The following is a 141,827-nucleotide window of genomic DNA, read 5'->3' as shown; positions in this document are numbered from 1 at the left end:
AATGAAAGGGGAAGACTGGACCACCTACGGATGTCAGATTTCATCTCTGATATTAAAGGGGTAAAGTTTGCTGAAACTAGTTTACATATAGTTGAAGTAACATTGACCCCCAAGTACTTGAAGCCAGTCAGATTAAATTTAAACGGGAAATTGGACGATTGCATTTGTTGTGCTGAGCCATTAATAGGGAAACAAACACTTTTATCGAGTTTTAATTTGTAACCGGAAAATTTACCAAATGTGTCCAGAATGTTCAAAATCACAGGCACACCAACAGCAGGGTTTTCAACATAGAGAAGCAAGTCATCAGCATAAAGAGAGAGTTTGTGTTCTTTTCCATTGCGTATGATACCTTGAAACCCTCTTTCAGACCTCAGTGCAATAGATAGCAGCTCGATGGATGGAGCGAAAAGTGACGGAGAGAGTGGGCAACCTTGGCGAGTTCCACGTTCTAGACCAAAATTATTAGACTTGATATAATTTGTGATTACACTGGCAAGAGGCGAAGAATACAAAAGACGTATCCAGGAAATGAATACGTCCCCAAATTTGAATTTTTCTAAAACGGAAAAAAGGTATGTCCACTCTACTCTATCCAAGGCCTTCTCGGCATCCAACGATATTGCAATCTCTGGTTGAGCCTCAGTCTGATCAGAGTAAATGATATTAAATAAAGTGCGGGTATTGAAGAATACCTTTTATGAAACCATTTTGCTCTTCGGATATTATGGTAGGCATGACTTTCTCTAATCTAGTAGCGAGGATCTTTGCTAATACTTTGACATCAGAATTTAGTAGAGAGAGCGGTCTGTAAGAGCCGCACAAGCTCGGGTCTCTGTCTTTCTTGGGTAGTATTACAATTTGTGCCTGGGTAAACGTTGGAGGCAACGTGCCAAGCTCAAGTGATTCATTGAACACAGATAGTAATAGTGGGGCTAATTTCAATTGAAATGTTTTAAAAAACTCAATAGGGAAACCATCAGGTCCAGGGGCTTTGTTTGATTGCATATTTCTAATTGATTGTATGATTTCTTCTAGGGTCAAGGCTGCATCTAGTTTTTCACGTTGAGTTTCTTCAATTAGTGGGAAGCACAATTTGTCTAGGAAGTCTCTCATTACATGATCATCCTCCGGAAAGTTTGAACTACATAAATCCTAATAGAAGGTTTTAAAAATATTATTAATGTCGATGGGGTCGTCTGTCAATGAGTTATTGTTTGTTTCTTATTTCCATGATATGACGAGAGGTTGCTCGCCTGCGGAGTTGATGAGCCAATAATCTGGATGGTTTTTCCCCATGTTCGTAATAAGTGCCGCGACTACGGAGAAGTAAGCGTTCTGCATCTTTAGTAGATATCAGATCGAACTCTGCCTGCAAGTCGAGCCTCCATTTGAACAACTCTGGAGTTGGATTTTCAGAATATTTTTCATCCAGATTACTTATGTCAACAACAATTTGTGAGAGTCTAGCATTACATTTTTTTTGTATGGGACGAATAAGAAATTATTTGGCCTCTGAGGTAACATTTTAATGTCTCCCATAGTAAACTATGAGAGGAGCAGTCTTTACGATTTATGTCCAAAAAGTCATCTATTGATTTATAAATAAATTTACAGAAGTCCAGATCTGCCAGTAGAAGTGAATCAAACCTCCAGGGTGGTCGATTGTGCCTGTGAGTGGACGAATTTATATCAAAGATCACTGGAGCGTGATCAGAGATAACAATACTTTAGTAATCCGAATTGGATACGAGAGGGTTCAAAGTCTCATCTATTAAAAAGTAATCTATTCTTGAATATGAATGGTGGACTGGGGAAAAGAAAGAGAACTTCTTGGAGGAAGGATTCCTGTGTCTCCAAGGATCAACCAGACCACTCCGAATAGCAAAATCCATAAACATTTTTGACATTGATGACTGTGTCTGTTTTTTAGAGCTAGAACGATCTAGTATATTTTCCTGGACACAATGAAAATCCCCACCTAAGATTACAGAGTGAGAGTCTAGGAAAGGAAGACCACTAAGTAATTTCCCTGCAAATGTGGCATCGTCAATATTAGGAGCATAGATGTTTACCAAGAGAACTTTGGTTTGCATGAGGGTACCAGCAACGATAACATACCTGCCATTTATGTCCGCTATTACCTTTGTGGCTGTAAACTGTGTTCTCTTGTTGACAAGAATGGCGACCCCTCTAGCTTTTGAGTTAAAATTTGAGTGGAATATTTGACTCACCCAGGGGTTCCGCAGTCTATTGTGATCTTTAATTCTCAGATGCGTCTCCTGCAAGAACACTATGTCACAATTTTTTTTTTTTCAAATGAGTGAAAACCTTGGATCGTTTGATGGGCTCCCCCATTCCTTTAATATTCCAGCTAAGAAACCTCAGCGGCCTCCCTGAGAAGTGATTTGTGTTACTCATAAGCAAATGCTGTGTACATTAATAAGTGAGACGGTGATGATGAGCCGAGGAGAGTCCCTTCCCCTTTTCCCCGAAAACCAACAAAAACAAGTGAATAAGAAAAACAATAAAAGTTATAAGAAAAAACCCACAAACCCGAACAACACGCAAAGTCCCCTCCAAAAACAAAACACTGGAGTGACGGCCGTGTAAAACCCACTAAGTAAGAAAAGTCGTTCATAATAAACGACACAGAGTTAGTTTACCAACCCACAAAAAAAAGTTAATGCAACTACCTCAAATGAGTGGCCCCCGAAATCTGGCCACATCATAATAGAGCGCAGATGAAGAAAAAATTCAAATACAAATTGTTATTATCCGAAAGATACTTGTAAATCGTATTAAGATTCAGAACCATATTTGCAAGTGCAAAGAACAATATAACAAGAAATGTAAAAATGAAATGTTTCAAAATAGAAATCTTATAAAAACTGAATATATAACATTAAACCATTTACCGCTTTTCAAGCTGTCAAGGAACAGAAACCTGAGTTATGCAGCAGCACAGACACCATCACTTCTCACTCAATGTTTTTACGTATTTTGCTGCTTCATCGGCTGATGTGAACTCCCTCTCAGTCTCGTTATGTGTGACCCGTAGGCGGGCAGGGTACAACAGACCATACCGAACTCCATCCAGAGCCCATAGTTGTTGACGTACCTCGTTGAATGCAGCCCTGGCTCAGGCTACCTTCGCGGTGTAGTCAGGAAAGATCAACAAGTTATTGTCTCCAAACCTGATGCGTCCTCTCTCCCTGGCCCGGCGCAAGATGTCAGCACAGTCTCTGTGGTAGTGGAAGCTGACGACGATGGGACGCTTCACTGTGGCTTTAAGTTGAGTGATGTCGTCGGAGCAGCCAGAGAGAGAAACCTCCATTTCCCCCACAGTAGACTTCAGGCACGCGGCCTCCTGGAGTTCTTGGTGCTCTTTCCCGACATCTTTGGTTAGCCAACGGGTTTAAAGTGCTGGTTTAGGTCGATAGCTTCAGCGCTAATGTAATTAAATTTAAAGTTTTACTGAAAGATTTCGGGAGCCTTCTCCAACACGTCCTACTCCATTGCTCATGTCGTGAACTAAAGAGTGTTTTGAACGAGTTAATTTGGTTCAATTTCAGGACGTGAGTGACCGAATAGAAAAGGAGCCGCTGGACGGACCGATCGTCAGACGGCTGGAGTACGGCGGCAGAGCGGTGGTGAAGGGCGACTGGAGAGAACACATAACGGTGCCACTGCAAACAGGTAAACGTCTGACACGGATCCTTCAACTATCTTTACTTCATTCAATCTTCAGGATTAGATACGAAATACATTTTTCGTCTTATCTTTAAGTCAAAGAAATTGTAAGCGGGCATCTCTGGTAATATATGGTATGTAGATTTTTATCCAATCAGTTGTGACGACTGGTGTCAATCATCTAATGTCATCAATGTGCCTTTTCTACATTTTCTGATTCACCTTCTGGGTTCAGATCTTTTAAATGAACTATGCTTAAAGCTGCTAATTTTCTTCTCTTGTCAGTAATTTAAAAATATTTTACAATATTTTTTATCGTGCAGGAAATTGAGTCAAGTGACGGCGCCGGAGTTCCTGCTCGTTCAAGTGAAGTTGACGACTTGTCTTTTATTTTTATTCCATCGTTGTTATTATTGTTTTTGTTTTTTTTAATTAATTTCCGAAGTTTTCTTCTTTTTTTCTGTGATTCATTGTCTTTGCTCGTTCACAATAAGGCCTGTTCAACAGTGACGCAGATTTTTAAAAAATAACTTATATGCTGACTTTATCAATAAACTCACTTTTTTTTTTTTGAGTGCAGAACTTCTTGTTCGCTGCCTTGTAGTAGAAAATAATCAGCTTCATTATGTTACTAAATACTAAAACAAATACTAAAAATAGCATTTTTAATTTAATTTATTTAAAATAAAGATTTTCTTATGCAATTTATAAATCCGTTAATGTTTGCTTTAATCATAATAAATAATATATGTAAAGTGCGGACCCTGAGGTAATTGAATTGCCCACACCTGCTCAATTTGAATTGATCGCGGACTTTTATTTTGAAAGGGCCGATCTCCGGGTCTCGACGGAAGTACAGCCGTTAATGTATCTCACCTGCTGAACTCTAATAACTGTACGTGAATATTTCATTTTAAAGTATAATACAGTCATTTTCGGTCGATGCATCAACGGTGTTTTAGGCATAAGAGTTATGGACATTTTCTGGAACCAACAGTCTTTTAATATTTCCCTGAATTATGTGTTTATTTTTGTTATAAAACGGCTAAATTGTTGACGATGCTTGTATTGCATCAGCCATGTGGGAGAGCTCGCGCCACTGTGTGTATCTCTTTACACAGTGTTTTGTTAAACAAACGTTATTTAATTGTTGTAAACGTTTATGTGTAATATGTACGAGAGAAAACAACAAACATGTTTCTTACTATAAAGTACTGTTATGGTTATTGATATGTAACAAAACAGTGTCTTTATGCAATGATGGTCATTTTTATCAATGAATTAATCATTTAAATAATTTATTAAAGTTAAATTAGAAAATCTGACTCTAAAAACATGCATAGAAAAGACAAATTAACTGCCCAGATTGAACAAAAATGCCACATGTTGTTTAAATATACATCAATGGAAACATGGTGCACAGTAACAGTGTATTTGTAATGATTCAATTCATGACTTTGGCGTCGAAAGTGACGTAAAATATCAGTCAACATGGCTGGTCGGTCTTGAGTGAATTGATTGATTTAAAAGATATTTGGACTCACAGATAAACGTATAACTTTAATAGTGGTTCTAATAAACATGTTACTCACCTTAGATGTTTTGCAAAGGAGTTTTGTCGAGTAGAAACGTGGAAAATGTTGTCGGAGAGTTTTTGCGCGTGTACTTTGTTAATATGATCATTTCTATATTCTTCGTGAACTAGGATGTTCTACGTCATCAGTATTGGTGTAAAGTGGTCACACAAAAACAAAGAAAACAAAGTTGAACTGGGAATACAGCGATCCAGCAGCCATTCAGTTTTCACCATCAAGCGTGTGACCTATGCTGGTATCCAGTAAGTGTTTTTCTTTCAGGACAAAATGAACGCTTGAAAGACTGTCTTCTAAATACATTCCTGTAATTATTTTACACTTTTACAGTCGACCGGGACAGCGATGATGCTTTTACCCCATTCAGATCCGCTGGGGTCAGGCGGCCACACTTACCCGTGGCAGACCATCATATCTCCCCAGAGACATCTGTACTCCTGGAAGTGAGAGAGAAGATGCCGTTCTGTTTGCACCTCACTGTGAGTTCAAATGTAATTTTAAATGCAGATGTTTAAGGTAGTTTCTCCACTGATCTATGGGTATAAGTGAAGAAACGACTACTAAACCTACTTGAATTGTTCAGGTAGAAAAAATTGCTAATATCGATCGTGGTTATGTTGGTATTGTATAAGCTCTAATTTATCTTTCTTTTTTTTTAACGCTGGCTTGTTTTTTTCACCTCCTAGTTAAAAGACCAGTCATTTCCTTGATAACAAGTTCAGTTACTGGTCAACAACCGAAAACCAACTGAAGCATTTGGTTTTGTCGTTCATCGTCAAGCCAAAGGAAAAGTACTTTTGTCTTGTTTTTGTGTTTTAATCGTTTTATCTTCGTGTTTATATTCAGTTGTCATGTCTCACCAGTAAAAAGCTAGATTGTAACCATTCAGAACATTCTGTACAATTATCATTACATATAAATGATGACGAAGCACCAAGTTTCCCTACAAAACACTAGGGGGCGAGCCATTCTTGAAGTTAATTCAAAGCAACATTTGTGGTAGTGTACATGAAAATATGGACACCAAGAGGATTTCTAAATACATTTGAGCATCACAAAGTAACATTGCAAAGAAGCAGTGGTTCTATGAGGGCTTAACCAGGTTACCAACCTGTATCTAAAGAAAAGTATAGAGATAACTTAGTTTCTCTAAGCTAGTGTCACTGCCTTTAACATTAAATTACCTGCTTTGCCCTTTTTTCTGCTTAGTTTGTTTACAGTTTATTTGGTTCCATGCAGGTTGTGAGTGACAGAATAGAAGAGAAGCTGCTGGACAGGTTGATAACGAGACAGTTGAGAACACAGTGCCACTCCTGAACAGGTGTGACAAGGTGTCACGCCCAACTTAAAAATATCGTGGCTATTGTTTTCTTAAATCTGTACCAACAACTTTTCCAATGCAATGCTGAGTTGATGTTTCGTGGGCTGATGAGGACAAGGTGTGCAGTGCATGGAATTCACCTGGAGAATCCAGTTAAGTGTCTTCTTCTGCACCACAGCCTTGGACGAAGAACAATCCTCACGTCCTTCTTTCCACCGTGAGCTCCCAGAACCAACCGGAGCGCAGCTTCTTGTTCTTGCTTGAAACAGCAAAAATAGTGTCCGCCCCTAAAATCTGCCAAAGCTGCTAAATTGTGGGCGAATCCATGGAGTGTAAGAGTGCTGACTGAAAGTGGAAGACAAAAAAATGATGGCTTTGCCAGTAAAGATTCATCAAAGTAATACTTTTTGGCAAAATGACGGAGAACGTTGCATGATGAGAGATGATGAGCGTTTATGACGAAATGTTCATATCACGTTTTTAAAAGAAATATTCTATCACTGTTTCACAGTATTTAACAGGGTTTTTTTTCTCATGCAAGAGTTTTCTTACCCGCATTTTCTTTTAATAAGAAATTAATTACTGCAGTCGGTTGGCTTAAATCAGTGGTTCTTAACCTGGGTTCGATCGAACCCTAGGGGTTCGGCGAGTTGGTCTCAGGGGTTCGGCAGAGCCTCTGCCACGGCGGTTCGGACACACCCGAATTATCGTGTAAATTCGTGATGACAGACCCTGCTTGGCCATCATTGGCTACAGACGATAATGCTACACTGCTTGGCCAATCAGTGCTGAGGGGAATTTAGTGCGACTGTCGTGGTAGTACGTCACGTTATTCCTTTGTTAATATTTTAATCGGTACTAACTTTGTTGGGAAAAAGAAGAAAGTGGACCGACAAATATGTACAACATGGATTCACATGTAACACGGAACGTGATGGGAGTGAGCGTCCTATCTGCAGGATTTTCAAAGCCAAGTTGAGCAACTCTAGTGTTGCACAGGCAAAACTGAAGGAACACTTCTTGAAGCTGCATGGAGACGGGGAATACAAGTAATCACATTTTATTTTTCATTAAAGAGGGGTTCGGTGAATGCAGATATGAAACTGGTGGGGTTCGGGACCTTCAACAAGGTTAAGAACCACTGGCTTAAATAGCCCATACTACTGTCATAAGAGTTGTATCATGTTTTGTTTTCATGTCCAGACACACGTTAAAGCATAACCTCTTCAGTATGGTGGCAGTTATTATGTTAAAGATGAGAATGATAATGGTTGCAGTCAAAATGGAAAAAAATGTTTGGACATAGTTGCATAATCAGTGCAGTTAACCATCATTATTACAGGAACCTTATCTTTGACGAGGTTGAATGTGATTCCCATTTTATCTTTGTGTTTATATTCAGTTGTCATGTCTCATAATGATAGCATTGGTAAGAGATAGTTGTTTGGATCACGTCTTGCATTCTGAACCAAACTTCCACACTACACACGTGGCTGCTCTTGTGGTATTAGTTAATCTGAGGCAACAATGTGTGCTTCGCTTTGAGAGCTCTCGCCGGCAGCCAATGTACGTTCAAAACGTTCCTGTGCAGACGCTGTGTTGTTGGTGTGCAGCAGTGAAATAGGTCCCCCGTAGAAACACTTGATCTTTGTTTGGTGATATTCACCGGTATAGGAGTATATGAAAAATGTAACAATACAATTTTTTATTTTCCTCACCAAAACAATTTATTTTTCATGAACATCCACAAAAGTTTGACAAATTAGAACAAGACAGTAAAATACTGAATTTGCAGTGGTATATGAGTATAGTACAAAATACTGAACCAGTCCTTGTCCACTAGTTCAGTAGCAGTGGGTATTTGTGACATTAGATGCAATTATTACAGGGATCCTCTGGAAGCAGCTAGAATTTGCTGTTGGCTCGTAAACTGTTGTCCTTGCAAAGAGGCAAAAGGACACAAGTGTATGATATAAGTGCATAAGATTCTGTCACAATTCTACATATTTCATCGTGGTTAAGGCTGGATTCCCAGGAACAAAATGTAAGGCTATTGATGAGCTACTTCTTACTGATGTTGCAGGCTACCAGGCCCCTGAATGTGAAGCCCACGTAGAACGTGATGTTTTCATTGCTGTGAGGCACTGAGCGTGCATGGAGGGGCAGAAGGCTGAACTCCCTCTTTTTGGGACCAGCCAGGTAGACGATTATCTTCAGTCAAACCGGACACTTTTTTCAGTATCACTGCAGTCTCAGGCAGCTTCCAGGCCTCCCCACTGAACCACTTTAGGCGTCTCTCAGAGACAGAAGCATGTTCTAATTCTCCAAACTTCATCTTGTGGACTAACTTCCTAAAATGTTACACTCCTCCTAATCGCTGTGTTTGATTCAACCGTCACGGGCTGGAGCCGGTGGACCTCCTTCAGCAGACCATGTGGGGACTCGCTCATCTACACTCTCTCAACATCGGTAGGAACCACCACCACCACTTTATCTGTGCTCCTGCCCACTGGTCCTCATCCTGTCCACTCCAGTCCACAGAGACCTGAAACCTCACAACATCCTGGTGTCCATGCCTAACGCACACGGACGTGTTCGGGCCATGATCTCGGAAGGTCTGGGGTTCCTGGGACGGAGGGCTGGATCGCTCCCGAGGTTCTCAGCGAGGACTGCAAGGATAACACGGTTAGTGGTGCTTTTTCATCCGTTCCAAGATTCAGAACCCAGAGTTCACGCTTTTACCTGCAGAAGAAATAAGTGCTTATCGGAGATTATTTGAGGAGACGTCTACAGATGAGCTTCACAGGCATTGATGTTTATATCATTGATTTGTTAGCAGCGTTTACAATGCAAGTTGTTCCCCTCACAAGATCTCCTTTAGATCTGTGTTTTATTTTTGTTAGAATTGATCTTATAAATTTAATTTAATTTAAAATAAATTTTTTTTGTTTTTTTTCAAATATGTTTATTGAGACATATTCAACAATGTATACATTTTCACACATGTAATATACTTTTTTGTTTTTTTAACAGACAAGGGAAATTCAGAAAAAAATGATTTTCGTTTCTTTTCCCCCCAATCAGAAAATAAAATAGAAATAAAAATAAAAATAAATAAAGTAAAGTAATACATTAACTAAAAAAAAAGTAAACAACACAGAGATAACAAACCAAATGTGTTTTTTTCTTTTGAAATGCAGTGTATACATCAAAAAAAAGTTTGAGCATTTGAATTCAATATGAATTTGATATGAATACCCGTGTGCTCCCCTCCCTCCCCACCCCTCCCCTGCTCATCTCACAGTACTGATGGAATGACACGTAAAAATATAGTTTCTTCTCAGTCAGGCAGTAAAATATTCGATGAAAGGTTTCCATTTGACATAGAATGACTCTGTAGTGCCTCTTAATGTGTATTTAATTTTTTCCAATTTAAGATAGTACATTGTTTCTGTGAGCCATTTTGGTATTGGTGGAGCATCAGATGATTTCCAGCTCTGGAGGATGCAGCGTCTGGCAAGCAGTGAAATAAATGCAACCATTTCTCTCTGTGCGGTGCTCAGTCCACTGGTGATGTTAGGTGTACCAAAGAGAGCAATATATGGACAAAGTTTCAACTGCACGCCAAGCACTGTGCTCATGATTGAAAAATATCTGGACCAAAAAATCTGAATTTTTGAGCATAAGAAAAACATGTGTGAGAGGTTGCATGGAGAGCTCTGACATCTGTCACATACATCAGTAATGGTGTCGTAGATCCTCGACAGTTTGGACTTTGAGTAATGAACTCTGAACAGAACTTTGAATTGGATCAGTCCAAGTCGAGCACACGAGATAGAGGACCCAACCATACGCAATGCCCTCCCCCAGTAATCCTCAGTGATGCGCATCCCCAGCTCCTCCTCCCATCGCTCCCTTGTTCTTTTATCTTCTGTGCTGATTGACAGGATAGAGGCATATAATTTAGAGATTGACCCCCTCTGCTGGTGATTAATTGTAAGAAACTCTTCCCAGGGTTGATTGGGAGGCAGTGAGGGAAAGTTTGAAAAAGTTTTGGAAACAAAACTTCGGATCTGAAGTGTGAAGCCCGTAGCTAATATAATGTAGAAAGCTCATTAAAATCGGCAAAAATGTCATTTATGTACAAATCTTTTATATGTTTAATACCTCTATCCTGCCAAGCAGCGAATGAAGAGTCCAACATAGAAGGAGGAAACGCATGGTTAAGGCTCACGGGTGTAAGAGGAGAAACATCTCTAAACTTAAAGTGACGCCTGAATTGAAGCCACATTTTAACTGGTTGTGAACAACTGGATTATTTGTAAATTCTGAAAGTTTTAAGGGAAGTGAAGAATACAACAGAGCTGTCATAGAGGTTCTCCGACAAGACGCCAGCTCCATATCACACCAAGAAAATTTTGACGATGCCACATAGAAGCCATTTTTTGAATGTGAGAGGCCCAGTAGTAAGCTTGAAAATTTGGTAGAGATAGACCCCCATCAAATTTGCAATTTTGAAGAATTGCCTTTTTGATCCTCAGCGTTTTTCCAGACCATAAAAAAGAAGTTATTATCTTATCAATAGTGTTAAAGAAGTACTTGGGCAGAAAGCATGGCAGAGTTTGAAAGAAATACAAGAATTTAGGAACAATATTCATTTTGACCACATTGATTCTACCAATTAATGAAAGGGGAAGACTGGACCACCTACGGATGTCAGATTTCATCTCTGATATTAAAGGGGTAAAATTTGCTGAAACTAGTTCAGATATAGTTGAAGTAACATTGACCCCCAAGTACTTGAAGCCAGTCAGATTAAATTTAAACGGGAAATTGGGCGATTGCATTTGTTGTGCTGAGCCATTAATAGGGAAACAAACACTTTTATCGAGTTTTAATTTGTAACCTGAAAATGTACCAAATGTGTCCAGAATGTTCAAAATCACAGGCACACCAACAGCAGGGTTTTCAACATAGAGAAGCAAGTCATCAGCATAAAGAGAGAGTTTGTGTTCTTTTCCATTGCGTATGATACCTTGAAACCCTCTTTCAGACCTCAGTGCAATAGATAGCAGCTCGATGGATAGAGCGAAAAGTGACGGAGAGAGTGGGCAACCTTGGCGAGTTCCACATTCTAGACCAGGGGTGTCAAACTGATTTTCACCAGGGGCCACATCATCATAATGGCTGCCCTCAAAGGGCCAGATGTAACTTATAAATGTAACTAAATGTAAGCTAATGTAAAATAAATGTAACTACTCCTTAATGTTAAATGACTTTGAATGTATTACTTGAGAGGGGGCATAACTACTGTAAAACCAACAATTGTGAGCTGCTAACAACATGTGTGATGTAGCATTTTACAATAAAATGGCTGCACACAGCCTTGCATGTGGTACTAAACACATTGCTACACATAAAAATAAGTCAAAACTTACAGCTCAAGACTAACAAGTTGCAACTGAAATAAGTCTGACAAGCAAGTTTTCCTGTTGATGCACATGTTTCATCACACTTGTCATCTCAAGCAGAGAAAAAATAAATAAATTGCAGGAAAATCAGATTGGTGAGTCTTGAGATATGTCCCAACAAGAAAGAAAGTCTTCACAACCAGTTATTGGTCACGTTTTTAGGTTCCCCAGCTTATATATTGGCTGTGTCAATTCTTGTTGATGAGTAGATGCCTGACACACCAAGTGGATCCTCTCCACCATCCATTGGTCATGTTATGAAAATAACATTATTTTTAGCTGTGGCTTTCGTGAACACATTCTGCTGTGCTTGCAGTTTGCCTTTTAATTCTTCGGCAATTTGTTGTTTTTCTTGATGGGTAAATGTGGCATACTTAGCTCCGTGTTTGGTGTCAAAATGCCGGCGTAGATTGTACTCTTTGACAACCGACACTGCCTCATAACACAAAAGACATACAGGCCTTTCTCCTTGAAGCACAAACATGTATTCGCCTTCCCACCTTTCTTGAAATAGTCTTCCCTCCGATACAACTCTTCTCTTCTTGGACATTTTGCGAGGATGTATTTGTATTTCTCAATTCCACCTGTTCGCATTGATTTGGAGACGCTGCAGCCTAGTGATGCGTTAATCGTGGGAAACATAATACCGGTAGGCATGCATTGTGGGTAAATGTTAAATGTAAATGTTGATTCGAGCCAGACAGACAGACAGACAGACTGTATGGCCCATCGCCTCCCGCTTGCATTACAACAGGCTGGGCAATGAGAACCCGTGAAAACCTGACCGAGGCAGAGTCAGAGAAGGGAACGCAAGCAGCGCGAATAAAATAAGGAAAACCATTTTGTCTGTTGTGGGATTGGTTTGTCGGACAAGTTTTTTTTATTATTTTTTTTTTTTCTTTGGTCAAGGTAAGGCAGGCGGGCCACATAAAATCACATGGCGGGCCACATTCGGCCCGCGGGCCTTGAGTTTGACACAAATGTTCTAGACCAAAATTATTAGAGATGATATAATTTGTGATTACATGGGCAAGAGGCGAAGAATACAAAAGACGTATCCAGGAAATGAAAACGTCCCCAAATTTGAATTTTTCTGAAACGGAAAAAAGGTATGTCCACTCTACTCTATCCAAGGCCTTCTCGGCATCCAACGATATTGCAATCTCTGGTTGAGCCTCAGTCTGATCAGAGTAAATGATATTAAATAAAGTGCGGGTATTGAAGAATACCTTTTATGAAACCATTTTGCTCTTCGGATATTATGGTAGGCATGACTTTCTCTAATCTAGTAGCGAGGATCTTTGCTAATACTTTGACATCAGAATTTAGTAGAGAGAGCGGTCTGTAAGAGCCGCACAAGCTCGGGTCTCTGTCTTTCTTGGGTAGTATTACAATTTGTGCCTGGGTAAACGTTGGAGGCAACGTGCCAAGCTCAAGTGATTCGTTGAACACAGATAGTAATAGTGGGGCTAATTTCAATTGAAATGTTTTAAAAAACTCAATAGGGAAACCATCAGGTCCAGGGGCTTTGTTTGATTGCATATTTCTAATTGATTGTATGATTTCTTCTAGGGTCAAGGCTGCATCTAGTTTTTCACGTTGAGTTTCTTCAATTAGTGGGAAGCACAATTTGTCTAGGAAGTCTCTCATTACATGATCATCCTCCGGAAAGTTTGAACTACATAAATCCTAATAGAAGGTTTTAAAAATATTGTTAATGTCGATGGGGTCGTCTGTCAATGAGTTATTTTTGTTTCTTATTTCCATGATATGACGAGAGGTTGCTCGCCTGCGGAGTTGATGAGCCAATAATCTGGATGGTTTTTCCCCATGTTCGTAATAAGTGCCGCGACTACGGAGAAGTAAGCGTTCTGCATCTTTAGTAGATATCAGATCGAACTCTGCCTGCAAGTCGAGCCTCCGTTTGAACAACTCTGGAGTTGGATTTTCAGAATATTTTTCATCCAGATTACTTATGTCAACAACAATTTGTGAGAGTCTAGCATTTAATTTTTTTTTTGTATGGGACGAATAAGAAATTATTTGGCCTCTGAGGTAACATTTTAATGCCTCCCATAGTAAACTATGAGAGGAGCAGTCTTTACGATTTATGTCCAAAAAGTCATCTATTGATTTATAAATAAATTTACAGAAGTCCAGATCTGCCAGTAGAAGTGAATCAAACCTCCAGGGTGGTCGATTGTGCCTGTGAGTGGACGAATTTATATCAAAGATCACTGGAGCGTGATCAGAGATAACAACACTTTAGTAATCCGAATTGGATACGAGAGGGTTCAAAGTCTCATCTATTAAAAAGTAATCTATTCTTGAATATGAATGGTGGACTGGGGAAAAGAAAGAGAACTTCTTGGAGGAAGGATTCCTGTGTCTCCAAGGATCAACCAGACCACTCCGAATAGCAAAATCCATAAACATTTTTGACATTGATGACTGTGTCTGTTTTTTAGAGCTAGAACGATCTAGTATATTTTCCTGGACACAATGAAAATCCCCACCTAAGATTACAGAGTGAGAGTCTAGGAAAGGAAGACCACTAAGTAATTTCCCTGCAAATGTGGCATCGTCAATATTAGGAGCATAGATGTTTACCAAGAGAACTTTGGTTTGCATGAGGGTACCAGCAACGAGAACATACCTGCCATTTATGTCCGCTATTACCTTTGTGGCTGTAAACTGTGTTCTCTTGTTGACAAGAATGGCGACCCCTCTAGCTTTTGAGTTAAAATTTGAGTGGAATATTTGACTCACCCAGGGGTTCCGCAGTCTATTGTGATCTTTAATTCTCAGATGCGTCTCCTGCAAGAACACTATGTCACAATTATTTTTTTTCAAATGAGTGAAAACCTTGGATCGTTTGATGGGCTCCCCCATTCCTTTAATATTCCAGCTAAGAAACCTCAGCGGCCTCCCTGAGAAGTGATTTGTGTTACTCATAAGCAAATGCTGTGTACATTAATAAGTGAGACGGTGATGATGAGCCGAGGAGAGTCCCTTCCCCTTTTCCCCGAAAACCAACAAAAACAAGTGAATAAGAAAAACAATAAAAGTTATAAGAAAAAACCCACAAACCCGAACAACACGCAAAGTCCCCTCCAAAAACAAAACACTGGAGTGACGGCCGTGTAAAACCCACTAAGTAAGAAAAGTCGTTCATAATAAACGACACAGAGTTAGTTTACCAACCCACAAAAAAAAGTTAACGCAACTACCTCAAATGAGTGGCCCCTGAAATCTGGCCACATCATAATAGAGCGCAGATGAAGAAAAAATTCAAATACAAATTGTTATTATCCGAAAGATACTTGTAAATCGTATTAAGATTCAGAACCATATTTGCAAGTGCAAAGAACAATATAACAAGAAATGTAAAAATGAAATGTTTCAAAATAGAAATCTTATAAAAACTGAATATATAACATTAAACCATTTACCGCTTTTCAAGCTGTCAAGGAACAGAAACCTGAGTTATGCAGCAGCACAGACACCATCACTTCTCACTCAATGTTTTTACGTATTTTGCTGCTTCATCGGCTGATGTGAACTCCCTCTCAGTCCCGTTATGTGTGACCCGTAGGCGGGCAGGGTACAACAGACCATACCGAACTCCATCCAGAGCCCATAGTTGTTGACGTACCTCGTTGAATGCAGCCCTGGCTCAGGCTACCTTCGCGGTGTAGTCAGGAAAGATCAACAAGTTATTGTCTCCAAACCTGATGCGTCCTCTCTCCCTGGCCCGGCGCAAGATGTCAGCACAGTCTCTGTGGTAGTGGAAGCTGACGACGATGGGACGCTTCACTGTGGCTTTAAGTTGAGTGATGTCGTCGGAGCAGCCAGAGAGAGAAACCTCCATTTCCCCCACAGTAGACTTCAGGCACGCGGCCTCCTGGAGTTCTTGGTGCTCTTTCCCGACATCTTTGGTTAGCCAACAGGTTTAAAGTGCTGGTTTAGGTCGATAGCTTCAGCGCTAATGTAATTAAATTTAAAGTTTTACTGAAAGATTTCGGGAGCCTTCTCCAACACGTCCTACTCCATTGCTCATGTCGTGAACTAAAGAGTGTTTTGAACGAGTTAATTTGGTTCAATTTCAGGACGTGAATGACCGAATAGAAAAGGAGCCGCTGGACGGACCGATCGTCAGACGGCTGGAGTACGGCGGCAGAGCGGTGGTGAAGGGCGACTGGAGAGAACACATAACGGTGCCACTGCAAACAGGTAAACGTCTGACACGGATCCTTCAACTATCTTTACTTCATTCAATCTTCAGGATTAGATACGAAATACATTTTTCGTCTTATCTTTAAGTCAAAGAAATTGTAAGCGAGCATCTCTGGTAATATATGGTATGTAGATTTTTATCCAATCAGTTGTGACGACTGGTGTCAATCATCTAATGTCATCAATGTGCCTTTTCTACATTTTCTGATTCACCTTCTGGGTTCAGATCTTTTAAATGAACTATGCTTAAAGCTGCTAATTTTCTTCTCTTGTCAGTAATTTAAAAATATTTTACAATATTTTTTATCGTGCAGGAAATTGAGTCAAGTGACGGCGCCGGAGTTCCTGCTCGTTCAAGAGAAGTTGACGACTTGTCTTTTATTTTTATTCCATCGTTGTTATTATTGTTTTTTGTTTTTTTTTATTAATTTCCGAAGTTTTCTTCTTTTTTTCTGTGATTCATTGTCTTTGCTCGTTCACAATAAGGCCTGTTCAACAGTGACGCAGATTTTTAAAAAATAACTTATATGCTGACTTTATCAATAAACTCACTTTTTTTTTTTTGAGTGCAGAACTTCTTGTTCGCTGCCTTGTAGTAGAAAATAATCAGCTTCATTATATTACTAAATACTAAAACAAATACTAAAAATAGCATTTTTAATTTATTTAAAATAAATATTTTCTTATGCAATTTATAAATCCGTTAATGTTTGCTTTAATCATAATAAATAATATATGTAAAGTGCGGACCCTGAGGTAATTGAATTGCCCACACCTGCTCAACTTGAATTGATCGCGGACTTTTATTTTGAAAGGGCCGATCTCCGGGTCTCGACGGAAGTACAGCCGTTAATGTATTTCACCTGCTGAACTCTAATAACTGTACGTGAATATTTCATTTTAAAGTATAATACAGTCATTTTCGGTCGATGCATCAACGGTGTTTTAGGCATAAGAGTTATGGACATTTTCTGGAACCAACAGTCTTTTAATATTTCCCTGAATTATGTGTTTTTTTTGTTATAAAACGGCTAAATTGTTGCCGATGCTTGTATTGCATCAGCCATGTGGGAGAGCTCGCGCCACTGTGTGTATCTCTTTACACAGTGTTTTGTTAAACAAACTTTATTTAATTGTTGTAAAAGTTTATGTGTAATATGTACGAGAGAAAACAACAAACATGTTTCTTACTATAAAGTACTGTTAGGGTTATTGATCAGGAAAAAAAAAATACTATACTATTAAGGGAGTAATGTAGTAGGTATGTGTGTACAATTTAATTTAATGTTAAAGTAAAGACGTTTCCAGTGATATAAGTATCATGTCACTGTGATATATACGAAGAAAGTTATGGTAAAAATGCACAAAATTCTGGTCAACCTTCTTATTACTAAGACAATTGTTCAATATTTTAGGTGTGACCTCCAAACAAAACAGTGTCTTTATGCAATGATGGTCATTTTTATCAATGAATTAATCATTTAAATAATTTATTAAAGTTAAATTAGAAAATCTGACTCTAAAAACATGCATAGAAAAGACAAATGAACAGCCCAGATTGAACAAAAATGCCACATGTTGTTTAAATATACATCAATGGAAACATGGTGCACAGTAACAGTGTATTTGTAATGATTCAATTCATGACGTTGGCGTTGAAAGTGACGTAAAATGAGAGTCAACATGGCTGGTCGGTCTTGACCAAAGAAATTAGTGAGTGAATCGATCGATTTAAAAGATATTTGGACTCGCAGATAAATGTTTGACTTTAATATAATAGTGGTTCTAATAAACATGTTACTCACCTTCGATGTTTTCGAAGAAGTTTTGTCCAGCAGAAACGTGGAAAAAGAGTTGTTGCGCGTGTACTTGGTCAATATGATCATTTCTAAATTCTTCGTGAACTAGGATGTTCTACGTCATCAGTATTGGTGTAAAGTGGTCACACAAAAACATGGCAAACATAGTTGAACTGGGAATACAGCGATCCAGCAGCCATTCAGTTTTCACCATCAAGATTGTGACTTATGCTGGTATCCAGTAAATTCATTCATTTCTATACAATTATCATTACATATAATGATGACGAAGCACCAAGTTTCCCTACAAAACACTAGGGGGCGAGCCATTCTTGAATAGTTAATTCAAAGCAACATTTGTGGTAGTGTACATGAAACTATGGACACCAAGAGGATTTCTAAATACATTTGAGCATCACAAAGTAACATTGCAAAAAAGCAGTGGTTCTATGAGGGCTTAACCAGGTTACCAACCTGTATCTAAAGAAAAGTATAGAGATAACTTAGTTTCTCTAAGCTAGTGTCACTGCCTTTAACATTAAATTACCTGCTTTGCCCTTTTTTCTGCTTAGTTTGTTTACAGTTTATTTGGTTCCATGCAGGTTGTGAGTGACAGAATAGAAGAGAAGCTGCTGGACAGGTTGATAGCGTGACAGTTGAGAACACAGTGCCACTCCTGAACAGGTGTGACAAGGTGTCACGCCCAACTTAAAGATATCGTGGCTATTGTTTTCTTAAATCTGTACCAACAACTTTTCCAATGCAATGCTGAGTTGATGTTTCGTGGGCTGATGAGGACAAGGTGTGCAGTAAAGATTCATCAAAGTAATACTTTTTGGCAAAATGACGGAGAACGTTGCATGATGAGAGATGATGAGCGTTTATGACGAAATGTTCATATCACGTTTTAAAAAAAAAAATTCTATCACTGTTTCACGGTATATAACAGGGTTTTTTTTTCTCATGCAAGAGTTTTCTTACCCGCATTTTCTTTTAATAAGAAAATAATTACTGCAGTCGGTTGGCTTAAATCAGTGGTTCTTAACCTGGGTTCGATCGAACCCTAGGGGTTCGGCGAGTTGGTCTCAGGGGTTCGGACACACCCGAATTATCGTGTAAATTCGTGATGACAGACCCCGCTTGGCCATCATTGGCTACAGACGATAATGCTACACTGCTTGGCCAATCAGTGCTGAGGGGAATTTAGTGCGACTGTCGTGGTAGTACGTCACGTTATTCCTTTGTTAATATTTTAATCGGTACTAACTATGTTGGGAAAAAGAAAGTGGACCGACAAATATGTACAACATGGATTCACATGTAACACTGAACGTGATGGGAGTGAGCGTCCTATCTGCAGGATTTTCAAAGCCAAGTTGAGCAACTCTAGTGTTGCACAGGCAAAACTGAAGGAACACTTCTTGAAGCTGCATGGAGACGGGGAATACAAGTAATCACATTTTATTTTTCATTAAAGAGGGGTTCGGTGAATGCACATATGAAACTGGTGGGGTTCGGGACCTTCAACAAGGTTAAGAACCACTGGCTTAAATAGCCCATACTACTGTCATAAGGGTTGTATCATGTTTTGTTTTCATGTCCAGACACAGGTTAAAGCATAACCTCTTCAGTATGGTGGCAGTTATTATGTTAAAGATGAGAATGATAATGGTTGCAGTCAAAATGGAAAAAAATGTTTGGACATAGTTGCATAATCAGTGCAGTTAACCATCATTATTACAGGAACCTTATCTTTGACGAGGTTGAATTTGATTCCCATTTGAGAGGGTGCAGATTGAGCTGTGGATGTGGAGGGTACTTTATCTAAAACGTGTTTTCGGCTAAGGTGGTGAAGCAAATTGCTAGTGTTGCCGAAGCCGGCTACCACTTTTGCTAGATGCCCTTGTGGTATTAGTTAATCTGAGGCAACAACGTGTGCTCCGCTTTGAGAGCTCTCGCCGGCAGCCAATGTACGTTCAAAACGTTCCTGTGCAGACGCTGTTGTTGGTGTGCAGCAGTGAAATAGGTCCCCCGTAGAAAAACTTGATCTTTGTTTGGTGATATTCACCGGTATAGCAGTATATGAAAAATGTAACAATACAATTTTTTATTTTCCTCACCAAAACAATTTATTTTTCATGAACATCCACAAAAGTTTGACAAATTAGAACAAGACAGTAAACTACTGAATTTGCAGTGGTATATGAGTATAGTACAAAATACTGAACCAGTCCTTGTCCACTAGTTCAGTAGCAGTGGGTATTTGTGACATTAGATGCAATTATTACAGGGATCCTCTGGAAGCAGCTAGAATTTGCTGTTGGCTCGTAAACTGTTTTCCTTGCAAAGAGGCAAAAGGACACAAGTGTATGATATAAGTGCATACGATTCTGTCACAATTCTACATATTTCATCGTGGTTAAGGCTGGATTCCCAGGAACAAAATGTAAGGCTATTGATGAGCTACTTCTTACTGATGTTGCAGGCTACCAGGCCCCTGAATGTGAAGCCCACGTAGAACGTGATGTTTTCATTGCTGTGAGGCACTGAAGGTGCATGGAGGGGCAGAAGGCTGAACTTCCTCTTTTTGGGACCAGCCAGGTAGACGATTCCATCTTCAGTCCAGCCAGACACTTGTTTAAATATCACTGCAGTCTCAGGCCGCTTCAATACCTCCCCACTGAACCACTTTAAGCGTCTCTCAGAGACAGAAGCATTTTCTAATTCTCCAAACTTCATCTTGTGGACAAACTTCATAAAATGTTACACTCCTCCTAATTGCTGTGTTTGATCCCAGTATGTTGAACGGGCCGACTTCAACCGTCACGGGCTGTAGCCGGTGGACCTCCTTCAGCAGACCATTTCGGGACTCGCTCATCTACACTCTCTCAACATCGGTAGGAACCACCACCACCACTTTATCTGTGCTCCTGCCCGCTGGTCCTCATCCTGTCCACTCCAGTCCACAGAGACCTGAAACCTCACAACATCCTGGTGTCCATGCCTAACGCACATGGACGTGTTCGGGCCATGATCTCGGAAGGTCTGGGGTTCCTGGGACGGAGGGCTGGATCGCTCCCGAGGTTCTCAGCGAGGACTGCAAGGATAACACGGTTAGTGGTGCTTTTTCATCCGTTCCAAGATTCAGAACCCAGAGTTCACGCTTTTACCTGCAGAAGAAATAAGTGCTTATCGGAGATTATTTGAGGAGACGTCTACAGATGAGCTTCACAGGCATTGATGTTTATATCATTGATTTGTTAGCTGCGTTTACAATGCAAGTTGTTCCCCTCACAAGATCTCCTCACACCTGTAATGTTTGAGTCATCTAGTGATGTTTAGATCTGTGTTTTATTTTTGTTAGAATTGATCTTATAAATTTAGTTGTTTTTTTGTTTTTTTTCAAATATGTTTATTGAGACATATTCAACAATGTATACATTTTCACACATGTAATATACTTTTTAGTTTTTTTAACAGACAAGGGAAATTCAGAAAAAACTGATTTTAGTTTATTTTCCCCCCAATCAGAAAATAAAATAGAAATAGAAATAAAAAAATAAATAAAGTAAAGTAATACATTAACTAAAAAAAAATAAACAACATACAAATAACAAACCAACGGTTTTTTTTTCTTTTGAAATGCAGTGTATACATCAAAAAAAAGTTTGAGCATTTGAATTCAATATGAATTTGATAAGAATACCCGTGTGCTCCCCTCCCTCCCCACCCCTCCCCTGCTCATCTCACAGTACTGATGGAATGACACGTAAAAATATAGTTTCTTCTCAGTCAGGCAGTGCCTGAAGTTCAGTAAAATATTCGATGAAAGGTTTCCATTTGACATAGAATGACTCTGTAGTGCCTCTTAATGTGTATTTAATTTTTTCCAATTTAAGATAGTACATTGTTTCTCTGAGCCATTTTGGTATTGGTGGAGCATCAGATGATTTCCAGCTCTGGAGGATGCAGCGTCTGGCAAGCAGTGAAGTAAATGCAACCATTTCTCTCTGTGCGGTGCTCAGTCCACTGGTGATGTTAGGTGTACCAAAGAGAGCAATATATGGACAAAGTTTCAACTGCACGCCAAGCACTGTGCTCATGATTGAAAAATATCTGGACCAAAAAATCTGAATTTTTGAGCATAAGAAAAACATGTGTGAGAGGTTGCATGGAGAGCTCTGACATCTGTCACAAACATCAGTAATGGTGTCGTAGATCCTCGACAGTTTGGACTTTGAGTAATGAACTCTGAACAGAACTTTGAATTGGATCAGTACAAGTCGAGCACACGAGATAGAGGACCCAACCATACGCAAGTCCCTCCCCCAGTAATCCTCAGTGATGCGCATCCCCAGCTCCTCCTCCCATCGCTCCCTTGTTCTTGTATCTTCTGTGCTGATTGACAGGATAGAGGCATATAATTTAGAGATTGACCCCCTCTGCTGGTGATTAATTGTAAGAAACTCTTCCCAGGGTTGATTGGGAGGCAGTGAGGGAAAGTTTTTAAAAAGTTTTGGAAACAAAACTTCGGATCTGCAAATATCTGAAGAAGTGTGAAGCCGGTAGCTCATATAATGTAGAAAGCTCATTAAAATCGGCAAAAATGTCATTTATGTACAAATCTTTTATATGTTTAATACCTCTATCCTGCCAAGCAGCGAATGAAGAGTCCAACATAGAAGGAGGAAACGCATGGTTAAGGCTCACGGATGTAAGAGGAGAAACATCTCTAAACTTAAAGTGACGCCTGAATTGAAGCCACATTTTAACTGGTTGTGAACAACTGGATTATTTGTAAATTCTGAAAGTTTTAAGGGAAGTGAAGAATACAACAGAGCTGTCATAGAGGTTCTCCGACAAGACGCCAGCTTCATATCACACCAAGAAAATGTTGACGATGCCACATAGAAGCCAATTTTTTGAATGTGAGAGGCCCAGTAGTAAGCTTGAAAATTTGGTAGAGATAGACTGCCATCAAATTTGCAATTTTGAAGAATTGCCTTTTTGATCCTCTGCGTTTTTTCAGACCATAAAAAAGAAGTTATTATCTTATCAATAGTGTTAAAGAAGTACTTGGGCAGAAAGCATGGCAGAGTTTGAAAAAAATAGAAGCAAGTCATCAGCATAAAGAGAGAGTTTGTGTTCTTTTCCATTGCGTATGATACCTTGAAACCCTCTTTCAGACCTCAGTGCAATAGATAGCAGCTCGATGGATAGAGCGAAAAGTGACGGAGAGAGTGGGCAACCTTGGCGAGTTCCACGTTCTAGACCAAAATTATTAGACTTGATATAATTTGTGATTACACTGGCAAGAGGCGAAGAATACAAAAGACGTATCCAGGAAATGAATACGTCCCCAAATTTGAATTTTTCTAAAACGGAAAAAAGGTATGTCCACTCTACTCTATCCAAGGCCTTCTCGGCATCCAACGATATTGCAATCTCTGGTTGAGCCTCAGTCTGATCAGAGTAAATGATATTAAATAAAGTGCGGGTATTGAAGAATACCTTTTATGAAACCATTTTGCTCTTCGGATATTATGGTAGGCATGACTTTCTCTAATCTAGTAGCGAGGATCTTTGCTAATACTTTGACATCAGAATTTAGTAGAGAGAGCGGTCTGTAAGAGCCGCACAAGCTCGGGTCTCTGTCTTTCTTGGGTAGTATTACAATTTGTGCCTGGGTAAACGTTGGAGGCAACGTGCCAAGCTCAAGTGATTCATTGAACACAGATAGTAATAGTGGGGCTAATTTCAATTGAAATGTTTTAAAAAACTCAATAGGGAAACCATCAGGTCCAGGGGCTTTGTTTGATTGCATATTTCTAATTGATTGTATGATTTCTTCTAGGGTCAAGGCTGCATCTAGTTTTTCCCGTTGAGTTTCTTCAATTTATGGGAAGCACAATTTGTCCAGGAAGTCTCTCATTACATGATCATCCTCCGGAAAATTTGAACTATATAAATCCTAATAGAAGGTTTTAAAAATATTATTAATGTCGATGGGGTCGTCTGTCAATGAGTTATTGTTTGTTTCTTATTTCCATGATATGACGAGAGGTTGCTCGCCTGCGGAGTTGATGAGCCAATAATCTGGATGGTTTTTCCCCATGTTCGTAATAAGTGCCGCGACTACGGAGAAGTAAGCGTTCTGCATCTTTGGTAGATATCAGATCGAACTCTGCCTGCAAGTCGAGCCTCCGTTTGAACAACTCTGGAGTTGGATTTTCAGAATATTTTTCATCCAGATTACTTATGTCAACAACAATTTGTGAGAGTCTAGCATTACATTTTTTTTTGTATGGGACGAATAAGAAATTATTTGGCCTCTGAGGTAACATTTTAATGTCTCCCATAGTAAACTATGAGAGGAGCAGTCTTTACGATTTATGTCCAAAAAGTCATCTATTGATTTATAAATAAATTTACAGAAGTCCAGATCTGCCAGTAGAAGTGAATCAAACCTCCAGGGTGGTCGATTGTGCCTGTGAGTGGACGAATTTATATCAAAGATCACTGGAGCGTGATCAGAGATAACAATACTTAAGTAATCCGAATTGGATACGAGAGGCTTCAAAGTCTCATCTATTAAAAAGTAATCTATTCTTGAATATGAATGGTGGACTGGGGAAAAGAAAGAGAACTTCTTGGAGGAAGGATTCCTGTGTCTCCAAGGATCAACCAGACCACTCCGAATAGCAAAATCCATAAACATTTTTGACATACATGACTGTGTCTGTTTTTTAGAGCTAGAACGATCTAGTGTATTTTCCTGGACACAATGAAAATCCCCACCTAAGATTACAGAGTGAGAGTCTAGGAAAGGAAGACCACTAAGTAATTTCCCTGCAAATGTGGCATCGTCAAAATTAGGAGCATAGATGTTTACCAAGAGAACTTTGGTTTGCATGAGGGTACCAGCAACGATAACATACCTGCCATTTATGTCCGCTATTACCTTTGTGGCTGTAAACTGTGTTCTCTTGTTGACAAGAATGGCGACCCCTCTAGCTTTTGAGTTAAAATTTGAGTGGAATATTTGACTCGGTTCTGCAGTCTATTGTGATCTTTAATTCTCAGATGCGTCTCCTGCAAGAACACTATGTCACAATTATTTTTTTTCAAATGAGTGAAAACCTTGGATCGTTTGATGGGCTCCCCCATTCCTTTAATATTCCAGCTAAGAAACCTCAGCGGCCTCCCTGAGAAGTGATTTGTGTTACTCATAAGCAAATGCTGTGTACATTAATAAGTGAGACGGTGATGATGAGCCGAGGAGAGTCCCTTCCCCTTTTCCCCCGAAAACCAACAAAAACAAGTGAATAAGAAAAACAATAAAAGTTAAAAGAAAAAACCCACAAACCCAAACAACACGCAAAGTCCCCTCCAAAAACAAAACTGGAGTGACGGCCGTGTAAAACCCACTAAGTAAGAAAAGTCGTTCATAATAAACGACACAGAGTTAGTTTACCAACCCACAAAAAAAAGTTAACGCAACTACCTCAAATGAGTGGCCCCCGAAATCTGGCCACATCATAATAGAGCGCAGATGAAGAAAAAATTCAAATACAAATTGTTATTATCCGAAAGATACTTGTAAATTGTATTAAGATTCAGAACCATATTTGCAAGTGCAAAGAACAATATAACAAGAAATGTAAAAATGAAATGTTTCAAAATAGAAATCTTATAAAAACTTAATATATAACATTAAACCATTTACCACTTTTCAAGCTGTCAAGGAACAGAAACCTGAGTTATGCAGCAGCACAGACACCATCACTTCTCACTCAATGTTTTGACGTATTTTGCTGCTTCATCGGCTGATGTGAACTCCCTCTCAGTCCCGTTATGTGTGACCCGTAGGCGGGCAGGGTACAACAGACCATACCGAACTCCATCCAGAGCCCGTAGTTGTTGACGTACCTCGTTGAATGCAGCCCTGGCTCAGGCTACCTTCGCGGTGTAGTCAGGAAAGATCAACAAGTTATTGTCTCCAAACCTGATGCGTCCTCTCTCCCTGGCCCGGCGCAAGATGTCAGCACAGTCTCTGTGGTAGTGGAAGCTGGCGACGATGGGACGTGGACGATCCCCGGGATTCAGTTTCGGTCGTAGTGTGGGACCGGTCGAGCTCCGGCATCGCCTCCAAACCGAACGCCTCCTTCAGCATGCTGGACACCACGGATGTAGAACAGCTGTCGGGTCCCTCCGGAACGCCCAGGATGCGCACGTTGTTACGGTTTGGTTAGCCAACAGGTTTAAAGTGCTGGTTTAGGTCGATAGCTTCAGCGCTAATGTAATTAAATTTAAAGTTTTACTGAAAGATTTCGGGAGCCTTCTCCAACACGTCCTACTCCATTGCTCATGTCGTGAACTAAAGAGTGTTTTGAACGAGTTAATTTGGTTCAATTTCAGGACGTGAGTGACCGAATAGAAAAGGAGCCGCTGGACGGACCGATCGTCAGACGGCTGGAGTACGGCGGCAGAGCGGTGGTGAAGGGCGACTGGAGAGAACACATAACGGTGCCACTGCAAACAGGTAAACGTCTGACACGGATCCTTCAACTATCTTTACTTCCTTCAATCTTCAGGATCAGATACGAAATACATTTTTCGTCTTATCTTTAAGTCAAAGAAATTGTAAGCGGGCATCTCTGGTAATATATGGTATGCAGATTTTTATCCAATCAGTTGTGACGACTGGTGTCAATCATCTAATGTCATCAATGTGCCTTTTCTACATCTTCTGATTCACCTTCTGGGTACAGATCTTTTAAATGAACTATGCTTAAAGCTGCTAATTTGCTTCTCTTGTCAGTAATTTAAAAATAGTTTACAATATTTTTTATCGTGCAGGAAATTGAGTCAAGTGACGGCGCCGGAGTTCCTGCTCGTTCAAGTGAAGTTGACGACTTGTCTTTTATTTTTATTCCATCCTTGTTTTTGTTTTTTCATTAATTTCCAAAGTTTTCTACTTTTTTTTCCGTGATTCATTGTCTTTGCTCGTTCACAATAAGGCCTGTTCAACAGTGACGCAGATTTAAAAAAAAACAACTTATATTTTATCAATAAACTCACTTTTTGAAGTCACAAGTGCAGAACTTCTTGTTCGCTGCCTTGTAGTAGAAAATAATCAGCTTCATTATGTTACTAAATACTAAAAAAAATACTAAAAATAGCATTTTTAAGATAAAAAACGTGATTTATTTAAAATAAAGATTTTGTTATGCAATTTATAAATCCGTTAATGTTTGCTTTAATCATAATAAATAATATATGTAAAGTGCGGACCCTGAGGTAATTAAATTGCCCACACCTGCTCACTTGAATTGTTCGCGGACTTTTATTTTGAAAGGGCCGATCTCCGGGTCTCGACGGAAGTACAGCCGTTAATGTATCTCACCTGCTGAACTCTAATAACTGTACGTGAATATTTCATTTTAAAGTATAATACAGTCATTTTCGGTCGATGCATCAACGGTGTTTTAGGCATAAAAGTTATGGACATTTTCTGGAACCAACAATTATTTAATATTTCCCTGAATCATGTGTTTATTTTTGTTATAAAACGGCTAAATTGTTGCCAATGCTTGTATTGCATCAGCCATGTGGGAGAGCTCGCGCCACTGTGTGTATCTCTTTACACAGTGTTTTGTTAAACAAACGTTATTTATTTAGTTATTGTAAAAGTCTGTTTAATATGTACGAAAGAAAACAACAAACTTGTTTCTTACTATAAAGTACTGTTACGGTTATCGATCAGGAAAAATAAAAATACTATTTACTTTTAAGGGAGTAATGTAGTAGGTATGTGTGTACGATTTAATTTAATATTAAAGTAAATACGTTTCCAATGATATAAGTATCATGTCACTGTGATATATACGAAGAAAGTTATGGTAAAAATGTACAAAATTCTGGTCAAGCTTCTTATTACTAAGACAATTGTTCAATATTTTAGGTTTAGATGACCCCCTTCAGATCCACTGGGGTCAGGCGGCCACACTTACCCTTGGCAGACCATCATATCTCCCCAGAGACATCTGTACTCCTGGAAGTGAGAGAGAAGATGCCGTTCTGTTTGCACCTCACTGTGAGTTCAAATGTCATTTTAAATGCAGATGTTTAAGGTAGTTTCTCCACTGATCTATGGGTATAAGTGAAGAAACTACTACTAAACCTACTTAAATTGTTCTGGTAGAAAAACTTGCTAATATCGATCGTGGTTATGTTGTTATTGTATAAGCTCTAATTTATCTTTGCACTATTTTAATTGTGAATTCTTTTTTTTACGTTGGCTTGTTATTTTTCACCTCCTAGTTAAAAGACCAGTCATTTCCTTGATAACAAGTTAAGTTACTGGTCAACAACCGAAAACCTACTGAGCCATTTGGTTTTGTCGTTCATCGTCGAGCCAAAGGAAAAGTACTTTTATCTCGTTTTTGTGTTTTAATCGTTTTATCTTCGTGTTTATATTCAGTTGTCATGTTTCATCAGTAAAAAGCTAGATTTTAACCATTCAGAACATTCTATACAATTATCATTAAATATAAAAGATAACGAAGAACCAAGTTTCCCTACAAAACACGAGGGGGCGAGCCAACTTAAAAATATTATGGCTATTGTTATCTTAAATCTGTACCAACAACTTTTCCAATGCAATGCTGAGTTGATGTTTCGTGGGCTGATGAGGACAAGGTGTGCAGTGCATGGAATTCACCTGGAGAATCCAGTGAAGTGTCTTCTTCTGCACCAAAGCCTTGGACGAAGAACAATCCTCACGTCCTTCTTTCCACCGTGAGCTCCCAGAACCAACCGGAGCGCAGCTTCTTGTTCTTGCTTGAAACAGCAAAAATGGTGTCCGCCCCTAAAATCTGCCAAAGCTGCTAAATTGTGAACGAATCAATGGAGTGTAAGAGTGCTGACTGAAAGTGGAAGACAAAAAAATGATAGCTTTGCCAGTAAAGATTCATCAAAGTAATACTTTTTGGCAAAATGATGGAGAACCTTGCATGATGAGAGATGATGAGCTAGGGCTGAGCGCTATGACATAATGTTCATGTCATGTTTTTTTTAATATTCTATCGGTTTCACCGTATTTAATGTTTGTTTTTTTTTCTCATGCAAGAGTGTTCTTACCCACATTTTCTTTTAAAAAGAAAATAATTACAGCAGTCGATTGGCTTAAATAGCCCATTCTACTGTCATAAGGGTTGTATCATGTTTTGTTTTCATGTCCAGACACAGGTTAAAGCATAACCTCTTCAGTATGGTGGCAGTAACTATGTTAAAGATGAGAATGATAATGGTTACAGTAAAAATGGAATATTTTTATTGGACATAGTTGCATAATCAGTGCAGTTAACCATCATTATTACAGGAACCATATCTTTGATGAGGTTGAATGTGATTGCTTTCGCTATCTTGACCCCTCACTTGAGAGGGTGCAGATTGAGCTGTGGTTGTGGATTATCTATTACTTTATCTAAAACGTGTTTTCGGCAGCCAATGTACGCTCAACACTTTCCTGTGCAGACGCTGTATTGTTTATGTGCAGCAGTGAAATAGGTCCCCCGTGGAAACACTTGATCTTTATTTGGGATATTCACAGGTATAGCAGTATATGAAAAATGTAACGAAAATAAAACTTGTTTACGGTACGAAGCGGTATACCACACAGGCCTAGTACATAGAGAACAATACGATTTTTTTCCCTCACCAAAACAATTTATTTTTCATGAACATCCACAAAGGTTTGACCAATTGGAACAAGACAGTAAAATATTGCATTTGCAGTGGTATATGAGTTTCGTACAAAATACTGAACCAGTCCTTGTCCACTAGTTCAGTAGTGTTGGGAAACAATTTCCGTCGCTGATCCTCTCACAACCGTCCCGGAACACGAATCGCTGTCTTCACGTAAAAGATGAAATGGATGGAGGAAGAACTTAGAGGAGACAGAATTGTCTTTTCGAATCACCGTTTTGCAAAAGGGGAGAACTCCAGTACTACAGTTTTCGCAAACTGCACTTGCTACTGCTCAGACGGGTCCGAGGAAAGTTCTGACAAGCCCCACAGTGCGGCTTCGTTTTATTGAAAGAAAACAATGTGCGATTACATATTCAAACAAGCCAATAAAATTCAAGACAGTTCATGATAGAGGTGTGGTTCTTCGTCTGACGGCTCACGTTGTCCAGGATGTTGGTTCCATGTGTCAATCGCGGTACAAACGTCAGTTAGCTGATAAAACAGGAACCTGGTACGATGTGTTCCAGTATGTCAGCAAGATGTGTTTTGTCTGTCTCGCTATCTGCCCCCCAGTGAATTTCCTCTTAGAATCAGAACATCAAGTTACATAGCAGGTCACAATGACAATGAATTTAGTAGAAGTTTTAGAGTGTGTGTTTCCACAGTAGCAGTGGGTATTTGTGACATTAGACGCAATTATTACAGGGATCCTCTGGAAGCAGCTAGAATTTGCTGTTGGCTCGTAAACTGTTGTCCTTGCAAAGAGGCAAAAGGACACAAGTGTATGATATAAGTGCATAAGATTCTGCCACAATTCTACATATTTCATTGTGGTTAAGGCTGGATTCCCAGGAACAAAATGTAAGGCTATTGATGAGCTACTTCTTACTAATGTTGCAGGCTACCAGGCCCCTGAATGTGAAGCCCAAGTAGAACGTGATGTTTTCATTGCTGTGAGGCACTGAAGGTGCATGGAGGGGCAGAAGGCTGAACTTCCTCTTTTTGGGACCAGCCAGGTAGACGATTCCATCTTCAGTCCAGCCGGACACTTGTTTCAGTATCACTGCAGTCTCAGGTCGCTTCAATACCTCTCCACTCCACCACTTTGAGCGAGAGGCATTTCCTAATTCTCCAAACTTCATCTTGTGGACAAACTTGTCCAATCCTTTTCCTTTCCCAAGGAAAAATTGTGTGTAAAGTCTTCTCTTCCCTGTTTTGATTTCCTTTATCTTGGTCCAGTAGCGTTTTTTAAGTTCCTCAACTGCTGACTGCACTGTTTCATATTTGGCTTCTTTTTCAGTGTCTGAGTCATGATCATCCGGCCAAAACAATAATGTCAACAAGAAAAGTGCTCCTGGTAAACATTTTCTATTGTCATGTGGGAATTGTTTGCACAGAGCCTGCAGGTCTCTCATAGAGGGTGACTGTGTTTGGGGCGACAAACAGTTCAGAGTGATATGGGCCAAGATGTAACAGATTATATCATTTTGGCACAGCTTTGCCTGCAGTGGTTTGCTTGGGTAAAGAGAAATAATTTTCTTCAGGATCTGCACTCCATTCTTCTTGTCAGTTAGCTTGGAGATAATTGATGTTATGTTTCCCCCTCCAAGTCGATAAATGATCATTTGTTTTTGGAATGGAGTTAGATTGGTGGGAATTTGCTGATTTGGCTGAAAATCAATCTCACTAAAGAGGTTTCCAAACTCTGACGATCTTTTTGTCAACCACTTCAGTGGATGGCTGATCTTCTCCTCAGGACTTCCTGGTGTCTCCTCTTCATCTGCTTCGATTTCTGTCTGGAAATAACTGAGATCTTCTGATATCCACTCAAGTGAATCTTGCATGGCCTTATGCAGTTTTTTCAGACGGTCATGAAATGGTTTCCACGAGTCGTGAATTTCGGGGGGAATGTAATTCGTTAGCAGGAACTTTGTCAATTCGGAGCGGCCGTGTGGTGTTGAAAACATTGGCAGTGACTGAATCAGCTTCAGCAAACTGCAGCCAACCTCTACCTCAGCAAAATATCCAGAATTGTTCAAATGTTCCATATCTGCTTCAGCAGCTCTCTCGCAGTCTTGGAAACACTCAATGGCTTTTAGAGCAGTCTCCACTGCATCTGCTACACTGTCCACAGTTTTGGGGGCTTTGCTGTCGTCAATGTCTTTGCATTTAGCTTGAAACCATCTTTTGTACACTTGGCCTTTGGTGTCGAGAATGTATGAGTTGTTGGGCTGTTTTTTTGCAGCAACCTCTGCCCAGTGTTTAGCCACCTCAAAACGTGCATATTTATAATGAAAGCGAGCGAGATGCTGTGCAATAAAGGCATCTTCATTGAAACACTTGAATGCTTCGTCAAGTAAAGCAATTGCTGGGTCTGGGCCGCCTTCGTGCTCACAAACATACTCTATAAGAGGGGCGACGAAAGTGTCAGATGTGTCACCCTTGCTTTTTTTGGATCGCCGGATGAAAAGATCCCTCAAAAATGTGTGATATTCATTACTTCCAAATCTGTGTTCAAAAAGTACACTTTCTCCAAGAAGATTCATGGCCAACTTGCTTTGATTCATTTTCTTATCCAGAAGTTGTTCTAGGATTTCTTTTGCTACTAGTGGATGGATAATTCTGATGGATTGAATGTGAGTTTTGTCGTCTTTTAGGTGTAGAAACACCAGTTTTGCCTGATCGCTGAGGTATTTTTCAAACTTGGATCTTCCCACACGAAGTGTCATAGATAGCAAGGCTTCACAGTGTGACTGGGAGATGTAGGAGTTTTGAACATATGTGTTTAGCAGTGCCACATAATGCATGAGGCGTGTGACAACAGACTTGCTGTCAATGTCCTGGAGTAGATGCTTGACAAACTGTCGAATATACTCTTCTGAGAAACTTTCGCTCATCAGGACAAAGGTGAGAATGAAATCTGGCTCGTATTGTTGTTCAAGTTTATCAAGTTTCGCAGCAAATTTCCTCTTTTCTATATCTGACAGTCTGTGAGTGACTGAGACATTTTGAAGTGAAGACTCTTTGGTTTTCCTTTCTGGACCGTGAGACCTCCTGCAACTCAGTAAAATAAAACAAGGTTTTCCATTTTGAATCTTTTTATTAATCATGGCAACTTCCAGCTCCTTTCTGAGATCTTCCAGGTAGTCCTTATCAGAATCTTCAATCAGGAGCAGGAGGGGCAGACACCTTTGTGGATCTTTTTCTTCATATTCTCTTAGTTCAACTGCATGTTGAGAAACATCCGCAACTGTTTGGTCAGATTTTACGACGGCACATCTCAGCGTTTTTCTTTGGTTCCATAACAACAGCCTTGCCACTGTGCTGCCACCACTTCCAGGATGATGGTTGATATTTATGTTGACCACAGGGTCCTGACAGGCATTATATTTCAGGTTGTCATTAAGAAGTTTGGAAGCCTTTCCATATGCATCTCTTTCAATCACCTCACCCACATAACCTTGATCAGCAAGCCAGAAGTTCATCCACTCCACTCTGCCTCCTCTGTAAAATTGCTGCTCAATTTCCTCCTTTTTCTCATCGATGAAGTCGACGTTTGTTTCATCACAATGATTCACTGAAAGAATCTCCAAGGAGTACATTCTTTCCTCTTCCTGTGTTACAAGAGTGCATGTCCCGTTCACGAAAGGTAAAAGTTTGTCAACTGTTGTAACTGGCTGCACCTGCTGCAAAATTGTGTCAACGTGGCTCATTTTCAGCCCAACAACGCTGTGATTGTCTACATCCTCTTTGCCATATGACTCTGCAAATGCTTGCCACTTTAGGAAGTTTTCCTCAGACTCGCAGATACAGATGATGTCTTCATGACCTTCCATGTCGCTGTAGAATTCCTCAAATGTTTTCAAAAGTGGTTTCTCAACTTCTGAAGTGATGAGGAAAATAACTTGGAATGCCCCTTTAGGAAGGATATGTTTGCATATCAGAGACACCGATTCAGAAAGGAGAGTCTTTTTGAATTTAATCCATGTCATTTCATCACATGGATTGTCGTTTCCATTGTAGTCAGAACGACCATTTGAGAAAATCCAGCTTGTCTGTTCAAACAGATGCAAGCGGCTCTCTAATTCTTTGACGGCCGTGCCAGGGGGGAGCCTGTAGCTCTGCAAAGAATGCATGTTTGCCACATGATGCTGAAGGAATGTATTGCACAGACCTGAGACCTCTGAGTCTGGGTCAAAGTCGAACACACAAAAGATGCTCAGGTTTAATAACCAGTTAATATTGCCAAGATCAGCAGAGGATAATTTGTTTGTGACTAAAATGAACCACTTGTCTTTATCAATGAATTTCTTTCCATCTGTCATCAGCATTGTGAGTTTTCTTCCAAGGTCCTTGCAGATAGATGGAGCATTGTAGAAATGATTTTTCTCTGCATCCTCTCTTTGAGCATCTCGATTTTTGATCCCTTCATAGAAGTGATTTGTGTCTGTGTCATTCACTGGTTCCGTTTTTGAGCCCATCCTTCGATAAATTGTTGCTTTCTCAAATTGTACTTTGTTGCTGGATTCATTGAACTTGGGCAAACGAACAGAATACACTTTGTTCTTGACGATACTGATCTTGGGTACTATATCAACCTCAACAACATACTTCTTTTCTGTACCTTCATGATCCATGACCTCAACAAATCTTGGTGGCCGCATGCACTGTCGAATCTGATCCTTGTCAGAGGAGAAGCTCTTTTCAACGTAGTCCAAAGCGTCTACATACATGTCCTTCTCTGTAACTGGGACACCAATTATCTCACCGTGCACATATCCTGAATCTTCTCTGCTGTCCATCACGCCAAAGTGTATTGTTCCATTTGTCCTAATGTTTATACAACCTGTTGCAAATTTAAGAACCTCATAGGCAAACTTTGCTTGCAGTCTGGTGCGGTCTAGTGTGGCCGCCAAAGCAAAAGACTTGTATTCATGACAGGGGGTTATCAGGTCAAATGCTCCAGATTCTGGTAGTAGGACTCGATTCGTCCTGTATATGAAATCAAGAGCTTCCTGATCAAACGGCCGTGGTTTGCAGTCATCCTTTGTGTTGCTTTTGTCTGCCGGTGTCTGCTGGCTCTGTGCACCCTGGTTAGGACCGTGGACCAGTTCGGGTTGGCCTGTTGTAGGTGGACTGTTTTGTGATTTTGTCTTATTCGCCTTCTTTTTCACTTCATTTTGACTGTCACTGGCAGAGATTTCGTTTTGCTTAACCTGTTGACGTTTGATGAGCTCATCTCTCTTTGATATGATTAAAAAAGAAGGTCCCAGTGCCTTGCAAATTTTTCTTGACAAAAAGTCCTCATCTAGTTCAATAAGAATTTGTCCGTCAACTTCCTCATCATAGAGTCTTTGAACATACTTGTCCTTCAGCCCGATCGATCTGAGCCAGTCTCTTACTTGATCTTCACTCCATTTTTTGAGGGCAATCTGCTCTTCATCAGCTACATGGTGAGAAAATATTGGAAACTTGTTATTTTGTCATCAGCAACTTATTTTAAACTTTTTTTCTTTCACCAAGTGAAACAATAAAGGTTGCATCATATTTACACAATTTTATGTAATTTATTAGAATGTCTTAATCCTCACATAGCTGAGTTGATGTTTTGTGAAGTACAGTAAGTAAAGTGAAGGTTATTTGTAAAGCGCCTTTTTTTTAGACCAGGGTCACAAAACACTTTAACAACCAAAAACAATGACAGCCAGTGAAAAGTTTTAAGGATCAGGGAAATGTGAGTTCTTCTACTAGAGCGGGTCAGAATTCTCGCTGCAGTTTTGTATGAACAGTAACTTTAAAGCACGTATCAATCTACAGTCACTGAGCTCAACCAGCAGTGGCTGCAGCGTGAGTCGCTCCACTGAAAACACTGACTGAAAAGTACCAGCTTTGGGGTGGGCTGGGTTTACAGCTTGCAAAAGGTTGAGAACCCCTGCCCTGGGATAATTTATTTTCAGTAAGGGCTGCTAACTGTATAAAAACATTTGTAGACGGTGTTTGTGATTCACAAACAAATCTTCTGTTTCTTATGTACATCCAACATCAGGTGTCAGTGAGTTGCTTTGAATATTGCTCAAATTCTAATTGTTCAGAATTTCAACCGTCTGGTTTCAATTTATAAACCAAGTGACAACTACTTTTAAGTTCTAAACCACTGACTCGTGATCACCTTCAAAAGTTCATTGTTGATATTTGTTTATATATATTTGTATTTATTTGGGTTTTTTCTTTTGGTTATTGGTCCAAGGGTGGGGGCAGAAGGACTTTCTTGTGTCAGTATGTGTGTGATTGTGCATCTTTAATGTCCCTTGATTGTTTATCTGTCTATAAAAATTAACAATGATTGGAAAAAACATGGTATTCCTGGTGTAATGACAACGGTGTTACATAACAACAATAAACTGGAATACATTTAAGAAGATGTATTTAACATGTGTAAACAACAGAAGTGTAATTAACATTACAGTCAGCGTTTCATCCAACTCATGAAAGTAAATGATTAACTCTAAGTTGAGTTAAGTGAATTCTTTTATAATAATCTTATTTACCATTACCCTTTAACTGTACTCAAGTATTTTAACTGGGAGATATTTTCTTGGTTTCGATTTTAAGGAAATCCACCCTCCTGTGGCTGACGATAGGAATGGTAGGGCGGGCCCTGAAATTCAGCCTCAATTCTAAACGGTAAACATCTTACCCATAGCTTTATCTTCTTATTTCCACATCTCAGGACTGTGGTCTTCTTTTCTCACATTCCACCCTGCAAAGAAAATGGCGTCATTTTTTTTTTTTTATGTTGACGATCGTTTCACACACCTGTATAAACACATGTATTCATCTGAAGTAAGAAAACGTAAGATGTGGATCCAATTAGGAATAATTTAAACACTCATTTACAAATAAATATTAATCTTTATAATTTTTTGTTAAATCTTTGGATTAATTGTAAGCAGTGGTTTAAGATTTATTGTAGCATCCCGCCTTTCCCTGTATCCACAACTATGCCTGAAAAATAACTTCATTTATAATATTAACAGTCGTGCAACGACTGAGGTTTAGCTTTTACTTGCCTTTTCTTGTCTTAAAGCCGCTCCCTGCATGTGTCGAGGTACCGTCCAGATCTTCTGCGGGTGTTTCGTGTCCTGACTTTGGTTTTATGTGAACTCTCGTTTAAGCTCCGCCCACTTTCAGAAGAAAACGTTTGAGTTCATGAGCAAGTGACGTTGACGGAGAAATACTAACATAAAACTTCATCCATTTCTAATGCATCAGTCACAATCAATTATTGTTATAGGTTTTTATTTTTTTATTTTATTGATCGAAATAGACAAATAAACTAGACTTTTTTGTTGCCGATGCTTGTATTGCATCAGCCATGTGGGAGATCTTGCGCTACTGTGTGTATCTCTTTAGACAGTGTTTTGTTAAAGAAACGTTATTCATTTAATTATTGTAAAAGTTTATGTTTAATATGTACGAAAGAAAACAACAAACATGTTTCTTACTATAAAGTACTGTTACGCTTATTGATCAGTAATATAAAGCTGCTGGACAGGTTGATAACGTGACAGCAGAGAACACAGTGCCACTCCTGAACATGTGTGACAAGGTGTCACGCCCAACTTAAAAATATCGTGGCTATTGTTTTCTTAAATCTGTACCAACAACTTTTCCAATGCAATGCTGAGTTGATGTTTCGTGGGCTGATGAGGACAAGGTGTGCAGTGCATGGAATTCACCTGGAGAATCCAGTTAAGTGTCTCCTTCTGCAGTAAAGCCTTGGACGAAGAACAATCCTCACGTCCTTCTTTCCACCGTGAGCTCCCAGAACCAACCGGAGCGCAGCTTCTTGTTCTGGCTTGAAACTGCAAAAATTGTGTCCGCCCCTAAATTCTGCCAAAGCTGCTAAATTGTGGACAAATCAATGGAGTGTAAGAGTGCTGCCTGAAAGTGGAAGACAAAAAAATGATAGCTTTGCTAGTAAAGATTCATCAAAGTAATACTTTTTGGCAAAATGACGGAGAACGTTGCATGATGAGAGATGATGAGCGTTTATGACGAAATGTTCATATCACGTTTTTAAAAAAAATATTCTATCACTGTTTCACGGTATTTAACTCTCATGCAAGAGTTTTCTGGCCACATTTTCTTTTAATAAGAAAATAATTACTGCAGTCGGTTGGCTTAAATCAGTGGTTCTTAACCTGGGTTCGATCGAACCCTAGGGGTTCGGTGAGTTGGTCTCAGGGGTTCGGCAGAGCCGGTTCGGACACACCCGAATTATCGTGTAAATTCGTGATGACAGACCCCGCTTGGCCATCATTGGCTACAGACGATAATGCTACACTGCTTGGCCAATCAGTGCTGAGGGGAATTTAGTGCGACTGTCGTGGTAGTACGTCACGTTATTCCTTTGTTAATATTTTAATCGGTACTAACTATGTTGGGAAAAAGAAGAAAGTGGACCGACAAATATGTACAACATGGATTCACATGTAACACTGAACGTGATGGGAGTGAGCGTCCTATCTGCAGGATTTTCAAAGCCAAGTTGAGCAACTCTAGTGTTGCACAGGCAAAACTGAAGGAACACTTCTTGAAGCTGCATGGAGACGGGGAATACAAGTAATCACATTTTATTTTTCATTAAAGAGGGGTTCGGTGAATGCACATATGAAACTGGTGGGGTTCGGGACCTTCAACAAGGTTAAGAACCACTGGCTTAAATAGCCCATACTACTGTCATAAGGGTTGTATCATGTTTTGTTTTCATGTCCAGACACACGTTAAAGCATAAACTCTTCAGTATGGTGGCAGTTATTATGTTAAAGATGAGAATGATAATGGTTGCAGTCAAAATGGAAAAAAATGTTTGGACATAGTAGCATAATCAGTGCAGTTAACCATCATTATTACAGGAACCTTATCTTTAACGAGGTTGAATGTGATTCCCATTTGAGAGGGTGCAGATTGAGCTGTGGATGTGGAGGGTACTTTATCTAAAACGTGTTTTCGGCTAAGGTGGTGAAGCAAATTGCTAGTGTTGCCGAGGCCGGCTACCACTTTTGCTCGATAGCATTAGTAAGAGATGGTTGTTTGGATCACGTCTGAGATTTTAAACCAAACTTTCACACTACACACGTGGCTGCTCTTGTGGTATTAGTTAATCTGAGGCAACAACGTGTGCTTCGCTTTGAGATCTCTCGCCGGCAGCCAATGTACGCTCAAAACTTTCCTGTGCAGACGCTGTGTTGTTGGTGTGCAGCAGTGAAATAGGTCCCCCGTATAAAAACTTGATCTTTGTTTGGTGATATTCACCAGTATAGCAGTGTATGAAAAATGTAACAATACAATTTTTTATTTTCCTCACCAAAACAATTTATTTTTCATGAACATCCACAAAAGTTTGACAAATTAGAACAAGACAGTAAAATACTGAATTTGCAGTGGTATATGAGTATAGTACAAAATACTGAACCAGTCCTTGTCCACTAGTTCAGTAGCAGTGGGTATTTGTGACATTAGATGCAATTATTACAGGGATCCTCTGGAAGCAGCTAGAATTTGCTGTTGGCTCGTAAACTGTTTTCCTTGCAAAGAGGCAAAAGGACACAAGTGTATGATATAAGTGCATAAGATTCTGTCACAATTCTACATATTTCATCGTGGTTAAGGCTGGATTCCCAGGAACAAAATGTAAGGCTATTGATGAGCTACTTCTTAGTGATGTTGCAGGCTACCAGGCCCCTGAATGTGAAGCCCACGTAGAACGTGATGTTTTCATTGCTGTGAGGCACTGAGCGTGCATGGAGGGGCAGAAGGCTGAACTCCCTCTTTTTGGGACCAGCCAGGTAGACGATTATCTTCAGTCAAACCGGACACTTTTTTCAGTATCACTGCAGTCTCAGGCCGCATCTACACTCTCTCAACATCGGTAGGAACCACCACCACCACCACCACCACCACTTTATCTGTGCTCCTGCCCGCTGGTCCTCATCCTGTCCACTCCAGTCCGCAGAGACCTGAAACCTCACAACATCCTGGTGTCCATGCCTAACGCACATGGACGTGTTCGGGCCATGATCTCGGAAGGTCTGGGGTTCCTGGGACGGAGGGCTGGATCGCTCCCGAGGTTCTCAGCGAGGACTGCAAGGATAACACGGTTAGTGGTGCTTTTTCATCCGTTCCAAGATTCAGAACCCAGAGTTCACGCTTTTACCTGCAGAAGAAATAAGTGCTTATCGGAGATTATTTGAGGAGACGTCTACAGATGAGCTTCACAGGCATTGATGTTTATATCATTGATTTGTTAGCTGCGTTTACAATGCAAGTTGTTCCCCTCACAAGATCTCCTCACACCTGTAATGTTTGAGTCATCTAGTGATGTTTAGATCTATGTGTTTTATTTCTGTTAGAATTGATCTTATAAATTTTTTTTTTTTTTTTTTTTTTTCAAATATGTTTATTGAGACATATTCAACAATGTATACATTTTCACACGTGTAATATACTTTTTTGTTTTTTTAACAGACAAGGGAAATTCAGAAAAAAAAGATTTTCGTTTCTTTTCCCCCCAATCAGAAAATAAAATAGAAATAGAAATAAAAAAATAAATAAAGTAAAGTAATACATTAACTAAAAAAGAAGTAAACAACACACAGATAACAAACCAAAGGTGTTTTTTTCTTTTGAAATGCAGTGTATACATCAAAAAAAAAGTTTGAGCATTTGAATTCAATATGAATTTGATAAGAATACCCGTGTGCTCCCCTCCCTCCCCACCCCTCCCCTGCTCATCTCACAGTACTGATGGAATGACACATAAAAATATAGTTTCTTCTCAGTCAGGCAGTGCCTGAAGTTCAGTAAAATATTCAATGAAAGGTTTCCATTTGACATAGAATGACTCTGTAGTGCCTCTTAATGTGTATTTAATTTTTTCCAATTTAAGATAGTACATTGTTTCTCTGAGCCATTTTGGTATTGGTGGAGCATCAGATGATTTCCAGCTCTGGAGGATGCAGCGTCTGGCAAGCAGTGAAGTAAATGCAACCATTTCTCTCTGTGCGGTGCTCAGTCCACTGGTGATGTTAGGTGTACCAAAGAGAGCAATATATGGACAAAGTTTCAACTGCACGCCAAGCACTGTGCTCATGATTGAAAAATATCTGGACCAAAAAATCTGAATTTTTGAGCATAAGAAAAACATGTGTGAGAGGTTGCATGGAGAGCTCTGACATCTGTCACATACATCAGTAATGGTGTCGTAGATCCTCGACAGTTTGGATTTTGAGTAATGAACTCTGAACAGAAGTTTGAATTGGATCAGTCCAAGTCGAGCACACGAGATAGAGGACCCAACCATACGCAATGCCCTCCCCCAGTAATCCTCAGTGATGCGCATCCCCAGCTCCTCCTCCCATCGCTCCCTTGTTCTTGTATCTTCTGTGCTGATTGACAGGATAGAGGCATATAATTTAGAGATTGACCCCCTCTGCTGGTGATTAATTGTAAGAAACTCTTCCCAGGGTTGATTGGGAGGCAGTGAGGGAAAGTTTGAAAAAGTTTTGGAAACAAAACTTCGGATCTGCAAATATCTGAAGAAGTGTGAAGCCGGTAGCTCATATAATGTAGAAAGCTCATTAAAATCGGCAAAAATGTCATTTATGTACAAATCTTTTATATGTTTAATACCTCTATCCTGCCAAGCAGCGAATGAAGAGTCCAACATAGAAGGAGGAAACGCATGGTTAAGGCTCACGGATGTAAGAGGAGAAACATCTCTAAACTTAAAGTGACGCCTGAATTGAAGCCACATTTTAACTGGTTGTGAACAACTGGATTATTTGTAAATTCTGAAAGTTTTAAGGGAAGTGAAGAATACAACAGAGCTGTCATAGAGGTTCTCCGACAAGACGCCAGCTTCATATCACACCAAGAAAATTTTGACGATGCCACATAGAAGCCAATTTTTTGAATGTGAGAGGCCCAGTAGTAAGCTTGAAAATTTGGTAGAGATAGACCGCCATCAAATTTGCAATTTTGAAGAATTGCCTTTTTGATCCTCTGCGTTTTTTCAGACCATAAAAAAGAAGTTATTATCTTATCAATAGTGTTAAAGAAGTACTTGGGCAGAAAGCATGGCAGAGTTTGAAAAAAATACAAGAATTTCATTTTTGACCACATTGATTCTACCAATTAATGAAAGGGGAAGACTGGACCACCTACGGATGTCAGATTTCATCTCTGAGATTAAAGGGGTAAAATTTGCTGAAACTAGTTTAGATATAGTTGAAGTAACATTGACCCCCAAGTACTTGAAGCCAGTCAGATTAAATTTAAACGGGAAATTGGGCGATTGCATTTGTTGTGCTGAGCCATTAATAGGGAAACAAACACTTTTATCGAGATTTAATTTGTAACCGGAAAATGTACCAAATTTGTCCAGAATGTTCAAAATCACAGGCACACCAACAGCAGGGTTTTCAACATAGAGAAGCAAGTCATCAGCATAAAGAGAGAGTTTGTGTTCTTTTCCATTGCGTATGATACCTTGAAACCCTCTTTCAGACCTCAGTGCAATAGATAGCAGCTCGATGGATGGAGCGAAAAGTGACGGAGAGAGTGGGCAACCTTGGCGAGTTCCACATTCTAGACCAAAATTATTAGACTTGATATAATTTGTGATTACATTGGCAAGAGGCGAAGAATACAAAAGACGTATCCAGGAAATGAATACGTCCCCAAATTTGAATCTTTCTAAAACGGAAAAAAGGTATGTCCACTCTACTCTATCGAAGGCCTTCTCGGCATCCAACGATATTGCAATCTCTGGTTGAGCCTCAGTCTGATCAGAGTAAATGATATTAAATAAAGTGCGGGTATTGAAGAATACCTTTTATGAAACCATTTTGCTCTTCGGATATTATGGTAGGCATGACTTTCTCTAATCTAGTAGCGAGGATCTTTGCTAATACTTTGACATCAGAATTTAGTAGAGAGAGCGGTCTGTAAGAGCCGCACAAGCTCGGGTCTCTGTCTTTCTTGGGTAGTATTACAATTTGTGCCTGGGTAAACGTTGGAGGCAACGTGCCAAGCTCAAGTGATTCATTGAACACAGATAGTAATAGTGGGGCTAATTTCAATTGAAATGTTTTAAAAAACTCAATAGGGAAACCATCAGGTCCAGGGGCTTTGTTTGATTGCATATTTCTAATTGATTGTATGATTTCTTCTAGGGTCAAGGCTGCATCTAGTTTTTCACGTTGAGTTTCTTCAATTAGTGGGAAGCACAATTTGTCTAGGAAGTCTCTCATTACATGATCATCCTCCGGAAAATTTGAACTATATAAATCCGAATAGAAGGTTTTAAAAATATTGTTAATGTCGATGGGGTCGTCTGTCAATGAGTTATTTTTGTTTCTTATTTCCATGATATGACGAGAGGTTGCTCGCCTGCGGAGTTGATGAGCCAATAATCTGGATGGTTTTTCCCCATGTTCGTAATAAGTGCCGCGACTACGGAGAAGTAAGCGTTCTGCATCTTTAGTAGATATCAGATCGAACTCTGCCTGCAAGTCGAGCCTCCGTTTGAACAACTCTGGAGTTGGATTTTCAGAATATTTTTCATCCAGATTACTTATGTCAACAACAATTTGTGAGAGTCAAGCATTCCATTTTTTTTTGTATGGGACGAATAAGAAATTATTTGGCCTCTGAGGTAACATTTTAATGCCTCCCATAGTAAACTATGAGAGGAGCAGTCTTTACGATTTATGTCCAAAAAGTCATATATTGATTTATAAATAAATTTACAGAAGTCCAGATCTGCCAGTAGAAGTGAATCAAACCTCCAGGGTGGTCGATTGTGCCTGTGAGTGGACAAATTTATATCAAAGATCACTGGAGCGTGATCAGAGATAACAATACTTTAGTAATCCAAATTGGATACGAGAGGGTTCAAAGTCTCATCTATTAAAAAGTAATCTATTCTTGAATATGAATGGTGGACTGGGGAAAAGAAAGAGAACTTCTTGGAGGAAGGATTCCTGTGTCTCCAAGGATCAACCAGACCACTCCGAATAGCAAAATCCATAAACATTTTTGACATTGATGACTGTGTCTGTTTTTTAGAGCTAGAACGATCTAGTGTATTTTCCTGGACACAATGAAAATCCCCACCTAAGATTACAGAGTGAGAGTCTAGGAAAGGAAGACCACTAAGTAATTTCCCTGCAAATGTGGCATCGTCAAAATTAGGAGCATAGATGTTTACCAAGAGAACTTTGGTTTGCATGAGGGTACCAGCAACGATAACATACCTGCCATTTATGTCCGCTATTACCTTTGTGGCTGTTAACTGTGTTCTCTTGTTGACAAGAATGGCGACCCCTCTAGCTTTTGAGTTAAAATTTGAGTGGAATATTTGACTCGGTTCTGCAGTCTATTGTGATCTTTAATTCTCAGATGCGTCTCCTGCAAGAACACTATGTCACAATTATTTTTTTTCAAATGAGTGAAAACCTTGGATCGTTTGATGGGCTCCCCCATTCCTTTAATATTCCAGCTAAGAAACCTCAGCGGCCTCCCTGAGAAGTGATTTGTGTTACTCATAAGCAAATGCTGTGTACATTAATAAGTGAGACGGTGATGATGAGCCGAGGAGAGTCCCTTCCCCTTTTCCCCCGAAAACCAACAAAAACAAGTGAATAAGAAAAACAATAAAAGTTAAAAGAAAAAACCCACAAACCCAAACAACACGCAAAGTCCCCTCCAAAAACAAAACTGGAGTGACGGCCGTGTAAAACCCACTAAGTAAGAAAAGTCGTTCATAATAAACGAGACGGAGTTAGTTTACCAACCCACAAAAAAAAGTTAACGCAACTACCTCAAATGAGTGGCCCCCGAAATCTTGCCACATCATAATAGAGCGCAGATGAAGAAAAAATTCAAATACAAATTGTTATTATCCGAAAGATACTTGTAAATTGTATTAAGATTCAGAACCATATTTGCAAGTGCAAAGAACAATATAACAAGAAATGTAAAAATGAAATGTTTCAAAATAGAAATCTTATAAAAACTTAATATATAACATTAAACCATTTACAGCTTTTCAAGCTGTCAAGGAACAGAAACCTGAGTTATGCAGCAGCACAGACACCATCACTTCTCACTCAATGTTTTGACGTATTTTGCTGCTTCATCGGCTGATGTGAACTCCCTCTCAGTCCCGTTATGTGTGACCCGTAGGCGGGCAGGGTACAACAGACCATACCGAACTCCATCCAGAGCCCATAGTTGTTGACGTACCTCGTTGAATGCAGCCCTGGCTCAGGCTACCTTCGCGGTGTAGTCAGGAAAGATCAACAAGTTATTGTCTCCAAACCTGATGCGTCCTCTCTCCCTGGCCCGGCGCAAGATGTCAGCACAGTCTCTGTGGTAGTGGAAGCTGACGACGATGGGACGCTTCACTGTGGCTTTAAGTTGAGTGATGTCGTCGGAGCAGCCAGAGAGAGAAACCTCCATTTCCCCCACAGTAGACTTCAGGCCTGGGACGTTAGCATCAACCGCTGATATGTCGCTAGCCACCTTAGCTTTAACAGCTCGAATGTCTTTCTTTAAGGGCGATAGTGCCTCGTCGAGTGCGGCCTTCAACTCTTCTTTGAATATATTCGCTATCTCCTTACGGAGAGCGGCGAGAAGCTGCAGTTTAAGCTTTTCAAAGTCCATCGTTTGACAATGGGTTGAATGCTCGGGGCTAGCCGGGCGCTCACGCGAGGCATCCTAGTCCATTGCTCATGTCGTGAACTAAAGAGTGTTTTGAACAAGTTAATTTTGTTCTATTTCAGGACGTGAGTGACCGAATAGAAAAGGAGCCGCTGGACGGACCGATCGTCAGACGGCTGGAGTACGGCGGCAGAGCGGTGGTGAAGGGCGACTGGAGAGAACACATAACGGTGCCACTGCAAACAGGTAAACGTCTGACACGGATCCTTCAACTATCTTTACTTCATTCAATCTTCAGGATCAGATACGAAATACATTTTTCGTCTTAACTTTAAGTCAAAGAAAATGTAAGCGGGCATCTCCACTGGTGCTGGAAAACATCCCATTCTGTTACGGTTGCAGATGAATACCACACAGTGATTAATAAAGGGTTCCTGGGAATAATCTTAAAGGACATTTAAAACAGGATCTGAAAAAATACATTAATTTGCCCTAAAATGTCGGTGATATTTAACCCGAAATTTAAACTTCAAAACATGCAAGTAAGTAATTTTTATTTATATAGCGCTTTTCCAGACCAGGGTCACAAAGTGCTTAAACAATCCAAACAATATTCAATAAAGTATATACTTTAAAGATCAAGATAAAACTGATAACACAACAGGAGTTCCAGAAAATCAAGGAAAAGCCTGAACAAATAAAAACGTCTTAAGATGTTTCTTAAAGGAGTCAGTAGATCATCAAACACAGAGGAAGATCGTTCCAAAGCTTAGGAGCAACAGTCTGGAAGGATTTCTCTCCTCTGGTCCTGAACCGTGTGAGAGGAACCATCAGTAGCTTATTATAATGTAGTGGATATTTTTAATTTTTATTTTCAAATTTGCTTCACGGTTGACTAATAAAGATTGATTAAATGATAAAACAAGTACAACAATTGTATTTATTGATATGTTTAATGTTACAGAGACTCACGGAGTGAACTCATCATCTCATAATGTGCACTATGGATTTTTTGTTACAAATTAAAATAATAAAAATACAGTAAATGAAGTCAAATAACTGTTTTGTTTTTTCATCTTAAGATTTGAGGAAGTTCCGTTCCTACAAGGGCGGCTCGGTGCGAGACCTTCTTCGGGCAATGAGGAACAAGGTTTGTGTTGTTCTTTGACACAAGTAAGACTTTCTTCACTTCTTCTATTCAATCTTTCTCTTTTTTCTTCAGAAACATCATTACCGGGAGCTGCCACTAGAGGTTCAGGACACTCTGGGTTCCATCCCTGATGACTTTGTCTCGTATTTCACCTCACGGTTCCCTCACCTGCTGATGCACACATACCTGGCCATGCGGACCTGCACACAGGAAAGGCCTTTCTTGCCTTACTACTCCACTGCTGAGCAGTTTTTAAAACCCGATGCCCTCCACACGCACCCGAGGCCGCGGGTTCACACGTGTGCTCCAGCACCTCCGTCCCAGTCGCAGGAGTCGACACCAGAATCGGCGTTGATCGCTGAGAAACTCTCTGGTCCCTGTGAAGAACCGGAGCAGACACACCTGCACTGCCAAAAAGAGTCCCCCCAGACGAGTGAACCACAGTGAACTACAAATGTTTTCACCCAGCACAAAATAAATGTCGCTACTGCCTTATTTATGGAGGAGAAATGGAGCCGGGGTAGATGTTCTGTGTGCTGGTGAGGACCAGGCCTGCAGTGCCTGGGATTCACCGGCAGAATCAGCTGTCGACCCTCCAGTCAAGTGCCTCCTCTTGTTCCCAAGGCTTTCACGAAGATCCATCCGCACGTTCTTCTGACGCCCAGGAGCCAACAGGGGGCGCTGCCTCTTGTTCTGCAGTTATATTTTATATTGACACGGCAATGGAGTCTGTCTCCAAAAAAAAACGAAAACACTTGGCTCCTTCTGTTGGCCCTCAGCGGGCCCGACAGTCGTCTGTGATGTTATTGTGCATGCTGTATTGTCAAGCGCGTCTTTCCAACGCCCAAATATGGTATGCAGATTTTTATCCAATCAGTTGTGACGACTGGTGTCAATCATCTAATGTCATCAAAGTGCCTTTTCTACATTTTCTGATTCACCTTCTGGGTTCAGATCTTTTAAATGAACTATGCTTAAAGCTGCTAATTTGCTTCTCTTGTCAGTCATTTAAAAATAGTTTACAATATTTTTTATCGTGCAGGAAATTGAGTCAAGTGACGGCGCCGGAGTTCCTGCTCGTTCAAGTGAAGTTGACGACTTGTCTTTTATTTTTTTTCCATCGTTGTTATTGTTTTTTTTATTAATTTCCGAAGTTTTCTACTTTTTTTCTGTGATTCATTGTCTTTGCTCGTTCACAATAAGGCCTGTTCAACAGTGACGCAGATTTTTAAAAAATAACTTATATGCTGACTTTATCAATAAACTCACTTTTTGAAGTCACGAGTGCAGAACTTCTTGTTCGGTGCCTTGTAGTAGAAAATAATCAGCTTCTTTATGTTACTAAATACTAAAAAAAATACTAAAAATAGCATTTTTAAGATAAAAAAACGTGATTTATTTAAAATAAAGATTTTGTTATGCAATTTATAAATCTGTTAATGTTTGCTTTAATCATAATAAATAATATATGTAAAGTGCGGACCCTGAGGTAATTGAATTGCCCACAACTGCTCAACTTGAATTGTTCGCGGACTTTTATTTTGAAAGGGCCGATCTCCGCGTCTCGACGGAAGTACAGCCGTTAATGTATCTCACCTGCTGAACTCTAATAACGGTACGTAAATATTTCATGTTGAAGTCTTAAACAGTCATTTTGGGTCGATGCATCAATTGTGTTTTAGGCATAAGAGTTATGGACATTTTCTTGAACCAACGATTTTTAAATATTTCTCTGAATTATGTGTTTATTTTTGTTATAAAACGGCTAAATTGTTGACGATGCTTGTATTGCATCAGCCATGTGGGAGAGCTCGCGCCACTGTGTGTATCTCTTTACACAGTGTTTTGTTAAACAAACGTTATTTATTTAGTTATTGTCAAAGTCTGTGTAATATGTACGAAAGAAAACAACAAACATGTTTCTTACTATAAAGTACTGTTACGGTTATCGGTCAGGAAAAATAAATATACTATTTACTTTTAAGGGAGTAATGTAGTAGGTATGTGTGTACAATTTAATTTAATGTTAAAGTAAAGACGTTTCCAGTCATACAAGTTTCGTGTCCCTGTGATGCATACGAAGAAAGTTCTGGTAAAAATGAACAAAATTCTGGTCAACCTTCTTATTACTAAGACAATTGTTCAATATTTTAGGTGTGACCTCTAAACAAGACGGTGTCTTTATGAAATGATGATGTTGGTCATTTTTAATAATGAATTCATCGATTTAAATTAATTTATTAATGTTAAATGAGAAAATCTGAATCTAAAAACATGCATAGAAAAGACAAATTAACAGCCCAGATTGAACAAAAATGCCAAAAGTTGTTTAAATATACATTAATGGCCATATGGAGCACAGTTACATTGTGTTTGTAATGATTAAATCCATGACGTTGGTGTTGAAAGTGACATAAAACGTCAGTCAACATGGCTGGTTGGTCTTGACCAAAATAATCAGTGAGTGAATCGATCGATTTAAAAGATATTTGGACTCGCAGATGAATGTATAACTTTAATATAATAGAGGTTCTAATAAACATGTTACTCACCTTCGATGTTGCGGATAATTTTTGTCGAGTAGAAACGTGGAAAATTTTGTCGGAGATTTGTGGCGCGGTCAATATGATCATTTCTAAATTCTTCGTGAACTAGGATGTTCTACGTCATCAGTATTGGTGTAAAGTGGTCACACAAAAACATAGCAAACATAGTTGAACTGGGAATAAAGCGATCCAGCAGCCATTTAGTTTTCACCATCAAGCGTGTGACCTATGCTGGTATCCAGTAAGTGTTGTTATCTTTCAGAACAAAATGAACGCTTGAAAGACTGTCTTCTAAATACATTCCTTCAATTATTTTACACTTTTACAGTCGACCTGGACAGCTATGATGCTTTTACCCCATTCAGATCCGCTGGGGTCAGGCAGCCACACTTACCCGTGGCAGACCATCATATCTCCCCAAAGACATCTGTACTCTTGGCCTGGAAGTGAGAGAGAAGATGCCGTTCTGTTTGCGCCTCCCTGTGAGTTCAAAGGTCATTTTAAATGCAGATTTTTAAGGTAGTTTCTCCACTGATCTATGGGTATAAGTGAAGAAACGACTACTAAACCTACTTGAATTTTTTTATGTAGAAAAACTTGATAATATCAATCGTGGCTATGTTATTATTGTATAAGCTTTCATTTATCTTTGCACCACTTTAATTGTGAATATTTTATTTTTTCACTTCCTAGTTAAAAGACCAGTTATTTCCGTGATAACATGTTCAGTTGCTGGTAAACCGACTGAACCATTTGGTTTTGTCGTTCATCGCCAAGCAAAAGGAAAAGTACTTCTCTTGTTAAATCTTGTTTTTGTGTCTTAATCGTTTTATCTTCGTGTTCATATTCAGTTGTCATGTCTCATCAGTAAAAAAGCTAGTAAAGACGTCCCTCGCAAGCCCAGGCCACCAGAACCGCCGCCTCAACAGAGTCGGGGACCGTTGCTGTCCTGGGTGACAGGACCACTTGGACGCATGGCACCAGTGGAGGACCTACTTGCGGAGGATTTCTGGCACAAAGAGACGGTTAGATGGACCGTAAGTCGGGGGAGGAGTCCGGCGGTTGGGTTGAGTCTTGCCATCGGCAGCGCATCTCTGCGACAGGACCGCGACCAGCCCAGTGCTGGAAGCGTCGACCTCGACCGGAAACTGGAGACGGGAATCAGGTTGCCGGAGGACGGGGGCAGAAGTAAAGCGGTGTTTGAGCTCCCGGAACGCCTCCTCGTTGGCCAGGGACCAGCGGAAGGGCTGTGACTCAGAAGTGAGACAGTGTAAGGGAAAGCAGACAGCACTGAAATTATGGATGACCCGAGAAACCGTTGCAGAGCCTTGCGTGGGGGGCCGGCCAGTCGGAGACCGCCTGTACCTTGGCGGGATCAGTGAATCAGTCTGGAGTGAAATGTTGATTGTGAATGTGTATTCAAACGTTTAAGCTCTTAGATGAAGCGAGTCATTTATACTTTATATTTTGATTATCTTTCAGCGTTAATTTAAGTATGGCGTATATGTATAGTGTATAATCATTTTTAATCTAACAGTACATGCTGTCGGTGGGACCGTTCGTCCTTAGAAAAATAAAAATCAGGATATTGTCTAAATAAACGAAAACAAACTGGTTAAGACGTCGTTCACCAAGGCCTGAAAAACCGCAGGGGCATTGGTTAAGCCGAACGGCATGACTAAATGCTCGTAATGCGGTCTTAAATGTGGTCTTCCATTCGTCGTCCTGGGGAATGCGAACGAGATGGTAAGCGTTGCTCAAGTCTAATTTGGTGAACACAGTGGCCCCTTTAAGAGTCACGTACGCAGATGACATTAACGGGAGGGGATAGCGGTTCTTAATTGTGATTTTATTGAGTGAGCGGTAATCAATGCAGGGTCTGGTTTTGCTGGAACCAAGTTCAGACCCAAGAGGAGGGGGTGCGGTGAACAGGCCAGGACGAGAACCTGGATATCTTCGAGGTGGCCATCAGCGAAAGGGAGACAGACCGGTAGGGTGCGCCGCTCCACATGGCTTAGGACATGGCCGTCGAGAGCTTGGACCAGGATGGGACGTGGCAACCGCTGGAGAGGGATGTCGTGTCGACTTACCAGCACCGCTGAGACGAAGTTGCTGTCAGCTCCTGAATCGATGAACCACGGCACGGACCAGGTGTGCCCGTACCGGCTCAGAGTCACGGAAATGGTGGGACGTGAGGAATGAGGAGACGGCGGTGCCGGACCCGTCCTGACCCTCTTATCCTTTACCGGACAGCTCCTGGCACGGTGTCCTTCTGCCCCGCAGTACAGGCAGCGATGCTCCTACATGCGCCTCTCTCTCTCTCTCTCTCTCTCTCGTGGCGGGGAAGACAGTACCGGCCCATCTACATTGGCTCTTCGATGTCCTCAGACTGCGCGAGGCAGACGGCGGCGTGGTGTGTGGGCAGAGTGAAGCCGCTGGATGGCAGAAGCAGTGCCCGATCCCGGGACTCCTCGGTACGTTGACAAGTCTTGATGCGGGTGACCAGCTCGATCATCTCGTCCAGGGTCCCCGACAGCGGGATGAGGTAGACCCAAATCCGGGGAGCGAGGGCCTCGATGAAGACCTCCGCGAGCGTGGAGTCGGGCCAGTTGCTCTCCGCTGCCATGATGCCGAACTGGATGGCGAAGTCCGACACGTACTGTGCCCCTTGGCGCAGCCGGAGGAGAGATCGAGCCGACTCTCGAACCGGAGGGCCGCGCTGAAAAATGCGCTCCAGTGCCGTGGTGAACTCCTCTATAGAGTCACAGATGGCCGACCGCCGTTTCCACTCCGCCGTGGCACAGGCCTCCGCTCGTCTGCACAACAGAGAAAGGATATATGCTACTCTTGTGCGTTCGGTCGGGAATGCAGCAGAGTTCAGTTCAAAGTGCAGGCTGCACTTAACGAGGAATCCACTACCTTCACCGGAGTCACTGGAGAAAAGGGGAGGGCGGTTGAGTGCGCCGGTGGATGGTGCGGCGATGGTGTCCGACTCACCGGACAGCGGCGACGGGGTAGCCAGTGTCGTGGAGGTCCCGGAAGCGAGGGCAGGTCCGGGGGACAGGAACTGGGTGGAGAGCACCTCCATCTGTTCGCCCAGAGCTTGGATCTGTGCCGCCATGGTGGGCACTTGATGACCTAGCGTCTGCTGCTGGGAAACGTGCTGGGCGGCCATTGCCTCCATGCTGTGCCTCAGCTCGGCGAGGGAAGAGGCACTCCTCACAACTTGCTCACGTTTTTTTTTTAAATTTTTTATTTAGAAGCAGGCAGAGGGATCGTCAAAAGCAGTCCAGGAAAAACGGCAAACGGGAACGATATCCGAAAAAACAGGTCAGGGGCACAGGCAGGCAGAAAGGTGAGAAAACATACCAGGGTTATTATGTTAAAGATGAGAATGATAATGGTTGCAGTAAAAATGGAAAAAAATGTTTGGACATAGTTGCATAATCAGTGCAGTTAACCATCATTATTAAAGGAACCTTATCATTTAAGTGGGTGCAGATTGAGCTGTGGATGTGGAGGGTACTCTAAAACGTGTTTTCGGCTAAGGTGGAGAAGCAAATTGCTAGTGTTGCCACCGCCGGCTACCACTTTTGCTCGATAGCATTAGTAAGAGATATTTGTTTGGATATAGTCTGACATTTTGAACCAAACTTCCACACTACAGACGTGGCTGCTCTTGTGGTATTAGTTAATCTGAGGCAACAATGTGTGCTTCGCTTTGAGAGCTCTCGCCGGCAGCCAATGTACGTTCAAAACTTTCCTGTGCAGACGCTGTGTTGTTGGTGTGGAGCAGTGAAATAGGTCCTGCGTGGAAACACTTGATTTTTTTGTTTGGGATATTCACCGGTATAGGAGTATATGAAAAATGTGACAATACAATTTTTTATTTTCTTCACAAAAACAATTTATTTTTCATGAACATCCACAAAAGTTTGACGAATTAAACAGTAAAATACTGAATTTGCAGTGTTATACGAGTATAGTACAAAATACTGAACCAGTCCTTGTGCAGTAGTTCAGTAGCAGTGGGTATTTGTGACATAAGATGCAATAATTACAGGGATCCTCTGGAAGCAGCTAGAATTTGCTGTTGTGGTTGGCTCTTAAACTACTGTCCTTGCAAAGAAGCAAAAGGACACATATAAGTGCATAAGATTCTGCAACAATTCTACATATTTCATCGTGGTTAAGGCTAGAGTCCTAGGAACAAAATGTAAGGCTATTGATGAGCTACTTCTTAGTGATGTTGCAGGCTACTGGGCCCCTGAATGTGAAGCCCAAGTAGAATGTGATGTTTTCATTGCTGTGAGGCAATGAACGTGCATGGAGGGGCAGAAGGCTGAACTTCCTCTTTTTGGGACCAGCCAGGTAGACGATTCCATCTTCAGTCCATCCGGACACTTGTTTCAATATCTCTGCAGTCTCAGGCCGCTTCCAGGCCTCCCCACTGAACCACTTTAAGCGTCTCTCAGAGACGGAGGCATTTTCTAATTCTCCAAACTTCATCTTGTGGACAAACTTGTCCAATCCTTTTCCTTTCCCAAGGAGAAAATGTGTGTATAGTCTTCTCTTCCTTGGTTTGATGTCCTTTATCTTGGTCCAGAATCTTTTTTTAAGTTCCTCAACTGCTGACTGCACTGTTTCATATTTGGCTTCTTTTTCAGTGTCTGAGTCATGATCATCCGGCCAAAACAATAATGTCAACAAGAAAAGTGCTCCTGGTGAACATTTTCTATTGTCATGTGGGAATTGTTGGCACAGAGTATGCAGGTCTCTCATGGAGGGTGACTGTATTTGGGGCGACAAACAGTTCAGAGTGATATGGGCCAAGATGTAACAGATGATATGATTTTGGCGCAACTTTGCCTGCAGTGGATTGCTTGGGTAAAGAGAAATAATGGTCTTCAGGATCTGCAATCCATTCTTCTTGTCAGTTAGCTTGAAGATAAGCGATGTGATGTTTCCCCCTCCAAGTCGATAAATAATCATTTGTTTTTGAAATGGAGTTAAATTGGTGGGAATTTGCTGATTTGGCTGAAAATCAATGCCACTGAAGGAGTTTCCAAACTCTGAAGATCTTTTTGTCAACCACATCAGTGGATGGCTGATCTTCTCCTCAGGATTTCCTGGTGTCTCCTCTTCATCTGCTTCGATTTCCGTCTGGAAATAACTGAGATCTTCTGATATCCACTCAAGTGAATCTTGCATGGCCTTGTGCAGTTTTTTCAGAGGTTCATGAAATGGTTTCCACGAGTCGTGAATTTCGGGGGGAATGTAATCCGTTAGCAGGAACTTTGTCAATTCTGAGAGGCCGTGTGGTGTTGAAAACATTGGCAGTGACTGAATCAGCTTCAGCAAACTGCAGCCAACCTCTACCTCCTCAAAATATCCATTATTGTTCAAATGTTCCATATCTGCTTCAGCAGCTCTCTCGCAGTCTTGGAAACACTCTATGGCTTTTAGAGCAGTCTCCACTGCATCTGCTACACTTTCCACAGTTTTGGGGGCTTTGCTGTCCTCAATGGCCTTGCATTTAGCTTGAAACCATTTTTTGTACACTTGGCCTTTGGTGTCGAGAATGTACGAGTTGTTGGGCTCCTGTTTTGCAGCAACCTCTGCCCAGTGTTTAGCCACCTCAAAACGTGCATATTTATAATGAAGGCGAGCGAGATGCTGTGCAATAAAGGGATTTTCATTTAGACATGTGAATGCTTCTTTAAGTAAAGCAATTGCTGGGTCTGGGCCGCCCTCGAGCTCACGAACATACTCTATAAGAGGGGCGAAGAAAGTGTCAGATGTGTCACCCTTGCTTATTCTGGACCGCCGGATAAAAAGATCCCTCAGAAATGTGTGATATTCATTTCTTCCAAATCTGTGTTCAAAAAGTACACTTTCTCCAAGTAGATTCATTGCCAACTTGCTTTGATTCATTTCCTTATCCAGGAGTTGGATTAGGATTTCTTTTGCAACTAGTGGATGGATAATTCTGATGGATTGAATGTGAGTTTTGTCGTCTTTTAGGTGTAGAAACACCAGTTTTGCCTGATCGCTGAGGTATTTTTCAAACTTGGATTGACGGAATCTTTCCACACGAAGTGTCATAGATAGCAAGGCTTCACAGTGTGACTGGGAGATGTAGGAGTTTTGAACATATGTGTTTAGCAGTGCCACATAATGCATGAGGCGTGTGACAACAGACTTGCTGTCAATGTCCTGGAGTAGATGCTTGACGAACTGTCGAATATACTTTTCTGAGAAACCTTCGCTCATCAGGACAAAGGTGAGAATGAAATCTGGCTGGTATTGTTGTTCTAGTATATCACGTTTTGCAGCAAATTTCCTCTTTTCTTTTTCTGACAGTCTGTGAGTGACTGAGACATTTTTAAGGGGAGACTCTTTGGTTTTCCTTTCTGGATCGTGAGACCTCCTGCAACTCAGTAAAATAAAGCAAAGTGTTCCATTTTGAATCTTTTTATCAAACATGGCAACTTCCAGCTCATTTCTGAGATCTTCCAGGTAGTCCTTATCAGAATCTTCAATCAGGAGCAGGAGGGGCAGACATCTTTGTGGATCTTTTTCTTCATATTCTCTTAGTTCAACTGCATGTTGAGAAACATCAGCAACTGTTTGGTCAGATTTTACGACGGCACATCTCAGTGTTTTTCTTTGGTTCCATAACAACAGCCTTGCCACTGTGCTGCCACCACTTCCAGGATGATGGTTGATATTTATGGTGACGACAGGGTCCTGACAGGTGTTATATTTCAGGTTGTCATTAAGAAGTTTGGAAGCATCTCCATATGCATCTCTTTCAATCACCTCACCCACATAACCGTGATCAGCAAGCCAGAAGTTCATCCACTCCACTCTGCCTCCTCTGTAAAACTGCTGCTCAATTTCCTCCTTTTCCTCATCGATGAAGTCGACGTTTGTTTCATCACAATGATTCACTGAAAGAATCTCCAAGGAATACATTCTTTCCTCTTCCTGTGTTACAAGAGTGCATTTCCCATTCACAACAGGTAAAAGTTTGTCAACTGTTTTAACTGGCTGCACCTGCTGCAAAATTGCGTCAACGTGGCTCATTTTCAGCCCAACAACGCTGTGATTGTCCACATCCTCTTTGCCATATGACTCTGCAAGTGCTTGCCACTTTAAGAAGTTTTCCTCAGACTCACAGATACAGATGATGTCTTCATGACCTTCCATGTCTCTGTAGAATTCATGGAATGTATGCAAAAGTGGTTTCTCAACTTCTGAAGTAATGAGGAAAATAACTTGGAATGCCCCTTTAGGAAAGATATGTTTGCATATCAGAGAAACCCATTCAGAAAGGAGAGTCTTTTTGGATTTAATCCATGTCATTTCATCACATGGATTGTCGTTTCCATTGTAGTCAGAACGACCATTTGAGAAAATCCAGCTTGTCTGTTCAAACAGATGCAAGCGGCTCACTAATTCTTTGACGGCCATGCCAGTGGGGAGCCTGTAGCTCTGCAAAGAACGCATGTTTGCCACATGATGCTGAAGGAATGTATTGCACAGACCTGAGACCTTTGAGTCTGGGTCAAAGTCGAACACACAAAAGATGTTCAGGTTTAACAACCAGTCAATATTGTCGAGATCAGCAGAGGATATTTTGTTCGTGACTAAAATGAACCACTTGTCTTTATCAATGAATTTCTTTCCATCTGTCATCAGCATTGTGAGTTTTCTTCCAAGGTCCTTGCAGATAGATGGAGCATTGTAGAAATGACTTTTCTCTGCATCCTCTCTTTGAGCATCTCGATCTTTGGTCCGTTCATAGAAGTGATTTATGTCTGTGTCATTCACTGGTTCCGTTTTTGAGCCCATCCTTCGATAAATTGTTGCTTTCTCAAATTGTACTTTGTTGCTGGATTCATTGAACTTGGGCAAACGAACAGAATACACTTTGTTCTTGACGATACTGATCTTGGGTACTATATCAACCTCAACAACATACTTCTTTTCTGTACCTTCATGATCCATGACCTCAACAAATCTTGGTGGCCGCATGCACTGTCGAATCTGATCCTTGTCAGAGGAGAAGCTCCTTTCAACGTAGTCCAAAGCGTCTACATACATGTCCTTCTCTTTAACTGGTACACCAATTATCTCACCGTGCACATATCCTGAATCTTCTCTGCTGTCCATCACGCCAAAGTGTATTGTTCCATTTGTCCTAATGTTTATACAACCTGTTGCAAATTTAAGAACCTCACAGGCAAACTTTGCTTGCAGTCTGGTGCGGTCTAGTGTGGCCGCCAAAGCAAAAGACTTGTATTCATGACAGGGGGTTATCAGGTCAAATGCTCCAGATTCTGGTAGTAGGACTCGATTCTTCACGTATATGAAATCAAGAGCTTCCTGATCAAACGGTCGTGGTTTGCAGTCATCCTTTGTGTTGCTTTTGTCTGCTGGTGTCTGCTGGCTCTGTGCACCCTGGTTAGGACCGTGGACCAGTTCGGGTTGGCCTGTTGTAGGTGGACTGTTTTGTGATTTTGTCTTATTTGCCTTCTTTTTCACTTCATTTTGACTGTCGCTGCCAGAGATTTCGTTTTGCTTAACCTGTTGACGTTTGATGAGCTCATCTCTCTTTGATATGATTAAAAAAGAAGGTCCCAGTGCCTTGCAAATTTTTCTTGACAAAAAGTCCTCATCTAGTTCGAGAAGAATTTTTCCGTCAACTTCCTCATCATAGAGTCTTTGAACATACTTCTCCTTCAGCCCGATCGATCTGAGCCAGTCTCTTACTTGATCTTCACTCCAGTTTTCGAGGGCAATCTGCTCTTCATCAGCTACATGGTGAGAAAAGATTGGAAACTTGTTATTTTGTCATCAGCAACTTATTTTAAACTTTTTTTTTCTTTCACCAAGTGAAACAATAAAGGTTGCATCATATTTATACAATCTAATTTATTAGAATGTCTTTATCCTCAAATAGCTGAGTTGATGTTTTGTAAAGTACAGTAAGTAAAGTGAAGGTTATTTGTAAAGCGCCTTTTTTTAGACCAGGGTCACAAAACGCTTTACCAAACAAAAACAATACGAAGCTAGACAGAGGGAGAGGAAGATCGTTCCAAAGCTTAGGAGCAACAGTCTGGAAGGATTTCTCTCCTCTGGTTCTGAACCCTGTTCAGGAACCATCAGTAGATTCTGATCCACAGACTTCAGAGCCCAAGCTGGGGTGTAAGGCTAGATCAGATCACTGATGGTCTGACCATGAATAGTTCTGAAAGTAAGAACCAGAATTTTAAAACTGATCCTGAAAGAAACTGATAGCCAGTGAAAAGTTTTAAGGATCAGAGAAATGTGAGTTCTTCTACTAGAGCGGGTCAGAATTCTCGCTGCAGTTTTGTATGAACTGTAACTTTAAAGCACGTATCAATCTACAGTCATTTTCCTCAACCAGCAGTGGCTGCAGCGTGAGTCGCTCCACTGAAAACACGGACTGCAAAGTACCAGCTTTGGGGTGGGCTGGGGGGGTACAGCTTGCAAAAGGTTGAGAACCCCTGCCCTAGGGTAATTTATTTTCGGTTAGAGCTGCTCACTGTGTCAAAACATTTCTAGACGGTGGTTGTGATTCACAAACATATCTTATGTACTTTCTGTTTCTTATGTACGTCCAACATCAGGTGTCAGTGAGTTGCTTTGAATATTGCTCAAATTCTAGTTGTTCAGAATTTCAACCGTCTGGTTTAAATTTATAGACCAAGTGACAACTACTTTAAAGTTCTAAACCACTGACTCGTGATCACTGACACCTTCAAAAGTTCATTGTTGATATTTGTTTATATATTTGTATTCATTTGGGTTTTTTCTTTTGGCTATTGGTCCAAGGGTGGGGGCAGAAGGAAGTTATTGTGTCAGTATGTGTGTGATTGTGCGTCTTTAATGTGCCTTGATTGTTTATCTTTCTATAAAAAGTAAACAATGATCGGAAAAAACATGGTATTCCTGGTGTAATGAAAACGGTGTTACATAACAACAATAAACTGGAATACATTTAAGAAGGTAAAATGTATTTAACATTTGTAAACAACAGAAGTGTAATAAACATTACACTCAGCGTTTCATCCAACTCATGAAAGTAAATGATTAGTTCTAAGTTGAGTTAAGTAAGTTATTTTACAATAATCTTATTCAACATTACCCTGTAACTGTATTCTAGTCTTTTTCAGTCTTTGTGAGATATGTTCTTGGTTTCGATTTTCAGGAAATCCACCCTCCTGTGGCTGACAAAAGGAATGGTAGGGCGGGCCCTGAACTTCAGCCTCAATTCTAAATGATAAACATCTTACCCATAGCTTTATCTTCATATTTCCACATCTCAGGACTGTGGTCTTCTTTTCTCACATTCCACCCTGCAAAGAAAATGGCGTCATTTTTATTTTTTTTATCTTGACAATTGTTTCACACACCTGTATAAACACATGTATTCATCTGAAGTAAGAAAACGTAAGATGTGGGTCCAATTGGGAATAATTTAAACACTCGTTTACAAATAAATATTCATCTTTATCATTTTTTGTTAAATCTTTGGATTAATTGTAAGCAGTGGTTTAAGATTTATTGTAGCATCCCGTCTTTTCCTGTATCCACAACTATGCCTGAAAAATAACTTAATTTATAATATTAACAGTCGTGCAACGACTGAGGTTTAACTTTTACTTGCCTGTTCTTGTCTTAAAGCCGCTCCATGGAATGTGTCGAGGTACCGTCCAGATCTTCTGCGGGGTTTTGTTTCTCGTTTCATGTGAACTCTCGTTTAAGCTCCGCCCACTTTCAGAAGAAAACTTTTTGAGTTCATGAGCAAGTGACGTTGACGGAGAAATACTAACATAAAACTTCATCCATTTCTCATGCATCAGTCACAATCAATTATTGTTATAGGTTTTTTTTCAACTTAAATTGTTCGCGGACTTTTATTTTGAAAGGGCCGATCTCCTCGTCTCGACGGAAGTACAGCCGTTAATGTCACTTCTCACCTGCTGAAATCTAATAACGGTACGTGAATATTTCATTTAAAAGTATAATACAGTCATTTTCGGTCGATACTAGAACGGTGTTTTAGGCGTAAGAGTTATGGACATTTTCTTGAACCAACGATTTTTAAATATTTCTCTGAATTATGTGTTTATTTTTGTTATAAAACGGCTAAATTGTTGACGATGCTTGTATTGCATCAGCCATGTGGGAGAGCTCGCGCCACTGTGTGTATCTCTTTAGACAGTGTTTTGTTAAACAAACGTTATTCATTTAATTATTGTAAAAGTTTATGTTTAATATGTATGAAAGAAAACAACAAACATGTTTCTTACTATAAAGTACTGTTACGGTTATTGATCAGGAAAAATAAATATACTGTTTACTTTTAAGGGAGTAATGTAGTAGGTATGTGTGTACAATTTAATTTAATGTTAAAGTAAAGGCGTTTCCAGTGATATAAGTATCATTTCTCTGTAATATATACGAAGAAAGTTCTGGTAAAAATGAACAAAATTCTGGTCAACGTTCTTATTACTAAGTAAAACGTTCAAAACAGGAGTCCGTTCCGGTCGCTCCAACACGCTGTGATTTCCCGTTCCAGTTCTTAATGCTTCCCTTTGTGGAGAAAAAACTGTCAATGCAGAGTTTTACGGGTCGTTTATTCGCCACTTCAAGTCAAACAAAATACAAGCTTCACGGTCGATCGGACGCACTTTCTTCCGGCAACTGTACAGTTCAATAGCCCCAGGAGAAACGGTCTCGAGCTGTAGAAACATCGCAAAATTTAAGGCAAATTTCCGGCCTGGGAGGTCTTCTCTTTCTGGCAAATGGTTCTTTCATATTGCCTGTGTCTCGGTCATCCGCTGAGTAAACATCCTAACTTGCCCTCTTGCAATCTATCATTCAAATGTTTTCGGGTGGGGGGCTTCCGTCTTCCAGCCGCAGCCTCCTGGATGTGTCCCGCTTCGTTCTTTGATCCACGACCCAATGTGTGAAAAGGCAGACGAACAGACGTTTTAAATAACCGGTGTCGTATCCCTAATTCTGTTCCAAGCTTGTCTTGAGACAGTGAATCCGTCTGAGTGGAATGTGTATTCAAACGTTTAAGCTCTTAGATGAAGCCAGTAATTTATACTTTATATTTTGATTATCTTTTAGCGTTAATTTAAGTATGGCGTATATGTATAGTGTATAATAATTTTTAATCTAACAACTCCCCCTGTTGACGTGGCCTTTACAGGTCACGTCATAAACAAAAAAGTCAACATTTCTTATTCAATGGTTGTTCCGCAGCAACATTTTATCGTTTTTTTATCTAATATCTTCCCAACAACATATTATCATCATCATGTACCTGAACACGGTATATGTATAACCGAAAGTATAATCATCTGTCTGGATATTTATATATTTTAAACGGTGACACAAGGTTTGGCCCTATTCAGAAGTGGTCTTTCATCATTCTTTCATCATTTTTCTCAGTAGCCCAGTCCATCAGCATTATCATCATCTGCAGTCGGTCTGATTGCTCTTCATCTCCCATAGACGGTGTGATTGTTCTCCTTCGTCATCTAGTCCTCTTCGTCCATGTCCCGATTCCAGGCGTGCAGAGGAAAAAACGATCCCAGAATTCCGTCTTCTTCGATCTTCTCCGAGTCCATCTTCTTCAACCTACACACAAATAACCTTCATTCAGGAGTAGCCCTGACCATGACATTTTTTATTAATGTAGTAGAATTGGGTATTTTCCCCATGTACTTATCCCCTTGTTTTCCACTGATTTTTGACCCTGGTTGGGGAGAGTAAAACACACGTCCACTGCCTTCCTGCCTGTTACCTAGCAGTATGAGCCGACCACAATACATCTTCTTTTACCCCATTTGTTTTGTTGTTCGTATTTATTTTGTATTTTTATTATTTCCATATTGGATCTATTAACATTTTTTTATTTTTTATTTTTTTATTTCTACTTTTAATATATATTTTATTTCTTCTTTCGTTTATTTTAAATCTAGTTTAGTTCAGTTTTAGTTTTAATCTAAATGAGTTAATTCTTTCTGTTAGTGTAGTTTTATGTTTAGATTCATTCTTAGTTTTTGTTTGCTTCTTGTTGGGAGAATTAGTGAAGTTCTCGATGCCTGGACAGAGTGAAAAACAACCAGAGTCAAAACTTGTTACTCGCGAGGGGAGACACTCAGACCGTAGAGACGCTCAAACAATCTCAGTGAATACCAACGATCTGTGTCTCCCTCACGCTTTTTATTTAGTTTCACAGCTACGTCAGCCACAACCAGGCTGGAACAGGTTTACAGATACAAAGAACATTGATTAGAAAGGGCACACGTGCTGGCGAGGGTTGACCTACGGTTGGCAGGAGTAAGACAAGAACCATCTACAATTTGTGGATTAAACGTCATGGTATGTGGTTTCATCAGCCATGATGCACAAGTTTTATCAGTATTGATGCACAAGTTTTATCAGTCACGAGGCACCGACTTGTGAGGGACAAACATTCTGATCACTTAAATTCTTATAAAATTTCCCTCCTGTTGATCCAATTGTACCTCACTTAGGGGGCAGCTGTAAACAGTAAAAATGATATATGGTGATGGAAAGGTACAAAAAGTATAAAACGTTTGAAAGGATAAAACAAGCAACAAGAGAAACAGAAGTATCTTGAACAGAATGGGACAGAGCAAGAGTTTAAACATACAAATATTTAACCACTCTAAAATTGCCTTTTTACCAGAAAAGGGCTATAGAGAAGGATTTGTTGGAGAAAACCAGGACCGTAGGTTTGGGTGAGTGGCGTTACATTTTCACGCAGCCGGCCGAGACCAGCAGAGTTCACTCACCACCGTGCCAACCGCTCTGTCTCGTCGCCCTACATTCGTTACTGCAAACAAGAAGGCGGGACGTATTGTCTTGTGAGCGTTGCAAGATACCTGGGGGTCACACTTCGGTGTCAGAGTCACCATCCCCGGATACGCCCTGGTATATTACTTGGGTCACGTAGGCTTGAACGTGAGCTGTCACTCTAGGGGACAGGTTAATCAGCAGACGATTAGCTAGAAGTTTGAAAAGAGGAATGCCACACAACACGACAAACATAAGCAGGAGCACGATACCAAGGACGGCGGCCATTGCAGACATAACATCTTTCCAATCACCAAATATCTGTGTGAACCAAGCGGTTACTGGGTTAACTGAGATACCAGAATTTTTGTGGTGGTTTCTTTCTGAACTGTTTCAGTTCTTTCAGTGCCAACGAGAGAGTGCCATTCTTAGCAGTGTGCATAGGAACAAAAGTACAACATTCACCATCAATAAAAGGGCATACACAAGCTTTTTTCAGCAAGCATCATGTCTAGAGTAATACGGTTCTGGAGAGTCATTAATGATGCAGCATGTAATTGTCTAGCCATATGTGTGGTGATGAGGTGGCAGGTGCGACGAGAGATTTGGTGCCTTCCATTTGAGTGTTATTGGGGGGGGGAAATCATTTACAACAATTACACTTGAGTGTCTTAAACCGATTACATACGAACAGGAGCCAATCCAGTTCTTTGAGAGGAAGGCACGAAAGGTGTCCCCGCCACTCCACCACCACAGCTGCAAACGAGTTCTGCTGGGGACAAAGGATTGGGGAACAGGGATTGTATGGTTACACAAGGGTTGAGAAATGTTGCCAATAAACTTGCAATTTTTACCACCAGAACAGTTCATTTTTGAGTAACATACGTATTGGACCCGGTCCTCAATGCTGGGGACCCAAAATTGCGGAGGACTAGGAGAATAATGCAAAGTCAAATGTTTAGCACTGTACTTTGAACATAATCCTGTAAAAGTAGGTTTTTGACTCATAGTCAGATTCAGGGTACATTTCTCGTTTGTCTGGACGTCAATTATTTTTACAGCTTCTCTTCCTGGCATGCAAACCACACAGTCTTTTGTAATAGATTTAGCCAAATCTAAACCGGCAGTCAAAGGTTCTTATGTGAAATACCTGTCTCACCCTCTATTAATGTATCGATTGTTTCACCACCTCTATGTGTGATAGCAGTATGCACTCTAATCAATTTTCTGTTTCTGAAATGAATTGAAGCGGTGACTTTGATGTCTGGGTTGCAGTTGGTCAAGAGGAATGTTTTCACGATCTAGGGTGATTCTGGTGCCAGTGCTTCCTATAAATGATTCTACGTGACGTTGAGGTCTCCCTTTTTCAGAAGGGTCTAAGAATTCAAGCTTAGGTCCGGTGGGCAACGCTCGTTTTGGTCTGTGGGTTTTGTAGAATATTTCATCACTTAGTTGTGTCAGTCTATTAGTTTCTTGTCTCTGGTCCACACCGGTCTTCCTGTGGGGAATAGGGCATCCATAATTGCTGTCGCAGTGCCTAGACGTTCCGTCTATCAGAACACTGTTGTTGAATCAAAGTAGAGGGTGATGATCAGTGCCTAGACTTTCCGTCTATCAGAACACTGTTGTTGAATCAAAGAAGAGGGGCGAGGTTTGCAGTGATTCAAATGAATCCAGTTTCGTCCTTCAACTTTCACTGCTGTGGGTGTTGTGATGAGAACAGGATATGGACCTTCCCACCGATCACTAGCCCACATTTTTCTCTTGATGATCTTGATGAACAGAGTCTCCCACGCGAACAGGGCGGTTCTGTTGGACAGAGTCAGTTGGATTGCACATTCTTGCCTCAGTTCACAAACATCCATGGCCTTTTTCATCTCATAGGCCAAGTCGAGGACTTCGAGTCGAGGATCATCCTTCTCATTGGTTGCTAGTCCTGGCAACACAAATGCTCGCCCAAACGACATTTCAAATGGTGACAGTGTTTGTCCTGTGGCTGGGATAATGTGCATGTTGAGTTTTACTAATTCAATACAATCAGTCCAGTTTCAACCTGTGTCTTTCATTGCTTTGATTAACTTATTTTTATGGTGCAATTAGTTCTTTCCACCAGTCCTGCTGACTGTGGATGGTAAACACAATTATTTTTCAAATCAATCTTGAAATGGTTAGCTAGCCGTTTAATTACTTTGTTTATAAAGTGTGTGCCATTATCACTTCGGATGATTTTTGGAATTCGAAAATGTAGGAATAATGTTTTTGCAGAGATTTTTTTTCTACTGTGAGTGCATCTGGTGTTTTGGATGAAAAGATTTCTACCCATTTGGAGTAAGCATCAATTATTATCAGACAATATGCAAATTGGTTTACAAGGTTTAACTGTATAAAGTCCATGTGTGGAATGGATTACTGGGTTCTGAAAATCGTCCTCTAGGGGTATGTCTGTGATCTTGAGGATCGTTTTTGATGCATAAAATGCATTTGCTGAAAAAATCTTTGGCAAAATATTGAAACCCATGTACATGATAAGTCTAGTGAATAATATCTTTCCCCGCAATTGTCTTAAAGCCCCTTGTCTCCCACTGTTTTGTATAAACATGCAGATTGTTGAAAGCATATCGGCTGTCAGTATAAATAGGAACAGCACCGTCCTTGAAATGGCGGCAGGTTTGAGAAAGTGCAGTGATTTCAGCCGCCTGGGCAGAAAGTTTAGAAAGGAGAAATGGCTTCAGAAAAGATGGTGGGTGAGTCACCAAAGCTTTGAGCAAGATGGGCAAAAGTGAGTTCAGTGCCCTGAAATGTAAAGGAAAACTAGAACTGACTGTCTGGATGAATTGGTATGGACCAAAAAAGTGCTCGACAAGTCAATCGCAGAGAAGAATTTTAGAGTCGGGTTGAAAATAATTCAACAGAGTGTGGATTTGGCACGTTTGGTGCCCTCTGGAGGATGAGACTTCTGATTCAGATTCAATTGTGTTTTTAGGAAACACCTTGCCTCTCCTCCCCGTCAGTCTTTATGAGACTGACATTCTCTGGCCACATGGCCTTGTTTTATTGTCAAAACCATGAGTACGACGGACACGATCATTTCGCTCCGTCCTTCCGTGATGCCATTTAAAGACATGATACACAAACGGCAGTCGAGACTTAAATAATTTCAACGGCTAAATATGTTAATGTCATACTTTCATTTTACTTTTCATATTAGTCGAATTAAAGTGTTGAGAACAACACAAAACAGAACAATCGACTACATTTTAAAACATATTTTCTGAAGTTTTACTGAAACAAAAAGCTGAGCCCTCACCTTCACACACACAAACACACACACATGTACACATTCATGCAGCACACAGATGGAGATTTTAGTCATGACTAAACTATAAACGTCTAAAAAATTCTGTAGCTTTTAATAACATTCCTGCACAAGAACACACACACACACACACATTCTTAAGATATTTAAGAAATTATTTTATAGTTAAGATTATTATTATTATTCACTCATTCTCTTCATTCTCTCTCTTTATTCTCTCTTCTTCCTCCTCTATGTCTTCTCTCTCTTCACTTCCTCTTCTCTTTCTTTTTTCTACATTATCTTCTCTTTCTATAAAAAACAAAAAAACAAAAAAAAAAACAGAGATGACACTTCAAATGCGTCTAAATGGATACAAAACAATATATTCATAGATCAAAAAAAGAATGTCATAAAAACGTTTGATAAAATAGTATAATCATTTTAATAAATGTAAACAATAAATATATCATTTCATATTTCTTTGGCTAATAGATCTGAGTTATTTATTGTAAATGTCGACATAAAAGGTGAATTTCTCACGTTATTTATTTCATAAATTCAATACGTAAAGGGTGAATTTTTCAAGTAAAGTGTTTGTTAATTGGTTAAAAGTAGTTTTAATGGTATTAGTTGTTTTATTTTCTCTTAAAAAACATTTATTCATAGCTCTAGTTTTTCTACATTTTTGGTCTCGGGGAAGAGGTTTAGTTTTTCTCTTCTCGGGTTTTGTCTTGGTCACGTTATTGTCTGAGTTTCCGGTCTTAGTAGTATTAACGGGGATCAGGATGGCGCCTCCTGCAGCCTCTTGGTGTTGTTGGTTTTTGTCCGGTAAGACGTCTTCGTCAAGTCACAGTCTCATTGTCTTCAGGCCTTACGTAACACACTTCTTCATTGTTTGAACACGTGATTACTTGTTTTTTCAAAGATTTTTTCTTATCCGTCTTTTAAGATAAGCAAGATAATCATGCCAGATTCATGCAACCTTGATTTGTTTCCCGGGACTTTCTTTAGTCCGTTTTTTTTTTTTATCTTTATGAAGCAAAAGCTGTCTGAGCAATTCTTCTGTTTTACTTGTATCTTCGGATGGTTCGAAGTTATATCTTTCTTTCCATGTTTTTCAAGTACTTGGTGCAACCAGTATATCGTTGTTCCATTATCTGGGCAAGTTTTATCAAATTCCCCTGTTATCTCATCACGTTTCATTTTTCGTGTCATTTGTTTTTTGTTTTTTAATCAACAAAATGACAGTTCTTCAGATAGCTCTTTTAATTTCTGTGACAGCATCACCAGAACAGGCCCGAACGTGATGTAAACCCACACCACCGTGCAACACCTCAACAAACGCATGTTATGTCGAGTTTTGTTTCATTTATTTGTGTCATTTGTTTTTTGCTTTTTATCAGTCTAGAACGGTCTATTTGTCAAACTTCTACCTTTCCCAACTGTTGGTAAGGCGGACAAATACTGGGTGTTTAAGATTCACTCCCGTAACTAGACTTTTATTTCACAATCAACAAAATGACAGTTCTTCAGGTAGCTCTTTTAATTTCTGTGACAGAATCACCAGAACAGGCCCCAACGGATGGCTGTAAACGCACCACCGTGCAACACCTCAACAAACGCACGTTAGCTGAGTTTCGTTCTTCGTCAAGAATCTATCGTTTCACGTCTGAACAATCCTACTGACCTTAGTTGGCGTCACTTGTTCGGCAGCTGTGTTCGGATCGCGTTTGTTTGCTCCGGTGGTGCGAAGAACGAGGAAGGAACCATCGCTGACGTGTGGGCTTTCTCCTGAAGAATAGATCCTCCGACTGTGCGCAGTTTTTCGTCGTCCTCGCACCTCCAGAACAGTCGTAGCGATCCGGCTCGAAGGACCAAGTTGTTGGGAGAATTAGTGAAGTTCTCAATGCCTGGACAGAGTGAAAAACAACCAGAGTCAAAACTTGTTACTCGCGAGGGGAGACACTCAGACCGTAGAGACGCTCAAACAATCTCAGTGACAACCAGCGATCTGTGTCTCCCTCACGCTTTTTATTTAGTTTCACAGCTACATCAGCCACAACCAGGCTGGAACAGGTTTACAGATACGATGAACGTTGATTAGAAAGGGCACACGTACTGGCGGGGGTTGACCTTCGGTTGGACAAGAACCATCTACAGTTTGTGGGTTAAACATCATGGTATGTGGTTTCATCAGCCATGATGCACAAGTTTTATCAGTAATGATGCACAGGTTTTATCAGTCACGAGGCACCGACTTGTGAGGGACAAACATTCTGATCACTTAAATTCTTATAACACTTCTCTTTTCATTTTTCTTTTCTGTTTCGTTTTGATTTACCCGGGGCGTCCCCCATTAGGACATAAAACCAGGAATCCCCAAATTAGGAACATCACTGTCACCCATTCTTTCCACTGTTCATTCATTGCTCATTCCATTCATTTCATTCATACATCAACCTCCCCTAGAGGACACATAACATTTTCTTATGTTACCTGTCCTTTGGGCTACTGTTGTCTGCCTTGATCCAACTCCCCCTGTTTAACTACATCGTCTCCGCTGTAGTCCTCCTTGTGGAACCCTATGAGAGTCTTAAGATGTTATTTTACCAGGTTCTCTTCTTATGGTTGTGTGACTGTTCTGCACTGATGTTGGTGCCACCACCTGCTGTGTCACATTCAAGGTATCTCCACATGAATGCAAATTCAAACCTGGATCCTCCATGACCTTTGTTAGGTCAGTCTTTAGGCTTCCTTTGTCTCCTTCAACTATATCCTATCTTTTTAACCAATAGAAGTCTACGGTAGTTGACCTTAAAACTACTTTTTCATATAACTTGGTAAAGACCAAGTTATATGAAAAATCCGTTTTTACTCTCTTTTTCAAATAAACTTGCAGCATAAAACTTACAAGAAAAAAAACTATTTATTAGCCAATAGAAATTCAAGAAAGCTTATCTATAAATTTCTTTACTTCAAACTTGAAAAACACACATTAGTGTTAACGTTGCATTAATCAAGAAAGTTTTTTTTTTTTTTTTTTAATCATAATATACTGTAAGTACTCATAAGGCAGTGTAACCTATAAAAAAAACTTGATTATTTAACCAAGAAAAGCTCTTTTAAAGAAAACATTCCATTCGTACTCTCGGGGTTCAAGCGGTCTCTAAAGGGGTGAAATAAATGCCTTTATAACGTGCCAATATAGCTTAGTTTGCCACTCGAAAGAATCCCAAGCCAATTTTATTCAATCTATGGTTACTATATAGACCGAGAGTCGTAACGGAAAACCAAACCACAACACAACAACAACAAGCTATATTTTTGTAATAATAATAAGACAATTGTTCAATATTTTAGGTGTGACCTCTAAACAACACTGTCTTTATGCACAATGATGTTCATTTTTATCAATGAATTAATCATTTTAATCATTTATTAAAGTTAAATTAGAAAATGCATAGAAAAGACAAATTAACAGCCTGAACAAAAATGCCACATGTTGTTTAAATATACATTAATGGAAACATGGAGCCCCGTTACAGTGTATTTGAAATGATTCAATTCATGACGTTGGCGTTGAAAGTGATGTAAAATGAGAGTCAACATGGCTGGTCGGTCTTGACCAAAGAAATCAGTGAATGAATCGATCGATTTAAAAGATATTTGGACTTGCAGATAAATGTATAACTTTAACATAATAGTGGTTCTAATTATCATGTTACTCACCTTAGATGTTTTCGAAGAAGTTTTGTCGAGTAGAAACGTGGAAAATGTTGTCGGAGATTTGTGGCGCGATCAATATGATAATTTCTATATTCTTCGTGAACTAGGATGTTCTACGTCATCAGTAATGGTGTTAAGTGGTCACACAAAAACAAAGCAAACATAGTTGAACTGGGAATACAGCGATCCAGCAGCCATTCAGTTTTCACCTTCAAGCGTGTGACCTATGCTAGTATCCATTTTTTTTTTAAAAACTGGCTTGTTTTTTTTCACCTCCTAGTGAAAAGACCAGTCATTTCCGTAATAACAAGTTCAGTTGCTGGTCAACAACTGAAAAACCAACTCAACCATTTGGTTTTGTCGTTCATCATCAAGCCAAAGGAAAAGTACTTTTATCTTGTTTTTGTGTCTTTTTCGTTTTATGTTCGTGTTTATATTCAGTTGTCATGTCTCATCAGTAGAAAGCTAGATTGTAACCATTCAGAAATCTCTATACAATTATCACTACATATGAATGATAATGAATAACCAATGGCGAGCCATTCTTGAATAGTTAATTTAAAGCAACATTTGTGGTAGTGTACATGAAAATATGGCACCGAGAAGATTTCTTAATACATTTGAGCATCACAAAGTAACATTGCAAAGAAGCAGTGGTTCTATGAGGGCTTCCCAGGTTACCAACCTGTATCTAAAGAAAAGTATAGAGATAACTTAGTTTCTCTAAGCTAGTATCACTGCCCTTAACATTAAATTACCTGCTTTGCCATTTTTTATGCTCAGTTTGAGAACAGTTTATTTGATTCCAAGCAGGATGTGAGTGACAGAATTGGAATCGGTGGAATTCAGTGTCTTCTTCTGCACCAAAGCCTTGGACGAAGAACAATCCTCACTTTTTTTTTTTTAGTGTTCTTGCAAATAATTACTAGTCGATTGGTTTAAATAGCCCATACTACTGCCATAAGGGTTGTATCATGTTTTCTTTTCATTTGCAGACACAGGTTAAAGCATGACCTCTTCAGTTTGGTGGCAGTAACTATGTTAGGGATGAGAATGATAATAGTTGCAGTCAAAATGGAACATTTTCATTGGATATAGTTGCATAATCAGTGCAGTTAACCATCATTATTACATGAACCTTATCTTTGACGAGGTGAATGTGATTCCCATTTGAGAGGGTGCAGATTGAGCTGTGGATGTGGAGGGTACTATATCTAAAACGTGTTTTCGGCTAAGGTTGTGAAGCAAATTGCTAGTGATGTCGAGGCCGGCTAACACTTTTGCTCGATAGCATTTGTAAGAGATAGTTGTTTGGATCACGTCTGGCATTCTGAACCAAACTTCCACACTACAGATGTGGCTGCTCTTGTGGTATTAGTTAATCTGAGGCAACAACGTGTGCTTCGCTTTGAGAGCTCTCGCCAGCAGCCATTGTACGCTCAAAACTTTCCTGTGCAGACGCTGTGTTGTTGGTGTACAGCAGTGAAATAGGTCCCCTGTGGGATATTCACCGGTATATCAGTATATGAAAAATGTAACAATACGATTTTTTTTTCCCTCACCAAAACAATTTATTTTTCATGAACATCCACAAAAGTTTGACAAATTAGAACAAGACAGTAAAATACTGAATTTGCAGTGGTATATGAGTATAGTACAAAATACTGAACCAGTCCTTGTTCACTAGTTCAGTAGTAGTGGTTATTTGTAACATTAGATGCAACTATCACAGGGATCCTCTGGAAGCAGCTAGAATGTGCTGTTGTGGTTGGCTCGTAAACTATTGTCCTTGCCATGAGGCAAAAGGACAGGATATAAGTGCATAAGATTCAGACACAATTCTACATATTTCATCGTGGTTAAGGCTGGATTCCCAGGAACAAAATGTAAGGCTATTGATGAGCTACTTACAACATAGGGTAACAACACAGGAAAGTCTACTCCCAGGAGCGCTTCAACCGGCAATTGTTCCACTACTCCAAAGTTCATTAAATAGGACTGGCCATCTACTTTTACTGTCAGTTCAGCGGTAGAATATGTATGCTTATCCCCATGTACATATGTTACCTCCTCTTGCTGGCTATAGTCCAGACAACCTACAGTGACGAAATCCTGTCTAATTAAAGATTTGTAACTACCACTGTCCAAAAGTGCAGTTACCTCTTGCCCATTCACAGTAATAGTTTTATAGCAGTGCAACTGCTCAGTCTCATCAGTTTCCGGCCTCGGTGCATAACAGGCTCCAGTCATTTTTGTCTTTCTCCGTGGGCACACCGATGCTTTATGGCCCGGTTGTTGGCAATAAAAGCAAACAAAGTCCTTACCAGATCCACATTGGTTTGGGGCAGAGTATGGGTTACCTCGTGGCTCCTGGCTCACCGACTCCCACCTCGCAGGATGGTGCTTTGGTGGTGGTGGTGGTTGTTGTCTGGATGCTGCCCCGCTCGCCCAGGAAGCTGGTACTCTCCTGGCGTTGAGGTACTGGAGAGCCAGTGTAGCAGCTGTGAGCCCATCCGGTGGTTCGTGCTCCTTCAACCAGGTCCTTACATCCGGAGACAGAACACGAAGAATGATGATCTCCCCGACCTCCTCCTTGGTGTGCTGCTCGGGACGAATCCAGCCTCGGTAGAGTCCCTTCAGGCGATGATAGGTCTCCGTGGGGTTTTCTCCTCCTGGCCTTGCCACCGTCCGGAACTGCTGCCGGTAAGTCTCTGGCGAGATGTCGAACTTCAACAGCAGAGCTGCCTTCAGGTCTCTGTAGCTGTGGGCCCTCTCCTCATCCATCGCGGTGTAGGCCTCCAACGCCTTCCCCGACAGAAGTGGAACAAGCCAGCATGCCCACTCAGTCTCTGGCCAATTCCAGGTTTTAGCGATGCGTTCAAAACGCAAGAGATAATTCTCAATGACTTCCCCGGTGTTATAGGGTGGTATTTTGGGGTCACTGTAGTACCTGTGGTTGGCTCTCTGCTCCTCAAGTCTGCTACTGGAATACATACTCGCCGGTGGTGCTTGGGCTGCTGACACTCTGGCATGTGAAAAAGGTTGGCTGGTCCCTGGAAAGCCTGCTTTGCTGTTACACAGCTCTCTTAACAGTCCTTCTTCTCTCCTGGTTTGGCCTTCCAGGAAGCCTCTCATCAGAGTCGCCAGCTCAGACTCTGGCTGACTCCCTGATGCGGTGACAAACTTGGCTCTGCTGCCTCCCTCATCTTCAGACGACGAGGGTGGAGCGGTCTCCCATGCTGGACCACCACATGCTTCCTCCTCTTCTTCCTCTCTCTGCTGAGACCGAAGTCCAGTGCGGCGTCTTGGCCGAGGCACACTTTTCTTTCGACTTGCCATATCCCACTTCTCACACCAACTGTGGCGGGGCTCGTCCCGTTCGAAAAAACGATCACAAATCTCACATATGGCAAGTCAACTGTGCATTTATTTTTTCCAGTCCAATGGTGCTCGATATATATATATCGTGAGAGGGAACCAAAGAAAATCCAAAAATATTTACAATAAGACAGAACAAAAAAACATAACCTGATCCCAGTTCTTCCGTAGCTAGGGTTCACAACAGGTTTGTAACGTTCTCTTCATTAAATGTGGTTTAGATCCTTGTTGCTCCACTGTGCAACTCAGGAGAAAGAGTGACCTCTTCTGCAGGCGACATGCTGCTTTTAGCTGTTAAGCCCCTCCCAGGGGTGTGGTTGAAATAATCCCCCAATAATAAATGATTTAACAATAATGTCTTGTCAGTTGTGACTTCTGTGGCGTCATGCCACCAGGTAAGCTCTCTGTGTGTGTGTGTGAATGTTTGCATGAACACTAACCAGTCCAGGTGTGCACCCCTAGCTGGCTATGCTAACTGTGGAGGGAGGGAAAGATGAACTTAGTGAGTTTGGTTATGATGAATAAGGAGGGGACAGAGGGAATGAGTGTGGCGTGTATGTGTGTGCATGTGTATCACTGACCATAGCTCTCCGCTTCCTGTAGACGGAGGTACTCCGTCACAGGTTGGCTCGTAAACTATTGTCCTTGCAAAGAGGCAAAAGGACAGGATATAAGTGCATAAGATTCGGACACAATTCTACATATTTCATCGTGGTTAAGGCTGGATTCCCAGGAACAAAATGTAAGGGTATTGATGAGCTACTTCTTACTGATGTTGCAGGCTACCAGGCCCCTGAATGTGAAACCCACGTAGAACGTGATGTTTTCATTGCTGTGAGGCAATGAACGTGCATGGAGGGGCCGAAGGCTGAACTTCCTCTTTTTGGGACCAGCCAGGTAGACGATTCCATCTTCAGTCCAGCCGGACACTTGTTTCAATATCACTGCAGTCTCAGGCTGCTTCCAGGCCTCCCCACTGAACCACTTTAAGCGTCTCTCAGATACAGAGGCGTTTTCTAATTCTCCAAACTTCATCTTGTGGACAAACTTGTCCAATCCTTTTCCTTTCCCAAGGAAAAAATGTGTGTATAGTCTTCTCTTCCGTGATTTGATGTCCTTTATCTTGTCCAGTAGCGTTTTTTAAGTTCCTCAACTGCTGACTGCACTGTTTCATATTTGGCTTCTTTTTCAGTGTCTGAGTCATGATCATCCGGCCCAAACAATAATGTCAACAAGAAAAGTGCTCCTGGTGAACATTTTCTATTGTCAGTCAGGAATTGTTGGCACAGAGCCTGTAGGTCTCTCATAGAGGGTGACTGTGTTTGGGGCGACAAACAGTTCAGAGTGATATGGGCCAAGATGTAACAGATTATATGATTTTGGCTGCAGTGGATTGCTTGGGTAAAGAGAAATAATGGTCTGCAGGATCTCCACTCCATTCTTCTTGTCAGTTAGCTTGAAGATAATTGATGTTATGTTTCCCCCTCCAAGTCGATAAATGATCATTTGTTTTTGGAATGGAGTTAGATTGGTGGGAATTTGCTGATTTGGCTGAAAATCAATCCCACTAAAGGAGTTTCCAAACTCTGACGATCTTTTTGTCAACCACTTCAGTGGATGGCTGATCTTCTCCTCAGGACTTGGTCCTGGAGGAGGTCATCCATCCGGACCAGACCTACTCTGTTCCTGGCAGGTCGATGGCAGACAACGTCTGCCTCATTCGAGATGTCTTGGAGGTCTCCAGTTCATCAGACACCGACATGGGCTTGATCGCACTAGATCAAGAAAAGGCGTTCCACGGCGTTGAGCATGACTACCTGTGGAGAGTCATGGGTAAGCTTGGGTTCAGCGAGGGTCTCATTGCCAGATTTCAGGTACTGTACAGTGACATTGAGAGTGTGCTGAAATTGAACGGCAGCTTGTGTGCACCTTTTAGGGTGCATAGAGGTGTTCGGCAGGGCTGCGCTCTGTCGGGCATCTTCGTACGCTGATGATGTTGTTGTTTTAATAAAAGATCAGCAGGATTTTAATGCTCTCATCACTTTAACTGATGACTTCTCCACCATGTTTGCTGCGAGGGTGAACTGGGGAAAAAGTGAGGCCGTATGTTTGAACGGTTGGCGGGACGGTCCCCCAGTTCTACCCCAAAACCTAAAGTGGAAAAACGATGGTTTTAAATACCTTGGCGTGTTTTTAGGGAACAAAGATTATGAAAGAAAGAACTGGGATTGTGTTTTAGAGAAAATTGAAGGAAAAATTGAAAAATGGAAATGGATACAAAAAGAAATGTCATTTAGAGGAAGAAGACTTGTTTTAAACAATCTTGTGGTGTCACTGCTGTGGCACCAACTCACTGTGTTAAACCCTGCCCCCGGCCTGCTCGAAAAGATACCGTCAAAAATGGTCGACTTCTTCTGGGGAGGGTTCCATTGGGTTCCACAGCCAGTCTTGTTTTTACCTCGTGAAGAAGGGGGCCAGGGCCTAATCCACCTGGCCAGTAGAACTGCCACTTTTAGACTTCAGTTTGTCCAGAAGTACTTGACCAGTCCCTCAGGCTTGGTGTGGAGGGATATGAGCAGCTGGATTTTAAATAGTGTCAACGATCTGGGGCTGGACACAGCTCTGTTTTTTACAGATTTTAATCTTTTAAGTCTTAACAACGTACCTTCTTTTTATCAGGGTGTTTTTAAAGCGTGTTCGCTTTTTAAATGGAGCCACAATCATGCCTTTAACTCTCTGCACTGGTTTTTAAAGCAGGCACTGATCCACGGAGCAAGGCTGGACATCAGCAACAGCACTTTACCTGGGCTGACGGGGGCGCTGGTCAGAAGCAAGACCATATCCCTGCAGCAACTCGAGGACGCTGTGGGACCGGCGCTCTCGGACGCCCGGGACATTACTGGGGATACACTCTGTGAGGTTCGCTGGGAGATCACTGGACGAATGGAATAAAAGGATCACGGCTCCAGAAAGAACTTTACTCCACCAGTACACGGACGGCGGGATGGAGCCGGACCCAGCGGACCTCTTCCCGTACCTGCACCTGAGCCCTAAGGTCCGGGACAACAACAACAGCCCACTCCTGACCACCTGAGACAGAGACGTTCTAACCGTACACAAGGCCACAAAGAGAAGTTTTTATGTGAACTGTGTCAAGATTCTAAACCAGAAGACCCTTTTACGACGACCGACTAACACATGGACAGACAGACTTGGGGACTGGGGCCCACAGTGGAGGTCGCTGTACAAGCCACCTCTGAGAAAAAGAACCGGTGACCTCCAGTGGAGGATTTTACACGGGGCGATCGCGAGCAACTCCTTTTTAGCGCGTTTTAACCCCGGGGCTTTAAACGAGTGTCCATTCTGCAGCCAACCAGAGAACACTTTTCACATCTTTAAAGAGTGTGGGAGGCTGGCAGGGTTTTTTAATGTTCTAACTGTTGTCTTTAGTCTTTTTGACCTCGGGTTCTCTGTCCCTGTTTTAATAGGCGGAGTCAGATACACCAAGAAACACAAATAAAGAAGCCAGATTCTAAACTACCTGGTGGGGGAGGCAAAGATGGCGGTGTATCTGACCCGCAGGGACCAGCTGGAGAATGGACACTCGCTGGATGTGGTGGCTCTGTGGAGACAGAACATCAAATCCAGACTGAGGCTGGAGTTCTGCTTCCACAGAGTCACCAACAACACCGAGATGTTTTTTAGAAAATGGGGGGAAAAAGGACAAATTTGCACAATGACGAAAAATACATTACAATTTGCACAATGGCTTGACTGAAGAATTGCATGTGTCACTTTAAATGAAAACATTTTAAAGACCCTATTGTAATAAAGTATTTTAAAAGTCAAAAGTCTCCTCAGGACTTTCTGGTATCTTCTCTTCATCTGCTTCGATTTCCGTCTGGAAATAACTGATCTTCTGATATCCACTCAAGTGAATCTTGCATGGCCTTATGCAGTTTTTTCAGATGGTCATGAAATGGTTTCCACGAGTCGTGAATTTCGGGGGGAATGTAATCAGTTAGTAGGAGCTTTGTCAATTCGAAGAGGCCGTGTGGTGTTGAAAACATTGGCAGTGACTGAATCAGCTTCAGCAAACTGCATCCAACCTCTACCTCAGCAAAATATCCAGAATTGTTCAAACTGTCCATTTCTGCTTCAGCAGCTCTCTCGCAGTCTTGGAAACACTCTATGGCTTTTAGAGCAGTCTCCACTGCATCTGCTACACTGTCCACAGTTTTGGGGGCTTTGCTGTCCTCAATGGCTTTGCATTTAGCTTGAAACCATCTTTTGTACACTTGGCCTTTGGTGTCGAGAATGTATGAGTTGTTGGGCTGTTTTTTTGCAGCAACCTCTGCCCAGTGTTTAGCCACCTCAAAACGTGCATATTTATAATGAAGGCGAGCGAGATGCTGTGCAATAAAGGCATCTTCATTGAAACACATGAATGCTTCTTCAAGTAACGCAATTGCTGGGTCTGGGCCGCCCTCGTGCTCACAAACATACTCTATAAGAGGGGCGACGAAATTGTCAGATGTGTCACCCTTGCTTTTTTTGGACCGCCGGATGAAAAGATCCTTCAGAAATGTGTGATATTCATATCTTCCAAATCTGTGTTCTCCAAGTAAATTCATGGCCAACTTGCTTTGATTCATTTGCTCGTCCAGAAGTTGTTCTAGGATTTCTTTTGCAACTAGTGGATGGATAATTCTGATGGATTGAATGTGAGTTTTGTCGTCTTTTAGGTGTAGAAACACAAGTTTTGCCTGATCGCTGAGGTATTTTTCAAACTTTTGACGGAATCTTCCCACACAAAGTGTCATAGATAGCAAGGCTTCACAGTGTGACTGGGAGATGTAGGAGTTTTGAACATATGTGTTTAGCAGTGCCACATAATGCATGAGGCGTGTGACAACAGACTTGCTGTCAATGTCCTGGAGTAGATGCTTGACGAACTGTCGAATATACTCTTCTGAGAAACCTTCGCTCATCAGGACAAAGGTGAGAATGAAATCTGGCTGGTATTGTTGTTCAAGTATATCACGTTTCGCAGCAAATTTCCTCTTTTCTTTTTCTGACAGTCTGAGAGTGACTGAGACATTTTTAATTGGAGACTCTTTGGTTTTCCTTTCTGGATCCTGAGACCTCCTGCAACTCAGTAAAATAAAGCAAAGTGTTCCATTTTGAATCTTTTTATCAAACATGGCAACTTCCAGTTCATTTCTGAGATCTTCCAAGTAGTCCTTATCAGAATCTTCAATCAGGAGCAGGAGGGGCAGACATCTTTGTGGATCTTTTTCTTCATATTCTCTTAGTTCAACTGCATGTTGAGAAACATCAGCAACTGTTTGGTCAGATTTTACGACAGCACATCTCAGCGTTTTTCTTTGGTTCCATAACAACAGCTTTGCCACTGTGCTGCCACCACTTCCAGGATGATGGTTGATATTTATGTTGACCACAGGGTCCTGACAGGGACTATATTTCAGGTTGTCATTAAGAAGTTTGGAAGCATCTCCATATGCATCTCTTTCAATCACCTCACCCACATAACCGTGATCAGCAAGCCCGAAGTTCATCCACTCCACTCTGCCTCCTCTGTAAAACTGATGCTCAATTACGTTCTTTTCCTCATCGATGAAGTTGACGTTTGTTTCATCATAATGATTCCTCTTCCTGTGTTACAAGAGTGCATTTCCCGTTCACGACGGGTAAAAGTTTGTCAACTGTTTTAACTGGCTGCACCTGCTGCAAAATTGCGTCATCGTGGCTCATTTTCAGCCCAACAACGCTGTGATTGTCCACATCCTCTTTGCCATATGACTCTGCAAATGCTTGCCACTTTAGGAAGTTTTCCTCAGACTCGCAGATACAGATGATGTCTTCATGACCTTTCATGTCTCTGTAGAATTCATGGAATGTATGCAAAAGTGGTTTCTCAACTTCTGAAGTGATGAGGAAAATAACTTGGAATGCCCCTTTAGGAAAGATATGTTTGCATATCAGAGACACCGATTCAGAAAGGAGAGTCATTTTGGATTTAATCCATGTCATTTCATCACATGGATTGTCGTTTCCATTGTAGTCAGAACGACCATTTGAGAAAATCCAGCTTGTCTGTTCAAACAGATGCAAGCGTCTCTCTAATTCTTTGACGGCCATGCCAGTGGGGAGCCTGTAGCTCTGCAAAGAATGCATGTTTGCCACATGATGCTGAAGGAATGTATTGCACAGACCTGAGACCTTTGAGTCTGGGTCAAAGTCGAACACACAAAAGATGTTCAGGTTTAATAACCAGTTAATATTGCCGAGATCAGCAGAGGATAATTTGTTTGTGACTAAAATGAACCACTTGTCTTTATCATTGAATTTCTTCTTCTGTCATCAGCATTGTGAGTTTTCGTCCAAGATCCTTGCAGATAGATGGAGCATTGTAGAAATGACTTTTCTCTGCATCCTCTCTTTGAGCATCTCGATCTTTGGTCCATTCAAAGAAGTGCTTTATGTCTGTGTCATTCACTGGTTCCGTTTTTGAGCCCATCCTTCGATAAATTGTTGCTTTCTCAAGTTGTACTTTGTTGCTGGATTCGTTGAACTTGGGCAAACGAACAGAATATACTTCGTTCTTGACGATACTGATCTTGGGTACTATATCAACCTCAACAACATACTTCTTTTCTGTACCTTCATGATCTATGACCTCAACAATTCTTGGTGGCCGCATGCACTGTCGAATCTGATCCTTGTCAGAGGAGAAGCTCCTTTCAACGTAGTCCAAAGCGTCTACATACATGTCCTTCTCTGTAACTGGGACACCAATTATCTCACCGTGCACATATCCTGAATCTTCTCTGCTGTCCATCACGCCAAAGTGTATTGTTCCATTTGTCATAATGTTTATACAACCTGTTGCACATTTAAGAACCTCAAAGGCAAACTTTGCTTGCAGTCTGGTGCGGTCTAGTGTGGCCGCCAAAGCAAAAGACTTGTGTTCATGACGGGGGGTTATCAGGTCAAATGCTCCAGATTCTGGTAGTAGGACTCGATTCTTCACATATATGAAATCAAGAGCTTCCTGATCAAACGGCCGTGGTTTGCAGTCATCCTTTGTGTTGCATGAAGTTTTCTATGAACTGTAACTTCAAAGCACGTATCAATCTACAGTCACTGTTCTCAACATGCAGTGGCTGCTGTTTGAGTCCTTCCTCCGAAAGCACGGACTGCAAAGTACCAGCTTGATCAAATTGTTCGGAGACTTTTATTTTCAAAGGGCCGATCTCCGCGTCTCGACGGAAGTACAGCCGTTAATGTATCTTACCTGCTGAAATCTAATAACGGTACGTGAATATTTAATTTAAAAGTATAATACAGTCATTTTCGGTCGATGCATCGACGGTGTTTTAGGCATAAGAGTTATGGACATTTTCTGGAACCAACAATTTTTTAATATTTCCCTAGATTATGTGTTTATTTTTGTTATAAAACGGCTAAATTGTTGCCGATGCTTGTATTGCATCAGCCATGTGGGAGAGCTCGCGCCACTGTGTGTATCTCTTTAGACAGTGTTTTGTTAAACATACGTTATTTATTTAATTATTGTAAAAGTTTATGTTTAATATGTACGAAAGAAAACAACGAACATGTTTCTTACTATAAAGTACTGGTACGGTTATTGATCAGGAAAAATAAATATACTACAGAGCGAAACAATACAGCACCACATGATGATCCTATTCCACGAGACTGCCATTTTACCCGCAGTTCAGATAAATCAATTTCTTATTTTATTTATTTTATTTTTTCCCTTTATTTTTATTTTATTTATTTTTTACACCAACTGTTCGTCTATTATTATAATTATAATTATTATATTATAATCCCAAACTTTATTAAAAAACTAACCTAATAGAAGTTTCTAAAATAATTGACCAGAAAACTACGTTACTTATAGAAAGCTTTTTTTACCCTTTTAAAAAAAACTTGTAGGATTTACAAGAAAAAACTATTTTTTAACCCAATAGAAACTGAAGAATTTCTTTACACGAAACTTGAAAAACATGCTTTAGCATTAACGTCGCATTAGTCAAGAAAGCCTGTTTTTTTTGTTTTTTTATCACAATATAGGTACTCATTATGCAACCAATGTAAACATAAGAAACGATGAGAGTATTTCAACTTGTTTCAATAAACTTGCGGCACCAAAGTTGCAAGAAACGCTTTTTTTCGGCCTAAAGAAAAAAATTATAACACGCTTGAATACTTACATTATAATGACCAAAACTCTTCATAAAAAACTTGTAATATGATATTCACAAGCAAAAAACGCCTTTTTTAACCAATAGAAGTCTACGGTAGTTGACCTTAAAACTACTTTTTCATATAACTTGGTAAAGACCAAGTAAGCCATTTTTACTCTTTCTTTTTCAAATAAACTTGCAGCATAAAACTTACAAGAAAAAAACTCTCTTTTTTAGCCAATAGAAATTCAAGAAAGCTTATCTATAAATTTCTTTACTTTAAACTTGAAAAACACACATTAGCGTTAACGTTGCATTAATCAAGAAAGTTTGTTTTTGTTTTTTTATCATAATATAAGTACTCATAAGGCAGTGTAACCTATAAAAAACTTGATTATTTAACCAAGAAAAGCTCTTTTAAAGAAAACATTTCATTCGTACTCTCGGGGTTCAAGCGGTCTCTAAAGGGGTGAAATAAATGCCTTTATAACGTGCCAATATAGCTTAGTTTGCCACTCGAAAGAATCCCAAGCCAATTTTATTCAATCTATGGTTACTATATAGACCGAGAGTCGTAACGGAAAACCAAACCACACCACAACAACAACAAGCTATATTTTTGTAATAATAATAAGACAATTGTTCAATATTTTAGGTGTGACCTCTAAACAACACGGTGTCTTTATGCACAATGATGTTCATTTTTATCAATGAATAAATCATTTTAATCATTTATTAAAGTTAAATTAGAAAATGCATAGAAAAGACAAATGAACAGCCTGAACAAAAATGCCACATGTTGTTTAAATATACATTAATGGAAACATGGAGCCCCGTTACAGTGTATTTGAAATGATTCAATTCATGACGTTGGCGTTGAAAGTGACGTAAAATGAGAGTCAACATGGCTGGTCGGTCTTGACCAAAGAAAACAGTGAATGAATCGATCGATTTAAAAGATATTTGGACTTGCAGATAAATGTATAACTTTAACATAATAGTGGTTCTAATTATCATGTTACTCACCTTAGATGTTTTCGAAGAAGTTTTGTCGAGTAGAAACGTGGAAAATGTTGTCGGAGATTTGTGGCGCGATCAATATGATAATTTCTATATTCTCGTGAATTAGGACGTGTTCTACGTCATCAGTATTGGTGTAAAGTGGTCACACAAAAACAAAGCAAACATAGTTGAACTGGGAATACAGCGATCCAGCAGCCATTCAGTTTTCACCATCAAGTGTTGTTTTTCTTTCAGGACAAAATGAACGCTTGAAAGACTGTCTTCTAAATACATTCCTGCAATTATTTTACACTTTTACAGTCGACCTGGACAAGCAATGATGCTTTTACCCCTGGGTTGAGATGACCGCATTCAGATCCACTGGGGTCAGGCGGCCACGCTTACCCGTGGCAGACCATCATATCTCCCCAAAGACATCTGTACTCTTGGCCTGGAAGTGAGAGAGAAGATGCCGTTCTGTTTGCACCTCACTGCAGATGTTCAAGGTAGCTTCTCGACTGATCTATGGGTATAAGTGAAGAAACGACTACTAAACCTACTTGAATTGTTCAGGTAGAAAAACTTGCTAATATCGATCATGGTTATCTTGTTATTGTATAAGCTCTAATTTATCTTTGCACCACTTTAATTGTGAATAATTTTTTTTTTAACGCTGGCTTGTTTTTTTCACCTCCTAGTTAAAAGACCACTAATTTCCTTGATAACAAGTTAAGTTACTGGTCAACAACCGAAAACCAACTGAACCATTTGGTTTTGTCGTTCATCGTCAAAGCCAAAGGAAAAGTACTTTTATCTTGTTTTTGTGTTTTAATCGTTTTATCTTGTTTATATTCAGTTGTCATGTCTCATCAGTAAAAAGCTAGATTGTAACCATTCAGAAGATTCTATACAATTATCATTACATATCAATGATGACGAAGCACCAAGTTTCCCTACTAAACACTAGGGGGCGAGCCATTCTTGAATAGTTAATTCAAAGCAACATTTGTGGTAGTGTACATGAAAATATGGACACCAAGAGGATTTCTAAATACATTTGAGCATCACAAAGTAACATTGCAAAGAAGCAGTGGTTCTATGAGGGCTTAACCAGGTTACCAACCTGCATCTAAAGAAAAGTACAGAGATAACTTAGTTTCTCTAAGCTAGTGTCACTGCCGTTAACATTAAATTACCTGCTTTGCCCTTTTTTCTGCTTAATTTGAGAACAGTTTATTTGGTCCCATGCAGGTTGTGAGTGACAGAATAGAAGAGAAGCTGCTGGACAGGTTGATAACGTGACAGTCGAGAACACAGTGCCACTCCTGAACAGGTGTGACAAGGTGTCAAAGTATCGTGGCTATTGTTTTCTTAAATATGTACCAACAACTTTTCCAATGCAATGCTGAGTTGGTGTTTCGTGGGCTGATGAGGACAAGGTTTGCAGTGCATGGAATTCACCTGGAGAATCCAGTTAAGTGTCTTCTTCTGCACCAAAGCCTTGGACGAAGAACAATCCTCACGTCCTTCTTTCCACCGTGAGCTCCCAGAACCAACCGGAGCGCAGCTTCTTGTTCTTGCTTGAAACTGCAAAAATGGTGTCCGCCCCTAAAATCTGCCAAAGCTGCTAAATTGTGGACGAATCAATGGAGTGTAAGAGTGCTGCCTGAAAGTGGAAGACAAAAAAATGATAGCTTTGCCAGTAAAGATTCATCAAAGTAATACTTTTTGGCAAAATGATGGAGAACATTGCATGATGAGAGATTATGAGCTAGGGCTGAGCGCTATGACAAACTGTTCATGTCATGTTCTTTTTTATATTCTATTAGTTTCAGGGTATCTAATGTTTTTTTTTTTAGTGTTCTTGCAAATAATTACTGCAGTCGATTGGTTTAAATAGCCCATACTACTGTCATAAGGGTTGTATCATGTTTTGTTTTCATTTGCAGACACAGGTTAAAGCATGACCTTGACCATGACGTGAATATGGTGGCAGTAACTATGTTAAGGATGAGAATGATAATGGTTGCAGTCAAAATCGAATATTTTTATTGGATATAGTTGCATAATCAGTGCAGTTAACCATCATTATTACAGGAACCTTATCTTTGACGAGGTTGAATGTGATTCCCATTTGAGAGGGTGCAGATTGAGCTGTGGATGTGGAGGGTACTTTATCTAAAACGTGTTTTCGGCTAAGGTTGTGAAGCAAATTGCTAGTGTTGTCTAGGCTGGCTAACACTTTTGCTCGATAGCATTGGTAAGAGATGGTTGTTTGGATCACGTCTGGCATTCTGAACCAAACTTCCACACTACAGATGTGGCTGCTCTTGTGGTATTAGTTAATCTGAGGCAACAACGTGTCCTTCGCTTTGAGAGCTCTCGCCGGCAGCCAATGTAAGCTCAAAACTTTCCTGTGCAGACGCTGTGTTGTTGGTGTGCAGCAGTGAAATAGGTCCCCTGTGGGATATTCACCGGTATATCAGTATATGAAAAATGAAACAATACGATTTTTATTTTCCTCACCAAAACAATTTATTTTTCATGAACATCCACAAAAGTTTGACAAATTAGAACAAGACAGTAAAATACTGAATTCGCAGTGGTATATGAGTATAGTACAAAATACTGAACCAGTCCTTTTTCACTAGTTCAGTAGCAGTGGTTATTTGTGACATTAGATGCAATTATTACAGGGATCCTCTGGAAGCAGCTAGAATTTGCTGTTGTGGTTGGCTCGTAAACTATTGTCCTTGCAAAGAGGCAAAAGGACAGGATATAAGTGCATAATATTCGGACACAATTCTACATAATTCATCGTGGTTAAGGCTGGATGCCCAGGAACAAAATGTAAGGCTATTGATGAACTACTTCTTACTGATGTTGCAGGCTACCAGGCCCCTGAATGTGAAGCCCACGTAGAACGTGATGTTTTCATTGCTGTGAGGCAATGAACGTGCATGGAGGGGCCGAAGGCTGAATTTCCTCTTTTTGGGACCAGCCAGGTAGACGATTCCATCTTCAGTCCATCCGGACACTTGTTTCAATATCACTGCAGTCTCAGGCTGCTTCCAGGCCTCCCCACTGAACCACTTTAAGCGTCTCTCAGAGACAGAGGCGTTTTCTAATTCTCCAAACTTCATCTTGTGGACAAACTTGTCCAATCCTTTTCCTTTCCCAAGGAAAAAATGTGTGTATAGTCTTCTCTTTCGTGGTTTGATGTCCTTTATCTTGGTCCAGTAGCGTTTTTTAAGTTCCTCAACTGCTGACTGCACTGTTTCATATTTGGCTTCTTTTTCAGTGTCTGAGTCATGATCATCCGGCCAAAACAATAATGTCAACAAGAAAAGTGCTCCTGGTGAACATTTTCTATTGTCAGTCGGGAATTGTTGGCACAGAGCCTGCAGGTCTCTCAGAGAGGGTGACTGTGTTTGGGGCGACAAACAGTTCAGAGTGATATGGGCCAAGATGTAACAGATTATATGATTTTGGCGCAGCTTTGCCTGCAGTGGATTTCTTGGGTAAAGAGAAATAATGGTCTGCAGGATCTCCACTCCATTCTTCTTGTCAGTTAGCTTGAAGATAATTGATGTTATGTTTCCCCCTCCAAGTCGATAAATGATCATTTGTTTTTGAAATGGAGTTAAATTGGTGGGAATTTGCTGATTTGGCTGAAAATCAATCCCACTGAAGGAGTTTCCAAACTCTGAAGATCTTTTTGTCAACCACATCAGTGGATGGCTGATCTTCTCCTCATGACTTTCTGGTATCTTCTCTTCAGCAGCATCTCTTTCCGTCTGGAAATAACTGAGATCTTCTGATATCCACTCAAGTGAATCTTGCATGGCCTTATGCAGTTTTTTCAGACGGTCATGAAATGGTTTCCACGAGTCTTGAATTTCGGGGGGAATATAATCCGTTAGCAGGAACTTTGTCAATTCGGAGAGGCCATGTGGTGTTGAAAACATTGGCAGTGACTGAATCAGCTTCAGCAAACTGCATCCAACCTCTACCTCAGCAAAATATCCAGAATTGTTCAAAATGTCCATTTCTGCTTCAGCAGCTCTCTCGCAGTCTTGGAAACACTCTATGGCTTTAAGAGCAGTCTCCACTGCATCTGCTACACTGTCCACAGTTTTGGGGGCTTTGCTGTCGTCAATGGCTTTGCATTTAGCTTGAAACCATCTTTTGTACACTTGGCCTTTAGTGTCGAGAATGTGTGAGTTGTTGGGCTGTTTTTTTGCAGCAACCTCTGCCCAGTGTTTAGCCACCTCAAAACGTGCATATTTATAATGAAGGCGAGCGAGATGCTGTGCAATAAAGGGATCTTCATTGAAACACTTGAATGCTTCTTCAAGTAAAGCAATTGCTGGGTCTGGGCCGCCCTCGTGCTCACAAACATACTCTATAAGAGGGGCGAAGAAAGTGTCAGATGTGTCACCCTTGCTCATTCTGGACCGCCGGATGAAAAGAGCCCTCAGAAATGTGTGATATTCATTACTTCCAAATCTGTGTTCAAAAAGTACACTTTCTCCAAGTAGATTCATGGCCAACTTGCTTTGATTCATTTGCTTATCCAGAAGTTGTTCTAGGATTTCTTTTGCAACTAGTGGATGGATAATTCTGATGGATTGAATGTGAGTTTTGTCGTCTTTTAGGTGTAGAAACACCAGTTTTGCCTGATCGCTGAGGTATTTTTCAAACTTTTGACGGAATCTTCCCACATGAAGTGTCATAGATAGCAAGGCTTCACAGTGTGACTGGGAGATGTAGGAGTTTTGAACATATGTGTTTAGCAGTGCCACATAATGCATGAGGCGTGTGACAACAGACTTGCTGTCAATGTCCTGGAGTAGATGCTTGACAAACTGTCGAATATACTCTTCTGAGAAACCTTCGCTCATCAGGACAAAGGTGAGAATGAAATCTGGCTGGTATTGTTGTTCAAGTATATCACGTTTTGCAGCAAATTTCCTCTTTTCTTTTTCTGACAGTCTGTGAGTGACTGAGACATTTTTAAGGGGAGACTCTTTGGTTTTCCCTTCTGGATCGTGCGACCTCCTGCAACTCAGTAAAATAAAGCAAAGTGTTCCATTTTGAATCTTTTTATCAAACATGGCAACTTCCAGCTCATTTCTGAGATCTTCCAGGTAGTCCTTATCAGAATCTTCAATCAGGAGCAGGAGGGGCAGACACCTTTGTGGATCTTTTTCTTCATATTCTCTTATTTCAACTGCATGTTGAGAAACATCAGCAACTGTTTGGTCAGATTTTACGACAGCACATCTCAGCGTTTTTCTTTGGTTCCATAACAACAGCCTTGCCACTGTGCTTCCACCACTTCCAGGATGATGGTTGATATTTATGTTGACCACAGGGTCCTGACAGGCATTATATTTCAGGTTGTCATTAAGAAGTTTGGAAGCATCTCCATATGCATCTCTTTCAATCACCTCACCCACATAACCTTGATCAGCAAGCCAGAAGTTCATCCACTCCACTCTGCCTCCTCTGTAAAATTGCTGCTCAATTTCCTCCTTTTCCTCATCGATGAAGTCGACGTTTGTTTCATCACAATGATTCACTGAAAGAATCTCCAAGGAATACATTCTTTCCTCTTCCTGTGTTACAAGAGTGCATTTCCCGTTCACGACAGGTAAAAGTTTGTCAACTGTTTTAACTGGCTGCACCTGCTGCAAAATTGCGTCAACGTGGCTCATTTTCAGCCCAACAACGCTGTGATTGTCCACAGCCTCTTTGCCATATGAGTCTGCAAATGCTTGCCACTTTAAGAAGTTTTCCTCAGACTCGCAGATACAGATGATGTCTTCATGACCTTCCATGTCTCTGTAGAATTCATGGAATGTATGCAAAAGTGGTTTCTCAACTTCTGAAGTGATGAGGAAAATAACTTGGAATGCCCCTTTAGGAAAGATATGTTTGCATATCAGAGACACCGATTCAGAAAGGAGAGTCATTTTGGATTTAATCCATGTCATTTCATCACATGGATTGTCGTTTCCATTGTAGTCAGAACGACCATTTGAGAAAATCCAGCTTGTCTGTTCAAACAGATGCAAGCGGCTCTCTAATTCTTTGACGGCCATGCCAGTGGGGAGCCTGTAGCTCTGCAAAGAATGCATGTTTGCCACATGATGCTGAAGGAATGTATTGCACAGACCTGAGACCTTTGAGTCTGGGTCAAAGTCGAACACACAAAAGATGTTCAGGTTTAATAACCAGTCAATATTGCCGAGATCAGCAGAGGATAATTTGTTCGTGACTAAAATGAACCACTTGTCTTTATCAATGAATTTCTTTCCATCTGTCATCAGCATTGTGAGTTTTCTTCCAAGGTCCTTGCAGATAGATGGAGCATTGTAGAAATGACTTTTCTCTGCATCCTCTCTTTGAGCATCTCGATCTTTGGTCCGTTCATAGAAGTACTTTGTGTCTGTGTCATTCACTGGTTCCGTTTTTGAGCCCATCCTTCGATAAATTGTTGCTTTCTCAAGTTGTACTTTGTTGCTGGATTCATTGAACTTGGGCAAACGAACAGAATACACTTCGTTCTTGACGATACTGATCTTGGGTACTATATCAACCTCAACAACATACTTCTTTTCTGTACCTTCATGATCTATGACCTCAACAAATCTTGGTGGCCGCATGCACTGTCGAATCTGATCCTTGTCAGAGGAGAAGCTCCTTTCAACGTAGTCCAAAGCGTCTACATACATGTCCTTCTCTTTAACTGGGACACCAATAATCTCACCGTGCACATATCCTGAATCTTCTCTGCTGTCCATCACGCCAAAGTGTATTGTTCCATTTGTCCTAATGTTTATACAACCTGTTGCAAATTTAAGAACCTCACAGGCAAACTTTGCTTGCAGTCTGGTGCGGTCTAGTGTGGCCGCCAAAGCAAAAGACTTGTATTCATGACAGGGGGTTATCAGGTCAAATGCTCCAGATTCTGGTAGTAGGACTCGGTTCTTCACGTAAATGAAATCAAGAGCTTCCTGATCAAACGGTCGTGGTTTGCAATCATCCTTTGTGTTGCTTTTGTCTGCCGGTGTCTGCTGGCTCTGTGCACCCTGGTTAGGACCGTGGACCATTTCGGGTTGGCCTGTTGTAGGTGGACTGTTTTGTGATTTTGTCTTATTTGCCTTCTTTTTCACTTCATTTTGACTGGAACTGGCAGAGATTTCGTTTTGCTTAACCTGTTGATGTTTGATGAGCTCATCTCTCTTTGATATGATTAAAAAAGAAGGTCCCAGTGCCTTGCAAATTTTTCTTGACAAAAAGTCCTCATCTAGTTCGAGAAGAATTTTTCCGTCAACTTCCTCATCATAGAGTCTTTGAACATACTTCTCCTTCAGCCCAATCGATCTGAGCCAGTCTCTTACTTGATCTTCACTCCAGTTTTCGAGGGCAATCTGCTCTTCATCAGCTACATGGTGAGAAAAGATTGGAAACTTGTTATTTTGTCATCAGCAACTTATTTTAAACTTTTTTTTCTTTCACCAAGTGAAACAATAAAGGTTGCATCATATTTATACAATTTAATTTATTAGAATGGTTTTATCCTCAAATAGCTGAGTTGATGTTTTGTAAAGTACAGTAAGTAAAGTGAAGGTTATTTGTAAAACGCCTTTTTTTTAGACCAGGGTCACAAAACGCTTTACCAAAAAAAAACAATACACAGCTAGACAGAGGGAGAGGAAGGTCGTTCCAAAGCTGAGGAGCAACAGTCTGGAAGGATTTCTCTCCTCTGGTTCTGAACCGTGTTCAGGAACCATCAGTAGATTCTGATCCACAGACCTCAGAGCCCGAGCTGGGGTGTAAGGCTAGATCAGATCACTGATGGTCTGACCATGAATAGTTCTGAAAGTAAGAACCAGAATTTTAAAACTGATCCTGAAAGAAACTGATAGCCAGTGAAAAGTTTTAAGGATCGGAGAAATGTGAGTTCTTCTACTAGAGCGGGTCAGAATTCTCGCTGCAGTTTTGTATGAACTGTAACTTTAAAGCACGTATCAATCTACAGTCATTTTGCTCAACCAGCAGTGGCTGCAGCGTGAGTCGCTCCACTGAAAAGACGGACTGCAAAGTACCAGCTTTGGGGTGGGCTGGGGGGGTACAGCTTGCAAAAGGCTGAGAACCCCTGCCCTGGGATAATTTATTTTTGGTTAGAGCTGCTCACTGTGTCAAAACATTTGTAGGCGGTGGTTGTGATTCACAAACATATCTTATGTACTTTCTGTTTCTTATGTACGTCCAACATCAGGTGTCAGTGAGTTGCTTTGAATATTGCTCAAATTCTAGTTGTTCAGAATTTCAACCGTCTGGTTTAAATTTATAGACCAAGTGACAACTACTTTAAAGTTCTAAACCACTGACTTGTGATCACTGACACCTTCAAAAGTTCATTGTTGATATTTGTTTATATATTTGTATTCATTTGGGTTTTTTCTTTTGGCTATTGGTCCAAGGGTGGGGGCAGAAGGAAGTTATTGTGTCAGTATGTGTGTGATTGTGCGTCTTTAATGTGCCTTGATTGTTTATCTTTCTATAAAAAGTAAACAATGATCGGAAAAAACATGGTATTCCTGGTGTAATGAAAACGGTGTTACATAACAACAATAAACTGGAATACATTTAAGAAGGTAAAATGTATTTAACATTTGTAAACAACAGAAGTGTAATAAACATTACACTCAGCGTTTCATCCAACTCATGAAAGTAAATGATTAGTTCTAAGTTGAGTTAAGTAAGTTATTTTACAATAATCTTATTCAACATTACCCTGTAACTGTATTCTAGTCTTTTCACTGTGAGATATGTTCTTGGTTTTGACTTCAGGAAATCCACCCTCCTGTGGCTGACAAAAGGAATGGTAGGGTGGGCCCTGATCTCCAGCCTCAATTCTAAACGATAAACATCTTACCCATAGCTTTATCTTCTTATTTCCACATCTCAGGACTGTGGTCTTCTTTTCTCACATTCCACCCTGCAAAGAAAATGGCGTCATTTATTTTTTTTATGTTGACGATTGTTTCACACACCTGTATAAACGCATGCATTCATCTGAAGTAATAAAACGTAAGATGTGGGTCCAATTGGTAATAATTTAAACACTCGTTTACAAATAAATATTCATCTTTATCATTTTTTGTTAAATCTTTGGATTAATTGTAAGCAGTGGTTTAAGATTTATTGTAGCATCCCGTCTTTTCCTGTATCCACAACTATGGCTGAAAAATATCTTCATTTATAATATTAACAGTCGTGCAACGACTGAGGTTTAGCTTTTACTTGCCTTTTCTCGTCTTAAATCCGCTCCCTGCATGTGTCGAGGTACCGTCCAGATCTTCTGCGGGTGTTTTCTTTCTCGACTTTCGTTTCATGTGAACTCTCGTTTAAGCTCCGCCCACTTTCAGAAGAAAACGTTTGAGTTCATGAGCAAGTGGAGTTGACGGAGAAATACTAAAATAAAGCTTCATCCGTTTCTAATGCATCAGTCACAATTCGTTTTTGTAATATGTTTTTTATTTTATTTAATTGTTCGAAATAGAAAAATAAACTAGACGTTTTTGTTGGCGCCATCTTGTGGCCAAATTGTAAAGCTGCGAAGCCAATATTTTCGTTTTCGAAAGCAAAAGATATAAAGATACTATCTTTAAGATATAGATAGAAGTAGAGATGGATATAGATTATGATGACGGCGACGATGAGATTCAAACCATGTGTATTACACATGTAAGAACAAGATATGATATCCTTTTTTAATTGTGAAGAGGAAAATATTCAATACATATTAAAAAGGATGACATCCATCAGTTCAAGTCATTCCGACGATTCTTTTTTTTTGTATCTATTCTCTCCTCCTTTGTGATTTTTAATCATTATTTGTCATTCATGTAATTGCTATTTCCATTCAAGTAATTTAACTTTTTTTTTCCTTTTCCTTAACTCCAATTGTTAATCATTGAAAAATACTCAATATTTGTGATTATTATATTTAAGGAATATCATTCATCATCTATACAAATATATAAAGTTATTTATGTCTAAAAGATTTCTGTCTGTTCGGGTCACATAAGATCACCCTGTAAAATGTGGAGAAAATTACCAAAATTAGCTCACACTCAATAAAGTTTTTAATTTAAAAACGAGAACATTTATTTTTGAATGATTTGTTAATGATTGCATCCTTTCTATGGATAAAAATGATTTTGTATTTGTTAAGAGAATAAATGCATTTTGACGATCAATGTGTAGTTAAAAATATTAAATAACTTACATCAGTTTCGGAAACTTGGCCAACTGAAATAGTTTGTGGCAGACTTTTACTTTGAAGGGACTTCACGTGGAAGTAATGAGCTGACTTGATCCGGAAGTAGAAAGAAACCAACGCGTTGTTTTTGTTTTTGAATTGTTGTATCTTTTCGCTTTCCTAAAAAAAAATATTGATCGTAGTGTCATTCTACTTATAAGTGTAAATTACTTTACGAGTACAGCTTCATTTGTAGATATTAAAAAACGCGCATATTAAAAAATCCTTAAAAGGAATTCTGAAGACGCAAGTTGGTTTTTGGTGATTCACAGATGGTAACGTCTATGACATTATCTGACTAAAAACGTGAGTATCTTCACATTTTTGGTCATTGCACGCTCAATGATTAAAGATGGAGTAAAGAAACAAGAGGACTTTCTTTAAAGTTCATTTAACCCCTTATTTATGTCCTTTTTAATTGGGTTTCTAACGACAGTTAACTTGATATGAGTCGTCTGTCCAACATCTGGCCAGCTGTCTTCCTCCTCACCTCACTCATCGCATGTTTCTACTTGAGTTCCACAAAGCATGGAGACATCCTCAGGGTCAGAGAGGTCAAGTTTGAGAGGAGAGTTAGATGGTCACAAACAGAACCAATCCTCCAGCAGAAGCCTCACACGAGCAGAGGTAACCGATGTGTGTTGTCGATGGAGAGTCGCTTTGACTGTGCCCGGGACAAAGTCCTGAGTCAGAGACAGTGTGAGGAGCGAGGTTGTTGCTATGCACCTCTGCCCGGCACGTCTGGACCGCCATGGTGCTTCTACCCCCGAGGCTTTCCTGGCTATAAGATGAGCCCGTTCAGACCCACTAAATGGGGTCAGACGGCCACCCTCACCCGTGCCAGCCCATCATATCTCCCCAAAGACATCCCTACTCTTCGCCTGGAAGTGAGAGAGGAGACGCCGGCATGTTTGCACCTCACTGTGAGTTCACGTTATTTTAAACACAAGTTTTTGAGGTAGTTTCTGTCTTTAAGTGAAATTGAAGAAATGATTTACTATATAGATCCTATAAGTTAAGTCTTTGTGTTAAAAGCGTCGCCTTCATTTTGACGATGTTTTCATCCTCCTAGTTAAAAGACCAATCATCTCCGAGGTATGAAGTTCAGCTGCCGGATGCTGGTCAGAAACCCCCAAAAGTTCCTCAACAAACTCTTTATTCTGCTGAATACGAGTCGGAACCGTTTGGTTTTATCGTTCAACGCCGAGCCAACGGAAGAGTCCTGTGAGTTTTTTTTGTTCTGTACAAATGCATACATTATGTCGTGTGTTGCTCATAAAAAGTGAGGTAAAGTGCCAAGATTTAAATATATATGTTTATATAACAAATAAAGTGGCAAAATCAGATTAAAATAGAAGGAATAGAAATTAAACTTAAAAAAAAATCGTATTACAGTTGAAATCAACAATGTAAAGCTAATGATTTTGCATTAACCTTTGTTGAAGTAATGTTTTTTTTTATTATTGTGTTGTCATGTCTAATCAGTAAAAACCTTGCTTAAATACTGCTCAAATCTTGCCGAAAATATATTTTTATTTCACAAATCACAAAATGGATAATTTGACCATATATGTTATAAAGTGAGTTTTGCAACATTCTATATTCTTGTTATTATTTATATATAATAATAACAAAGAAGCCGGTTGAAAGATGGACGACAAAAATATTTAAATTCAAATATAATGGTTGTTTAATGACTTGTGATGATTTGCTCAGCCTGAACACCACCGTGGCCCCGCTCCTGTTTGCTGATCAGTACCTACAGTTTTCCACAACACTCGCCTCCTCTTTGGTGTCCGGGCTTGGAGAACGTTACTCGTCCCTCATTCTGGACCTCAACTGGACTTCCTTGACTCTCTGGAACAAAGACATGGCGCCACATGTAATCATGTCATCCAGGATTTACTGTGATTGACTTCATCCGTTTAGACTAAACATGTGTTTTATTACAGGCTAATGCTAACCTCTATGGCTCGCACCCTTTCTACATCGTTCAAGAGCAGGATGGTCTCGCGCATGGAGTCTTCCTTCTCAACAGCAACGCCATCGGTACTCGCTTCCACCTCAGATACTTTTCTCCAGATCGCTTCTGTTCTGCAAGTGGCGACTCTTGTCTTTCAGAGGTACTGTTGCAGCCGACCCCCGCACTCACCTGGGTGTCCACTGGTGGCATCCTGGACATCTATGTTTTCCTGGGTCCTGATCCGAAGAGTGTGATTCAACAATATCTTCAAGTCATAGGTAAGATCTTCTCAGAGCTCCTCTAATAAAGCTGAACAAAACAGCCTCTACGTCCTTTCTTGGGTCTGCCCCGGGCTCTCCTCCTAGTGGTAGCAGGTCCAGAGGGCAAATTGCTAGTGTGTGTTACTCACCCAAGGTAGTAGTTGTTCTACTCCGAGTCACTCCCAGATTTCCAACCGGTCTCCAAAGCAGACTTGGGAATATGCCGCCCGGGGGCCACATTGTTTCTTCAACTGAGAAAAATCTCTAAATTTAGGAAAATTATGTCACAACACGATCTGGAGCTTGTAATCCATGCGTTTGTGTCTTCTTGTTTAGACTATTTTAACAGTTTGTTTTCATGTCTTAAAAAGAAAGAGCTGTCTCGCCTGCAAAACTCTGCAGCGAGAATTCTGACCCGCTCTAGTAGAAGAACTCACATTTCTCTGATCCTTAATCTCTTCACTGGCTGACAGTTTCTTTAAGGATCAATTTTTAAATTCTGGTTCTTACTTTCAGATCTATTCATGGTCAGACTCCTCCTTAGATCAGTGATCTGATCCAGCCTTACACCCCAGCTCGGGCTCTGAGGTCTGTGGATCAGAATCTACTGATGGTTCCTGAACACGGTTCACACGAACCATCAGTTGAGAAATCTTTCCAGGCTGTTGCTCCTAAACTTTGGAACGATCTCTGTGTTTGATGATCTACTGACTCCTTCAAGAAACATCTGAAGACGTTTTTATTCGTGCTTTTCCCTGATTTTCTGAGACTCCTGTGTTGGTCTTATGTTGTCTTGATCTTTTAAAGTATATATTTTAACTGTGTTTTGTTTTTGATTGTTAAAGCGCTTTGTGACCCTGGTCTAGAAATGCACTCTAGAAATAACTATACTTACTTACTTACTTACTTACATAAGACCCTTTAACCGTATTTATTAGATTTCATTAGATTAGATTGCCTTTATTTAAGAGGAGATCTCCTTCGGGAAATTAGATTTCCAGTACACAGCAGACAATAGAAGGTACAGCAAGTTTCATAAAAGCAAGAACAAAGTGACAATAAAAAAAACAAAGAGCAATAAGAAAATAAAATGCAAATATAAAGTGCAGAGATCAAAGAAATTGTATTTTATTGTATTTAAAAACAAGACGCCAACATACTTGAACTCCAGGTACGAGGAAGTTTTCTTCAAACTGGACACAACTTTATATCCTCTAGTTTAACTCGGATTGTTTTTGTCTTTTAACCCCCCCAGGCTTTCCCATGATGCCTCCCTACTGGTCGTTGGGCTTCCATCTGTGTCGATGGGGCTACACAACCACCAACGTCACACGGCAGGTCGCACAAAAAATGCATGATGCAAACTTGCCCCTGGTAAATAGTATATAATAATAGACAGTGAATAATGTATTTTTGACAGCTAATATCAAGTTTTTCCTCTTTCTTTCAGTAAATGTTTTTTCATGAATTCAAAATGTACTTTTTTATATATAATAATATCCGATTTACCTCTTTTAAAATAAATATAGTTATCTATATAGTGTAATTTATTGTTTTATTTTTTAAATAATGTAAGAAATGAGAAAAATAGAAAAATGTGAAGAGGTTTATGAAAGGGATGATCTGTAATTTGTTCATTTTTGTTTTTATTACGAGGACGTTCAGTGGAATGATCTTGACTACGCAGACAGGCAACGAGTATTTACCCAGGACCCCTTGCGGTTTGGGGATCTACCCAAGATGGTGGCAGAGTTTCATGGGAAGGGGATGAAGTACATCCTTATCTTGGTGGGCTATATATAGATTTAAGCGTGTTTCAGCTCTGCATAGTTTTCACGATCGTTCAGTTCAATAAACCACCAGTAGATGGCAGCGATGTTATCAATGGCTTCCACAGGATCCTGGGATCAGCAGCAGCGGACCCCCAGGTACATACGCTCCTTTTGATGACGGAGTGAAACGAGACGTCTTCATCAAAGACGCTTCAGGATCCATTCTGCTAGGAAAGGTAGGATCCTGCAGGTGGATCAAACGATGGCTTGTTATTCATGCACTTCCTGTCGCATCAGGTCTGGCCCGGACTCACGGCCTTCCCGGACTTCACCAACCCAGAAACCCAGAAGTGGTGGGAAGACTGCATAAGAGAGTTTCACTCCAAAGTCCCAGTGGACGGTTTGTGGATCGTGAGTCTGTCGAACAATCTCAGAGTAACATAATATATGTGGATTTATTTAACTATTTTAATTATTTGAACCTATTCAGGATATGAACGAACCCGCCAGTTTTGTTCAGGGCTCAGTGAACGGATGTCCCGACACCGACTTGGAGAACCCCCCATACACACCCAGTAAGTCTTCCACACACTCTGTTAAGATAAGATACTTGAGTCGTCACAGAAGCAAGTTGACAGTAGAAAAAGATTAAACTTCTGAGATTAAATAACAATAATAACAAAAGAATGAGGATTATATCATAAAATATAAATAATTGATGAATTATTATATGATTTTCCGTGTTTTTGATGATCACTCAGTTCTGACTTGCGTGAGCCACAACCAAATCATTATGACCATCAAAATGCTTGTGAGTGGCGTAGGCGGGTTTTAACAACAGTTACACACATTTAGTGTATCCGTGTGTTCTCACACTTTTTCAGCATTTGAAATATTGTTGTTACCACCAGAAAAATATGCTGTTTCTTGCCTCGTATCAAAGTTTCCTGAAATAAATCATTGAAATATCCAAAGAATTTCAACAAAACCTCCTTGAGGGAGATTATCGTTGTCAATAATTCTACTTTTAAAATACTGAAGGAAAGGAAACTAATGGGTATAAGATACTGTCATGACAGATAAATATTAGCATTGTAGGTAATAAAAAAAAATAAAAAAATGTATAATACACAGTTAATGGAACAAGAAATCCAACTTCAAGCAAAAGGTGTAGCTTTTCTAATTAACAAGGTTTTAAATATGTATACGTTTTAACCCAGGGGTCGTTGGTGGGCAGTTGAATTACGGAACTCTCTGCATGTCTGCTCGGCACAATGTGTCGACTCACTACAATCTGCACAACATGTACGGCCTCACGGAGGCGTACGCCACTCACAGGTATGAGCCCAGCCTCCAGCTTCTCTTGGTCTTCTTCTCATCCGTCCGCATCCTCTTCTGAAGGGCTCTGGCGAAGGTGAAAGGGCGAAGACCCTTCGTGCTTTCACGATCTTCCTTCCCCGGGATCGGACGGTTCTCTGGGGTCTGGACTGGTGACGTGAGAAGCGATTGGGAGCAGCTTCGGTTCTCCATCCCTGGTGAGCAACACTTTTCTGGAGTATAGTAGAAGCAGAAGTAGAGCACCGGATATTCAGTACTTCAATACGTCAGTAATGTCTTTTATTTTAATTAATTCTGTTTTATTAATCTATTTTTATTTCATTCATATTCTTTGGTTCTTTTATTCTGTAATTTCATCATTGAAAGACCTGCGTTGTGTTTACAACATTATTTATTTTGTGTTTTGAAATCATGCTTTATTTTTTATCATAGTTATTATATTGTTTATATTTCAATAAAGTGCATAAACAATGAAATAATTCTTTTTTTTAAATTAAAAATTGAGTTGCAAAAATCGAAAGGTTAGTTCGATTTTGTGTTCAATTAAACTTCCGGCCTCTAGATGGCAGCAGTCTTTACGTGCTGTGCGGTTAAAGAAACTAAGCAAGATCCAGGCAACGACTGGGGACAAGAGGATACAGTCGACTCCAGCAGCTTTTAAAGCTGATGTTTGGACATATTTTGGTTTGAAATCAAATGAAAACAGTTACGACTTCGTCAAGAGTCATGTGGTCTGTAAATTCTGCAACACCAGAGTCAAGTACTCGACAATACTACAAATATATCCTTGTTACTACAGTATCACAATATATCGTGTCATGGCTCCTGTATCGTTATATGTATCGCCAGATTCTCGACAATACACACTTCTTCAGTATTTGCCACAAACGCGTGTCTGTGACTCTGTAAACGTATCTTATGATGTTTTTTTTTAAATATTTGAGGCCTTTTCGCAACCAGGTGTTCTTCAGTTCAGCCTGTTCGGGGTTCCCCTGGCGGGGGCGGACGTCTGCGGCTTTGGAGGCAACACCAGCGAGGAGCTGTGTGTGAGGTGGATGCAGCTCGGCTCCTTCTATCCCTTCATGAGGAACCACAACGACCGATCAAACGCTGTAAGAGCTCCAACAACAGACACTCACGCAGTGATGGGACTATATCTTGTCCTCCTCCTCAGCCACAGGAGCCCTTCGTTTTCAGTCGGACGGCACAAGCAGCCATGAGGAAGGCATTGAACCTCCGTTACTCACTCCTTCCCTTCCTCTACACCCTCTTCTATCACTCGCACACTTCCGGCGAGACGGTCGCCAGACCTCTCTTCATGGAGTAGGTGTTTCTCTCTCCTTAGGTTTGTGTGTTACTTCGTCATAATCGCGTTCTTCTCCTGAAGGTTCCCGACCGACCCAAACTGCCAGACTGTGGATACTCAGTTCCTGTGGGGGTCTTCGCTGCTCATCAGCCCGGCCTTACAGCGAGGAGCCACTCGGATCAGCGCCTACCTTCCTCCCGACCTTTGGTACAGTCTGCACGACGTGAGTTTTCCTTTAGGATCAATTACATCCGTCCCTTTTTAAAAGGATTCAAGCAAATAATCGCAGAGTATCAGTTGATTAAGTACATTTTAATGACATTGAATTTACATTTTTTAATTGAGAGAACAAACATGTGCACGTGTTAGCATTTTTGCTAGCATGTTTCACTAACTTTGTGTGACTTTATAGGGTCAAGCTTTTTACAGTAAGGGTCAAACCATTGGCCTCCTCGCTCCTCTGGACCTCATCAACGTCCATGTCAGGGGGGGGGCCATCATCCCTCAGCAGGTGGGTTTTTATTTGTACCGGAACATGTTTTACATATATAATTTTATATTCTTATTAATATAATTAAAAGCATTTTAATTTGTAGCCTTTTAAATTCAATATTAAATTGTCAGTTGGCACACTTATAACAACGTTTTGATAGTGAATTTAAAAGGCTAAAAAATGTTATTTTAGAATGACTTCAAATAGAATATTAATCGCTATGTGTATAAAAATAATAAATCAACTATTTTGAAAACATTCCTATTTTTAAATTCCATTGTTTAAGATGTAAATATAGAAAATATTAGTAAGTAATGGTAATTTCTAGAGCGCCTTTCTAGACCAGGGTCACAAAGCACTCTAACAATCACAAACAGTACACAGTTTAAATATATACTTTAAAAGATCAAGACACATAAGACAGACACAGGAGTCCCAGAAAGTAAGAACCAGAATTTTAAAACTGATCCTCAAAGAAACTGGCAGCCAATGAAGAGTTTTAAGTATCGGAGAAATGTGAGTTCTTCTACTAGAGCGGCTCAGAATTCTCGCTGCAGAGTTTCGTATTAACTGCAGGCGAGACAGATCCTTCTTGTTAAGACATGAAAAATAAACTCTTACAATAGTCTAAACGAGAAGAAACAAACGCATGGATTATAAGATCCAGATCGTGTTGTGACATCATTTTCTTAAGTTTAGAGATATTTCTCAGTTGAGAGATATTGTATTTGGTTATTTAATCAAAATAAATTCAACCGTTTGATATAGAAATGATTTAACTAAATAATTCAATAAAAACTAATTCAACATTTCAATATAAAAATGATTGAAAAAACGAAATCCTGGAAAAAAAAAGATATTTCAATAAAAGAAATTCAAGTTTCTACCATTTTAAGATTCAATCATTCATTATTCTGATGATAGTGATACATTTCCATATTTATGAATGTATTCTTAATAAATAAATATATATATATATATATATATATATATATATATTTATATATATATTAAGAAGATTAAATGTTGTCGTCGTATTTTAATTTTCCTTTTTATTTTGTACCAAAAACTTAATCAGGTTTCCTCTTGATCCTGAATAAGTCTTGAAATGCAATCAACTAAGTTTTGGTTAATTGTTGTTGTTGTTGTTGTTGTGTTAAAGTTAATTCCATGGTAATAAAAAGTCTTGAATGTATCCAAATGTGGGACTAAAGAAGAATAATGTGTTGGTTTCTTCCAAACAAAACTGTGGTCACAGTGGTTCAAGTCACAAATACCAAAGTTTTAATAGATGGTGAAGAGACTTTTCTTCTCTGCGTGAATAATCCATGAGTCCGGGTCTAAAATAAACAACATGTTTCCATGTGCAGGAACCTGCTCTGACGACTACAGTCTCGCGTAGGAACCCCTTCCTGTTGAGCGTGGCTCTGTCATCTGACGGTTGGGCCAGAGGCCACTTGTTCTGGGATGACGGAGAAAGTCTGGACGCCATCGACAGCCAAGACTTTTCCTATCTGGTCTTCACAGCGACACCGGTGGGCTCACAAATAACGTTTAAAAAAAGTCTTTCCTTTGATGTTTTTTTTTTTTTTCTTCTTCAGTCTCAAATTTTGAGTCGCCCTCTCCGGGTGAGTGGGGCGCTGGACGGCGTGCAGTTGGGCGGAGTGCGGGTGTTCGGAGTGGCCTCACAACCCTGCTGTGTGTCGGCCAATGGAGAGCAAGTGTCTGACTTCACGTACCGGTTCGACACAAAGGTCAGAGACTCTGAACATGAAACTCTTGACAGTTCATTTCTAACAATCTCTTTGTTCTTCTTTTCAAGGTTTTGAACGTGAATAATCTCGCTTTGCCCATGTCCAGTGTCATCCAAATCAAGTGGATTCTCTGATGTCTGATGTGTACATTGTACTTTAAGTGTTTTTGCTTGAGAGAAATGTGTATTTTTTTTACTGCTGTGTACTTTGGTATTAAAAAACAAACGTGTGCTTCAATTTTTCAATTAAATATTCCTGTATTTACTGTCATCAAAGCACATCCACTCTTTGATATTCCTCTACACTCATCTCCCTCTCACTCAAGTCTGGTTCTGCTCGAGGTCTCTGCCTGTCTTTCGTCGCCACTGTAACATTATGATTTGCCGGGACCTGTTTTTTTAATTTTCTCTTATGTCGTTTTATTTAAACTGTAAAGTGTCTTAATAATTGAATAGTTAAAAAATAATAAATTCCGAAACATATAGAGTTTGAAATTCCAATTCCGATAATTGAAAAATACATTTTCAGCCTTTTGAATTCAATATTTAATCAGTATTGTCAACTCTTACCATTGGAAAGAAAATTGTGTTGAAGGATAAATGTAGAGACTAGTATAGGATCGGTCACAAAGTAAGGGGGGAAATATGTAAAATACACAAGAAGAGAAAGTAACCTCATTCATTTTGCTGGTGTACATTCATTTTAATTTTTTCCTTCATTGTATTTATTTTGTTTTTTATGTTTTGTTTTATTCTTTCAGTTATTTGTTTGTTGCTTTTCCCCATGTTATGTTGGGAAATTTGATTAAAACATGTTTTCAAAAACGAGATCTAGTCTCACTCTAATAAAAAAAAAAAATTAAATTATTTAGAAGGCTACAGATTAAAGAAAATGTTGAAATTATTGCAACTACAAATATCAAACATCTATTTAAAATAATTCATTCATTTTAAAACATGAAAACATTAAATAAAAAAAACATTTCGAGATAAAAATTTGTTTTGATTAAATTATTCAATGAAAATAAATTGAAAGATTTCATTCAACTATTCAATAAATACGGATGATATATTTTAATAAAAGAAATTACTACATTCAATTATTAAATAAACCGAATTCAATATTTCAGTATAGAAATGATTAAATTAAAAACATTTTTTTAATGAAATGGATCCTAAAAAAAACTGCATTTCCATATTCATACACTTACATTTTTTGACTGTTTTATAAAAAAGGAAATTAAAACTGTTGAAAAAACATGATCTGCTTGTGACCACTAAAAATAAAAGCTGTAAAATATAATCGCCCTTAACATGATTTTCTTTATTTATTTTGGCGGGGGATGGAGATCCGGTATCCGTTCAAATTTAATTACAATAATATCGAAAACACTCGTAGGAAGTACGTAGTACATCGTTTAAGCAATAAAACAATCCTCCCATTTGTCGCATTGTACTTGTCAACGGTAAAGCTTTTATTCTGGAAGTCGCCCCCGGAAGTGGGATGCATGGGACGTTCGGCGAGAGAAACGTGAGCAGCAGCTGCATGAAAAAAAACAAAAAAACAGAGGATCTCTCCAACAACAACAACCGAACCCGGGAGCAGGAGAGACGGTCTTCCTCAGGGCCGGTCGCGATGGAGGACTGACCCGGGTCGTAGGACTCCTGAGGCGGGACTGAAGGTGAGTTCTGCCGCACAGCTGCTCACTGATGACACAGGTGTTGGTTCGAATCCATCACCTCTCTGGCGTCAAACAACTTCCAGGGTTGTCTCGTCAGAAGACCAGACCGGTTAGAGTCCCGCACCGGCCACCGTCCCCGTCCCCCCCTAAAAAACCACCCACAGGCCCGGGTCTCTGGTCGTGCTGCGGTGGTTTGCAAATCCCACCCGCCCTGCTGTCAGGATGATGCCGGACATGACGCGTCATCTCTGCCTCGAACATCCCGAAAATATTCCCGAGATTTTCTTCTCACCATATTTATTTTTAAGTTTTTAATATGATGTAGATTCGTGTTGTGTTTTATATCTTGAACATTGAAGGTTAGTTTCTTGTTTTCAGATCAATAAAGTTGTACGGTGTGCAACAAGGGTCAATCCTAGGCCCCCCCCTTCTTTAGCACAGGTGTCCTCAATAAGAGTGTTAGTCAATGTGAAATAACGTTATATATCGCGATATTCTTCTTCACGATACTGTATACTATATTCAGCAGCCCTGTATCAATTATTTATGAAAAAATATATTTATTATTTCTTTTGAATACTTATATTTTCATTCTCATTCAAATCATGTTTTTTGTGTTACCATCGTTTTTAACGGTTTATAGTCGTTACGTCCTTCGCAGCTTAAAGCACATTGAAATCCGGCGACGACTGAGGACAAGGGGATACAGTCAACTCGCTTACGATGTTTGGACATATTTTGGTTTCAAAACAAATGAAAAGCCGTTACGACTTTGCTGTAAATTCCGGAACCCAGAGTCAAAGTACTCGGGCAATACTATAAATATATCCTTGTTACTGCAGTATCACAATATTTCGTAACGTACGGTATCTTGGCCCCTGTATCGTGATACATATGTGACATTACACACCTCTAATCCGCAACGCCAGATTCCAACGACTGGTATTGGTTACAGAAAGAAAATGTAATTCATATGATTCCTTAAAAAATGTAATAATTATTCTTCTAAAGGTGTTTTTATTTATAGTTTATGCTATTTTCCCTAAAGAAACATCAGCCTGTGACTCTTGACACGTCAACACGTTTGATTCAGTCAAGTTTACTCAAAAAATACTCCAGTAAACTAGTAAAAAAAAACAGCGAAACACAAACTCCATACGATGACTTTTTATCTGAAGGTCAGTTGAAAAGTGTTACGGTGTGACTGCAGCTAGCGCTGTTAGCAACTAGCTTAGCTTACAGCAGACGACAAATCAATCAAACCTTTGCAGGAGCCAAGGTTGGTAAACTGTCAGCTTTAGTAACCTTAATTAATTACCTCAAATCATGTACACACCTTGGCTCCTGTGAGGGTTTGATTTGTCGTTTGATCTCTCTTTAAAAAAAACAGTATCTTTGTAATAGCTAGAACATATTAGAGTTATGGGCTGGTATTTTAAACTGTATGACATCATAAATCATGGTTAGGATATAAGAAATGTTTTTTAATATAATGATATTTAATAATGATGCTCTTAAAATGTATTAATTTTTATTAAAAAAAACAAATACATTTAACATTCCAGACAATGAATAAAACTTATATTGTTGTTGGTAAAAACGACCTAAAAAAGGAAAGTATATATTTAAAATGGCATTTAAAGATGTATTATGTCATTTTAAAAACACTTTAATTAAGAATTAAGTACCATAAAATTTACCCTTAAATCTGCCACAGCTGACGTTGATAGGAAAAGCAGATGAGACTAAAATAGTTTTGAGCGATTTAATTCGACACATCGTGAGCTGAAAACATTCCACGAGCAGGTCTCAGGTTCTGACTTGGGTTCTCCCGAGCATACGATCCCGGTGCCTCGGGTCACGTTTGTATCGTGTCTTTTGTCATCCGAGCCGCTGCGATTCAAACGTAAAGGTCAAGTGAAGATCTAGGTGGGAAAATAAAAACGGCATGAAAGGAGAACCGGTCCGGATTAACTTTTGTTAATTCAATAAACGAGTCTTGTTTGTGCAGCTAATCGTCTTTTCACTTCCTCGTGGTCTCCGTTCTAGAGACTCGTGAGACAATTCCTTTTTGAGGAACCTTGTTATCGAGAGGACCAGAACGTTCCGTAGATAAACGACATCGTGGCATTTATTTATCGGCTTCAAACAAGCGAACGGATTAGATGCTCCTGATGTCGAGCAGGAGGTTGATCTCACTGGGTTGATTTTGAACCTCCTGATGAGGATCAGCTCCTCCGAAGTTCTTCGACGCTGGAATATACTTGCCGGAGGCGAACGTTTGTGGTTCTTGTGGTCTTGTTCATGAGTGAGTGAAGGACATCGATCATAAAGCTGTGCTAATAGATAGAGATGTGTATTGTCGCGAATCTGCCGATACAAGTATATATTGTGATACTGTAGTAACGAGTATATATTTGTAGTATTGTCGAGTACTTGACTCTGGTGTTTTTACAGACCACGTGACTCTTGACGAAGTTGTAACTGCTTTAAGTTGTTTTCAAACCAAGATATGTCCAAACATCAGCTTTAAAAGCTGCTGGAGTCGACTGTATCCTCTTGTCCTCAGTCATCGCCGGGATCTCATGGGAATTTTTTTTTCTTTTAACCGCTGACGTTGCAATTAAACTTCCGGCTGCTCGTTGCGTCCTCCGCAGCTAAAGGAAAGACGGAATCCTGCGAGGTCTCGTCGATGACTGAGGACGAGAGGATACAGTCCACTCCAGCAGCTTTTAAATCTGATGTTTGGACATATTTAGGTTTCAAAACAAATGAAGGCAGTTATGACTTTGTCAAGAGTCATGTGGTCTGTAAATTCTGCAACACCAGAGTCAAGTACTCGAAACAATACTACAAAGTTATCCTTGTTACTACAGTATCACGATATATCGTATCGTAAAGACAGATTCTTGCCACATACTTATTAGTCGATATTTCAGAGGTGGATTAATTATAGTTAAATATATCAATTCATATATCGATAGACCAATTATAGTTTAATAAAGTGTGTGTAAAATAAAATAATTCGATTTTATTTACAATTTAAATGTTTTTTATTTTGAGTTGCGATTCAACTTCCAGCCACTAGATGGCAGCAGTCATTATATCGTGCGCAGCCACAGGGAAAAATCGAGTCCATCGAGATCCTGGTGATGACTGGGGACGAGAGGATGCAAACACTCTTGAAAGTACTTCAAGAACTCTTTATGTCCTTGGCAGCTCAAGAAACATCGAAATCCAACGGGATTCCAGCAATGACTGAGGACGAGAGGATACAGTGGACTCTTTTAAAGCTGTTGTTTGGTCATATTTTCGGTTGAAAACAAATGAAAGCAGTTACGACTTCATCAAGAGTCATGTGGTCTGTAAATTCTGCAACACCAGAGTTAAGTACTCGACAATACTACACATATATCCTTTGATACCTTATGATTGACGTTCTCACACCCGTGCTCGTAAACGCCGATGTAAGCAGACGCCTCTAAACGTTGAGCTCAGTCGTCCGTGATGCACTCGGAGTAGACTCTTGACGGTTGAGGTGGTGTTTGCTCGTCTTGTGTACGGATCCGTCGTGGTGTTGTTGACCGAAGGCGAGGCTGCAGTCGAGCGACACGGAGTCACGAGGACGGAATGTGTCCGTCAGTCCGGACGAGTGATAAAACCGTTGGCACGAGTCCGAGGCCGCAGTACAGACGAGCACACGTGTCGTGGGCGAGTCTCGCTTCCACCTTCAAACATTAACCAGGATGTCTTTTTTTCTTTTTTTTTTAAATCTCCATCTGTTCTTCTTCTTCTTCTTCCTCCCTCAGAGGATGGGCCCCGTGTCCAGGCGGCTGAGATGTCTCTGGGTCGGCTCCTGCGACGCGCTTCATCCAAGGCCTCCGACCTCCTGACCTTCAACCCCGGACTAGCGTGCTCGGCGCTGCGCTCCGGTCTGGACGGCGAGATCATCTTCTCCAAGAATAATGTCTGCGTTCATCCAGCGGAGCCACTGGCCGGCCTCGCCGAGCATCATCCAGGTCAGAGCCACGCTTACAGTTTGATCAAATTGTTTGATTATAGTTGGAAATTGTTTGATTATAGTTGATAATTGTTTGATTATAGTTGAAAGTTGTTTGATTATAGTTGATAATTGTTTGATTATAGTTGATAATTGTTTGATTATAGTTGATAATTGTTTGATTATAGTTGAAAGTTGTTTGATTATAGTTAAAATTGTTTGATTATAGTTGATAATTGTTTGATTATAGTTGAAAGTTGTTTGATTATAGTTGAAAATTGTTTGATTATAGTTGATAATTGTTTGATTATAGTTGAAAATTGTTTGATTATAGTTGAAAATTGTTTGATTATAGTTGAAAATTGTTTGATTATAGTTGATAATTGTTTGATTATTGTTGAAAATTGTTTGATTATAGTTGAAAATTGTTTGATTATAGTTAAATTGTTTGATTATAGTTGAAAATTGTTTGATTATAGTTGAAAATTGTTTGATTATAGTTGAAAATTGTTTGATTATAGTTGATAATTGTTTGATTATTGTTGAAAATTGTTTGATTATAGTTTAAAATTGTTTGATTATAGTTGAAAATTGTTTGATTATTGTTGAAAGTTGTTTGATTATAGTTGAAAATGGTTTGAATACAGTTGATAATTGTTTGATTATAGTTGATAATTGTTTGATTATAGTTGATAATTGTTTGATTATTGTTGAAAATTGTTTGATTATAGTTGAAAATTGTTTGATTATAGTTGATAATTGTTTGATTATAGTTGATAATTGTTTGATTATAGTTGATAATTGTTTGATTATAGTTGAAAATTGTTGGATTATAGTTGAAAATTGTTGGATTATAGTTGAAAGTTGTTTGATTATAGTTGAAAATTGTTTGATTATAGTTGAAAATGGTTTGAATACATTTGAAAATTGTTTGATTATAGTTGAAAATGGTTTGAATACAGTTGAAAATTGTTTGAATAGGTCAGAGCGATGTTTACAGATGGTTTGTTAGTGCGATCTTTCACGTGTACGGCAGTTACTACTGCAAACACAACTAGAATTACTACAAACAACGAGTGATTAAGAAAAACATGACTCTAAAGGAACTGTCTCTAGTGTCTGGTCCACAAGTTCTTAGTGACTTAAAATTGTGTTTAAATTGTTATTTATTACTTTGATTTCTTTATTATTATTTTTATATTGTTTTTTTTGGGGGGAAAAACAAGAAGTTTTTTTATATTATGTATTTATAAGTCACTTGTAACACATAATAATAGAGAAACGGTTTTATTATGTTGTTTTTATAACTGTAATAACAGTTGAACCTTTATCTAAAACTATAGTTAGTTAAAATTTGTAAAAAATATAGTTATAATATAGATTTTTAAACTGGTTACAACAAATGCTAGCTTAGCTAGTGGCTAACAGTGTTAGCTGGAGTCTTTCAGAACACATACTACATATTTTAGAGTCATAAGTATTTTATTATATTATTTTCAACATTTTATGACAAGTTTTGTAGTAAAGCAAATAAATATATTAATTTAAAACAGGACTACGTCTGAGGTGGTGAAATATTATTGGAGGTAAAACATAATATGTATTTTAAAATGGTTAAAAAAACAGCCATTTGCGCCCCCTGCAGGTTACCTCTGTGTCCACACGGAGAAGGACGAGAGCCTGGGAACCACTCTGATCCTCACCTGGGTGCCCAACTCCAGGATCCAGAGGCAGGACGAGGAGGCGCTGCGCTACATCACGCCCGAGAGCTCGCCCGTTCGCAGGAACGCCCGGCGCCGCGGCCGAAGGTGAAGCCGGTTCGACTCCAGAAGCGAAGGAAAAACAACGAGCGTCTCCGTCTCTCTCCTCAGACCTCGCTCGCGTCCGGTCACCGAGGAAGACGAGGACGACGAGAGATGCAACCCGACCGCTCTGATCCTGGACGTCACGGCCTCGCAGCCGGCGCCGGCGTCGGCGGGCGACGAGGCCGACGAGGGCTCTTGCGAGCTGTCGGACGAAGTGAGCCGGGACAGCACCATGGGGTCGGACTCGGACACGTTCTCTTCGCCGTTCTGCCTGTCGCCGGTCAGCGAGGCGCTCTGTGAGAGCAGCTCCGTCTTCCTGGACAACGACAGCCGGTCAGTGTCGCTTTATTACATTTACTTTATCTATTTTCACTTTTATACTGTAGTTTTATGTCAGTGTCACTTTATCACATTTAGTTTATCTATTTACACTTTTGTACTGTAGTTTTATGTCAATGTCACTTTATTACATTTAGTTTATCTATTTACGCTTTTATACTGTAGTTTTATGTCATTGTTACTTTATTACATTTAGTTTATCTATTTACACTTTTATACTGTAGTTTTATCTCACTGTCACTTTCTTACATTTACTTTATCAATTTTCACTTTTATACTGTAGTTTTATGTCAGTGTCACTTTATCACATTTAGTTTATCTATTTACACTTTTGTACTGTAGTTTTATATCAGTGTTACTTTCTTACATTTAGTTTATCTATCTATTTACACTTTTGGAATGTAGTTTTATGTCAGTGTTACTTTCTTACATTTAGTTTATCTATCTATTTACACTTTTATACTGTAGTTTTATGTCAGTGTTACTTTCTTACATTTAGTTTATCTATCTATTTACACTTTTATACTGTAGTTTTATGTCAGTGTTACTTTCTTACATTTAGTTTATCTATTTACACTTTTATACTGTAGTTTTATGTCGGTGTCACTTTCTTACATTTAGTTTATCTATCTATTTACACTTTTATACTGTAGTTTTATGTCAGTGTCACTTTATTACATTTAGTTTATCTATTTACACGTTTGTACTGTAGTTTTATATCAGTGTCACTTTATTACATTTAGTTTATCTATTTACACTTTTATACTGTAGTTTTATGTCAGTGTTACTTTATTACATTTAGTTTATCTATTTACACTTTTGTACTGTAGTTTTATGTTATTGTTACTTTATTACATTTAGTTTATCTATTTACACTTTTATACTGTAGGTTTATCTCACTGTCACTTTCTTACATTTACTTTATCTATTTTCACTTTTATACTGTAGTTTTATGTCAGTGTCACTTTCTTACATTTAGTTTATCTATCTATTTACACTTTTATACTGTAGTTTTATGTCAGTGTCACTTTATTACATTTAGTTTTCCTAGTTACACTTTTATACTGTAGTTTTATGTCAGTGTCAATTTATTACATTTAGTTTATCTATTTACACTTTTATACTGTAGTTTTATGTCAGTGTCACTTTATTACATTTAGTTTATCTAGTTACACTTTTGTACTGTAGTTTTATGTCAGTGTCGCTTTATTACATTTAGTTTATCTATTTACACTTTTGTACTGTAGTTTTATGTCGGTGTCACTTTATTACATTTAGTTTATCTATCTATTTACACTTTTGTACTGTAGTTTTATGTCAGTGTTACTTTATTACATTTAGTTTATCTATTTACACTTTTATACTGTAGTTTTATGTCAGTGTCACTTTATTACATTTAGTTTATCTAGTTACACTTTTATACTGTAGTTTTATGTCAGTGTCACTTTATTACATTTAGTTTATCTATTTACACTTTTATACTGTAGTTTTATGTCAGTGTTACTTTCTAACATTTAGTTTATCTATCTATTTACACTTTTATACTGTAGTTTTATGTCAGTGTTACTTTCTTACATTTAGTTTATCTATCTATTTACACTTTTATACTGTAGTTTTATGTCAGTGTTACTTTCTTACATTTAGTTTATCTATCTATTTACACTTTTATACTGTAGTTTTATGTTAGTGTCACTTTATTACATTTAGTTTATCTATTTACACTTTTATACTGTAGTTTTATGTTAGTGTCACTTTATTACATTTAGTTTATCTATTTACACTTTTATACTGTAGTTTTATGTCAGTGTTACTTTCTTACATTTAGTTTATCTATCTATTTACACTTTTATACTGTAGTTTTATGTCAGTGTTACTTTCTTACATTTAGTTTATCTATCTATTTACACTTTTATACTGTAGTTTTATGTCAGTGTTACTTTCTTACATTTAGTTTATCTATCTATTTACACTTTTATACTGTAGTTTTATGTCAGTGTTACTTTCTTACATTTAGTTTATCTATCTATTTACACTTTTATACTGTAGTTTTATGTCAGTGTTACTTTCTTACATTTAGTTTATCTATTTACACTTTTATACTGTAGTTTTATGTCGGTGTCACTTTCTTACATTTAGTTTATCTATCTATTTACACTTTTATACTGTAGTTTTATGTCAGTGTCACTTTATTACATTTAGTTTATCTATTTACACGTTTGTACTGTAGTTTTATATCAGTGTCACTTTATTACATTTAGTTTATCTATTTACACTTTTATACTGTAGTTTTATGTCAGTGTTACTTTATTACATTTAGTTTATCTATTTACACTTTTGTACTGTAGTTTTATGTTATTGTTACTTTATTACATTTAGTTTATCTATTTACACTTTTATACTGTAGGTTTATCTCACTGTCACTTTCTTACATTTACTTTATCTATTTTCACTTTTATACTGTAGTTTTATGTCAGTGTCACTTTATCACATTTAGTTTATCTAATTACACTTTTATACTGTAGTTTTATGTCAGTGTTACTTTCTTACATTTAGTTTATCTATCTATTTACACTTTTATACTGTAGTTTTATGTCAGTGTCACTTTATTACATTTAGTTTTCCTAGTTACACTTTTATACTGTAGTTTTATGTCAGTGTCAATTTATTACATTTAGTTTATCTATTTACACTTTTATACTGTAGTTTTATGTCAGTGTCACTTTATTACATTTAGTTTATCTAGTTACACTTTTGTACTGTAGTTTTATGTCAGTGTCGCTTTATTACATTTAGTTTATCTATTTACACTTTTGTACTGTAGTTTTATGTCGGTGTCACTTTATTACATTTAGTTTATCTATTTACACTTTTGTACTGTAGTTTTATGTCAGTGTTACTTTCTTACATTTAGTTTATCTATCTATTTACACTTTTATACTGTAGTTTTATGCCAGTGTCACTTTATTACATTTAGTTTATCTAGTTACACTTTTATACTGTAGTTTTATGTCAGTGTTACTTTATTACATTTAGTTTATCTATTTACACTTTTATACTGTAGTTTTATGTCAGTGTCACTTTATTACATTTAGTTTATCTAGTTACACTTTTATACTGTAGTTTTATGTCAGTGTCACTTTATTACATTTAGTTTATCTATTTACACTTTTATACTGTAGTTTTATGTCAGTGTTACTTTCTAACATTTAGTTTATCTATCTATTTACACTTTTATACTGTAGTTTTATGTCAGTGTTACTTTCTTACATTTAGTTTATCTATCTATTTACACTTTTATACTGTAGTTTTATGTCAGTGTTACTTTCTTACATTTAGTTTATCTATCTATTTACACTTTTATACTGTAGTTTTATGTTAGTGTCACTTTATTACATTTAGTTTATCTATTTACACTTTTATACTGTAGTTTTATGTTAGTGTCACTTTATTACATTTAGTTTATCTATTTACACTTTTATACTGTAGTTTTATGTCAGTGTTACTTTCTTACATTTAGTTTATCTATCTATTTACACTTTTATACTGTAGTTTTATGTCAGTGTTACTTTCTTACATTTAGTTTATCTATCTATTTACACTTTTATACTGTAGTTTTATGTCAGTGTTACTTTCTTACATTTAGTTTATCTATCTATTTACACTTTTATACTGTAGTTTTATGTCAGTGTTACTTTATTACATTTAGTTTATCTATCTATTTACACTTTTATACTGTAGTTTTATGTCAGTGTCACTTTATTACATTTAGTTTATCTATTTACACTTTTATACTGTAGTTTTATGTTAGTGTCACTTTATTACATTTAGTTTATCTATTTACACTTTTATACTGTAGTTTTATGTCAGTGTTACTTTCTTACATTTAGTTTATCTATCTATTTACACTTTTATACTGTAGTTTTATGTCAGTGTTACTTTCTTACATTTAGTTTATCTATTTACACTTTTATACTGTAGTTTTATGTCAGTGTTACTTTCTTACATTTAGTTTATCTATCTATTTACACTTTTATACTGTAGTTTTATGTCAGCGTTACTTTCTTACATTTAGTTTATCTATCTATTTACACTTTTATACTGTAGTTTTATGTCAGTGTCACTTTATTACATTTAGTTTATCTATTTACACTTTTATACTGTAGTTTTATGTTAGTGTCACTTTATTACATTTAGTTTATCTATTTACACTTTTATACTGTAGTTTTATGTCAGTGTTACTTTCTTACATTTAGTTTATCTATCTATTTACACTTTTATACTGTAGTTTTATGTCAGTGTTACTTTCTTACATTTAGTTTATCTATTTACACTTTTATACTGTAGTTTTATGTCAGTGTTACTTTCTTACATTTAGTTTATCTATCTATTTACACTTTTATACTGTAGTTTTATGTCAGCGTTACTTTCTTACATTTAGTTTATCTATCTATTTACACTTTTATACTGTAGTTTTATGTCAGTGTCACTTTATTACATTTAGTTTATCTAGTTACACTTTTATACTGTAGTTTTATGTCAGTGTCACTTTATTACATTTAGTTTATCTAGTTACACTTTTGTACTGTAGTTTTATGTCAGTGTCACTTTATTACATTTAGTTTATCTATTTACAATTTTGTACTGTAGTTTGTTATCAGTGTTACTTTATCACATTTAGTTTATCTATTTACACTTTTTTACTGTAGTTTTATGTCAGTGTTACTTTATCACATTTAGTTTATCTATTTACACTTTTTTACTGTAGTTTTATGTCAGTGTTACTTTATCACATTTAGTTTATCTATTTACACTTTTATACTGTAGTTTTATCTCACTGTCACTTTCTTACATTTAGTTTATCTATATACACTTTTATACTTGCCTTACCTTACCTTATACTGTAGTTTTGTATGTCGGTGTAACATTATTACATTCACACTTTTATACTGTAGTTTTGTATGTCGGTGTAACTTTATTGCATTCACACTTTTATACTGTAGTTTTGTATGTCGGTGTAACATTATTACATTTACACTTTGATTCTGTAGTTTTGCATGTTGGTGTAACTTTATTACATTTACATTTTTATACTGTAGTTTTGTATGTCGGTGTAACATTATTACATTCACACTTTTATACTGTAGTTTTGTATGTCGGTGTAACTTTATTGCATTCACACTTTTATACTGTAGTTTTGTATGTCGGTGTAACATTATTACATTTACACTTTGATACTGTAGTTTTGCATGTTGGTGTAACTTTATTACATTTACATTTTTATACTGTAGTTTTTATTATTTAGGCCACATTTCTGTTGCAGCTATTCACCGTCAACTTTAATATACAATCATTAGATTAAAGTCGTATAAAATGCATTTGTTACGAGATTAAAGTCGTACAAAATATTTTACTACAAGATTAAATTCGTATAAGTCCTATAAAAACACTGTGACTATGAAATCAGCAACTTGGACAAGTTTTTTCTAACTACTTTAATCTTGTAATGAACTATTTTGTACGACTTTAATCTTGTAATAAGGTGTTTTCTACAACTTTAATCTTGTAATAATGTATTTTGCACCACTTTTATCTCGTAATAAAGTAATTTTTAAGACTTTAATCTCTGAATCAGGTATTTTCTACAACTTCAATCGCCTATTAAGGTATTTAGTATGACTTTAATCTTTTATTAAGGTATTTTCTACAACTTTAATCTCGTAATAAAGTATTCTGAACGACTTTAATCTCTTAATAGGGTATTTTTTCACAACTTTTATCTCGTAATAAAGTATTCTGAACGACTTTAATCTCGTAATAGGGTATTTTTTCACAACTTTTATCTCGTAATAAGGTATTTTGTACAACTCTTGTCTCGTAATAAGATATTTTGAACGACTTTTATCACGTAATCAGGTATTTTGTACAACTTTGATCTCGTAATAAGGTATTTTGTACGACTTCAATTTCGTAATAAGGTATTTTTTTTACGACTTCAATCTCGTATTAAGATATTTTTTAAAACTTTAGTCTCGTATATAGGTATTTTGAACAACTTTAATCTTGTAATGAAGATTTTGCATACGATTTTAATCCCGTTTTAAAATATTTTGTATAACTTTAATCTTATAATGAAGTATTTTGTAAGACTTTAATCTCGTAATAAAAGTATTAAATATGACTTTAAACTCGTAATAAAAAAGCGTTTACAATCCTTCCTACTAATCTCCCGACTTTAAAACATTTAAACATTAGTTCTGTACTTGCTCTAGTCGTTATATTCTGCCACAAGGTGGCGCCATGATTAACTAATGGAGGGCATTTGGGTTGTCATTCCGTTGTCGACCACATGATGGCTCTCTGCTTCATTTCATACCCTTTCAAGGGCGTTTAAGAGACTTTTTTAATGTTTTATTTTTTGGTTTAAACGAGACAAAATCCTTATCGTCTCGCAACTTTCCATCTTTTTTCTAGTTTATTTCTCATGTAATAAAGAATTTCCTTTTTTTTAGATCAACATGAAGTCGTTTTATTGAAAATTCATCATTTATTTTTTAGACTTTTTCATATAGATCTTTGTTTTTACTTGTATCACGTGATTCTGCTTTAACCATGTATATAATTATGGTTGCAAATTATTAAATGATTAGCAATAATGAATGTTTTTAACACATTAAAGTGCAGTGACAAAATCAAATGGGTTTCATTTATTATGGGATGTTTGTAATAATTGTAACAGGTTAGTTCAGTGTGTATAATTGTTTTAATACAATAACCTTCTTTCTAATGTAATTAAACACAACTTTTTTCTTTTTTCACTGCCCTTTTTCACTCCCTGAAGTTGTAAATCATTGTTTTTTAAAGTGTTAAGACTTTTCTCAGCAACTGTAAACAAGATTTAAACTTATTTAATGAAATCTCTTAACCATTAGTATTATTTATTTGGATTTTTTTATTCAGGTTTAAGTTTCGCAGTCATTTTTCCACTTTATTTTAATTCCGCGCTGCTTCTCATACTTCAAGACTTTCCGAGTGTCTTTCAGAAAGATTCCTCTCAAACATCCCCCTTTCTTCTTCTTTTCCTCCTCCTCCTCTCCCTGAAGTCTGTGGGAAGTCCTTTGATTCCCAGCGTCCCGGGGTTGTTGGCTGGGCTGCATGTCAGGTCTCTGGATTAGAAGCCTGGAGAGGCCGAGGAGCTGCAGCCAAAACTGTGGAACTCACTCGGTTTCCTCTTTCTCTTCCCTCGCTTTTAATTGACACCGTTAAGAGGCCGCGAGCTGGAAACATGTCACTTGGAATCACGGGGAGTGAGAAGGGCCGCGAGGACGGAGGGGAAGGGAAGGAGGGGAAGGGAAGGAGGGGAAGGGCGATCGGAATAGGTTCATCTGAATGGAAGAGTATATGAAATCATTGCTGGCAGGAAGTTACACACATTTTTATCAATAATTTGTCAAAAAAAACAGTTTTCATATTCATTGTTTAACTAGCAAAAATTCAAGATAAAATGTAAATTTTGGAGCCTGCTTGTTGAAAAAAAATAATAAAAATAATTGGTAAACACTGCCATCTAGCGGTTGGAGGCCAACACTGTTGATACACTTTAATATCTTTTTTTGTATCGATGTTCAACAGCAAAGTGTCCATATTTATAAATGTATAACTAATTTTATAAATAAAAAAAAGCTTTAAAAGATGCTGGACTATACTGTATCCTCTCGCCCCCAGTCATCACCTGGAATTGAATGGTTCCTTTGCCCGCGGAGACTATACTGTATCCTCTCGCCCCCAGTCATCACCTGGAATTGAATGGTTCCTTTTCCCGCGGAGACTATACTGTATCCTCTCGCCCCCAGTCATCACCTGGAATTGAATGGTTCCTTTGCCCGCGGAGACTATACTGTATCCTCTCGCCCCCAGTCATCACCTGGAATTGAATGGTTCCTTTGCCCGCGGAGAATGTAATGTCTGCTGCCATCAAGCAACAAGATGTTGTACTGGACACAAAAATGAACAAACACGGTGAAAATTTGCACAATATTTGTAATTGAAATGTAAACCATTAACACACTATAACACACTGTTTCAATGAAGTGTTGCGTTACAGTTAACAAGTCAATTTTTTACTGCTTTTTGTTCATTTTTGTGTTAGATGGCAGCAATTGTTGCTTCCTCCGCTGTTACAGTAACAATGGAATTCTGATGATAACTGAGGACGAGAGGATACAGTCGACTCCAGCAGATTCTAAAGCAGATGTTTGGACATAGTTTGGTTCTAATTGGTAAATTAAAAAATATATATATAGAATTTTTAAATATTAATACAGTGCTCCTGAATATGGTATCGTTAAAAAAAACATTGTGATGTTTAAATATATAGAGATTAATTTTAAGTTGTTTTTCTCCATAACATTTCCCAGACAATGAGACGTTGTCGAGTCAAACACTGACCTAAAGAAACATTTTTGTGCAGGAGTTTGACCGAAACACGTTTGTTATGAACACTTGCATCTCAGTTTGAACCGCAGAGATTAGCCGAAGCCTTCAGCGTCGGGTCCTTCCAAGAGTGACCCGGTTTGTTCCCTGGTGGGTCCGCCTCGTATATGTGGAAAAAGGTGTCGCGTCAGGGCCTCGGGGCAGTTTTAATCTGTCCCCGGCCTGCTGGGACGCGCCGGGCAGACTACAAAACAGCTTGTTTACATCGTGTTCTCGCTCCGTTAATGGCTGCACTCGTTTGCCCTTTTAATCTTTTCTTTCACTGCCTAGTTCAACTGAAGTGTTGGTACAAGTGTGTTGTCGTCATGTGTGACTCTATTGTATCATCAGTGTGTGTTTGTACAAAACTCTCTTTTTATTTAAATATTGACATAAGAAAATGATCTTAATCCCCCCCTATTGAAAACACTGTTTTTCTGGATATGAAATCTTGTTTATAGTAACCACGCCCACTCTGCTGTGATTGGTCAAGCATTGAGGTTTGTCACCGTGTGTCATCAATCCAGGAAGTTACCACCTCCAAGTGAGTTGTTGTATAAACAAAGCTAGGCACGGTTACAGCTGGCTGGAGGAGTGAAGCCATTATCAAATCATAATGGACTCCGCTCTCGTAACCTCTTGTTCGCCCAGATTTCAGACGAACTTTATAAAGTAATAAGTTCAAAACATGGTGACGGACTTACTGCATCTTGGAGAGGAAGACTTGAACATTTGAAACATGTGAGTCTGAAAAGTTGGGTTTTCACTTTAATCCATGACGTTTGCAACACTCGGCGTCACTTCCGGGTCCGAGACCCTCCTTGGCTCGTTCTGTAGTAAAAGATTCAACTATGCTCGGATGGCGTCTGGTGCCTGTTGGACCCCTAAAGTAATGCAAAGAAAAGATGACCCGTCTGTTAGTTTAAGTGTCTTTTACCCGTCATTCTAGTTCACATTTAGGAAAACAGTGCCATCTTGTGGTGGGAGGCCATCACTTGCTTTTTTTAAAAGTTGAGTTTAACATCCTAAATTACAGTCAGAATATGTTTAAACCCGAATCAACATTTCTTAAAGACTCTATAAAAGGCATTATAAATATTTTCCTCTAGAAAATATTGAAAAATGGAGAAATTAAAGCGTCACTACTAAAGATTGAACATGTTTGTTTCTGTCTCCCTCTGCTTATTACTAGTATTGTTTTATAAGTTGGACTGTGTTCTGGGCGAACGAGAGGTTACAAGAGTGGAGTCAATTATGACGTAATAATGGCCAGCTGTAATCCTGTCCCGCTTTGTTTATTCAAAGAGTCCCTTGGAGGTGGAGACTCCCGGATCGATAACGTGCAGTGACAACCCTCAATGCTTGACCAATCACGGCAGAGTGGGCGTGGTTATGTTCTACATGATTTCTAGTATCCACTGAAGAACCAGGTGCGGTTCTAGCAACTGTCCACCGTCACTTCCTGTACAGTTTGAACCTCCAAAACCCAGGTTTTGTATCCGGGGCTCTTGAGGTCCGTTGGCTTCCATGAAGTCGCCGCCTCTGAGCAAGCCATTAGAATTGTGGACGGCAGCAAAAACTGTGAAGGATCGTGTGACGCTGGAGGTGACGATCCTAAATAGCTGATTCGGAGACGCTCGTCTCGAATGTCAGCGGGTTTAACGCGTGTCGGGGTCGCTCTGTTTCTCAGCACTGGCGAGTCTCGGGGTGTGTTCTCGAGTGTATCGTGCTCATTAGACACGGTGTGTGTGTGTGTGTGTGTGTGAGAGTGTGTGTGTCAGTCCAGCCATGTTTACACGCTTGCGTCCGAGCGGCAGGAGAACCAGGAGCTCAGGTTTCAGAGCCGGGAGAATCAAGTGTGATTTGTGTGTGTGTGTGTGTGTGTGTGTGTGTGTGTGTGTGTTGTTGTCCAAGTGTGTCCTCAGAAGCCTCCGTGCATTCCTCTCATTCTGCCGGAGGAACCTCGCCGAGACCCGGAACGAGGGGGCAGCGCAGAAATGCGTGGATTAACCCCCGCGATTATCAGCGGTCGAGACACAACCCACCACTTTGTGCGAAGCATCATCTTCCTCGTGTCGCCTTCAGGGACCTGTGCGAGGAGTCGGTGAGTTCGGCCTCCAGCCTGGAGAGCAGCAGCAGCAGCCAGTCTCAGGGGGCGCGCTGGGAGGAGCAGCAGAAGGTTCTGGCCCTGGAGCAGTTGTGCGGCGTCTTCAGGGTGGACCTGGGTCACATGAGGTCCCTACGACTCTTCTTCAGGTCAGGGTTCGGGGGTCGACCGTAGCTTGTTTATCGTTACAGGAAGGACCATAAAGTGACAAGTGAAAATTATTCAAACCAGTTTGAACTAGTTCATAGTGCCATAATTTAAAATGTCCTAAAGTTCACCGCTCAAAGAATGAACTAGTTTAAAGTTCGGATCAATAGTTTTAAAATGAACTAGTGTAGTTCGTAGTTCAACATTTTCTAAGAATCACCGCTCAAAGAATGAACTAGTTCAAAGTTTAGATCAATAGTTTTAAAATTAATTAGTTTAGTTCATAATTCCACATTTTCTAAAGTTCACCACTCAAAGAATGAACTAGTTTGAAGTTCAGTTAATTAGTATTAAAATTAACTAGTTTAGTTCATAATTAAAAATGTTCTAAGGTTCACCGCTCAAAGAATGAACTAGTTCAAAGTTCAGTTTGATAGATTTTAAATGAACAAGTTCAGTTCATAGTTCATAATTAAAAAATGTCTTAGGTTCACCGCTCAAAGAATGACCTAGTTCAAAAGTTTTAAAATGCACTAGTTCAGTTCATAATTCAAAATGTTCTAAGGTTCATCGCTCAAAGAATGACCTAGTTTAAAGTTCAGTTCAATGGTTTTAATATGAACTAGTTCAGTTCATAGTTCATAATTAAAAAATGTCTTAGGTTCACCGCTCAAAGAATGACCTAGTTCAAAAGTTTTAAAATGCACTAGTTCAGTTCATAATTCAAAATGTTCTAAGGTTCATCGCTCAAAGAATGACCTAGTTTAAAGTTCAGTTCAATGGTTTTAATATGAACTAGTTCAGTTCATAGTTCAACATTTTCTAAGGTTCACCACTAAAACAATGAACTAGTTCAAAGTTCAGTTCAATAGTTTTGAAATGAGCTAGTTTAGTTCGTAGTTCAGTAGTAAAGAGTATATATATTTAAGAAATGAATTAACATTGAACTTTGAACCCTAGAGTAGTAGTGATGCCTTCATGGTCCCAAAAAAGACACTTAAAAACATCTAAATACCTCCTTGGACTTCGTCTGAACAATTCCTAATGTTGGAGCTTCATTACAAGATGGACGTTACAGTCGAGCAGTACGAAGGTTTTTGGATGTTTTTGAGTGAGTTTTCGGACGAAGGAAAAGCGAGAAGAAAAGGAGTGACGTGTGAATGTGGTTGCAGTGATGAAGCCTGCACCAGTGGTCAGCTGGTCATCGCCAGCAGAGAGAGCCAGTACAAAATCCTCCACTTCCACCACGCCGGCCTGGACAAGATGGCCGAGGTCTTCCAGAAGTGGAAATGCTGCAGAGAGACTCACCTGAAGGACCAGGTCTGCTTGCACTTCTGGTCATGTGACATGAACTAAAACCCATGAAATGAGAATGAAAAACCAAAACAAAGTCTGTCATTTACTTGGTACAGTATGTACTATAGATGGTTTGAAATTTAATCAATATTGGACCTATTTTAATTTTCGGGGGGGTCTTACGCTCCCCCTGCGCCCCCTTACAATTAACCTGCTCAAGTTGTCCTCCCACCCAAGACCTTGACTGTGAGGTCAGTGGTCCACAATTTTTTCAAGTATTTAAATGGTCAGGGGGGTCTTTCTGCCCCCTTACAATTAACAAATGGAGCTGAAATGATGTACATTACCCTGAACCTACTTAATAATAAAGTTTTTAATTCTTTTAAAATTGGACCTACTTGAATTGTCATGGGGGGTCTTCTGCCCCCATTCAACCCCACCTTTAAAATGAACAAAATGACCTGAAAATCTTAAAAATCTATTAATTGGCATTAGCTATATATGGTTTGGTTTAAATTTGATGAAAATTGAAAGTTTTTTGAAATTTCAAGGGGGTCTTTTGGCCCCCCAAATTCAGGAAATTTCACTTACTCGGTATGTCGTAATAGATTGTTTATATTTTATTTTAAAAATAGGACTTTTTTATTCATTTTCATGGGGGGTTTTTTTGTGCCCCCATACCCTGGACCTTATGATGTCGCCCCCATTAAAAAGCTTCTACAAGATTAATGGGACATTAACAGCTTTAGAAAGTAGTCGAGTAGTTTTGAAAGACTATTACAAACTGTTTTTTTACACTAGTATTAAGAGACTAAACTAGACTCTTCGATGACTAAACTAACTAGTGTATCGCTGACTAAATATGGGAACGACTAAAAACGACTAAAAACACTTTTTAATGTTCCTCCAGGTGTCGGACGAGAAGTCCTGCATGCAGTTCTCCATCCAGAGGCCTCTGCTGCCGTCGGCCGAGACTCACCCGGAGGAACGACTGTACCGGCGTCTGGACGTCACCACCTGGCTGCGTCACCTCAACCACGGCGGCCAGGTGGAGGAGGAGTACAAGCTGCGCAAGGTACGACTCCCCGGCGCCCCCCTTGCTCGCCAACCAAAAAACCTATCTTCGGAATCCAGGCCATCTTCTTCGGCGGCGTGGACCCGTGCATCCGCGGCGAGGTGTGGCCCTTCCTGCTGCACTACTACAGCTACGACTCCACGTCGCAGGAGCGCGAGGCCTGGAGGCGGCAGAAGCGAAGCGACTACCGCGACGTCCAGGAGCGCAGGTGAGACGCCGGGGGTCTCGTGGGCGGAGCTAAAAATGTCAGTCGCGCTAGGTTTTGTTAAAGGTCACCGTTTTTTTTGGAAGGTCGTGTTTTGATTACTCACCTGGAGAGAGAAGACGGTATTTTTGGTAGAAACATTTCTGGAGCTGCTTCTGGTTTTCACCCGGATGATGACATCTGAGACTTTTAAGTATTTTTATCGACATTAATACATAAACATAGTACTAAAAATGATGTTGTACTTGTTTACTAGTTTAAATTCTTTTTTCTTTTGGGACTATTTACACTTTTTTTTTTTTTATTATTATACTTTAAAATACATTTTTAAAAACATGATTTTAACCTGATTATTAATTTTCCTTTTTAATTATTTTCCCTTTTTTTTTTAATTATACTTAAAATATATATATATTTAGAAAAATATGATTTTTAGCCTGCTTTTATTTTTCCTTTTTGTTCATTTTCCCTTTTTTTTAATTATACTTAAAAATATATACAGTATATGTAGAAAAATATGATTTTTAACCCGATTTTATTTTTCCTTTTGTGTTTTCTTCCCTTTTTATATCAATTATACTTTAAAACACGTTTTAAAAAATATATAAAAAATAAAATGTGATTTTTAACCTGATTTTATTTTTGCTTTTGTGTTTTCTTCCCTATTTATTTCAATTAAACTTTAAAATACGTTTTTAAAAATAAAATATGATTTTTAACCTGATTTTATTTTTCCTGTTTGTGTTTTTTTCCCTTTTTTTAATTATACTTAAAATATATATATTTAGAAAAATGTGATTTTTAACCTGATTTTATATTTCCTTTTGTGTTTTTTTTTCCTTTTTTTCAGTTATATTTTAAAATACTTTAAAAAAAAAAAGAAAAGATAATAATATATTAAAAAATATATATTTTAATTGGGACTCTTTAATCGTCACTTCCTTCTTTTTCCCATAAAAACGGAAAAAGAAAATATATACTTTTTATTAGAAAAAAATATAACCTTTTTATTCATTATTTATTTCCCTATTCCATAGTTTTTACTGAATTTTGTGTATTTTCTCCTCAGTTAAATGAAACAATAAATAAAATGTTATTTTCTTTTCCTTGTAACCAAAGTTTTTTATTTTATTTTTATTCAAAATTGTATCTTTTATTCATTATTTATTTCACTATTCCATTGTTTTGACCAAACTTTGTGTATGTTGTCACTCGATATAAATTGAAACGTGAGACGTGATGTCACACATTCAGTCGCACAACAAACCACGTGTGTTGTTGTTGTTTGTCAGTGAAACATGACATGACTACGAGTGCGTCGACTCATTACGAGCGACTCTCAAAGGTCCATCATTAGAGGAACTTGATCTTTGCTCCGCGTCCCTGGAGTCTCATGGTTTTTAAAGTACTTTACTCCATCGATCCGTCCGAAAAGTCTCCGATAAGTCCATAGAATGGATTCAAATGTGGCTTAGGAGCCATATGCGGCCCTTTGAGTGATTTGTTGCGGCCCAGTTACCTCTCTTTTGTTTTTAATTCTTCAATATAAAACTTTAAATCATATATTTTTAACTTAAATTGAGTCTTTTCATGTGTCCTTTTTAAGTGTATTTCTTTTGATATGAAGACACTTTATCTCTCAGTTTCTTGTAAATATATATTTCTATAATTGTCTTATTAGTTTACATTTGTTTTACTATGCCATAAAATGGGATTTATTGAGATCAATTAAGTTCCAGTAATTGTTATTTAACTTATAATCAATATGAAAATTCCAAATTGAATTGTTTAGCAGCACAGGCCGGAATGCTAACAGTTAGCATTTTTTTTTTTAATGGTGTCTTGTTGGAATATAATTGATAATTCATCATTTACAGGACACATAATTCTAATTTAACGTACGGTTTAAACTTGTTATCTATTCAAAATTGAAATAGCGGAGGCTTGAATGCTAACAGTTAGCATATAGCTTCTTTGTTTTGTTTTTTTAAACAATGTTTTATTGCGTATTATTATTATTCCTAATTAATAGTGTTTTTAGTACATGATTGATAATTAAATTTAACATATGATTAGAAGTTGTTAGCATTCATGCCTCCGCTGAATTCTGAATCGATAACAGTTAGCATGTAGCTACTTCTTTGTTTTTTTAACAATGTTTTTCAGCATTATTATTGATATCTGTAATTTTCTTATACATTTTATTTATATTTGTTTTCAGACCTGCGATAACACAAGGGTTAAAACCATTGAGCGTTAAATCATGATTTAGTGGTAACTTAAAAATGGTAAGTTTAACATTTAAAACATTTTTTATAGACAAAATGTTTTTTAGGGGGAAACAACTTATGCAAGAAATAATAGTTATAATTTAAGTCCCTTTTTTCTCTGGAATTTAATTTGACCATTGAAAATTAAAATAATATAAAAAATACACATAATGTAAGTAAGTAAGTAATATTTATTTATATAGCGCCTTTAAAAATATATATTTTTGACGTTTCAAATGATACTACCATACTATTTTATATTATTTAAGGCTTTTTATTAATATTAAAGTCATTTTTCTTACTGTTTTTTTTTCATCTGGTGATAATAATAATGAGAATCTCAGATATATTTAAGTAATAAAGATCATTAATGATATTTAAATGACGATGTAATGGTAACTCGACTAGTTAAGTCAAGATTATAAACTAAACGCATATATTTATTCGGCTCTAACTGTCGGAGAAAATGCCTTCAACAAAATAAGAATCGCCTTCGTGAGCCGCATCAGCGTCAGACGGTCCTCCAGAGAGACTCTCTGAATAAATATCTCGGCGGTCGAGGGAGATCCGAGCGACACAAACACCTCGTGGTGAAACTAAGCGCTTGCGCGACATTGCATCAGGTGTTCCGTCACTATTCCTGCCGGGGCCCACGAGCAAAAACAAACAACTCTAATGAAATCGCTCCGGCTTATTAGAAGTTCTCACCGAGGGCCGGGACATTAGGATTGGATTGGGTTCCTCTACGGAGAGATGAACGTTACGACAAACATTTTGTTTCTGATGTCGCCTGCAGGTTGTCCATGAGCCCCGAGCAGCAGAGCGACTTCTGGAGGAAGGTCCAGTTCACCGTGGACAAGGACGTGGTCCGGACCGACCGGAGCAACGACTTCTTCCGGGGAGAGAACAACCCCAACGTGGAGATCATGAGGTTCGTCCTCCCCACCCCCCAACCTCCCCCCGCCTCCCCCCGCCTCCCCCCGCCTCCCCCTCGCCTCTCATTCCATATTCCGAGTCCTGCGGGAGACGCAAATGAGTTTCATGCTTTATTGACTCCGACTAAGCTGCCCGAGCACTTTTTGATGTATGCTCAGAGCTAATGGCTTCCACTAAACGAGGAGCTGAGGGTTTTTAAACAGCATATTAGTTTAGCCGCTCTCATGTTTGTCGAGATATCTCCTCTCATACTCAGCCGGGCTTCTATAGGGGAAGTTACACCCCAGAAACCGAACAAAAACAACAACCTTTAATGTTAAAATGAAAGAGTATGAAACCATTTATTTTAACATATGTTTCTGCGCATCTCAACCAGTGTTTTCTGGGTCTTCCCCGGGGCCTCCACCCACTGAAAATAGTCGGTACTACATATTTAAACACAATGAAGAACATTGGCCCCCAAATGGTTTTATCATGAATATAATGCCAATGTTGTTGTAGAAGAACTTACACCCGCCTTACTTGGCGTGCCAACAAAATGGGGACCTCCCATGATGCCTTTTTTTTTCACGGCTCCATTTAGTGACGCCTGATTGGTCCCTACAATACTGTATTTAAATGATATGTTGATGTGGCAAAAGTAGTAGATAGCTGCGTTTGGTTGGCTGGGCGGCAAAGCGGGAGCTGTTCAGGTCACCGTTACTGAGAGGGATTGTAAGCTCAAATAATTTCTTGGAACTTGACAGTAGGAGCATCCAAACACACAGCAACAAATAAGTAATATATAGTTTGTCTTTCACTCATTTTGTACTAGTTTATAGGTTTCTTTTTTGAGTTTACTTGAATAAAACCATCATCTTTATAAAGAGTCACCTGCTATTGTTACTTCAGGAAAAAAACATATTTTTTCAAAACAAAACTCCTTTCAGACGGTAATAGTAGCACATACTGATGCTATTAAATGGAATTTATTGAGCTAAATGAAGAACCCATAATTGTTATTTAACCTATAATCAATTACAATTTTCCAACTTGGTTTGTTTAGCAGCAGAGGTTGGAATGTTAACATCTAGCTTTTTGTTTTGTTTTATGGTGTTCTTTCGGTATATAATTGATAATTCATTTATTAACAGTTTTATTTTATATATTTTTTTTACAATGTTTTTTAAGTATTATTATTGAAAATTCAACTATTTTGAGAAAAAAAAATGTTGATTGTTGTTTGATTTACAACTAAAACTTGTAATTAGAAATTCAAATAGCAGAGGGATCAATGCTAACAGTTAGCATCTAGCTTCTCTGTTTTAAAAATTTTTTTTCTTTGGTATATTATTGACAATTCATCTACTTACAGGACATATAATTCCAATTTAACAATAGATCTTGTAATCGATTAGAAATTAAAATAGTAGAGGGATTAACGCTAACAGTTAGTGTGTGTTTTTGTAACTAGAGTTTTTGTTCTGTATTAAAATTGATCATTCAACTATTTACAAAAAATATTTGTATTTTAACCTACAAATAAAACCTGTAATCGATTAGAAATCTAGATCGCCTGAAACGGTTCACTAGCACCTGATTAAATATTGATATTTAATATTTTAATACACATTTTTATTTTTGTAAACGAATGAAAGTTTAAAAAAAAAAATCATTTTGGAATCTACAAGTCTATGATTGTCTTTATTCTTTTGTTTGAATATTTCATCATTTCCAATCAAAACCCTGCTGTTGTTGCCCTCGCCTGCTCCGCCGCGGCTTGAATATGCAGCAGAACTTGTAAGAGGATTTCTTAAAAGCAGCATCCGTGTGGGGAATACAGAGAGATCATTAATTTCTCCTCCCTGGTTACCGGAGGAGTTGGCATAGCAACCGCCGGAGTGGTGTTTGCTGGGCATTATGTTTAAAAAAAAAAAAGCAGATGTTTGTGGTGTGACTTTTGGTGTGCTCTTCAGGCGGATCCTCCTCAACTATGCGGTCTTCAACCCGGACATGGGATACTGCCAAGGCATGTCGGACCTGGTGGCCCCGCTGCTCAGCGAGATCCAGGACGAGAGCGACACCTTCTGGTGCTTCGTGGGCCTCATGGAGAACACCATCTTCATCAGCTCGCCCCGCGACGAAGACATGGAGAGGCAGCTGGTACTTTTTTCTTTTTTTTTCCAAGAGATCGATTTTTACGACGAACTCTGAACCGACGGGGTCTGTTCTGGCAGATGTTCCTGCGAGAGCTGCTGCGGCTCATGCTGCCCGACTTCCACCAGCACCTGACCCGGCTCGGGGAGGACGGACTCCAGCTGCTCTTCTGCCACCGCTGGATCCTGCTCTGCTTCAAGCGAGAGTTCCCCGACACCGACGCCCTGCGCATGTGGGAGGCGTGCTGGGCTCACTACCAGGTCAGGGAGGGGAACTTGCAAAATTCAAACCTTGCAGATCAAAATTTGAATGGTGTCGTGGCTCCAGAATGAGACTTGTGATATAAATGTTAAATTAAATCCGTCTTAGTTGACTTTGAAAGTTCAAATAAACTGGATTCCGTTCAAAACGGGAGGTTTTCAGATCTTAAGCCCTGCAATAAACTAGGAACCGCTGGAATATGAAGGATCTGTTTTAACAGAATAACACTTAAGGAAGAGAAAATACACAATTAATTGAATTTTTCACACTGCGACGACCAAATGGGGAACTCCCATGATGCCTTTCTTACACACTGCTCTACGTAGTGACCCCTGATTGGTCGCTACAATACTGTATTTAAATTATATGTTGATATGTCAAAAGCAATCAACAGCTGTGATTGGAAGGCTGGGCGGCAAAGCATTAGTGGAGCTGGTCAGGTCACCGTTACCGAGAGGGTCGGTGAGAGGAATGGCACCTCATACGCAATGTTGAGGGGTTTTTTTTCGACGATTTAAATTAGAAAATAAGTTGGAAAGTGATGATATCTTAGTAGGAGTCCACCCATGCTGCTCAGTCCTACCACACCAGCTAAAAATGGCACTAAAAGCTGAAAATAAACATTTTTTTTACTGTAAATATATAATATAGTTGTGGTTAATTATAAAAACAGTTGCTTTTTCTTATCAGTTCAGGTAAAAAATGTGTTGAGAATCAAATAAAAGTTTAATATTTGGTTATTCATTACGATCCTTTAAAAAATTGAATTAAAACATACACTCGAGTTCTTTTGTATAAAATATCTGGCAAATCATATTTTTACTCTCAGTTTTTTCTTCTTCTGTGGCTTTAAAGGCTGTAGTTTATTAAATATTTTTAAATCAATTTTAAAAGTGTGTAAATAAGTAAATGTTTTGGTAGATTTGCAAAATTCAAACTGACAAAACTTTGTAGATGTTTTCTGCACTCAAAACCGTTTTTTTTAATTTGCCAGCTTAGCATTTAAAGGTGAAAATTAGCCGTCGGAGTCTCCGAGTTGCCGCCGAGCAACAAAAGCGGCGGCAAAAGTGACAGTAGTTTTTAATGCCTAATCCCCTTTAATCCCGTCTTAATCTGTCGTTCCATACTCGTCTAATATGTTTCCTCGGTGTTCGGGTTGAATTTTTTCGCAGACGGACTACTTTCACCTCTTCCTGTGCGTGTCCATCATCGTTCTGTACGGGGAGGACGTGACGGACCAGCAGCTCGCCACCGACCAGATGCTGCAGCACTTCAGCAACCTCTCTATGCACATGAACGGGGAGCTGGTGCTACGCAAGGTACTGGTTTATCACCGCGCAGCTTCTCGAAGCGATGCTTCCCCCAGGGTTTAATTTGAATTTAAATCGGCAATATGTAAGTGTTAACACGTTGTTTCTGGCTCCCCCTGGTGTCGTCAAAGTGTAACTGCATTGTCGTGGAATCTCTGTAGCCAGTGCATTTGCAGTTTAGGGGTCACATGATGACTCTCAGGGGGGCCAAGCAAAGTGGTGTCAGTCAAGATCATTGTCAAAATAATAGCTTGAGATTTCCATAAATCATTCACTGCAGATAGTTTAGAAAATATCGATATATATTTTTTCAGATACCGTTATTTAACAGGACTGTATCCTTTAAGAAATATATACATATTATTATGTTTTTTGCCTTCAAATCAATTTACTTTTTTATTATATTTCTTGTATGGTTTGCAGTTTAAATTCTCTGTCGCTAGATGGCAGCAGTCATTACCTCCTATCTAGAGGAACCCTAAGTTCCTGTGGGATACCGGCAATGACTGAGGACGAGAGGATTCAGTCGGCTCCAGCACCTTTTTAAAGCTGATGTTTGGACATATTTTGGTTTGAAAACAAATGAAAGTAGTTACGACTTCATCAAGAGTCATGTGGTCTGTAAATTCTGCAACACCAGAGTCAAGTACTCGATAATACGACACATATTTCCTTGCTACTACAGTATCACTATATATCGTATCGTTGCCCCTGTATCGTGATATGTATTGTATCGCCAGATTCTTGACAGTACACACTCCTGCAAATTATCCAAAAAGATATGGTTAGAATGTTACCTATTGCTGCTTTAAAGCCTTATAAATTACCTTTGAAATATCATAGAGAAGTCTTGAAAAATGAAATCACAGAAACAAAACAAACTCTCACTTTTTTTCATTTTGAAAAAGGTATAACATAAGATAAAAGGAAGTATACTGGTGGAAGATAAGGGTAAGTGACTACAGAATGAACAATATTAAAAAGAAAAAGAAAAACTGGAACATGGTCTAATGTTTTATTCATTACGATCCTAAAAAATTCCATATTTGTGTCTTTTTAAAACAAAAGATTCAAACGTATAAAGCTAGTGCTGAGGATTTATTTTAATTTAGAAATGTTTTTCAATAACCATTTATCTTCAAAATGTTAAATCTGTTAAAAATGAGTTTATATATGAATCAATGTGAGCCAGATTATATGTCTAGGAATAGAAATACGTACCAAAAACAGAATTTGAAGCCGTTTTGTATTTGGCTAAAAAGTATGAGCTCAATTTTCCGAACGTTCATCAGTCACCAACACATTTGTTTCCGACCCCCTGCAGGCCCGCAGCTTGCTCTACCAGTTCCGCCTGCTGCCCAGGATCCCCTGCAGCCTGCACGACCTCTGTAAACTCTGCGGTCCGGGGATGTGGGACAGTCGCTACATCCCGGCCGTGGAGTGTTCCGGGGAGCACACGGACTCGGAGAGCTGCCCCTATGGAGGCACCTCCACCCCTCAGCCCTCGTCGCCCAGTCTCACCCCCACGCCGCCCCCGGAGGCCAAGAAAGGCTCCAAAACGAGGGATATTTTCACTTTCCGGAAGAGCTAATCCGAGGAGTCGCTCACAGGTTTCACTCGATCAATGACTCTTTGGTTTTGATGTTTTTTTTGTTTTTAAAAAACAAACACTGAATGTTATGCAAAAAATATCCCAAATGTTGGTGACGTCTTGAATGATCAGAAAAACGCCACGAACCTCTCGCTTCTCATCGACTCCCCGTCCTTATGCTGCGACTGCCTCCGCCAGACCAGACAATCGCCCCCTGCTGGTGTTTTTTTTTGTAGGCTCCGGTCACGTCAGGGTCCGAGGTGAGTCACATGGTGCAATCGTCCACTTTTTTCAGGGTCAAAGGCCACTTGAGTAAATGTGAATTCTATGTCGTCAAACGCCGTCTCTTGTTCGTGTAGCGACGTCGACGTCATGCTAACGGTCGTCACTGTCTGACCTCAGCGTTTCCAGGTCGCTCCGCTAGCTTTCCTCGCACACATCCCGGAGGTCACGTGATCGGTTTACAATCGTCATTTATTCCTTATTTATCTCAGGTGCTAGTGATGCTAACTGTTAGCGTTCATGCGGCTGATAGTTCAATTTCCAGTCAATAACTTCTATCGCTTAAAACATGTAATTTAAATTGTAATTTATTATTAGTTTTGATTGACCGTTTAATAATGAAGTTTTTTTGGAAAGAATGTATTTTCTTTTATATTTTTTTCCTAATTTATCGATTAAAAATACAGAAAGGCTAGACGCTAACTATTAGCATCTGTACATCTGATACTTTTGAATGTGTTATAAGCTACTGTTTTATGTTTAATAACAATTATCTGTTAAAGAAGAAGCACGAAAAAGAATTCACGATTAAGAAGCACAAATAAGCTAGACGCTAACAGTTAGCATTCTTGCCTCTGCAGCTAAACACTACTATTTGGATTTTTGTGTTGATTGTATGTTAAAAACAATGTGTCCTGTAAAGAGATGATTTATCAAAAAATATGTTTAAAAAAAAACACTATTATATACACATAGAAGCCACATGCTAACTGTTAGCATTTATTCCTCTGCTCCTAAACACACGTAGAAATTACATTTGTTAAAATAAAAAATAGAAATAGAAATTTATATTGATTTTGAGCTTTGCCTAAAATGAGAAAGAAAAATACACTTTTAAAACAATGCTAAAGCTAGTTGCTAACTGTTAGCAATCAAACGCAGCACTGCGATACTCAGATCAAAAATAAAGACTTGAATGAAAAGTTTAATTTGTCAATATATAATTCGTGGTGCGTTCACTGACCGCCATCGGTCTGAACAATGATCACAAACATGTTTAAGAGCGACTTGGAGCAGTTGAGCGAACAAACAGTGACGACCGTTGAGACGCTTCTTCACCTTCGGGAAAGTGTTTCAAATGTAACTCCCCATATTCCAGTCTGCCAGAACATTATGACCACCTGTCTACCCACCACAGAGGCGATGGTTTTGTACTCGCGGATGACTTGAACTCATCGACAAATGGCTGCAACATTTCAAGTATAAGCAGGTCAATGTATCCACAATGTTAGCAATATTATAACCTTGCATGGAAGACGAGAACACGACGGTCGACACTTTTCTTCAAAGGACTGAAACCACTTCTTCCCAAAAAAAACAGCAATAGATGATTTCACAACGAGAAAGACACAAACCCTCCAATATGATTTTCCAGCGATGAATTGTTATTTTTACTTGGTGGTTACAATCACAACATCAATTTAAAGAGGGCAATAACTGGATAAAAAATATTTTCAATCACACTATAAATGTCTTGGTGTCACTTAAAAAGCCACGTTGTGTAATAAAAAAGGGAAAATATTTAACTTGACTTTGCCTTTATTTATTTTTTATCAAAAGAATTCAAATTAATGTTCTTTTGTGTTGTGTATTCAATCATAAAGTGCTAGAAGATTAAATGAACAATAATGGGTCATAAACTAGCATTGTTGGTTACTCTGGAGAACAGCTAGCATCACAAACAACGTAGCAACCAAAAGTGTTGCCATCATTTTAAGCTTTGATTTTTATGTTTTATGACAATTATTTGTCCTGTCCTTATGTGAGATTAATTATGGAGAACATTTTATTTTTAAAACACTGTTCAAAGCACAGATCGGCCATAACATTACGACCCCCTGACCAACGGTAAATATTGTATCTAAAGGTTAAAAATTGTCCTCATTCGCAGTGTTCTTAATGATAAATCTGGTTGATTTAATTAACCATGATTTAATTAAGATGTATCTATGAGGTTAAAAAAAAAAGTTTTGTCTTTTAAATTCGAAATTATAAAAGTAAAAATAAATCTAATAGATCGGTGAAGCGACTATGAAGGTACATGTTTTAATATATTCGTTTTATTTTATGCTCGATTTTGAGTTAAGTTGAGTTAAGTCTTCAACATTTTTGTGTTTTATTGCATCAGTTGTTGAAATGTTTTTTAATGTTGTAACACTGTTGTGTAAATACAGGCAATCGTTGAGACCCGAGGGTAAATCCAAACCTCCCGCGATGATGTCATAGTCATGTAAACACATTAATAATTCAGAAATACTCGTCGTCTGGAGTTTTGCCGCATTTAAACAGTTTCATAACAGCTTTTCAAATGAATACTAGTACGAGGAAGTGTCAGTCTGAGCTTGATATTTAATTCATTTATCTTCAAGATCTCTGTGTTTGTCCTCCTTCAAACACTCACTTCAGTCACTCTCAAACACTTGAAAAGAAGAGTTTTTTCTTTAAAAAAGAACGACTATAAAATGAATGTATTTCTGGTTTGAGTACATCTAAACATTTATCATGAACTCAAAATAAATCACCTTTTCATCCCTTTTATGACTGATCTCCGCCTCCACAGATGAGTTTGCCGACCCAGTGTTCTTCATATCCTTCTTTTTTTTTTAAGTCTCAAAAAGTTGTGTTTACCAGCTTATCCGTGTCAAGATACTCTTAACGCCAAAGCGCTGACTCGGCAAGTCATGGAGAGAGTCTGGGCCCGAACTGGAGTCAAAACCTGATCTTTTAAGTGTTTTATTTAAAGCTGGTTCTCGGAATATCGTCCTCTTGTATTGACTTTAATGCATCTTTGTCGAGCGGAGGAGAAATTATCTCTCATGAATTCTGTTTAGCTTCACCTCAAAATCCACTTCCCTCTCGTCGACCTTTGTTGCCAAAAAGAAGTGTCGTTTTAACATAACAATGGCGTCTCTGTGAGCCTTGCAACAGTTCGGGTGAAGATGTCGACTTGTCGTTTCATCTGGCAGAGGCTGAGACGAAAATGAGGCGTCTGAGAATAGCTGCCGGGAGAGTGAAGTGTGTGTGTGTGTGTGTGTGTGTGTGTGTGTGTGTGGGGGGGGGTCGTTGAGGATGTGTGTGTGTTTTTTTTTTACGAGTCGCACTCAACTCTACAGATAAGTCACAGGTGCCGTGTGACACTTTGCCTACATTTTCAAAACCAAAGTGACATCCGTGATGAAAGGTTTAAATATGACTGTACATCCAGCTATTTAAAGGCGTCGCTCGTTTCGGTTTCTACAGAAAAAAAAAAAAGATTTTTGTGTCGCTTTATCGTCTCAGTACAACATCATTTATTGTATTTTTTCTGAAATGTATAATAATAAATTATGAATGTAAAATATTTATTTAAAATCATATGTTGCAAATCTATTATTGTGTATATTTTGAGATTTATTTAAAATCTGTTTCCATCATGAATGTTTTTCATTCATTTTCTGCCGTTTATTCCCTTATGTGGGTCACTGGGGGGGCCAATCCCAGCTTCTCCAGGCGAGAGGCGGGGGATACCCTGGACAGGAATCCGATCTGTTTCAGGACACACAAAGACACACAACCATTCACACAGTCATAGCGACAATTCTTAATATCTTTTTGCTTTTGGACTTTTCAACCCATGTTTAATTTTAATGCTCTATTAAATTTTTTGATTAACATTTAAATATTATTCTAAATACTTCAAGAAGCGTTTTAATTTCCATCAAATACTTCTTTTATCCTAAATTCTGTAGGAAAAGTATTTTGGACTTTCGTATCAGAGAGACGTGATCAAAAACATGGCAACCGTGAGCGTTGCTGTGGTATTCACGATCTACCCCGAACACTCCCTGTAGCGACACCCGAGTCGAGGGACGCGTTCGCTGACGCAAGCCGGAGTCCCACCTGGACGCGTGCTACACCCCGTCGAGTGTTGATTACCGTAACTAAACCATCTGCGTAGGACGTGGCTCAAGCAGGGATTCTTTAAGAAAACAACCCTTTATTAGAATCTGGTGTTTTGCGATACGTATTATGATACATGGGCAACGATACTATATATTGTGATACTGTAGTAACAAGGATACATGTGTAGTATTGTCGAGTACTTGACTCCGGTGTTGCAGAATGTACAGACCACATGACTCTTGATGAAGTCGTCACTGCTTTCATTTGTTTTGGGATTTATTTCTTATTCGAGGTAATTAATTAAGGTTACTAAAACTGATAGTTTACCAACCTTGGCTCCTGCAAGGGTTTGATTGATTTGTCGTCTGCTCTAGCTAAGCTAGTTGCTTACAGCGCTAGCTGAAATCACCCCATAACACTTTTCAACTGACCTTTAGATAAAAAGTCATCATATAGAGTTTGTGTTTCGCTGTTTTTTACTAGTTTACAGGAGTATTTCTTGAGTGAAAACTGACTGAATCAAGCGTCTTGACGTGTCAAGAGTCACTGGCTAATTTTACTTTAGGGATAATAGCATAAACTATAAATAAAAACATCTTAGAAGAATAATTATTAGAAAAGGAATTATATGAATAACATTTTCTTTCTGTAACCAATACCAATCTCTTGGATTAGAGGTGTGTATTGGCAAATCTTGTGATACGATATGTATCGCCATACAGGGGCCAAGATATAGTACGAAATATTGTGATACTGTAGGAACAAGGATATATTTATAGTATTGTCGAGTACTTGACTCTGGTGTTGCAGAATTTACTTTTGTAGTCGTAAATGCTTTAATTTGTTTTGAAATCAAAATATGTTCAAACATCAGCTTTAAAAGCTGGTGAAGTTGATTGTATCCTCTCGTCCTCAACCATCGCCAGGATAAAAATAATGTTGTTAGTTCGGCAAGGATCGAAGAGAGAGAATGAAGGAAAGGAAGTGACAGGAAACATCTGGTTACTATGATGTAAATGAGTTTGGAGGATCTGATTCTTCTGGAAGTTTCAGATCGATTCTCTTTATTAATAATTGGAAAATAAAATTAAAGCATCAATACATGATGTTGAACAGATCGTTTTTGGCTCCCCCGAGTGTCAAAACTGTGTAACTGCAATGTAGCTGAGCCTCTGTTGGACGAATACTACATCTGGAGAAAGAGTCTTGTTGTTGGAAAAGTCTTTCAATCATTTTTGAAAGTTACGTTTGTTCCACTTTTTTTTTTTAACACTCTTTATCTTAACTTATGTTTTACGCTCGTGAAGGTCACAATAAATGACCTCCTGGTCGCGATGTGGGTTTGAGTTTGACAGTTTAAAGACAAGAGAGAGGCGAAAACGGCAGCAGTGTCGCGTTAACGAAGCCGCTTTTGTTTCGTTTTTTAAATTAAAATCTCACAATTTGAAAAGTCAGACGGTGTCATCTCCCACAATGCACCAATTAGAGCATCTGAGCCGCTAACAAAGTGCTACGACGGGGACTAAATTCTTCCTTTTTTGTGTCAATTAAAAGACGCTGATCCGTTATCTCGCGGCTTTAGACTCGGCAGTTTCGAGTTAGAGGCGCCTCAGGCACCGTCGCCCCCACCAGAGACCCCATGGTTACCCTGTAGGAAGGGGGGGTTCCTAATCCGGGATTATTGGCCTGGACCTGCAGCGGACTGGATTAGGGGGTCGAGGGTGGAAAAGGGCAACGTCAGCACTATTTTTCTGAGCAGCTCAGTGGATTAGCAGACGGCGGGTCGTGAACAGAACTTCTCCTCGGCTCCCATACATGGAGATGGAAAAAAACGCTCGGGTCTACGACTGCATGACTTGATGTTTCCGTCTGACACGGAACCACGAAAAAAACTGAACCCACGAAGGTCCAGATGAGCAGAGATGAGACTCGAGCATCTGATGGTGAATTCTGGTCGCGCTGCAGCCGCGACATGTTTCAGCCTGAGGCGGTGATGTATTGACCGGATGTTGTCTGGGTGTCGACGGGCAGCTCGATCGTCGTCGAGGGGGCAGCAGGACGGACGTGTGACTGATGGGGGAGGGAGCCGCGTTCTGATTGGTCGAAGTGGTCAAGCTTGAAATGGTTTCTAAAAACTAAGGAAATAAGTGTCGGCCAATATTGCAAGTTTGGTGATGGAATGCAGGTTCAGGGATGAGTTCACTGAGGGGGAGTGAGACAAGGAGAGAGCTCTATTTTAGAGTAAGATGGAGAAAGTTATTAATGAGTAAGAAAGTGATTTTAAATAAGGCTCCACAGTCCTACTACCCCGGCTAGAGAAGTCTGGATATTGCACTTAAAAATGCTCAAAAAAACTCAATGATTAAAGTTAAATTAAAGTTTATTATTAAATTTATTAAATTAGTTTGTTGCTGTAAATATTTACGTACATAATGTTATTTTGTTTATTCAACTAATTGAAGATATTTTATTATGTGATTAAGTTGAAAATCCAGTTTCTTTTGATTTAGATATTGTGAATAACTATTCTTTAACTATAATATATACTATATATATATATATATATATATATATATAGATGCTCAGTAGTGCCTAACGTTTTGATAACCATTAGGTGTGTGATACGATATGGATCACGATACAGGGTCAACGATACAATATATCATGATACTGTAGTAACACGATGTAGTAACAAGGATATATTTGTAGTATTGTCAGAGTACTTGACTCTGGTGTTGCAGAATTCACAGCGAAGTCGTTACTGCTTTAATTTGTTTTGAAACCAAACTATGTCCAAACAACAGCTTTAAAAGCTGGTGAAGTTGATTGTATCCTCTCGTCCTCAGCCATCACCAGGATTTCATTGTTTCTTTACCTTTGGAAGACAGAATGATTGCTTGTTAAGTTTTATTGCGACACTAAACTGACAAAGCTGGCGTTAATATTTGCCACTTCATAAAAAAAAAATGTCTGCACAATTTATTGAAATTTAAATAAATAACTACAGTAGAAAATAGTTGAATTTTTTATATGATGTATCAGTGTTTAGATTTTCGAAAAAACAGCCCTAATTACCATATGATATGCTGTATATTCAAGCATGTTTAAGTACTTTTATGAAACTGTTTTTTTTTTTTCTTCCTTTGTTGTTTAATTTCCTTCATGTTTTAACGCTTTTTGTTTTCAAACCAAAACATGTCAGCTTTAAAAGCTGCTGGAGTCGACTGCATCCTCTCGTCCTCAGTCATCGCCAGGATTTTAGCTGTGGAGAATGTAATGACTGCTGCCATCTAGCAGGCAGAAGTTTATTTGCGACACTAAACTGACAAAACCGACGTGAGTATGTGCCATTTAATAAATAAAATGGAATTATTAGATTTTCTACACAATTCATTTAAATGTGATTAAAAGATCCAGTAAAAAAAAAAAGTTTTTATTAACAAAAACATTGTGATGTTGAATATCGATAAAGAATTTTGAAAGAAATGTTGTGATATATCAGTGTATAGATATTTTCTCACAGCCCTAATAACCATATTATATACTTTATATTCAAGTATGTTTAAGTACTTTTACAAAAGTGTTTTTTTCTTCCTTTGTTGTTTAATTTCCTTCATGTTTTAACGCTTGTTCTTTTGAAACCATAATATGTCCAAACATCAGCTTTAAGAGCTGCTGGAGTCGACTGCATCCTCTCATCCTCAGTCATCGCCGGGAATTCATTGTTCCTTTAGCTATGGAGAACGTAATGACTGCTAGCATCTAGCGGGCGGAAGTTTAATTGCAACACAATACTGACGTGAGTATTTGCCATTTAATAAATAAAATGGAATTATTAGATTTTCTGCACAATTTACTTAAATGTGATTCAAAGATCCAGTAAAAAATGTTTTTGTTTTTATTAACAAAACCATTGTGATGTTGAATATCGATAAAGAATTGTGAAAGAAATGTTGTTATATATCAGTGTATAGATATTTTCTCACAGCCCTAACAACTATATTATATATATGTAGGTACACATAATAAGTATATATACAGTAAGTATATGGTTTTTTTATCACATTAAAGCGTTTTTTTGCTCCATACCGTGAGTGAAGATGTCGAATCCACATGTTTACATTAGTGTTTCAATAATGCCCTGTTTCTCTCGCGGCCTCTAGCTTCCCAATCGTCAGCTCCGATTGATCGGGAGTCAAAGATGACGCTGATCGATCGATGCCGCCATCAAGTCATGTGAGATCAATCTCTGCCTATTGTTGTTTTTTCGTGCCTCCACGTCCTCGTTTATTTTCGTCTTTCTCTCACCAGCGCCACCTTCCTTCCTCCCGCCGCCACTGTAGTCGGGCTGACACCGCAAGGTGACTAATTTGCTCTTTGTCAGCCATAATTGAAGTCTCCTCCCCCCTCACTCCAGAGAGGGAGAGAGAGAGATAACATGGGGGAGAGGAAAAAAAATGGGGCGAGATAAATGCCTTATAAGGCAGTTTATGACGGTGACGTCTCATTCCCGGCAGCAGACTCGCTCTCATCCCAAATCCATCTGAAGGAAACTGGCTCTCGCTGGCTTTGGTTTGATGGCTCCAGCTGTCTGTGTGTGTTCCTGCGCAAGTGTGTGTGTCTGTGTGTGTTCCTGCGCAAGTGTGTGTGTCTGTGTGTGTGTGTGTGTGTGTTCAGGAGCAGAGTTGCAGGAATTCTGTGTGTGTGTGTGTGAGGCAGGGAACAGATGATGGATAGATGATTCTCTGGGCGTGTGAGAAGGGACTGATTTATGTTGTTGCTGCTGCCAGTGTTTCGGAGCTCACATAAATCCCAAAAACCTGCTCGAGAAAATGACGACAACTAGCTCAGCAGTAGCTGCACCGCCCGCCGAACAATAGTCCATCAATTACAAGTAGAAACTCGTGCACACACCCGTAAACGCAAATATGATTCGATAAATTACGACGAAAGTCTGGAAGATTTGATAGAAAATAAGGAAACTAGAGCGGCTCAGATTTCGTAACGTATCCTTGTAAATAAGAGTCCTGCCTGCAGACCTGTCTTCTGAGGCCCCTCTACCTGCTTTATCAAGCCCCTACTTTGCAGACCTCCACCTCTCCCCTCAGGCCCCTACACACACACACACACACACACTCTGAATTTCAACTCTGTTTGATTTCACCTTCCGTTTTTCTTTTTTCTTTTCGTCTGTTGTGTAACAATGTAAGTCTTTCCGCTGTAAGCGCTCAGGAAATTACCTAATTTCCGTACGGCCTAGACGCAGACGGGCTCGAGAGAGCAGGTAGCTGCAGTGAATAAGGGGGGTTTGATAGAGCAGGTGGAGGGTCTTCAGAAGACAGGTATGCAGATCATACAACGCTTGTCAATTCATTATTTTTTCCCTTTGGTGTGTATCAGCACCTTTAAGTCTGGGACAATGGTTTTGAGTTAATTTAATTTCAGCTGCGTAAATGAGTAAATAAAAACCCTTTTATTGCAAATACCTTGATACTAATGGCTACATTAAACTGGCAAGTGATGCCAAAAAAGTTTGGACCAATCCTGGGACGAAATATATCCCATATATCTTGTTTTGTGTCGACCGCAAGAGCGTTAAATACTTTGTTAGCTCAATTTTTTTTTTTTAATTTCACCAAAAACTAGGTCACGTATAAAGCATGTTTATTTAACGGCCCATGATGCAACGCTTCAGCAAGTAGAGATTTATACCCGTCAACAAATCCACATGAAAACTGTTACTGTTATCGTAAAATTAAAGTATAATTTCTTGAATTAGAAATCTTAATTTTTACAGCTGGTTTATATTAGTGTAATGTTTACCTGTTGTGGCTATTAATATTCTGCAACACCAGAGTCAAGTACTTGGACAATACTACAAATATATCCTTGTTACTACAGTACTACAATATATAGTATCGTTGACCCTGTATCGTGATGCATATCGTATCACACACGTAATGGTTATCAATACTTTAGTCCACTACTACTGTATACTATATATATAAATAT

At 39.1% G+C, this 141,827-nt stretch overlaps 6 protein-coding genes and 1 pseudogene across 10 annotated transcripts; 3 read left to right on the top strand and 4 right to left on the bottom strand.

The window, feature by feature from the left end:
- Nucleotides 1–29,902: 29,902 nt before the first annotated feature.
- Nucleotides 29,903–36,983, bottom strand: LOC148065010 (sterile alpha motif domain-containing protein 9-like). The gene is made up of 3 exons (XM_087809641.1): nt 36,934–36,983; nt 36,561–36,623; nt 29,903–35,309 (listed from the first exon to the last, which is right to left on the bottom strand). The coding sequence occupies exons 2-3, from the start codon at nt 36,562–36,564 to the stop codon at nt 30,742–30,744; spliced, it is 4,572 nt and encodes a 1,523-aa protein (XP_087665767.1). The 5' UTR covers nt 36,565–36,623; nt 36,934–36,983; the 3' UTR covers nt 29,903–30,741.
- Nucleotides 36,984–45,613: 8,630 nt separating this feature from the next.
- Nucleotides 45,614–47,644, top strand: LOC148065009 (serine/threonine-protein kinase/endoribonuclease IRE1-like). The gene is made up of 4 exons (XM_087808363.1): nt 45,614–45,652; nt 45,715–45,838; nt 46,675–46,742; nt 46,815–47,644. The coding sequence occupies exons 1-4, from the start codon at nt 45,614–45,616 to the stop codon at nt 47,187–47,189; spliced, it is 606 nt and encodes a 201-aa protein (XP_087664489.1). The 3' UTR covers nt 47,190–47,644.
- Nucleotides 47,645–53,170: 5,526 nt separating this feature from the next.
- Nucleotides 53,171–60,049, bottom strand: LOC148065008 (sterile alpha motif domain-containing protein 9-like). The gene is made up of 3 exons (XM_087809283.1): nt 59,988–60,049; nt 59,614–59,676; nt 53,171–58,110 (listed from the first exon to the last, which is right to left on the bottom strand). The coding sequence occupies exons 2-3, from the start codon at nt 59,639–59,641 to the stop codon at nt 53,522–53,524; spliced, it is 4,617 nt and encodes a 1,538-aa protein (XP_087665409.1). The 5' UTR covers nt 59,642–59,676; nt 59,988–60,049; the 3' UTR covers nt 53,171–53,521.
- A 14,142-nt stretch (nt 60,050–74,191) lies between these two features.
- LOC148065007 (sterile alpha motif domain-containing protein 9-like) lies at nt 74,192–83,236 on the bottom strand (annotated as a pseudogene).
- A 2,078-nt stretch (nt 83,237–85,314) lies between these two features.
- On the bottom strand, nt 85,315–92,214 carry LOC148065006 (sterile alpha motif domain-containing protein 9-like). The gene is made up of 3 exons (XM_087809155.1): nt 92,121–92,214; nt 91,749–91,811; nt 85,315–90,251 (listed from the first exon to the last, which is right to left on the bottom strand). Exons 2-3 carry the CDS (start codon nt 91,750–91,752, stop codon nt 85,666–85,668), a joined length of 4,590 nt encoding a protein of 1,529 aa, XP_087665281.1. The 5' UTR covers nt 91,753–91,811; nt 92,121–92,214; the 3' UTR covers nt 85,315–85,665.
- A 992-nt stretch (nt 92,215–93,206) lies between these two features.
- On the top strand, nt 93,207–102,254 carry gaa (alpha glucosidase). 5 transcript variants are annotated; one of them, XM_087809377.1, is made up of 20 exons: nt 93,207–93,443; nt 93,655–94,060; nt 94,210–94,361; nt 94,854–95,019; nt 95,090–95,186; nt 95,259–95,378; nt 96,616–96,734; nt 97,017–97,148; nt 97,258–97,368; nt 97,430–97,543; nt 97,623–97,707; nt 98,353–98,470; nt 98,534–98,667; nt 99,431–99,582; nt 99,645–99,793; nt 99,858–99,999; nt 100,189–100,287; nt 101,640–101,804; nt 101,871–102,023; nt 102,092–102,254. In XM_087809377.1, the coding sequence occupies exons 2-20, from the start codon at nt 93,785–93,787 to the stop codon at nt 102,155–102,157; spliced, it is 2,550 nt and encodes an 849-aa protein (XP_087665503.1). In that variant the 5' UTR covers nt 93,207–93,443; nt 93,655–93,784; the 3' UTR covers nt 102,158–102,254. The 5 variants fall into 5 exon arrangements, with proteins under 5 accessions (XP_087665503.1, XP_087665500.1, XP_087665501.1 ...); XM_087809374.1 differs by having other exon boundaries at nt 93,574–94,060; XM_087809375.1 differs by having other exon boundaries at nt 93,207–94,060; nt 99,651–99,793.
- Nucleotides 102,255–105,902: 3,648 nt separating this feature from the next.
- tbc1d16 (TBC1 domain family, member 16) lies at nt 105,903–133,459 on the top strand. The gene is made up of 13 exons (XM_087809545.1): nt 105,903–106,012; nt 107,514–107,723; nt 109,350–109,512; nt 109,576–109,842; nt 120,403–120,573; nt 121,744–121,891; nt 122,778–122,942; nt 123,002–123,150; nt 126,214–126,348; nt 128,309–128,495; nt 128,570–128,749; nt 129,923–130,069; nt 131,385–133,459. The coding sequence occupies exons 1-13, from the start codon at nt 106,009–106,011 to the stop codon at nt 131,649–131,651; spliced, it is 2,193 nt and encodes a 730-aa protein (XP_087665671.1). The 5' UTR covers nt 105,903–106,008; the 3' UTR covers nt 131,652–133,459.
- Nucleotides 133,460–141,827: the final 8,368 nt, after the last annotated feature.

This window comes from Callionymus lyra, chromosome 15, assembly GCF_982586985.1.
Source record: "Callionymus lyra chromosome 15, fCalLyr1.hap1.1, whole genome shotgun sequence".
In the NCBI taxonomy this organism is placed as follows: Eukaryota; Metazoa; Chordata; class Actinopteri; order Syngnathiformes; family Callionymidae; genus Callionymus; species Callionymus lyra.
The sequence above is the reverse complement of the archived record's forward strand: the minus strand, read 5'-3'. Positions and strand labels throughout refer to the sequence as shown.

Excerpts from the sequence above, each read along its gene's own strand:
- tbc1d16 (XM_087809545.1), top strand. Across the intron at positions 109,843-120,402 it reads TTCCTGGACAACGACAGCCG|GGACCTGTGCGAGGAGTCGG; the intron begins GTCAGTGTCGCT and ends TGTCGCCTTCAG. Across the intron at positions 123,151-126,213 it reads CGCGACGTCCAGGAGCGCAG|GTTGTCCATGAGCCCCGAGC; the intron begins GTGAGACGCCGG and ends TGTCGCCTGCAG.
- gaa (XM_087809374.1), top strand. The coding sequence starts at position 93,584 with ATGAGTCGTCTGTCCAACATCTGGCCAGCTGTCTTCCTCCTCACCTCA. Across the intron at positions 95,187-95,258 it reads TCTCAACAGCAACGCCATCG|AGGTACTGTTGCAGCCGACC; the intron begins GTACTCGCTTCC and ends CTTGTCTTTCAG. Across the intron at positions 95,379-96,615 it reads ACAATATCTTCAAGTCATAG|GCTTTCCCATGATGCCTCCC; the intron begins GTAAGATCTTCT and ends TAACCCCCCCAG.
- LOC148065009 (XM_087808363.1), top strand. The coding sequence starts at position 45,614 with ATGCTCGGGGCTAGCCGGGCGCTCACGCGAGGCATCCTA. Across the intron at positions 45,653-45,714 it reads CGCTCACGCGAGGCATCCTA|GACGTGAGTGACCGAATAGA; the intron begins GTCCATTGCTCA and ends GTTCTATTTCAG. Across the intron at positions 46,743-46,814 it reads TTCGGGCAATGAGGAACAAG|AAACATCATTACCGGGAGCT; the intron begins GTTTGTGTTGTT and ends TTTTTTCTTCAG.
- LOC148065008 (XM_087809283.1), bottom strand. The coding sequence starts at position 59,641 with ATGTGGAAATATGAAGATAAAGCTATGG. Across the intron at positions 58,111-59,613 it reads ATATGAAGATAAAGCTATGG|CTGATGAAGAGCAGATTGCC; the intron begins GTAAGATGTTTA and ends CTCACCATGTAG.